The sequence below is a fragment of the Enoplosus armatus genome, chromosome 2, assembly GCF_043641665.1.
Source record: "Enoplosus armatus isolate fEnoArm2 chromosome 2, fEnoArm2.hap1, whole genome shotgun sequence".
NCBI classification, from domain to species: Eukaryota; Metazoa; Chordata; class Actinopteri; order Centrarchiformes; family Enoplosidae; genus Enoplosus; species Enoplosus armatus.
The window spans coordinates 8,235,442-8,379,620 of record NC_092181.1 but is presented as its reverse complement, the minus strand read 5'-3'; the positions used below and the strand labels follow the sequence as shown (position 1 = coordinate 8,379,620).

Here is a 144,179-nt window from a genome sequence, read left to right as displayed (position 1 = left end):
AAAGAGAAAAAGGTGACATTGGTCTACTCAGTGGCCTCTTGTAACTGAAAGGGGCATTCAGCTGTTTAGGGTAATGTAGTGTAAATGTAATGTTCCTTACCCTCCTCGGTTCTGCATGCGCTGGGTGAGCATACGGCGGTGCTGGGGGTGGAGGTGGGTGGTGTTGTGTCGGATTGGTGGCGTGTGGTTGGGGGGGCCGTGAGGGGGCGGCGGGCCCATTCGGTGACCGTGTGGAGGAGGGGGGCCCCCGAAGAACGGCCTGAAACCGCCACCGCTTGGTAACAAAGGAGGCGCTGGACCACCGCGGGGAAAACCAGCCACCTGGGGGGAGGGGGAGAGATTCATAAGATTTAGGAGTGAACTGTCAAAATTGTCAGTACTACTGAGAAGCAGCTTCTTGACCTTCTGCCCCTCATAGTGGGGTTGCCAGGTTTGCATAATGTGTTAAGTCTGAACAAACCCCAAGCCTGGGAGTTATCTGCATCTTAACAATCTAAAAGAGACTGTGTGTGTGTGTGTGTGTGTGTGTGTGTGTGTGTGTGTGTGTGTGTGTGTGTCTATGGTACCAACCTGAGAGTTGAGCAGCTGGGCCCGTTGGATTTGAGACAGGACCGGACCAACGCCAGGAGGAAACGGACCGCGGCACAGCGGAGAGTTCTGACCAAAAACAAGCAAATAGAAACTTAAATACTTCGGAATAAAGGACAATGGAAGTTGGTTTGTCTCTCTCGTCTTATTGCCCCCCTCTCTCTATATTTTTTTTGGGAAGACATATTACATACAGACATGCAACTGGTAGATCAATAGCACTTGCATGTCTGTGTAAATATCAAATTACCGCCAGCAGCCGGCAAACTTGGCTCAGAGAACAGGACAGCTAGTCTGCCTCTGTTGGAAGCTTAGAAAATCAGCACCTCCAAAGCTCACTAACTAACACTTTAGATCTTGTTTGTTTACTCCTCTAAAATACGAGTGTAGAACTGACAATTTGTCATTTTACGGGGAGCTATGTGTCAAACTAGTTCTTTGCCAGGACCAGTTGCCAGGCAATCAGCAGAGACACTGGTCCCGGCCAAGACAGTCGCTCGGCACATAACCCTTCCGTAAATCGGCAATTAATATCAAATAAAAACTAGAATCACCGCCCTGTTGTTGTATGTCTGGAAGTTGTCACTATTTTGATGATACATATGTATTAGATTCCAGTGAATATACATTGTCGAACTGATTAATGAAGGATTATCATAGATGTATTGGCTGAACAGGTCCACATGTACTTGATTACTATGTGCAGTTATTGTTTACTCGTCATGTCGTCCAAGTCAACGTGTGTCGTCCAATTCACTCTTAAATTATGGCTAAAAAGCTATTTTGTCAAAAGTGTCACCTATTCAGTGTCCATCAAATCTCGAGTTATGGCCAATAACAGGTTTTGTGAGGTCACAGTGACCTTTGACCACCAAATTCTAATCGGTTCATCCTTAAGGGTTCCTGAGAATGCAACAGACAAAACAACCCAAAAACATAATTAAAATCTTCATATGCCAACACAACATGGGCGCCATGAAAAGCTTAGACCATGATGTGATAAGGACGATTTTATCATTTTACAAATGAAATTTTAAATGAAGGCCCTTTATTGTAGGACAACAAATCAGGACAGCTCGTGCCATGAAACAGAACACATTACTTAAAGAAAATACGTTTGCAGACCCAATATTCAAACTGTTCAAGGGTGAAATAATAGAAACCCTTTTGTTGACTTGGGTTGTGTCGTTTAAACTAAAAGAGGAAGCCCCCCGGACGTTCTTTGACTTAACGTGCGTGCAAAAGATATGCCGAGGGGAGAACAGGCGGAGAGGGAAAAACTCACAGCTATATTGAGGAGGGTGTTGGGTGACAGGCGCTCAGGGAAAGGAGGAGGGTATCTGTGCTGGACCGGAGCTCTCACATGAACTGCCGTGGGATGGTGGATCTACACATACACACAGATACAGATGCGCGGACACACACACACACAGATGCGCGGACACACACACACACACAGATGCGCGGACACACACACACACACACACACACGCGCGGACACACACACACACACACACACACACACACACACACACACACACACACACACACACACACACACACACACACACACACACAAACACACAAACACACACAGGGTTAACAGAGGCAAAGCTAACTACATGCAATATCAGCATTGTAACTACTACAACCACTGAGACTGCTAAACACACTATGATGGGGCTAACTGACAACCCCAACTAGATACTATATAACTTCATGACTTACTGATATAAATACTATATCTGTTAAGCCCCCATAGGTAAAGTTAAACATTTCTGGCTTTAGGTATACAATAAAAACACTTGTGCCCTTACTGTTTATTCAGTCCTTGGAAACAGTTAAACAAAAAAAAAGAAAGGGCAATGATGGAGGAAAAATATCAGTAAGGAAACGCTGTAGAGTGAGTAAAACAGTCCGCTATTCACCTGATGATTCAGGGCGTGGCTCATTGGCTGTTTGGGCGGGGTCCCAATGGGCACTGCCCTCACCGGAGGGGAGCCAATCACAGGGGAAGAAGAGCGCGGAGGCGGGACCCTCTCGGACAAATCCCGTCCTTCATCATTCCTACCCTGAGGAGGTCGTTTTGGAAGGCCCACCTCCTTGATTATAGACATTAGTGGACTATCCTGAAGGGAAGGAGGGCGGTAAATAAAATATTAGAAAAACTTAGAGATGAATATTGAGGCCAGAAATGACTGCAATGCATGCAAGCTGAGGATAAGATGTTAAAGTAGACGTGGATGCCCAGTGTTTTGAAGAAGCGTGAGTGAGTGTCCCTCACCTCCATGTGTGTAACCAGTCCAGGGTTGACACTGACCGGCCCAAAACCCATACTGTTCTCCCAGATACTGTGAGAGTTCATCTAAGAGAGATGGGGAGATGGAATTCATATAAGGTGACTGCATCTTTACCAACTACTTTGCAGGCTTTAAATAAAATACTGGTATACAGAATAGTATAGAGATAATTAAAAACACTAACCTGTCCCATGGGAGCAGTCCCTCTGCGCAGCAAGTGCTGCTGCTGTTGGTAGCTGAGCATGGATGAGGGAGGAGGGCCAGGAGGGAGGCCTGGAGTAGTGTAGAGTACAACAGAACACAGCAGATTTCAGTAAAACAGGGCCAATACATTGAATTGAGTAGCTAAAAATAGGCCATTGTGTCTGAAGGTACATTTTCCTCATAAAACATCTGCGCTCGTTTTATGCTGAGACTACTTTGAGTGTTATAAAGCACATGGTGACAAAGCAAGATCGATAGAGCTGTATAATCTTGGCTAAACAATGACACCCCTGCGCTGTTTGGACTGAACAAAGTGCAACGGTGAATTATTGACAAAATAATTCACCGTACAAAACACCAAATGAGGGATTTTATTTGGAAAGAATTATGGTCATCCCTCCAGTAGAGTTGGAGAAGATTTCACAAGGAGCACTGAAGCTGTTCTGGAGGCTCGTGGTGGAATATCACCTTACTAAGAGGCTTTACGTAGGGCTGGGCAATATGGCTTATAAATAACATCGATATTTTTAGGCTATGGCGTGATATACAATATATATCTCAATATACACATTTTCTCTAAAATAACATGCTGTAAATTCTCAAATAGTGCAGAATTGATGCTTAGCTGTAGATTGAACTACCCAACAGTATATAAAGTGCTTCAAATTAGCACAACCATAACCATCTACAACAGTAAAATGCAGCAGTACAATAGTAAAACACTGACAGGGATCATTTTACTGCGCAATGACTACTAGAACCTTTACTTAGGTGGAGTATTTCTAAAGTGGGGTATTAGTACTTTTTGCTTAAGTAAGGACCTGATCCCTCTCCCACCTCTGGTTAGCACACCCCCAGCCTAACTGCACCTTTACGGAAGGTGGCCTTGTGGGTAACCTGTGTGTGACTAGTCTAGCGGGTTTGTTGTGAAAGTGAAAGTCTTTCCAGGTGTGTGAGGGGGAGTTACGTTACTGTAGTTACTGAAAGTCTGTGTAGGAGTAAGGCTAAAGTCAATTAAAATACAGCTTTTCACATAGTTAGGTGAGAATTATGAGTTGGTAATGTGCGATGGTTAAGTTGTTTATCTGATTGATAACTGATGTCACCAATACAATTTTTATTTTATATTATTATTATATCATTCTCACCTGAAGTGGAGGGCCCAGGAGGCAGCTGGTGCTGGGGGTGATGGGGAAGCTGGTGTGGTTGAGTGGGATGCGGGATGGAGGAGGGCTGGGGCAGGACTCTGGGTCGTTCCAGCCCCTGCAGTGCGGACAGGCTGGATCCTGAAGAACTGGGGGATGGACTGGGCCTCTCGGCTGCCCCTACCCCAGCGATGGCCGGGTCGGCCTCCAGGATGAGTCTGGCCAAGGATTCGGCCAAGTCGCCTCCCCCTCCTCGATCCTCAACATCTGAAACGACAGTGTGATTTAGGATTTTCCAACAGGGGTATTGTTGCTCCCCACATTATAGCTCAAACAATCTGTCAGCAGCAATTCCGTTCAGTTATCCAATCAATGTGGTCCGTTGATAAGCAGACCAAAAAAAAAAAAAATGTCTCAAAACCTGAAAATTACCAAAAAGTAGAGTACTGCATCTGGCAGAGAAATGAACAGGATTACAGTGTTCACTCAGTCTTTCACTCACATTCCTTCAATCACTGACCTGGTGGAGGCAGTCCAGAGGAAGATGAGGAGAATTTGAGTGAAGGGAGGGAAGATGGAAGGGGGAGATGGCCCGCAGAGGACGGGAGACGGGTGGAGGACGAGTCCCCTCCATCCGATTCTCCCCCCATCCCTCCTACTCCCAGCCCGGCTCCTAGCTCGTCCCTCTCATCGAGCTCAGCGAGGCGTTTGTGTTCCTCCTGCCAATCGTCATCTGGAAGAGCAGAGGAGCCAGAGAGTGGTTGTTTGTTCTATGCATATCAATCAATCAATCACCTGAGGTGCAATCTTACATACAGTTCTAGAGACAAGTTAGTCCAATTGTTTTTTTTGGCTTATAATAATATCGACAAATTGTCTCAAAGGTGATTGCACAATCACAATGGTAATGTAGTGTGCTCACGAAGGTGACTAACAACAATAATGAACGTCTAAAGACATGATACAATCGTTGCCATCATCAAAGTGGAACCTGGAGGACCTGATTCATTTGAATATGCCATTTTACTAAAATTGTTTTAATTCAAGTCAACATAATCAAAAGGAGGTACATGAATAATTAACTTGTGTCACAAATATTGATTGGGCAGATAAATAACTAAGCGTATGAAGGAGAATAAACCAAGTTTTAACTTGAATTCTGAGGGGAAAACCCCCACCCCACAGTTTATGTCTGACGTTTGGTATCATATGTGCTTATGTTTGGTTTTTGAAAATATGTTATTGATTTATAAAATACCCTATGGCAACCCCCAAAGACCAGGTGTGAACATGTTTCATTCAGATGCGATTTGTGCTTGTGGGTGGAGGTGACACTTAAAAGCTTTCTGGCTGAGAAAAAACTACAAAAACCTACGTACTCAAAACACTACATGTTGTATAGCTGCACGATAATCTGGTCTATTGATGTTGATCAGACATTTTTGAGATTGAATAAAGAATCTTTTTAAGATTTTTTTTTTTTTTAGATGAGGCCACTTTCTTTAAACTGTGCACATTAAAAATTGTGTAATTATGAATGAGCATAGGAGCACATTTCAAATATATATTTTGCACATGACTCACCGATGGCCCCAGCCCCGAAGGTATCGTCGTTGAACTGATCAATTTCATCTTCCTCTTCTACCGGTCCCTCGTCTTCCTCCTCCAACGTACAGTCTTCATCCAGGGACTGCAAAGACAGCAAAAGGATCGGCATGAGAGGAAGGTGGGAAGGAGGCGGGACATGGAGACGTGGTCGAGGAGTGGGGAAAAGAAAGAGATGGAGGTTAGAGAGAAGCTTAAATGGTGAGACGGGAAAGTAAATGTACCTTGAAACTTGAGGGAAAGGGAGAGGAACGGGGAATAATGACATGAATGAGATACTATTTCAGCACACGTGATTCCCGTGCACTGAGGAGTTGGGACTCTGATTAGGGTTCAATTCCAAATTTGCAAGAACCAATAATTTGTTAAGACATCTGATTTCGAATCTTTAACTTTGAATGTGCAGAAAGTTTTGATACCAGGTTGGACCTCAAGTCTCTGAAATAACGATGCTCTTTTTTTTTTCTCCGTACCTAACCATTTAGAAAGTTGTATATCTGCAGATTAAAAAGGCAAATTATGTAGAGGGCCAGTTTAAGAAGAGACTGAAGGGTTACTGCATCACCACACAGGTGATTAATACTGTATATTAGCCATTTGCCAACTTAGGTCATATTTGCCAGCTTGCCTCTGTGTTTCTTAAAATACAAACAAAGACCACGGGCTCTCAAAAGTGCAATAATACACTATAAATGTGTATGGACATTTTGGACACACTAACAAAATGTTAGCTTCACTAGCAAAATTAACCATCAATCTGCTGCTGCTAATGCCATATAGACCATAGTAATAAGTGTGGCATTGATTTAATTTTAGACCCAACCGGAGGCGTTGAACCTGTGAAAGATCTTTAAAGCGAGCGAGTGTAATAATTAGGAGCCAAAAACATTTACCTTGGATCAGCTAGCATGACAAAATGTCAAGTATGTTAGCATTAAGCTGACGCAGAGGCCAAAGTGTGCTTAATTGGTTTTAAGAAATAAAAATTTAGTTGATAGAAAATTCAGTTTGACTAGTCCAACTAGTCCAACTACACAAGTTAATTATAGGTTAACGTACATAGGAGGGACTTTGTAAATACCTTAACGGAATAGCCTATTAGCCTAACACATTAGCTGGCAAAATTAAGCAGTGACCGAGCATGGTTTCCCCCTCTCTGGGAAAAACATCACAGTGTAGCAGATTAACTCGAGGCATTGTTAAACATTTAGGTAACGTTACATGTACCGTAAATCCCTGTAAACTACTAACGTTAACTCTAAGTTTAAATAACGTGAATGAACAGAACTCAGGACTTCTTCTCCAGGACCCTACGGCACTCTGCGGGTAGCAAGAGTTAGCCAAAATGCTAACGCTGACGTTACATCACGCAGGTCCCACGTCGATGGAAAACTGCTGCCCTAAAGCTCACCCATATGATACCGTCTGGACACCGCGTATGTAACTATCCTTTCGTACCGGAGATTCACTCATGAGACAATAAGCTCATCCTTGTCACCAGGGGAAGGCAGCGTTCACCTCCCCTCCGGCTCATGTCACCAGGCAAGAGGTCTGCTTCACAGGCCGCCAACCGCATTGAATTTGGCAGGCGCATAAACAATAGACAGCATTCACCCTACAAATCACGCGCAGTCTGGAATCGCTGCCTGCTCTCTTTAAAACATCTGCAATTGCCTTCGGGAAATGGTGCGTGGCTTTTGGAGGGGGCACAATACTCACCTGAAATCGAAACATCTATCTTTAGGCTTTCGGGAAAAGAAGTGCATCGGGAGTGAGGCGGCGCGCAAATGACGCAGTCGGGGACGTCCACTTGAATGTGCGTTACGGAACGGCGTGCGCGAGCACGCACTTGGGCACGGACCGAGGCGGCGCCATTGATGAGCGTCTTCGCGCGTGCTGGTCACAAGGAAGAGCCATGACAGAAACGGTAAACACAACACCAACAACCTATTCTTTATTGTCATTTATTAACAGTCATTTTCGACCGCAGTTGTTGCTCACGTACAGCTTTTTTGTTATATTCATGTATTAAATGCTGCTATATTTTCCAAACTCGCGGTTTTATACAAAATACTTTAATTGCAAATGTTTCTTTCTTTCTTTCTTTTTTTAGTCCAGAGGAAATTATAGTGTCCTCACGTGACCTACCTTACCATTTTGAGGAGAACTTGCCATAATGATTAGATAAACAGTCTTTAAAGCATGTGCATGCTGTTTGTTTGTTTGTTTGTTTGTCTACAAATGCATTTCTTTCTGTCAGCCTTTGTTTTTGTGTCACTGTGTGAATATACTATACCCATCTGCATACCTGTGTGTGTGTGTGTGTGTGTGTGTGTGTTAGCCCCACCATGGTACAGTGGCAGGTCTACACACTGGAGCACCTGATGAACTCAGGGTTTGGCCGTCCTTTTCCACGACACGGCCTCCAGCTCCTGTTTTGGTTTGCCAACCACTGTGTGACCTGTGAACTCATTCACTGTGTGGTCGTCATGAAGGTAAGGCTCGATCACAAACTGACTTGCTTGGCCACGTTGATCTGCTCGTAGCACATGTGTTATTTGTCTGTCTGTCATTAATAAGTAATTACAACTGTTTTGAGGAACCCAGAATATGAATGGAGATTAGGGCCGCAGTATATTTGAAGACAAACAATGGGTGATGTTGCTGCAGTACTGTGGGCCGTTTCCAATTAAATGAATGTGAGTAAGAAACTACAAATATGTGGAGTGACCAGAGTCTGTTGCCACAGCTGGTGTCAGATTGTCAACCAGAGAAAGGTTTCTACGGCTTCCACCTGTTTGGGAATATTGAGGAGCTTCTGCCTGTACTGGACAGGCCCAGGAGGCGCAAGACTAAGAGACAGGTTTGTGACATGTGATGTTTGTCTTTCTCCCGTTACTCACCCCTCGTTGCACTTGCAACAATTTCACACACGCAGAACGGTTTGCCGCTCACTAGGAGTAGCACGCAGCCTGTGAAGACAGGTGTATCATGTCTTCTCTGGAAGAGCCTTGTCAAGCCTGAGGAAATGACCCAGACGATGTCATCAGGGTTATCTCGGCTTTGTCTCGGCAACCATGGGCGGATTTTAGTGGGAGGGGTGGGGGGCAGGGGGGTCTGGACCCATTTGAAAAGAAAAGCAGATGAGGTCGGTAAATGCACAACACAGCGGGGTGGAGACTGACCTGCACAGTCAGCTAACACGAGATGGTTTATTGGCCAACAGACCCGTCACTCTGTTGAGTGTTTTTTTTTGAAAACCTAAAAGTAGTAAAGTTTAAAAAAAAAAAAATGTTGCAGACGGAGCTGTCCCCCTCCAACAAATCATGCTTGGCCTGAGAACCTAAATGCTCTTCCATGTAGCACAAGTCCCTAATGTCATTACATCATCCATCCATCCATATTCTTGACAGTCTTACCTTCATTCTCCACTGGCCATCTCATTCAAATACAGCTGGTAATCTCTCTCTCTCTCTCTCTCTCTCTCTCTCTCTCTCTCTCTCTCCCCCTCTCTTCCTTTTTATCTCTCGCTCACTCTCTCCCCAGGTTGTGTACTTTGAGGTTGGCAACCTGAACACGGAAACCTATCCAGCCTCTGCGAACCTCCCGGCATATGTGAGGGAAAATTATGGGTCGGATGGTATCCGCGGTGATGACAATATAGACCGCATAATCATCAGTTACCAGGTGAGGAGCAGGGTGGTGGAGGCAGTGTATGTCACCGAGCATGACAGGGCTGCCTTCGGGAGGTTCAGCCCTGACAGGACATGTGAAATCAGCCCTGAACTGATTCAAGCCCTGCAGAGCCCGCAGCTAGATCTCACCAGCTTTCTCGTCCAGACTGGCTACTATGGATACATAGAGGAGATCCGCTACCCAGAACCTTCAGCCCAACAAGTGTTCAGCACAGTGCAGACCTACAGTGGCTCCACAGCAAGAACAGTGCAAAATTATGACTTACGATTCTTCTCAGAGGCCTTCAGCCAGCAACTAGGTGTCAGCATAGAGCCCTTCAGCTATGACCAGCAAGTGCCCTACATCGCCAACGTAACCTCACACAGCAGCGGACTTGTGGCTAACTACAGTGAAGGGCAGCGTGAATACAGGAGACCGAAAGCTAACAAGGGGCCGCGGGACTGGATTCAAAGTTACTGGCCGTGCGGGTGGGAGAGGCCATATGAAGGTAAAGGTGCAGTCAGCGTTTTGTTTCTGTATGTGTCTCACAGTCTCTACAGTGGGATTATTCACATTGTTCACTCAATAACATGGAAGGTTTTGTTTTATTTGCCCAGGTTTTCATACATCTGTCTTTGAGATGATCTGCACCTCAGTACAATGGCTATTAAAGCAATGTTATTTGTGGTGCTTACAGCGCTGAAAAAATACATTTAAATAACTCCTACTAGTAAAAAATGCCCCGTTCACTGTGATAAGCACCTGGTTGAAATGCACTTATAAATGTAATGTAATGTAATGTAATGGATAATCCACTGAACACGCTGTCACAGGAACTACTTTATTCTGAAGAAATAGTCCCTATAAAAACTGCTGACATCATTTTCTGTGGATTATTCAGTAACAGGGACATTATGTCAGGAAAGAAAGGTCGGTGTTTTATGTTTTAAATGTCATTTTTCAATGCTGTGAGCACCACAAACAAAATTCCATAGGAGGCATGAATGAGATGAATATATATCGGAGGCCGCAGACTAGTAGACTAGTAACCATGAGAGATGAGTGGGGAATGTGTGGGATATGTTCATATTTCAACATTGCTTGACTCTTTGTGAATTTCTGTCTCTAGGTTTTGGTGATGAGGCCAAGAAAAGGAGTGGAGGTGGTGGCTTCGGCCTCGGCAAGATTCTCCTCGGTGTCGGGGTGCTCTGCTTGGCAGCCAAATGTTTCAGCTGGCTGAGGAACTGGTGGAAGTTGGACTTCAAGAACCATGTAGCCAAGATACCATGGAGGACTCCGAGTTATCAGCATACACACACCATGCTGGATTATATGTACTAGAATGATAACATACATTGGAGTCCTGATATTCTATACAATACCAAACACATACCGTAAGTCATTTGTAATGAACCTGAAATGATTTGGAGAGATGAACGTCCTGCTTGAGGTGGGATTGTCATAATATTACATTCCATATGTGACTTTTTTAAATACTATTTTCTATCATATGCTATAAAATGCATTGTACTTTTAATGTAATCAACTTGTAAAGATCTTAATTGTGAGAACATGAAACAAGTTAACCAAGACGATCATTCGATTATGACAGTGAAATGTGTTCGCAAACCACTGATTATGAAGTTATTTTAGTCCATTTTGAAACATAAAGACGGAATACAGTGATTGTCAAATGAACCTAAAATGACAATTCAGATGTGAAGACTGAAATGTTAAAATCTGCATTTTGTCACTGTCAAAGATTGCCATCCCTTTTATATCTTTGAGTGTATGACGGCCATCTGTGAGCAGAACTGTGACAATATTTTATGCCTATAGTGTCATTTCTTTTGGGAACCATTCATTGGATTAATCACAAACAGACATGTCCGTATGGTTATTTCATCAATGAACCACATCATGATATATATTCCAATATGAAATGATATATGACATGTTTTATACTGAAGGTCTTTGCAACCCCTGCACAGAAAATCAAGCGCTTTGTTGTGTTTAATGCAGTTAGCGTGTTAATAATAAACAAGAATTGACTTTCACCTTGCCTACGGGCTGTTGCCATTGTGAATTGCAAGCATGCGCGTGGGCTACCAGTCATGTTTAATACCTAAGGTGGGTTGCACCAACCAGGATTAAAGGATAGGTTCACACTTTTTGAACACGGCCTTAAAACAAGTTTGGCTTGCTGTAATATTTCATTCTGTTCACTCTGGCTATTAAAAGATCCGTTTCTAACGCACTTGCAGTGTAATTAGTTAATATGAGGCTTTAGCAGTCTGAGTCAGACAAACTAAGTGGATATCTTCCAAAGCTAAAGTCTAAGCTTTTTATACAAAATACAAAAAAAAGTACCAAAAAAGGCTCACATTAACTAAAGATGAACTGTGTTATATATTTTTTGCACAGAACAAGGACTGTGGATTTTGTCCCCCACCACTTACACTGAAAGTGCATTAGGAAGGGATCTTTTAATAGCCAGTATGACCAGGAGGAATGGTGATGATGAGTGTCTATCTTGAGCTACTTCCAGCCTTGATCTTGGAAGACTAATATCTGATGCTGATATCGTTACTGCCGCCACATTAGACTGTTGCTTTTGCTGTTGTTGGTGGACGGCCGCTGGCTTGCTTTATAGAACTAGACAGAAGACACTGCATTGCAGAAGAGGCCGCTGTTTTAGAGCTCAGGCCTCCAGAGTCTCTGACAACAGCAGAGGGCAACATTGAGTGAGAAATCTCTATCAACTTGTTTGTCGTCTTCGGGGAGGGGAAGAGGTTAGAGGGAGAAACATGGTGTCTCTGAAAATACAGTTCTATCCCCGCGTGTGTTTGAATGTGAAGTGAAGAAGTGATTTTCCCCCTGAAGTTTTGGATTGTTCAAGTCGGTCATCCACCCAAAGTAACTGGACGTGGACTGATGGAAGTCTGGATGTGGATCACTTGAGACCGCATAAGTGTTAAAGGATAATTCCAAATTCAAAGCACCTGAGAAAACCAAATAGAATCCATTCACTTGCAGACATGAAGCTAAATTGAATTCTTACCAAACGCTAATAATATGTCTACTGGTCTGAAGAAGGTGATATTAGTGATGGTGATGTAATGAAAAGCGTGTGCCCAGATGTTCATTGTCTCAGCTGGGGTAACTCATACATATGGGGTTTACAGAAATAGCTGTTGGGCTTGAATACCTTTCCCAGTCTAACAATACTGTGAAAGCATAGGCTGCATGTAAAGATGGACGACATGACAGCTCCCCACAAGTGAAGCCAAAACGTCACGTCGCCGCGGCCGTATCCGGGAGAGTTTGGCTTCATTTTTGTCCAGTGGGAGGAAGCAGAGATGTGTCGTCCATCTTTATAACTACATCTATAATGAACAGGTTAAGAAACGTGTAACGTGACAAATACAACACTTTGGCAGATAAGAACTACTTGACAGTAAACTTTTCTGTTACAACCACAAGGGAGTGCCAAAGTCAAACACTTTCAAATCCTGACCCTTTTAAACTCAAATGTTTTTTTTCAACGTTTTTTTTCTTTCTTTCCCGTAAACGTTCATTGTATGTAAGAACAATGCAAAAACTAAATTTAGCTTCATGTCAACAAGGAAATGAGAAAAACTAGTACTCGGTATTAACCTCTATTGTCTTCCTCTTCCTCCTTCCCATGAATGAACCCCTGCGGACATGGTGTCAAACAGTGACTGTCATCTGCAGAGCAGATGGTAGGCAGGGAGTAGAACGAGCAAGAGTACTAATGATCTATCTTCTGTGGATTCTAATCGCTCAATGTCTTTGTTGCCGTCACTGTATACTGTAAACACTGCAAAACGAAGGAACAGGTGTAGACAACTGAACATGAATGAATATTATCTGGCTCGTGGAGGCACTATTTCGACAGGTGGTCTTACTGTCAGATCCCAGCTGTGACGTGGCATCTACGAGAACGTGGTATTTGATAACCTTTGTGAGGAACAACTCAGACGCTTCTCCGCTGCTCTCATGCACAGCTTCTTTATTATCTGAAAGGTAATAAACCCTTTGGTTTGAAATCGCAGTATAACCTAAAAATGTACAGACCCTCGCCGTGGTTGAAATATTTGACACAGTAACCGTTAATAATGCGAGACAAAGATTCAGTAAAAAAGAAATGCACCTACAACAAATATAATAAAATAAATACAATGTAACGAAATGGATTGAGCAAATCTGGCATTTGGTTTGCCTACAAACAGTGTGGATATGAGTATATCATGGTTTCCCCCTGTCTCTGGAATCACTCAGTTGCTCATGCATGTGGGAAATCCATTGTTTGGTCATAAACATGAGTATCTGTATGACTGGGCGCCATGCGATGAGCCTCCAGTTTGTCATAGAGTGTTGTCAGAGTGGAGCGATCAACATTTCCTGAAGAATCTGGAACATTTCCCCCCTGAAGGAACGAAAACAAAGGAAGTGAGCAATGGCACTAAGTATCTGATCTGCCTGGAACTGTGGCTCCAGTTGAAGAACTTACAAGCAAGATACAAAAGAGACTTTAAAGCAGGGATACTCTAATCGCTTTGCCCAGGGGCCACTTTGGCAAAATGACGAGAGGCCAGCGGCCAGTTAATAAACCAACATTAATATGCCTCTGGCCTTTCTGCCAGAAAGCCTTTCTAACACGTGGTTAATGCTGTGGTTGCAGTTTGGTTAGGTTCAGGCACCAAAACTACTTAGGTCAGGTTTGGGAAAAGATCATGGTTTGGGTTAAAATAATACATCAACGTTGACTTTTGCTTTCACACGGGGCACGGACAGCAGTCTCCTGCGTGAAAGTCCCGTCTTTCTGTCAGAAAGGCTTTCTATTTCAAACTTCTGTCACTGCACAGATTGCTGAGAGACTAATATGCAACTTCCCAAGTAACAGCCAATGGACATTATTGAACACTTTCCAGTTGTTATAAACAAATTTATTTTCATTGTGAATTAGGAAAAGGTCTGCGTGCCACCCGGCACCTGATCGCTGGCCAGATTTGGCCCACGGGCCGCAAGTTGAGTATCACTGCTTTAAAGTGATGAAATACTCTCGCATGTTGGATGTCCACTGCTCTTTCTACTGTAACTGTACAAGATTGCTGCGATTTTCATGAAAAAAACACTGTTCAGGATCGTCATTACCATTGAACATCACATAGGGAGTATTGTGTACCAACCTGGCTGTGTCTGTGTTCAGATATATGCACGTCAGTATACTGTACATCTGAGATAGATAGAAAGATAGAAAGAGTTAGAAATACAAAGTGCTTCAGAGTTACAAAAAAGATGAAAAACAAAACCCAGGGTAAGGAAGCATCAGTAAAATGGGTAACAACACAGAAACAAAATACAGACATACACACAACAACATAACACATAAACTCTTCATTTATACCAGAGCTGCCAACTTTTAACTCGGTTTAACCCCCAGGTATTTTGTTTAAAAAGTTCAGCAGCCAAATTCACAATTTTGAAGCATGTATAGATGTCAGTGATGAATAAGTATGTTGATCAGTATACTTGAACAGATATGACTGAATATTGTTCACGTGTTGTTAACGGATGCTACTGCTGATTGGATTTTCAAATTTGGCGTACTATCGGTTTGTTATGAGGAGTGCATTATGATTATACCTTTTTTACTCCCTTTTTAAAACTATAAAAATAAAACAAAACATTGCGGGAGAGTAGGTCCACCTGATTACGGCACACTGGTGCAGCACAGCAGAGCCAGAGAATAAAATAAAATAGAAAGCATTCCAATAGGCTAGACGTGAGGAGACAAAACAGTGGATGATTTGTTTGAGCTGTTGGAAAGATTAAAAATGGGCGCAGTTTGGCAACGTTTCCTAACTGAAAATAGCACAAATGAGTAACTCTAGAGCAGTGGTTCCCAACCTGGGGGTCCCGACCCCCATCGTGGGTCGCCAAAGCTTCACGGGGCTCATGAAGCCATCTTGATTTTAAGGGTGTAAGATTGAATTAATGAATTAATTTCTGTGACGAAGACAACTACATTTAAGGGTTATTTTAGAAGTTTGTGTCTTTATTTATTTATCTATCATAAAGCCAGGCTGCTTGGACTATTAAAATGTATGTATGATAGTGAAATTAAAAGAGAATCATAATACGGACAAAGAAGTGTGCTCCTGAAAATAATCTGATACAATATCCACAGGAAATCATCTGTTCAGACTTTTATACAAATTGCTAGTTTCACACAAACGTCCTGCAGGAGTTACGTTCACTATTTGGGTTAACTGTACAGTTAAGTTTAGTTGTCATTGAAGGTGTTAATGAAATCAAAACCGCTTGTTGACGTCTTTCAGTCCTTTTTCAGTAAAATCAATGACGTTCATGTCTCCATAGTAACTCTATCTGCGTCACATGCTCACAACTCTATCTATCTCCCTCAGTCATCAGGGTTACAAAGAGCTAAACAGGAAAACACTGGAGTTTGGAGGGAAATACCACCATGATAGATGATTTAGAGAATATCATCAAGTCTGTAAAACAAGAAGCTCTGTCCCCCCCCCCCCCCCCCCCCCCCCCCAGCCTGTTCTTAAAGTGAACTTCCTCTCAGGCTGCGTTCATGTTCCTCCTCCTTCAGCAGCACTGAGCAGCTCCTAACTTCATTCAATAAGCCATGTTCAGACAACACAGCCGCCTCATTCATTTCAATGAGACCTCTGCTTTGGCACAGCAGGGGTCACGGGATGGTCTTTTTTAAGTCAAATCTGTACAGACTGACGTTAAGTCCTGACTACTATGTCTCCTCATGTATGTACAGTGTCTATGTATGCAATTATTTGAAAGCTGTTTGATGTGAGGATTCAGGAAACGGGAATAAGGTTTTCTGTTTTCAATAAAACAACAACTACTAGTTGCTGAATCAAAGTTTATGGATGAAATAATAACATTATAAATCTGCGGCAGGGGGCTGTCCTGCAGCTGCCTGCTTCTGTTTACTTAGTGAGACTTTGGTTGTTTGTTCAAATGCCTAATAAGACCACTTATGTGTACCGGACAAGGACACTTGAACCATGACTCTCCCCAAAGTTTAACCAAGCGGTTCTTCTTCATCCATGTTTACTCGCTTGCAGTCTTCTTCTTCTCTGCCTTTGCTGGCACATCTTGGCACATCTTGGCACGTGGATCTGCGGAATAGCGTGAAACCCGCAGGTGGGCCTCTGTATCGCGTCACCAACATGGCATGCATAGGATAAACGAAACGGGGAGCGACTCATAGAAATGCATCCCCAGAGCACGGCTAGAGGTTAAAAACTCCACAGGAAACCTTCAAGCTGGTGCAGAGCAGGTCCCGGACGACTGCAGAGCAGAAACATTCTGACACTTTGCTGTAAGTAGGAGTAAGTCGCTTGACAAATGTCCATTTTTAGCGGAGAACTTGAGAAGTTGGCTCTTATTTGTAATTCTTAGAAGTTCGATGGATACAGGCAGGCTCTGATCCAACAAAGAGGTGCTTCCAGGTGATTTCACGAGAAAGAAAGCAAAGATGAGGTGATTTACACATGGAAAGTACCGGAGAAACTCAGGGGACAATGATGTAATGTGATCTCTCCCGCTCCACTTACATTCACAGCCACAGGAAAATGTGGAAAGCACCACGTGTTCACAGACCAGCAGCTTGCATGACACAAACAGGCAGAATTCTAAATCCTCTCTTTTCACACCACAGAAATACTGCAGAGAACATGGTGGTGCGAAATCACTCACGTTCCCACAACCCGAACAAAGAACCCTCTCTGAACTTCTGCTGCTCTGAATAGAACGGTTTCCAACCTATTGGCCCTTCAGAGTGGATTCCAGGCACAAGAACTGAACTGAGAGAAATACAGACAAATCATCCGCAAGTACGACCAGCTGAACATGACAAACTGCCATAAATCGGCAATGGGTCTGTGTCTGATATGATCTCTACTTTAAATGAAGGACGGGTCCTACAAACAGACGACAAAATGTATAGATAAGTGCGCACGTTTAATGGGGACAAAAATCTGTGATCAAGCAGTGAGATTAAACAAACAAACAAACAAACAAATACCTGTTTGTGTGGCTATCCTCGTGTTTTTGTCCAAACACTTCCACTTCATGATGATGATGATGATGGTGGCAACAAGTACAAAAACAGCAAACACGAGGCTGACTGCAATTATGATCAGACCTGTCAAACAAAACACCCAACATCAACAGAAGACACTAAACAACATGCACCAGCGACCGGAGCCTTTACGACATGAAACATCTGTTTTTGTGGCGGAATGAGTCTCACGATGTCTCGCGTCTGCATCGCCCCTGCTGTCGCTGCCGGTTTGCCCTCTGCAGAGGGTCGTAACGTCGACCGGACGGGCCTTCTCTTCAGCAGGGTTGGCCGCCACACATCTGTAAGAGGAGTTGAAGTCCAGCCGGTGCACCTCGAGAGGCAGAGAGCGCGCGGAGCTGCTCCGGTTCACGAGTTCCTCGCCTTTGTACCACAGCAGCGTCGTCTCTTCGGCCCCCTCCACAAGACACAGCAAGATGCAGCTCACGGCGCTCACGCTCAGCGTGCTCACTGCAGGAGTTGGGAGGGGCTCTGTGGAGATTCAGAATGAGACGATGTGACCTGCGCCTCCTCTTTCTGTTCAGGAAAGGTCGTGACTTTCCATGTTCCTCCCAGTGAGAGTCGACGGCAGCACTATATAATTCTGTACATAAATCTGCACACCTGTTCCCGTGTATATATCTATTTTGTTCCCCATATTTTTTATATCTGTATTTATTATATATATATAAAATACTTCTGGTTCTTATTGACACAGTGCTTGTCTGCTGTGTGTTCCTGCACCTTTCTGTCCTTGCTGCTGTGTCTTGTAAATTTCCCTGCTGTGGGATAAATAAAGTCTAAGTCTAAAACATTTTCAGGTTGTTATTGAGAGCTCAGAATCTACACGTAGCCGCGTTAAGGCGTGTTCCACAGACTGTGGTGGGGCCATGCTATCAAGGTCCCGCCCAATTCACCCCGTTTTCGTAGCATCAAATAACGAATTAAAAGAAAAACACTTGAACAAACATCAGTGTAAAATGACAGAAACCACCTTTGGGAAAAATGTATTTGATGTGTACTTGGAGGGGGGCGGGGCTTATGACCTATACAGGAAGCTGTCATGTCAACCATCTTTATACACAGTCTATGATGTGCGAAACCAGGCTTAACTGCTTGTTTGTCTGATGTAAATTACAAATAAGACACACACTGTGTCAAGATGGAGAAAATGCAGGTTGCTTATTTACACAACGCTTGCTAATGGGCAAACTATTGGCCGGATTGCAAGCGTTGACACGGGTCCAGTAGGTCGTCACCACTAGACTTTGTGTAACCCTTCAGTTTTGCTCTCAGAGGAATAGGCAAATTTATGAAAAACACTTCCTACAGTATGTTATCAACCAGGACAGGTTGTAGGCTGCTACAATGCTGACAAGACAGTGAACCCGCACATATGAAACAAGCCATATGTTTGTGGTTCCACACGTTCTACTGTTAATTTGACTGATAATTTAGAAATATGTCTACAAGCAGACACCCCATTAGAGTTGGGCAATATGGTCAAAATAACAGTATATATCACCATACAGTAATTGTTCTGTAATTCAAATAGCAAATAACTATAACTATACCGTACGTCATGCTCTGTCTGTATTTACAATCTTATGGAAACAAGTTGTGGAAATAGCACCGAGAATCTTTTAAGATAAAACTGTTGCACGTGTAAACACCCAGCAGTTACGGAGCAACATTATCATTTCATTGGTCCCGTTTCTGCCACCTGGCAAGGTCCAGTGGGTCCAAAGCTGAGGGGAGCGGCCCCCTTTTCACCTCATAGCATAGTTTTCACATTGTCATTTGATGCGTTATCAGTTATAGGCCACTTACTCTCTTTCTGAAAACCAGACAAAAACAGTTTGCTGTAGACATATTTTAACTATTGTGAATAAGTCAAGCATAATCAGTCAGTATCACTTCTGACCATTTGTCGTAACCCCCTATAGCGATATGAATTCACACAACTCTAAATGGAAACGACACAATAAAAGATGCAGTGTCCCCAGTATTCAGCAGCTTGCATAGTAATTATGAGCCGCGATCAAATTTTGTACTCGTCCAGTTGTCTGACAACAGAAACATTAAAAAAGACGTTAATAAGAACTGCTGGAGTGGAGGTGTTACCTGCTCGTCTCCCTCCCTCCTTCTCCTAATCTCTCTCACGAACAAGAAAACATGGAGAAGTAAAAAAAACGTCATCACAAATGGATTTTAAGTCAATTGCCAATAAATACAGGCATTTGTATACACTCACAAGATGCCTGTTAGACATCTAAATATAATAACAAGTATACAAGTGAGTTCTACACTTCAGAGACGCAAAAATTCTCCAGCAAAAATAGACCTGCCCCCCCCAGATATAATCTCATTAGTCTCTCTCTAACCGTTCCGCCATGACAACAGTTAATAATTGTTTTCCTCTAACTAATGAAACCGAAGACTGAGAATGTGATACTGACTACAGAAATTGAAATTGGGGATTGAACAGCAAACCCGCTCTATCTCATAGCTCATTTTCTAATTAATCATTAATTAATTAATCATTTCCTCTCTCTGACTCTGTCGTTTTAAAGAGGACTTGTAAATGACCAATGAGAGTTCCTGTTTCCTCTCTGTGGGTTTGAAGCAGTCACAAAATGGAAACCAGAAACGTTAAAGCAGGAGACAGATGAACTGGCGGTCTCAAGGATGCTGTTAGCCCCATTTATGACCTCAGCACTCTGTGCGTTACCTGGTGATTTGGTCACACAGTGCTCCCGTGGACAAAGGACAGGCGGCGTAACATATGGACTGGGGCTAGCGATGATACCTGCGAACACACGGGTCAGTATACTGGTAAAGGAAATGTAACTTACCATACACAGTGACTTTATAGGATTTGATGAAAGGGTTTCCTTTTTTAGAGTTAACATCGTAGGTCCCTGAGTCATTCCTCTGCAGTCCAGTGAATGTAAAGAGTCCAGTGTCTTTGTTCCACACAAGTCTGTCCTTGTAAATATCCTCCAATACCTCGACGTTCCTATCAGTCACCATAGCAATAATATTTCCTCCTGATGAAAGAAATCCACGCTCAAACACAGGGTCAGGTAGAGTGACGGATCCCCCCTCAGTGCCTGTCAGGGTCGTCTTCTCTTCATCAGCAGCAGATGAGATCATCACTATAATATACAGAGTGAGACAACGGTCAACAGAGATGTACAATGTGGAGCCGATCCACTGACGGTGAAAAGTAAACCTCGCCGGAACGTCTACTGCAGCCTTATAAAACACTGTGTGCCCGCGTATAAAATCTATTTCAGTTGTACATTACATGTTACCTGCACACTGTTGGCACGTTACTGATTTGGTGGAGTGAAACATTTCGCAAGTGTTTTCTGAAGAAAACTAGGACATTGCTTGAAAAATCTGTCCCCAACTTTTAGCCAGGAGAGAACGTCATCCATTTTATTTCATTAACAAACTCATCTTCACAAAAGGATTCATATGATCTTTGAAACACAATCAGTTGTGGTAGATCGATACGGCCTTTGAGGTGTAAATATGGTCCATGCACGTACATGACACCATGATCTCAAGGATGTAAAGGGAGAATGAACTGAGAGTTTCCAACACCGCCTGCCAACTTAATGTCTCGATGAATTACACAGTTCAAACATATACAGTACCCCAAAGGCTAATATGCAGCTATTGCAGTATGTTAATACCAATAATAGTTATATACTGAACTTAACATATTAATATACAGCTCCCCAAACGTATTATATAACATTCAAAAGGTGTTTTTAAGGAGATATGTGTTGCATTTACAGGACAGACCCAAACTCCTGTCAGTGAGTATATGATGTGTACAAAGTTATTTTACATCTATATATGTGTTCCATTGTTACCGTCTGCTTACTATATATGTTTTTGATGACACAACTAAAAGGTTTGCATTAGTCATATGAGGGTATATATGTGCAAAACAGCGACAAGCAGTCAGCCACCTGCTTAAAATAAGGACTTCCTGTTGACACAACAAGCTTCAAGAGAAAGCAGGGTTTGTTTAAAGTAGAAATAGTCGCTTATAAGTCAGGTAACATCAGCTCCTGTTGTGCCGGAAGACAGAAATAGTGCGCAAAATTACATTTCTTATTCAAATTAAAAAAGAACTGGAGACAAACTTACACCATGCAGGGGTGTCATTATTATTGGCTAATCAAAAACTCAAATGAAATGAACTTCATTTCTTGCCAGGTGGTCCACGCGAACGAAAACAAAAAGTCAACATGTCAGATGTGTTGGTTTTCCCCTCTCTGGTACACTGGGGCCCCTATTTGCCTTTACTGCCTAGGCCGGCAGCTGGCCCTGATTACATCTCTAGATGGACCAGAAAGAGTAAAGTCACATACAGTAATTAAACAGGGCTTAAAGGATTTTGCATGATGGGTTTATAACTCACACAGTGACTGCAACCTTTCGTATGTTCAGCTTTAATGGACAAACTTCCCCCTTTTATATATTAACAGGGGTAAATATAAAGTTCATGACCGTCTCATGTTTGGACAGGTTGCCTCGCAACAGACTGTGTATTTTCAGTAATAATTGTTTTATTAGCTCGCTGCTATTAAGTAACTGACGCAAAAATACAACAAAAGCCTTTTTTTTCTCTGGCATACTGAATATATTTAGATGTCTAACAAATTTTTTCACAGTGTCCCAATGCTGTGTTCCCTGGTATTACAGTCCTTCATGTCTTTGGAGTATTTTAGTTTTATTTTCTGGTTCTACAAACCACAAGCAGCAACAATCAGTGAGCGGCACCTTGAAACTGTTTCCTGCCTCACATGTTCCACAGACCACAGAAACACACACAATTTGTTCATGGAAAATGGGAGACTTTGGGACTTTTTACAGACTTGTTTTTTTACATTTCAATTGCAGTTTAGTTTCAGTTGACTTTCAGTTTTAGTTCCATTAGAAGTTTAGGTTTCTCTGTTTTCTCTTCCTGAGCTGCTGAACTCTTCCACAAGGATCTTGTAGATGATTTCAGTTGAACATGACAAATATTATTGATGCTGCTGCTCACATTTAAGGTCAAACTCGTCTCTGGTGAGCGTCAAAAAGATGAACGCAGGTCAACGCAGTCCTTCTTCTCTGGCATATTACCAAAACTGACTGATAAACCCTCCTGTGTCAGTGGTCACTATCCACTAACTTCTATCCTCCAAGTACTGCAAAGAATTGTCCTCCTTCTGAAGACGATTAGACAAGCTAACAAGCTAGGGCTGCAGCTAACAACTATTTTAATGGTCAATACATTGAACCATTACATTCTCAGTGAATGGGTTTGTTCTATTAAACGTCACAAAACAGAGAAAAATGGCCCTCACAATTCCCCAGAGCCCAAGATATTCAGTTTACACATGTTATAAAACAAAGAAAAGCCATAATTAAAGCTGGAACCAGAGATTATTTGGCATTTCTGCTTGAAAAATGTCATAAACAATGAATTGATGGTCAAAACAGCAGATCGTCTGAGCTCGACACTAGACCGACTAGAAAAGAGTGGGATTATCTGGCACAGTGCTAACCTGGTTTGAATCCTATTTGAAGGACAGAGACTACTTTAATAAACTAAAATGAGGTGGAGTTCCCCAGGGCTCCATTCTCGGGCCCCGTCTGTCCCACATGTACACGCTGCCACTAGCTCAGATTATGGAAAACAACATTACTACATTACTATAATCATGCAAGTGACACATATGTACATAACATACCACCAAGTGACTACAGTCAGAGCGTGGAACAACTCAATGACTGGACGTGCCAAAATGTCCTCCAGTGAAACTCAGCTTTAAACGCTAACATTAAAGACCACAAAGGAAACCAGATGTGCTGGTGTACTGTTTGGACTCAGATCCACATTGAGACAATTACAAAATCAGACTACTACCATCTTGATAATTAAAGGATTTAGAAAAACTCGTCCATGCGTTTATCTTTAGCAGGCTCGACGAAGTCTCTCCAAAACATGGACCCAGAGTCCTCACTAGGACCAGGAGAGTGGATCACATCACTCCAGTTCTCAGACCTTTCCACCGGCCTCCTGTGTGTAAAATAAATTGTTTAAACATACTGCTGTTGGTTTATAAAGCACTGAATGCTTTGCTGAGCTTGTCATGCATCACATATCTGAAGACTAACTCCCAGCAAACTTGGGGTCTGCTTCAAATCTAGTCTCTTTCATATCATGACGCCAAAAACATTTCTGTTTGTTCAATTCAATTTGAGTCTACTCATTTATTCACACCCCTTACCACACTGTGCACTGTGTAATTCTTCTGTTTGATCTGTTTTTATTCCATGTTGAGCTTCGCTGTATCTCCTGTTTCATTGAGTTATTCTTAAATCCTATTTTAAGCTCAGGCCTTGATGCATGTTTGTGTCTTATGGAAGGCACTCAAACTGCCTTGCTGCATGAAGGTGACTTGCAAATAAACTTGCCAATGCAAACTACCCTCGCTTTTATTTTGTAGGATACAGGCTCCCTGTGCATTAACCCCCCCCGATCCATTACAAAGTAACATCTACTATTCCATCACAAACTCTGCGGTGAGTCATAAGATCATCAATAGATTGGAGGGATTTATTGATGATTGCAGCCTGAAACAGACACACAGCGAGTGAGTTTGTTGAACGCTAAAATGTTCCTCTTGCACAAACATCAGAATAACCAGTTAAACACAGTCAAACACGCTACTCACCAGCAAAAAGCAAAATGACTCTCATCTGGGACTCCATCGCGGAGTTAAACGGGGACAGGCATCGACCTGCAGAGTGCGGGAGCCCGGCTCGCGGTTTGCCTGTCCCAGTTCTTTCGGCTGGATCGGGGCGAGCAACTACTGCAGCTGTGGTTCACGAGCTTGTAATGCGCTTGCAGGGGGGGAGGAGACACACATTGTGAGTCTGTGGTGGCCAGTGCTAGAGGTGCAGCTGGACTCTCTGACGGGGGTGTCAGAGAGGAGGATGCTGTCCGAGCTGCGGGTCATCTTGGACAATGTCTCACATCCTGTCCATAATGTGCTTTTCAGACACAAGAGCAGCTTCAGTGGGAGACTCATTCCTCCCAAATGCACAAAATCATTCCTGCCTGTGGAAACTGTTCAACCCCTCCCTCTAAGTCTGGACCTGTTTCTACACGTACTACCTCACTATTATTTATTCTTTAAATGTCAGTGCAATACATATTTAGTCATACACAATAGTGCAATATATACATATTTATACATAGACATTGCTGTTGTATATATGCTTTACTTTTATTTTTCACTTAAATATTGTAAATGTGTATATTTTTATTTACTATTTCTTATTTTTATATTTTGTACATACTTTTATTTCTAAATTTATGCTGCTTTCTACTCTTGAATGGGAGCACCGGTACTGTACACCCCCCCCCCCCCCCCCCCCCAAGCAAGGCAAGGCAAGAGAGGTGTCAGTAAATGAAAAGCATGACTGACGTCTGACTGGAACACCAGAGACAACGAGCAAACAGAGACATCCTGGTTGACTTCCTGGCTGACAGCCTGCAGCCATTAACAAGACAAGAGAGCCGAAAGAGAGAGAGAGAGAGAGAACAATCCATCACACATTCATCTGTGCAAGATACATAACAAAATGAGAGCCGTGAAATTCATAGTAGGGAGTCGAAATATCATCCAAAAAATAAAACTGTGCAAATTTCAGTGACTGGCAGGAAAAGCCATGCAAAACTATGGAGAGCTGGGTGTAACCACGGCGAAGGCACAACCAACAACAAAGTTCCCACTTAGGCTTGTTCTATTTATTAGCACGTCCTGTTACTCAAGCTAGTTAAAGTAATGGGACACTTTCGAAATGCAGCACTGATTTTCACGGGGGGGGGGGGGGGGTTGTGACGTTGTCCTCACTTAGTAAAAACAGCACTTCAGTTCCTTGATGAAGACTTTGGTGACGGTGCAGCATTTACAAAGTGTCTCTGGAATAACCTGCTCACGTCCTCCTCAGCTCTGGCATCGGCTGACACGGGCTGCTGACCTCAGTGAAGGTCTGGCCCCGCAGATCGCAGGATTTGCAACGGTGCTGCTGTGGGAAAACGTATGTAATATGTCCCCCACTAGCCTTGATGCCGTGGGCAACTTGAGCGCTCGCTGAGAGGCCAGATTTAGTGTGGATCAGCCGGGAGCTTTTCCATAACCTTGCACTTGAGTCATTTTGCGCTTTCTGGCAAGTTTCCTCATGTCCAGGCTTGCCAAGGTGAGGAGAGACAAAAAAAAAACATGCATTCAAACTAAAATCCCAAAGCGATGTCTAAAATTAATATAAAATAAAAAATTATTAAACCTCACATTCTCAATTCTAAATTAAAGGCAGACATTGCAATTCGACAGTATTTTTAAATGGCTGTTCACAACAGCATTTGAAACACCATCCTCTGCAAACAGCATCGATTGTTCTGTCTTTTCCTACTGCAGCGTGATGTGTGAAAACATGAAGTAGTCCGTTACTGAAGGACCACCAGACACCTCCTTCCTGTCACACTTTGAATTCAGAAGGAATGGCTCGATAAAAGAGAAACTGCGCTGTCGCTGTCCAGGCGTTCAAGGCATCGGGTCTACCACAGCTTGACATACATACGTTGTTATGTAGCACAGGCACGGACAGCATCAACCCACAGCAACCACTCACAGCTCGCTTTCATTTCTATAGAAACCGACCGCAGCGAATGTTTCTCACACAACACGCAGCTATACGGTTGAACCTTTCCAGATCCACTGTTCCACCTGTGAGAATGCTGTCAATCATTGTGTGAAAGGGCTGCTTCCTTCCCTTGTCACTAGGCCCTTTTCCCCGAAAAGTGACATTTTTATTGTGATGTGGTTACACAAATGGCAGAACACAAGCTTGGTTAAGTCATAGTTTTACTATTCTAACGGGGTCAGTCTCACTGTGGTGAGGTCTGATGTTTTTTTGTCGCTGTTCTGTTTGTGCGGTTGGTGCAGATCATTGCTCATTCAGTGAGTGACTGAGGACCGTCAAGTCAGGAAGGGTACAACTGTTAGTGAATTAAAGTTGGCATTAAAGGAACCGCACTAAGCCGGTTTAAGTGCTATTTATCACGTCGATCTCAGTTTGTGCATGTTAATGATGAATCCTCAATGTGCGCCAAAGTTAGTCACGGAGTTCCACAAGGTTCTGTGCTGGGACCAATACTTTTACACCACAGTCAGTAATTCTTTTCACGCCATCACCCACGCTGCACTGGGACACCTGATTCCTGCATACAGGCAGAAATTAAAACTTTCTAAGCCTGTTGCGAGAACATCGAAGAAGTGGACCAGTGAAGCTGCGGAGGACCTGAAGGCGTGTTTGGACTGCTACCAACAGTCTGGATGAGTACACAGAGGCTGTGACGTCATATATCAGCTTCTGTGAGGACTGCTGTGTACCATCTCACACCAGGGTGAGTTATATATCAGCTGTCTCCGGTGTTCACGGACATCTTCAGCACCTCACTGGAGACATGCCACGTGCCAGCTTGCTTCAAGGCCTCCACCATCATCCCCATCCCCAAAAAACCAGGGCCCACAGGATTAAATGACTACAGACCCATCGCCCTGACCTCTGTGGTCATGAAATCATTTGAACGCCTGGTTGTCCACCTCAAATCCATTACCGACCCTCTGCTGGACCCCCTGCAGTTCGCCTACAGAGCCAATAGGTCTGTAGACGATGCCGTCAACTTGGCCCTACACTTCATCCTCCAGCACCTGGACTCCGCAGGATCCTATGCCAGGATCCTGTTTGTGGACTTCAGCTCTGCCTTCAAAACGATCGTCCCAGCTCTTCTTCAGGACAAGCTCTTCCGGCTCCACGTTCCTGACCCCACCTGCAGGTGGATCACAGATTTCCTGTCTGACAGGAAGCAGCACATGAAGCTGGGGAAACACGTCTCAGACTCGCGGACAATCAGCACCGGCTCCCCTCAAGGCTGCGTTCTTTCTCCTCTACTCTTCTCCCTATACACCAACAGCTGCACCTCCAGTCACCAGTCCGTCAAGCTCCTGAAGTTCGCGGACGACACCACCCTCATCGGACTCATCTCTGGTGAGGATGAGTCTGCCTACAGGTGGGAGATTGACCATCTGGTGACCTGGTGCAACAGCAACAACCTGGAGCTTAACGCTTCAAAGACAGTGGAGATGGTTGTAGACTTTAGGAAGAGCGCAGCCCCACCCGCCCCCATCACCCTGTGTGACTCTCCAGTGGACACTGTGGAGTCCTTCCGTTTCCTGGGCTCCATCATCAGCCAGGACCTCAGGTGGGAGCTGAACATCAGCTCCCTCATCAAGAAAGCCCAGCAGAGGATGTACTTCCTGAGGCAGCTGAGGGAGTTTAACCTGCCACAAACAATGCTGGTTCACTTCTACACTGCCATCATAGAGTCCATCGTCACCTCCTCCATCATCACCGTCTGGTACGCTGCTGCCTCCACCAAGGACAGACGCAGACTGCAGCGTATCATCCGCTCTGCAGAGAGGGTGATTGCCTGCAACCTCCCATCTCTTCAGGACCTGTACTCCTCCAGGACCCTGAGGAGAGCAGGGAAGATCGCTGCCGACCCCTCCCACCCCAGACACCATCTGTTTGACCCCCTCCCCTCTGGCAGGAGGCTGCGGTCCATCAGGACCAAAACCTCCCACCACAAAAACAGTTTCTTCCCCTCTGCAGTCAACCTGACGAACATGGCCAAAGACTTACATTGACTCCCCCCCCAACACACACACAAACACATGTTATACGTTATATTAACATACACCGCCCCTGTCCCCCCTAACTGTCTGTTATTATTGTTGTATGTTCGTATATTATTTATCTTATCTTATTCTTCTTCCTGTAAATACTCAACTTTTTCAATTTCCAAAATTTAATTTTTAATCAGACCACGGCAAATTCATTGTAATGTATGTTACTTGGCAATAAACAGTTTCTGATTCTGACTATTCACCTTATATATGCTTCCTTTAGGCAATATTATTAGAAAACATTCCATAAACCTTCATTGTTATGCAGATGATACCCAATTATATCTGTCAATCAAGCCAAATGTAACCAATCAAATGTCTTAATATTTAAGTAAATGTTAAATGTTAAGTAAAATTTAAGTATATGATATGTTGTTTATATTTGTGATGTTAATTTAATTATTTAAATATATTTTTGGGGGCATCGGAAAATGGTTTGAGTTCCAGGGCTGAGAAAGAACGTTAACACTGTGCTACATTACCGAGAAATACAAAAACCATAATAATGAGCCTCTAAAATACACATTTTACAAGCGCACACACAATTAAAATTAAACCTTCACTGACACTTAGCCTACTCATAGGTCTAACAGATGATACACTTTTACAATCTTCAGCAAATAAACATCCTCTTTAAAACATCGGGCTGTTTTTCGGCCGCACACTCAGTGACGGGATGTACTTCATGTGAGTGTGAACAGGATTTAATTGGTAAATAAATGGTAATAAATTGGTAATAAATTGGTAAATATCACCGTGTTTAACATGGTTACACTTTCCTGGGCTGTAGACCTGGAGGTTCAAACTGCCTCCATTTATTTCCAGTTGGGCTTTCAGCCTGTGTGTGAAAGTCAACTCCGGCTCGTCATGCGTTGCCGTCAGTTCCCACCCCCAGACTGATCAAACACAGTTGATTATACTCTGTAAATGACACCGTGTTAAAGAGGAAGCACATAATGGCTCGCTGCATTCACCTCCGGTTGGAAGGCCTGTAAGACTGGCAAAGCTTAAGTCAGATTTATACTCTATTGTGAAAATACACCAGCCAATGTTTTGATGCAGTCATCAGTGTGGGAGTGTATCCAACAACATAGCCTGAAAACACACACACACACACACACACACACAGCAAAGCAATCATGACAGCTTATGTCAACAAAGGTAGAGAACGAGAAGGTGGCGATGTCTTAATGCACGTTTAATACGGAATCAGTTATAAAATAGTAAAATGAATTGTAAAAGAAGAGAAACAAGTGCAGTAACTGAAAAAGAAAGTCGTTTGGACCGTTTGTGTTTGCTAAGATAAGACTGGGTAGGAGGTTGGGTGTAGACAAGTGCTGGCTTGTGGAACAAATAGTTGAGACAGATGTGGAGGCAGACCACAGCTACAATCAAAGGGCTTTGAGCCAAAGGAAATACCCTCTTTTCTTCCCTCAGCCAAGCGCAGCCCTTCTCCGGCAACAACTTCTTGCAGTTAAACTGTCAAACATGTAGTGTATAAAGAAATGTTTGAACCGTTGGGTGTGTTCAGATGGAATCCAGGTTGATGAGGGGTGAATCCGAACCAAATGGGAAAGTTGCGGGCTGCAAAATGAGCTTGAAGACATTAAAATGCTTCGTTTTGATTTGTATTTAATATAACAATAAATATATAGAATACGAAAGTGATGGCTGGTTTCATTGGATCATGTTGGCGTCCTTCAGTGTGAGTCATGAGAGGAACTGCAGCACACACGCAGAGTTTATATTTACATTTTATTTTACTTATTGCAGTCTGAACAGGACAAACTGGAAAGCGTTACCAAGACTCTCAAAGGAAGCCAATCATTCGGGCTGGATTTATTTACACTACATATTTGCATACTGGTATTCTCTCTTTTGGCTTCGTCTCGCAGAATGAAGATTTGACTCCCCACCTTTTTGAGCAATTCTGCCGTCAGTGACAGCAGGACATTTCTTCTCAGTTATTTCTTCTTTGGTTTGTAAACAATTGTTATTATAGTAATATATTCATACACAATACAATGCTTCACTCACACACAACACAACAGGATGGAACACATCCAATCCAACCCAAATATCGATTTACAAGCACATCTGAAAACAGCAACACTCGACCAAAGTGCCGTACAATCAGAAGCACGCGACTCTTGTCACCTTTGAGAAGCGTGCTTGTCATCTTTAGGCTCGACATCTGCTGCGAATATGGTGAATTCTTTGGAGGGAAAAAAAAGATGCAAACTTCAGTCAACTAACTAACATTACACTCATATGCAGGGCCCCCACCTCGAGACACACCGTGAGTCTTAATCATCACAGACGACTCACTTTTGTGAGTGCTGCCGGAGCAGACAGACCAGGAGGGGGAATAGCCTTTTCGGTGCAAACAGTTATCCTGCGGTGACTTTACTTTCTTTGAATACCTATGTGCTCTCATTAAGCGTTCTCCGCAGTAACCACAGTAACTATTTACAGGCCTCCAAAACACTCGGCTAAAGTTTTTTTTTTGTTTGTTTTGATGAGTAAAGCGAACTATTTGTAATTTGTACGGATTTTGATTGTCTCATCATACTACACTGCACTACAACACCTTTATTTTAATTGAAACGCCTGAAAAGGCATCATGGGAAGACTGACAGAAAATCCAATTCAAAATCAAGCTTCAGGTCCGCCATGAAAGCCATAAAGAGACGCACATTTAATAATAAAATATGCAAAGCAAGACAGCCTTTTCTCGCTCACATCATCGGTACAAACACAATAGACAATACTACTGTGCTATTTGCAACTGACGAGAAGTTCACAAAGCCCCCTTAAGATGGGAAAATACAGGGAATTCTGCATTATTGCACTAGTTATGTTCAGATCCCAGTGGCGTGTGCCTATAGTCAATACACACACTGCAATAATATCACAGTCCAGCGAGGGTCCGAGACCATTTTTAACAACCCACATGACGAAGACGAGTTTCCAATGGTCTTAAAGATGAATACTGGGCATGAAAACTCAGCTATTTCACAGGATAAGGAAGCTGTTTTAACCCACAGCAAGTCAGTCGATGGTGTGGGTCACCTGGAAGTGCAACACCCCCCTCTTGTGTCCCCTGTCGTCATCTGTATTGAGTCTCCAAACATGTAATAATAATAATATTAAATGGCTTGAGTCCGACTGGAGATTATCTTCATTATCGTATGATCTATTGATTATTTTCTGAATTAATCATTTGGTCCATAGAATGTCAGACAGCAGTAAAAAAAAAAAAAGCCTATTATAATTTCCAAAAGCCCAAGTTTAACATATTCAATTTTATTTATTGTCTGACCAACAGTCCAACGCACTAGTGGTTCCACTGGACTAAACGACCTCCCAGTATATAAAGCAGTGAAAACTAGCTCCACCTCGAGCAGCTACAACAATAAAAGGCTCTTTATGCATCAGTAAAACTAATCTAATAATACAATATATCAGTCAGATGTTACAAAGAAGTTTTACTTCGCATTCTTGAAGTACATTTAGCTGATAATACTTCTTTACTTTTACTCGAGTAAGATTTTGAATGCAGGACTTTTGCTTATAAAGGAGTATTTTTACAACACAGAAATGTTAATGGTTTTACAGAGAAAAAGAACAGAAACGCATGTCATTTAAAATATAACTTTCACATACATTTGCTTGTAAATCTGTATTATCTGACTTTAAGTTGACTAAACCGCCCGTCTTGCCTTAATCTGTTTTAAATACAAATAGAATAAACACATATAGACAACAGGCTCCACAGTTCTCATGAGCAGGGCACAAACACTGTCAACACCGGACATTCAGTTTATATAATGACAGAATAACAATACAACAAAAACACAATTTCTTCATTTCTCCCAAAACACATATAATCCAGAGTTTAGACAACTCCAAGCATTGTGTGGAACAACTTGTGCAACTGCATGAATTCACCAAAAACGAGCTAACAGCTCTTCAAACAGAGGGACTGTATCTTATGTCCATACATCCATGGTCCTAGCTACCACTGAAGACAAAGAGGTCACTCCTTTCTTGGCCAAAATCACAAATTAAAATGAAGGCATTTTTTTTGTATTTCACCAAAATAATATTCCTGGTATATTAAGGAAGGCTTTGCACTGGGGGACCCTCTTGGCCATCCTGGTTATGGCCCTTCATATGTTAAATGCTTACATTGTACAATATAAACATATGAACGTATATGATTACATCTTTGACACATTCCATACAAAATTATTAAAAACGAAACAAACAAACAAACAAAAAAGTACCAGTTAGAAATCTATTGAGATAACTGTCTTACAATTATGTTTTGAGTTTAGAAGTAGAGTCAACGGAAATGTGGTGATCATGAGATCAGATGTACACCTTTAAGACACTTGATAAGGACGTGTACTGCACACTGGTGCTTCCGCTCACTCTTTATGAGGTTTCAGCTAATGATACAATAGAAGTCCTTCCGGCTGCAGGGCTCTGTGGTGGTATCCAGTACAGCTCACTTCCTCAACATCTGATTCGTGACATTTGCTCCTTTGAGGCCAATGAGGATCCTTTAACTACTTCGATTTATGTCACCACAGGAGTGTGATTCTTCATATTTATAGTGTTCTGCATGTGTGGAGTCCTACATCTTACGATTCATTCAAAGCTTCATTGACTTTTTAAAAAAAAATGATGATGAATATCATGGCAGCATGTGATCGCCACCCCACAGACATTTTGCTTCAGCTTAGGCCGAGCTCTTTGCAAAGGAAGGGGTCATTGACAGAGAGGATGGCAATCATTTTCAAACTCGCTTCTGCTCCTTTCTTTCGCACAGTGTCGATCACGTCTCGTGCTTTCTCTGCCCTGGGTTTGGCTCGGGCTGCCTCGCCCTCGGCGTCATTTAAAACCCTGCATCGCAGGAATTCATCCAGCAGCTTGTTTAGAACCGGATCGGACACTCTGTCGACAAAAGGTGTCCGAGCCTTTCGTAGCTTCTCGTCCGCTGAGGTGTTGTTCCTCATCGTTGGCTGGTTTTCTTCTGGAGAGGCCCGTGAAGACGAAGCTGGAAAAATTATTTGATTCAACAATCAGTGGCCATGTCTCAATAGAAAAAAAAGAATCCTATAAAAAAAAAAACCCAACTGGTTGAAACGGTGTGTCTGCACAGAAAGCGTTGTAGCCATGTAACAGATCTCTATCTCTATCTTAATCAGTCCAGCTGTCTACACAAGCAGGTAACAGCTCACGGTTCACTCATGCTAAGCGTGGCTATGTGGCTTACCTGAAGCATATTTTTATGCTTCAAGTCTATCTTCTGCCATTATACATGTGTAACTGTGCGTTGGGTTTTGAGTGCTTCCAAAATGCGGTTGACCTACACTCAAAACAGTGCCTAAACGCATCCTGTGTAGACACAGATGGAGCACTGAAGCAGCTGCTGCACCCAGCACCAAGCCCATTGGTCCTCACTGAAGTGACTGACGTAAATCTTTACAAATGGCCTGTAAATATGTAGTTTCATTTTTTAAAAAGGCTCAGTAATTTCTTATAACGGCTGGGCAATGCAATTGTCATCAATTGTTACTCAAACAGGACGAAATAGTGTATTTGTTGGCGACCATTTCCAGGTATAGTGAGTATTTACGGCAGTGTATGTGGGACTGAGTCAAAAATAAACTACAGTGTGCGCGGTCATGGTAATGGAGAAACATGTCATCCAGTGTAATAGTGAGGCCCAGTGATGTGTTTTTAATATTTTTTTGACTATGGAGCACTATGGCATTGAGTAATAAAATATTCAGAAGGCATAGCAAGTCTCTGAAGAATGGAGTGGTACTTCTCCAAGGTCAGGGTGTGGTCGATTCGCTGCACCCTTCTCTAACTGCCATAAATCTCACTTTTCGTCATCCACAGTAAAATGCTGATATTTCTTAGCCCACCCCAAGCGTTTGGCCTGGTTTCCCCTTCTGAGAAGTGGTTTAGAAACTACTACTCGTCCTCTGAGACCACTATAAGACAGCCTGCTTTTGACAGTAGCTGATTGGACTCTTGCGTTCTTTATTTAGCAAATTCTATATCCGTGATGAAGTTGCTTTTCTATCTCTCAGGGAACTAAGTTTGATGTATTGATCTTCTGATGGTGTGGTCACTGTTGGTCTGCCTGATCGTGCTTTGGATACAACTGATCCCGTTTCTGCAAAGCCGTTTGGAGTTCCATGCACTGCCCGCTTAGAAACCTTTAGTCTAGCCATGATTTGATGCTGAGAAAGTCCCTCTTTGCTCAGAATAACAATTTGACTTCTGACACGTTCACTTAGTTCTGATGCCATGTTTCCCACTGTCACAATGCTACTTAGTAAGCAATTATCTGCTGGAAACTTGAGGCACAGCCATATTTATAACAGGTGAACACCGGCTGCAAGCTGAGTTGATTGAACGAGCCTCTGATGAGCAGATGAGTGTCATCTGAACGCATGCTGGGATGGAAGGGATACAACTCATAGAAATCTGATCTTTCGTACAAAGGAGTTAAGTTGGTTTAAAATTGATTGCTGACCTAAAAATAGTGCAGAATCTAAATATTTCTTCTCCATTTTACATGTCATAACTTCTTGTGTTTTTAAATGTTTCTGAATCCTCAAACTTTGTGATTATTTACAGGTTTACGTGAAAATATTTGAGATTTTCAAGGTGGTCTCAGGCTTTTGGACCCCACTGTATATATAAGAATAAAGAGGGAGGATGAGCAAGAACTCTTGGAAGAGGTAGGTCCTCAGGGTTTTCTGTAGTCGTCAACTTCAGGTGGATTTAGGGTTGGCCTTTCCATTAATGGGGTAACCTGAGCCTGCTTAAACATTGTGGGGAATGTACCCGAAGCCAGAGAAAGTCACGTGCATGATCGCACAAGACAAGAGGAGGCATGATTGTGAGATGAAAGAGCTTGGAAGGAATGGGATCTAGAGGGCAAGTGGTGGGACGATTCGAGAGCATAAGTTTTGAGACATCTTCCTCAGTGTGAGGGACAGGTGCAGTAAGTGACGCACCCTTAATCAGAGGAGGTGGTTCTGTGAATTGGCCACGAATGGCCATTACCTTGTTGGTAAAGAACGATGCGAAGTGGAGAGAGAGGTAGAGGAAGTTTTTGAAGTTGGAAAATTATTTCCTAGTGTCTGTAGCAGAGTTGTTCTGTCATGGTAAAAAGCAGTTTTTGCAGCAGTTAAGCTGGAAAGGATGATGGAAGAGTCTCGTACCGACTGAGGTCTGTAGGATCTCTCGATTTGTGGCTTTGCAAAGTATTCACCCCTTTTTCAATCCACGATACTAACTGATGGATTATGATAAACAGTGTTGAATTTAGCCAATAGTAAATGATGGAAATGACGGTACAAGCAAAGGTGTATAATGGGGTTGGGTGACTGAACGAATATATCCGCGATAGGGTGAGTCCATCACAGATTGTTTATTTGTCTAATTTAAAGGTCCGATGAGGTAACTTGCAACAGGATGCTGACCGGTGTCATTAATAACAAGGACGTTCTGACAACTCCATATAGAACCTTTAAGCCTATATTTGGTTAGATTTTGGCAAATTGGTACCATTGAAAGTATGCCGAATTAGCTGTTAGCAGTTCCTGTTTGCAATGTACCCATAGATGCACAGACAACTGTCACTGCATTACTTTCATACTAATGAAGACTTGATGATTTTCAGGTTTTGGAGTTACGGGGGGCATCTAAAAATATGTGTATCATGTCTGTGTATTCTGATTTGACTGTTATGGCCCCGAGAAGGAATATAAAATGATGACTCAAACTGTACAGTACGCCTCACACCGTGTCTTAGGGTTAGGGTTACTCCCGTCTCTCCCCCCGGGGAGGGGCATCTCACAGTTTAAAAACCTCTGCTATAGACTGACTGATGCTGTCTTTACCAGGCAGATGAAGTCCGTGCTCCCAAACATGTGTCCTGTCTGGATCTCGCACCATCAGAGTCACTTCCTCCGTGCTTGTGGTCAGGATAATCTCAAACGTTGCGTGGTAATTTGGTCCGTAATTTTGAAAAAACGGTGCACGCTGAAATGAAATTGAAAAATTTAGTTATTAAATGTGTTGCTGATTGACTGACTGTATTCACTGGCAGCAGACGTTGCCTCTGATACTCATACTCACTGGAGGCTGTATTTTGTAGCCCTCCGGGTCACTGTGGAGGCTGTAATATTGGTCTTTGAGGAGGAGACAGTAGGATGGGGCCTGGATGTATTCAGAACTTTCATGTTGTGCTTTTACCTTAAGTGATATCAGAACATTTTGTTAGAGGGTTTTATTATCTCATTAAAAAAGTATGATGTAAATCTGTTCAGTTTCACATTCTTGATATATTACAGTGACTTCCCACAAGGGGGCCTAATGGGTTAACAAGCAGGTACTGTACAAGGCTTTTGTGGTGATGACGTATGGACTAATGATCCATCTATCTCCATATAAAGGTGTATTAGAGGCCACTTTTATGACTTCGAGGTGATTAAAAGAAAGAAAAAAGGAGTTTGGACTGATAAACTGTAAAAAACTACGTAAACTATGGTGTGACAGAGGGTTTTACCTCCTGCAGAGGTACGTTGCTCGGTAGCAGAATCACACTGAGGATGAGGTTCCCCCCTCTGTATGTTGGTCGCAGGAACAGCAGGATTTGGCCACTCACTGGTTTCGTCATGAAATTCATAAACCTCTCGATAAGATCCCATACAATGCCAAAGGCAGAGAGGTGAGGGGTGTCCACGACCACGTGGGTTTCAGTAATCTCCAGCGGCTGTATGATGCTCATGCCGTCGTCGGTGATGTGGACAACAGAGAGGCTTTTGGAGACCGGTGCTGTGAATACGCAGAAGCATCCAAAATTAGTTTCACTATGTTAGTTTCATGTCAGTTCAATGCCAAAGCACAACTGCAGACTTCAGGTAAATACAAAAATGAAAATTCAACTTTCTCTCAGTTTAATGAGCGATCACAAGGCACAGTAATGTTCTTACCAGGCTCAGGATCACAGTGTGGGAGGTGCAGCTGAGAGATAGAGTCCTGAGGACACTCGATGCTGAACAGTGGGCCTCCAGGCACCTTGAAAGCCGACTGGAGGAGCGTGTTATCCCAGATCAAAGTCTTGTACGTGACCTCCCCCTTGTGAGTCACATTAAACACTAGCCCGGTCAAAGAACACTGGAACACACCTGAACTGGGAAACTTGAACCTGTACAACACCAAATGGTTTTAAGGAAAGTACCGTTATTATTAGCGCTCTTATTTTCCTCGTTTTGGCCTTCATTCCTATCCGTTAGAACATCAAGTGCAGACGTTCTGATGTTCACAAGTTCTTACATCACCTCATTTAGGCCTATGTTCTCTACAGCCACGAAGAAAACACATTTTAGTCATTGTGTGAATTAGCAAGACCGCGAAAAGAGTAAAAATATATGTAAACAGTTAAGTGTCCCCTGATGATATAGAAGAAACGTAGGCCTGTGTGATGTCGCTGCGTTTCCAGATCTCAACTTGGTGAGTACAATGTCATAATTACTGTTCGCAATAATTGTCCCAACTACAAAAATAAGACCCATGTTGTACGGAACAGGAATTCAGAGCCCCTTTAACTGTTAAGTTATGAGAACACAAACACAAAAATCATTAGATTATTGGTTCAGATGCTCTGATACTGTCACTTGTGAGCCACCTGCACTGATCCAAACTGTTTAGTAACGGTAAAAATAGTTAGTGACTAAGAGTTGGAGAGTTACATTTATACTACTGTATTGTACGTGTGACAAACTGGCAGTAAAGCGACAGATTCATCATTTTATACAGTAGCATATTAGAAAAGAGATTAAAACGTGCAAATTGTGAACTACTTTTAAAACACATCTAGCTACTTGGGTTAGCCAGTGCAATAGTTTGCTTGTTGTAGCAGCCCTGAAGGACTGTTAAACTAATGGCGAGAATGGATTTGGACTAAAATGCTACTGTATGAAATTACGAATCGAATCTATCGCTTCATCGCCAGTTCGTCCCGTTTTCTGAAACCTGCCTGAGTTTTGAATGTGCTGTGTGTGCACAATGTTCTCCCACAATGCAATGCTCGAAGGAAAAGGAGGAGCTTCTCACAGCTGGTGGTGAAACAGTTACAGGAACACCTCAGAAGACAAAAGAATAACTCCATTTTGCTGTCTGTTTGTTAAGATTCATTTTAAAGCCACAGTTTGATTGATGTCTTAAGGCACAAAATCATTACCTTTTAGTATTTCGTATTTTTAGTTCTTGTATATTACCTGACAAACAGTCAGATTAGTATATAGTATATACTGCATACTCTTAGTAAGTAGTATGGATTTGGGACACAGCTACAGTATTTTCATGGAGCCTAGTAGGACTTGACCTAGCATTTTCGAAAGCCTATGTTCACACTCAACAGCTAAAGAACACAATAATTTCATTGTAACCATCAAGCTAGGAGAAATGACGTTTGGTTATCCAATGACATTCCGTACCTGTATGAAATGCCTATTCTTCCTGTTATCACCTCCGGAGTGAAGCTTGGCCGAGCCTGTGATCCAGAAAGACACAATGAAATGAGTTGTTTCTCCAGTGATACCAACTTGTCATGTGGTAGAACGAGACAACCAGAAATACTCACACTATCCATTCTCAGCTTCACTGCACTGGACAGGGTCAAAGAGGATCCGACATAAACAGTGAACGCCACGTGGAGAGGCTCTGTGAAAGTGGTGTGGAACGTATGAAGGAGAGTTTTTGTGTCACCAGACAGCCAATAGAAAGACAGAGTGCCAGCCGGCCAGTCCAGAAACAATCCCAGTCTCCTCGGTCTGGCCAGAAATGCTTGGACGTCAATGATTGGGACAGGAATAAAAGTCTCCCTCCCTCGCCCGTGACGGAAGGAATAACCGTTCCACACAGTCTCATTGAAACACCAGGCCTTGTCGCTCCAGTCAATTTCCGTGTCCCGCCGTCCTTTCCTCCCTTGGCTCTTATATGCCACACCAATATTCACGAATCCTTTCCACTCCACCTCCCAGTAGCAGCGTCCAGTCAGACCCTCTCTACACAGCACCTGGCTTTGTTCATCAAATCTCTCTGGGTGATCGGGATACGGCTGCTTTTCTTCAGTAAAGTTCACTTTCCTGCACTCGGTCAGGAGGAGGTGTTCGTTCACCGTGTTGGGGTCAAGTGTGAGATCGCAGGCATCTATCAAATACATGGCAAGAGTCAAGTTTCAGTTTGGCCCATTGAGAGTAGGTATTCAGTGAATAGCACCTTGAGTAGCTTACACTTGTTCAGAAGCTGTGGGTTTACCCAGTGCTCCTCATCATGATCCACACTGAGGCAGAGGAAAAGCCGTTATTATAATGGCCGTCAGATACTAATGTGTTCATTAACATGTTCAGAAGGCATTAGAAACATTTTATGTACAGGTGTTTCCCTCTCTAAACATGAGGCTCACACTTAGTTCAATTGTTATCTGAGACCCACAAAATGTTTAGTTAATAGGATACTCTGATAATTATTGTCTTAAGTTACTAAAACTATTTAAAATACATTTTAAAGTTTAATACTGACGTGATAGTGAACAGAATGTTCCACATCAGTGGCAGCCATCTTGGTTGTTTACGAAAATGCCTCAACGGCACTCCCCTGTCGGTAATCGTATCGGGGCCAGGCGCGCCTGCCAGAGCAAATAAAACACGAGCTCGCAGATTTGTGTGGTTCCCAGGCTAGTCTAAATGAGTAATAGTAAGCAAAAGTTTTGGAATTGGTCCAGTAGATCACCTCAGTTGGCAGCAGCGAACCAGGCTGCACACCAGCACGAAGGCATAAAAATCACCACATGTAAACTGTGTAATTAAAGAATGTAAACTTCCCATTAACGATACATGAAGACATGACCTTGGTGTCCTTAATAATAGCTATGGCCCTGTTCATAGTAACCATTTTGATGGAGTTACTCTGTATTGTATTATAGCAATCTCAAAATGCCCTCTCTGAGAAGGATTCTTTCCCCCCGTTAATGTCACTTTTCATGATGATGTCAATACTTTTGCCTGAGTGAACTGAATTACGAGGTTTATGAAGGGTCCCCGAACATTTGCCAACATTACAAAGAGGTCCTGTACAAAGTAGGGCTTTTGGTGAGCAGCATCAAGTATGGATTTCATAGAGCAGTTCGTTTTGACAGTTCTTTGTTAACTGGCTTTAACAGCTGCCTGTACTGGGAAGAAGGACCTTTCTTTCATGCGGAAGCCCTATGGTATACCAACTTGAGTTTTTCCATTCTACATTTTGGATCCTCCAGTCTCTCAGAGAGCAGCCTCGCTCCTGACTCTCCTGGGTGATTGTAGCTGAGGTCCAGCTCTCTCAGATGGGAGGGGTTGGACCTCAGAGCCGAGGCCAGAGAGGCGCAGCCTTCCTCTGTGATCCCACAACATGACAGCCTGTAGGGAAAAGGGCTCTTAATAAAACAAAAGACCACACAACACCCTGTATCGCCACCTGTTACTGCAGATGTTGCACAATATCTGATCAACCATACAATGAGGCCCGGGTGTGTGTCAGTACCTCAGTATCTCCAGCCTACATTTTGAACTCCCCAGTCCAACAGAGAGCAGCTGCACCCCTAAATCCTGCAGGTTGTTGCGACTGAGGTCGAGCTCTCTCAGCTGGGAGTTTGAGCTAAGAACCGAGGCAAACACCTGACAGCATTGACTTCTCAGGTGACAACCAGGCATGCTACAATCAAGACAACAATACGTAATGATGAAATATTATGTTAACAAGAGAACTAATGTGTGAAGATGATCCTATCTGTAAATACTTCTACCTGAGATCCTCCAGTTTACAGACTGGACCGATCAAGGCAGCAGGAATAATAGTCAGCAGGCTTAACTCATCGTTGACGTCATCATATTTTTCCTTCTTCTCCAACTCTTTCGAGTAATATCCACTATAATCCTGCGGATAACTGTATATGCAGTTGGCCAAGTCCAGCGCTCTCAGGGATGAGTGTTTTGATTGAAGGATGGAGGCCAATGTGTGACAATGGTTAAAATCTAGAGTAAAACTAGACAATCTGTAAAAAAAAAAAAAAAAAAACCCATCACATATAATTTATAAATAAGATGCAGTGAAAGTCTATCAGGGGTTCAGATGTGCAGGGATGATTAACATTAGCTGTAATTCAGTTAAACAGACTGCAGTTAATGTAGTTGAGTATGTCTCATATTTTAAAAGAATGAAACTGGAAAGGTTCGTCACTACACAAGTAAAGAGTCTGGAGAAACAAAACCGATTTTGACTGACCTTAGTGTCTCCAGTTTACAGTCTGGACTTCCCAGCACAGCAAAGAGAGTGTTGGAAAGAGGAATGTTGGTGTTCGAAAAACACACCCCACAAAGTTCTCGCAAACACGAGTCTGCTGACTGAAGAATGGAGAGTAGTATAGGAAGGCCATCGTTTCTCAGATGTTCACCCTTGAGTCTGTAGAATCAGACGAAAAGCATGTCATGGTGGTGTCATGGTGGCCTAGAGGTTAAGACCTGTGTACCAGGACCTATGTAGGTTTGGTTATAACACACCTATTCACTGAATACACCTTATCTAACTGAACTCTGGAAAGCCTCCATGAGGACGTGAATAGTTCAGGTTAATACGAGCTTGTAGTGGTAGAACTACCAGAGCCTTGCCTGCAGCCTGCCTATCATAAGTAAACAGCTTTGCACAACTCACTAATATACTACATTAATATTCACACCATTTTCAAGTAATTCATAATATGACATAAGTCATAATTTTAAGGGAGGTGATGCAATTTTTCAACAAAATGTATCAGTGTGATTTCGCATTTTAACGAGTTGGCTCATCTGCATATGCCATGTTGCGTCAATGGAGGTCTTGTCTTCGGGTTCCAGTCACCCAAGCTTAACGGACTTTTCACTGTACAATCGGCGGATTTCCTCAAAGTGTGCCCAGACTGAATGCGTCACGAAGACACAAAAGATGCGTCTTCTTCTCTCAAGGCTGTATGACTCCATTTCATAATTACTGTCACATTACTACACAAACAGCCACATTCCACATGTACACGGTAGGTTTCTAGCTAACTGCAGCCAACATCTGTGCAGTCTATTGGCTGTTCGGGCAAATAAAGACTACAAAGGTCTCAGGCTGAGACTACAAAAATCTCAAGTGGTCAAACATTTCAGGAAATTCACTTCACATTCAGTCTGAACACACCTTTTTTTGCTTGAAATCAGAATTCGTATGGTACTTACACAGCCTTCTTGCAGTTCTTTATTTGCAGGAGAAGTTTCTCAGTTCCCACAAACGGTGTGAAGCATTTTGTGAGATCAAGTTCATCAACCAGTTCCCCAGATATCTGCAGCATGGTGGACAGTACTGAGCAGTCAATAGGTGAGAGTCTTGCTCCTGAATTTAGATACATTCTGATGTCATCCTGAAATCTCTCTTCTTTTAGCTCAAACTTGCAGATCAAAAGGTTCATGCACCTCTCTGGTGGGATGTCTCCTGCACGAATATTTCTTAGGTATCTCTTCATCTCCTCGACAGTCTCTGATCTGCTCTTCGTCTGCGGTAGTAAACCTTGTAGCATCGTCTGATTGGACTCCAGTGAGAATCCAAGGAAGAAGCAGAGAAACAGGTCCAACTGACCTTTCTCACTCTGCAAGGCTTTATCCACAACTCTCCTCTGCAACTCAAGCAAGCCTAGATCTGTGGGGTCCGCATCCAGGAAAGACTTCAAAGTGCTGATGTTCTCTGTCACGCAGCAGTGGAACATGTAAAGAGCAGCAAGAAACTCCTGAAAGCTTAAATGCACAAAGCTGAACATCTTCTTCTGGTAAAGGCCGCGTTCTTGCCTCAGGATTTCTGAGCAAAATCCACAAAACACGGAAGCTTTGTCAACATCAATGCCACATTCTCTGAGGTCCTCTTCATAGAATATGATGTTTCCTTTCTGCAGCTGTTCAAACGCCAACTTGGACAGATTTAAAAGCGCGGCAGCATTCCCAGATTCTGATGACTTCCTTTGAGCCTTCTTCTTCTTTGAGCTTTTCTTCCCATATTTCTGTGTTGTTCTTTGTGTTTGAATGAGTAAATAATAAATGTACAACTCTGTCATGGTTGTGATCCTCTGACTCCTCTGGTCACTCCATCCTTTCTTAAATACCTCAGCGATGATCCAACAAAAGATTGGGATATGGCCCATGAAATAGAAGCTTATCATCCCTCTGAGATAAGATAGAACTTCTGTGGCCTGGCCAGCACTGCTGAATCTCTTCTTGAAGTATTCTTCCTTCTGTTGGTCAGTGAACCCTTGCACTTCTGTCATCTGGTCAATATATTTAGAAGGAATCTGACTGGCCGCTGCAGGTCGGGAAGTTACCCAGAGCAGAGCGTCAGGCAGCAGGTTCCCTTTGATGAGGTTTGACAACAACACATCAACTGTCGATCGTTGGTGTATTTCACTCACTCTCATGCCCCCATCAAAGTCCAGTGGAAATCTACTTTCATCCAAACCATCAAAGATGAACAGCACTTGCTTGTTAACAAAATGCGGCGTATTTTCTAGCAGTTTCAGTTCAGGGTAGAAGTGTAGAAGAAGTTGCAGCAGACTGTACTCACTATCTTTGAGCATGTTCAGCTCTCTAAAAGGAAGCACAAAGATGAAATCAATGTGCTGGTTGGATTTTCCCTCTGCCCAGTCTAGGGAGAAGTTTTGGACAGCAACTGTCTTTCCAATGCCAGCAATTCCTTTGGTCATCACTCTTTGGATGGGCCTGTCTTTTGCAGGTTGTTGCTGGGGAATGTTTCTTCCTGGTTTGAAGATATTCAGGCAGTTGATCTGTTGATAGTCTACCACTGGATATGGTGACTTCTTATCTGGGAGTTTAAACTGATCTAGAATCTCATGCGGTTTGCAACCATACTCCTCAGCCTGTTGAGTGATGTAGAGTCTTGTGAAGACATTCTGGAGTCGAGATTGACTGGCTGACGTACCCTCGCATATGTATGTAAACTTCTCCCTCAGATGGGCTTTAAGCTTCTGTTTAACACTCTCCATGATTTGATTCCTTTCCACGTCTGCAGGTCCATCTACACATTCAGAATGCCTGTCTGCCTCTCTGCCCTTATCAGCTCTCCTCTCTGTTTTGGTGGTGTCATTCTGATGTGGATCTTGCCTGTCAAAATGTAAAGATTAAAAACTTAAAGTGGGGAAAAAATAAAATAAAATGTATTTGTACCTACAGCATCACACACACATATACACACACACAGCTGTGTGGGCTTTACTTTAATTTCACATCACTTTTGAAATAACTTTGATTCCTCACTTTCAATATGATTTTCAGTCATTTGTATGGTAAAACTATGTGCTCTTCATTTGAAGGGAGTAGCTAATACCAGCTAGCGAGACTATGTTACTTTTGTTGACCAGCGGCCACTGTGGCAAAAACAGGATAGTGGCACACTGAAGGCATTTCTCAATGTCATCAGTCATGGCCAAAGTACTGTCCCAGTTCGAAGACCACATTTAGCCAACAGTACTCCAAATGCCGGAAGCCTTCTTGCTCTGCCCATTTCATCAGGGTTACTTTGGGTGCTGACAACTGTACGACGATGAATACATTTTTCTGAGTGTCAGAAGCACCTTGAAACCAGAATTGGATCCATTGGGTCCAAGTGAAAAGTCTTAAAGAGCCATGTCTTCCTGCCATTCATGAGTGCTGTAAGTCAGCCGGCTCACCCAGAGGAAGTCTCTAACGTTCATGCTCTCAATGGCTGGAGAAGGACTCTAACATGTAAGTCAGGAGAAGGCTGTAAAACGTATTTTGCCGCATGTGACTTTCAACTTGTAAGAAGATGATTTCTTCTTTCAAAAGTTACATAGGTCTCACTTGTTTTTCGGCATGCTGTCGTGTGGACTGTGACCTCACCTTTTCTCCAACAGACTTGCACCACTGTGTCCTTTGATCGGAGGATCTACATCCTCTGTGCTCTTCATCTTTCCATCCTCCTCTCCTCCCTTCTGTGCCGACTCATTACCGGCTACCTCCTCATCTATCTGAAGCTTTCTTGCAGTGCCTGCCATCTTTTTTTAAGACACAGGAAGTGGCATTACAGTTAAAGGCAAGCCAAAATGAGATGAAACTGAAGATATTATAGCTTGCACAACTCGATGCCACGCTCACAGCCCTGTATAGACCTGTTGATGAAGAGTTCAGACACAGTGCGTCACCTGCTGGTCAGTTTTTGATGGTATATCGTATGTCTCCATTCCACTTGCACTCTGTAGGCACGAGTGAGCATCAGCCAATAGTGATGTGATATTCACAAGACTGATTTACTGATTTACAACTGTACATCTGTATTGTTCCTGTATTCTATTTGAATCACTGGCTTCATGATACTAACTAGCTTGCCGTTGATAAAAATTATTTTATCAGCTAACATTATGAAGCAACCAACGCCAGAGCCATGCCGTGTAGCTAAGTTACAGCTAGCTGGCTACAGTTAGCTATTGGCCGCCCCTGCCGTGCATCGCTCTTGGCCAGTAGAAAGCTATCGTTAGTTAAACACCTTTGCTTAGTACCATTAGTAAAATCAACACTGTTTGTCAAAATGCAGACTTAGCTAATGTTATCCACTCAAGACAGCATTTTGCTACGTTAGCTACCTAGCAATTCATCCGCATTAGCATACAAGCTACGTGGACTTTGTGTTGGAGTGTGTGTTTTTGGTGACATTTGCTGACGCTAGCGGACTCCTTTTCGAAGCTAACGTTAGCTCGTGTTATGAGAGAGCTTGTGAGAGGCTCAGGCAAGGCAACACCTTTTAATCAGCTGTTACAGAGCACAGGAAGTCTGGAGTATTTTTTTGTGATATAAATTAGAATTCAGTTATGTACAGATTACTGGAGGAGGCAATGCCTCCTAAACATAAGGAACTGCATCAACTCATAATCGGCATCGTGTGCAATGAACTATGGACATCGAGATGTAAAAAACACATCCTGGACGCTGACAGAAAGAACTGGGACACCTTTTCATAATTTGTATTGTATGCTCGCTAATATTTTACTGTATGTTATATGCGTTTCATGTATGTTTTTATATGTGTATTTGCTTTGTTAAAATTTAATAAAGATTTCTTAAAAAGCAAGGCACTCGGGAATAAACGCATAAACGTCACTTCCTTTGGATTTTCCCGGAATAAATCAGTCCACAAGCTGTTATCAGGCAACCGAGAAAATCGGGAAAGGTCTCTTTTTTTTTTTACCTTACAATCCGTTCACACATTGGCAATAAAAAGCAATGAATACATGTAAATACAAAAAAACTCCACATAGTTCCTTTAACTGTCTGTTTACACTATAGCCTCACTATAGAGGATCAACTGGCCTTATTCTTTAAATTTTGACAAACAGATGTTTTGATGTTTTGACAGATGTCAAGATTGACTTAATAGTCCACAAGTCCCCAAATGGCAGTTCTAACACAACATCAAAACCACAATGAGCTGTTCCATTGTTGGCCTGTGACTTGCAGGGCCAGGGAGCACTGCAGCACAGCAGTGACCACAGGGCGGTTTGAGGAAGCCATGGCAGACTTACTTGCAGGCTTCAGGTTTGCTTCCTGCGTGGACGTGTGGCTTGTCACACGCCGGTGAAGACAACGTTTTAAAATCCGCAAAGCACGTCTATGAACACTTCCTGTTCCTTTACTCGTTGCAAAACGAAGCGTGGCGGTAGGTCACTGTGGACTATTGACCCCCCCAGACCAGGGTACGTTTTCACCGTTTGTTTTTTTTTCGACGAATTTGACAAAGACAGAAACCGGAAACAGGCCGTTTCTTCGTTTTTTTGAATTTTGGACAAAAAAAAACACAAATTTAGCTCGATGGCTCGTTTTCTGTCCTTACTGACAAAACAAAGTTACCACTGAGAGTTTCGTTTTCATTGGTGGTTTCTGATTGGCTACTGTGCTCTGTCAGTTATATTTGCGCCGTACCCTTCAAAATAAAGGTTCCACCTCTTTGCCAATGTGAAGCAATGGTAGTGCTAATAATATTAATGAATGCTGGCCTTTAACCCTTAATAATTTATTATAATTGAATAATAAGCGCGTCAAAAGCAGTTACAGAAAAAATGACCAGCAGCTGTCGCACTGCGTGAACCTCCTCAGCGGAAGGTTCGTACACTCAATGTCTCAAACTAAAATAAATACATGAGGACATGTTGACAGCGAGACAAAAAGACAAACAGAGAGGCATCCATAGATAGACGTGCATGCAGTGAATGACCCACAGAGACAGTGAGCATTCGTATGAAGCTTAAGCTATTGTGCTTTAAATGTGTTTGGGACGTCTCATCCAGGTGGTATCAATTACAACTGGTGAGAGATCCATCCCACCTGATATGGGCTCGTAAAAAGAACCTCCTAGTTTTCATGTCGACTCAAGCACACTGACTACATTTGTACTTCAAGTCCGTGAGTAAGAAAAAAAGAGGGGCGTTGGACCTTTGCAGCCCATATATTATCATTTAGCACAATCGTGTCTGTAGCTGCTATCCATCCATACCTTACCTGATGTGAATTTGAAATAACATCTAGGTCTGTGTACAAAATACAATTATCTGTACGTGTTTAAACACATATTTAAATATACAATTGACACACATATTCAAACAGTGTTTAATTCATTCAAAAGTGACACAGAACAGAGCATCAAACAGATTTTTAAAAAAGTGCCATGGCAGCCCCCTCCACGCGCAGAGACACATCAACACAGAACTTGAACACATACAACATACTGGACAAACTGAACTGCTGTCCTCTTAAGGGCCAGTGCTGCAGACAGTCCAGCCACCTTTGTGCACACAGGCTGTTCCTCCCTGCACTTGAGGCACTGGGAAGATGAGTTCCTCCACTCCTCAACGCAGATCTTACATCCCACCAGGCTCCGGCAGCAGGAGGAAAACATGGGCTGAGTCATTGTATATTAAAAAGACATGTAAACGGGAAAAACGTTGAAATATTATGGACTCCACACCAGAAATCATTTAGAAAAAAGTATAATATGAAGATACTGAGATCATAACTAAAAGGTAGACAAATTTCCATCTTGTCACTTGATGTCATTAATAGTTAAATGCAAAACCATTTTGAAAGTTAACACACAGTAAGCAGTGTTATTACTGATGACCATGCCAATTGTAAAAGGTCATAAAAGTCATTCCATTCCAACAGGAAATGACCAAGGAGTCTTGTTGAACAGACTAGCCCGAGAGTAGTCCATTTTTTACTTAAAGTCAAATTACGTAGTCACTGTATTGTCAAACTGAATCAAGACAATTGTTCCAACAGCAATTCTTACACTTACTAAAATCCTAAATTAAGAGCCGTTCAGGAGTCGAAAGAGCCGGCTCTCTGAAAAGAGCCGAACTTCCCATCACTAGAGTCCAGCTCCACCTCAGCATGAAACAGCACAGAGGACAGCATCCTCCTCTCTGACACCCCCGTCAGAGAGTCCAGCTCCACCTCTAGCACTGGCCACCACAGACTCATAATGTGTGTCTCCTCCCCCCCTGCAAGCGCATTACAAGCTCGTGAACCACAGCTGCAGTAGTTTCTGGGGGCGAGCGTTTCTGGGGGCTCCCGCACTCTGCAGGTCGATGCCTGTCCCCGTTTAACTCCGTGATGGAGTTCCAGATGAGAGTCATTTTGCTTTTTGCTGGTGAGTAGCGTGTTTGACTGTGTTTAACTGGTTATTCTGATGTTTGTACAAGAGGAACATTTTAGCGTTCAACAAACTCACTCGCTGTGTGTCTGTTTCAGGCTGCAATCATCAATAAATCCCTCCAATCTATTGATGATCTTATGACTCAGCTGCCTCGCCGCAGAGTTTGTGATGGAATAGTAGATGTTACTTTGTAATGGATCGGGGGGGGGGGGTTAATGCACAGGGAGCCTGTATCCTACAAAATGAAAGCGAGGGTAGTTTGCATTGGCAAGTTTATTTGCAAGTCACCTTCATGCAGCAAGAAGGCAGTTTGAGTGCCTTCCATAAGACACAAACATGCATCAAGGCCTGAGCTTAAAATAGGATTTAAGAATAACTCAATGAAACAGGAGATACAGCGAAGCTCAACATGGAATAAAAACAGATCAAACAGAAGAATTACACAGTGCACAGTGTGGTAAGGGGTGTGAATAAATGAGTAGACTCAAATTGAATTGAACAAACAGAAACGTTTTTGGCGTCATGATATGAAAGAGACTAGATTTGAAGCAGACCCCAAGTTTGCTGGGAGTTAGTCTTCAGATATGTGATGCATGACAAGCTCAGCAAAGCATTCAGTGCTTTATAAACCAACAGCAGTATGTTTAAACAATTTATTTTACACACAGGAGGCCGGTGGAAAGGTCTGAGAACTGGAGTGATGTGATCCACTCTCCTGGTCCTAGTGAGGACTCTGGGTCCATGTTTTGGAGAGACTTCGTCGAGCCTGCTAAAGATAAACGCATGGACGAGTTTTTCTAAATCCTTTAATTATCAAGATGGTAGTAGTCTGATTTTGTAATTGTCTCAATGTGGATCTGAGTCCAAACAGTACACCAGCACATCTGGTTTCCTTTGTGGTCTTTAATGTTCACGTTTAAAGCTGAGTTTCACTGGAGGACATTTTGGCACGTCCAGTCATTGAGTTGTTCCACGCTCTGACTGTAGTCACTTGGTGGTATGTTATGTACATATGTGTCACTTGCATGATTATAGTAATGTAGTAATGTTGTTTTCCATAATCTGAGCTAGTGGCAGCGTGTACATGTGGGACAGACGGGGCCCGAGAATGGAGCCCTGGGGAACTCCACCTCATTTTAGTTTATTAAAGTAGTCTCTGTCCTTCAAATAGGATTCAAACCAGGTTAGCACTGTGCCAGATTATCCCTCTCTTTTCTAGTCGGTCTAGTGTCGAGCTCAGACGATCTGCTGTTTTGACCATCAATTCATTGTTTATGACATTTTTCAAGCAGAAATGCCAAATAATCTCTGGTTCCAGCTTTAATTATGGCTTTTCTTTGTTTTATAACATGTGTAAACTGAATATCTTGGGCTCTGGGGAATTGTGAGGGCCATTTTTCTCTGTTTTGTGATTGTTGCTGCTTGTGGTTTGTAGAACCAGAAAATAAAACTAAAATACTCCAAAGACATGAGGGACTGTAATACCAGGGAACACAGCATTGGGACACTGTGAAATAATTTGTTAGACATCTAAATATATTCAGTATACCAGAGAAAAAAAATGCTTTTGTTGTATTTTTGCGTCAGTTACTTAATAGCAGCGAGCTAATAAAACAATTATTACTGAAAATAAGGCAACCTGTCCAAACATGAGACGGTCATGAACTTTATATTTACCCCTGTTAATATATAAAAGGGGGAAGTTTGTCCATTAAAGCTGAACATACGGAAGGTTGCAGTCACTGTGTGAATACTGAGTTATAAACCCATCATGCAAAATCCTTTAAGCCCTGTTTAATTACTGTATGTGACTTTAGTCTTTCTGGTCCATCTAGAGATGTAATCAGGGCCAGCTGCCGGCCTAGGCAGTAAAGGCAAATAGGGGCCCCAGTGTACCAGAGAGGGGAAAACCAACACAGCTGACATGTTGACTTTTTGTTTTCGTTCGCGTGGACCACCTGGCAAGAAATGAAGTTTGTTTCATTTGAGTTTTTGATTAGCCAATAATAATGACACCCCTGCATGGTGTAAGTTTGTCTCCAGTTCTTTTTTTTGAATAAGAAATGTAATTTTGCGCACTATTTCTGTCTTCCGGCACAACAGGAGCTGATGTTACCTGACTTATAAGCGACTATTTCTACTTTAAACAAACCCTGCTTTCTCTTGAAGCTTGTTGTGTCAACAGGAAGTCCTTATTTTAAGCAGGTGGCTGACTGCTTGTCGCTGTTTTGCACATATATACCCTCATATGACTAATGCAAACCTTTTAGTTGTATCATCAAAAACATATATAGTAAGCAGACGGTAACAATGGAACACATGTATAGATGTAAAATAACTTTGTACACATCATATACTCACTGACAGGAGTTTGGGTCTGTCCTGTAAATGCAACACATATCTCCTTAAAAACACCTTTTGAATGTAATATAATACGTTTGGGGAGCTTTATATTAATATGTTAAGTTCAGTATATCACTATTATTGGAATTTACATACTGCAATAGCTGCATATTAACCTTTGGGGTACTGTATATGTTTGAACTGGGTAATTCAATAAGGAGACATCGAGACATTAAGTTGGCAGGCGGTGTTGGAAACTCTCAGTTCATTCTCCCTTTACATACTTGAGATCATGGTGTCATGTACGTGCATGGACCATATTTACACCCCAAAGGCCGTATCGATCTACCACAGCTGATTGTGTTTCAAAGATCATATGAATCCTTTTGTGAAGATGAGTTTGTTAATGAAATAAAATGGATGACGTTCTCTCCTGGCTAAAAGTTGGGGACAGATTTTTCAAGCAATGTCCTAGTTTTCTTCAGAAAACACTTGTTCTCTCGCTGCTTTTATAGCATTTACAGTAAATGTTCAGTTCAGCCAGTAACAGAAGGAGAGAAAATGTAGGGATCCCTAATGATCTCTGTAGAGACGATGGAACGAAATGTTTCACTCCACCAAATCAGTAACGTGCCAACAGTGTGCAGGTAACATGTAATGTACAACTGAAATAGATTTTATACGCGGGCACACAGTGTTTTATAAGGCTGCAGTAGACGTTCCGGCGAGGTTTACTTTTCACCGTCAGTGGATCGGCTCCACATTGTACATCTCTGTTGACCGTTGTCTCACTCTGTATATTATAGTAATGATCTCATCTGCTGCTGATGAAGTGAAGACGACCCTGACAGGCAGTGAGGGAGGATCCGTCACTCTACCTGGCTCTGTGTTTGAGCGTGGATTTCTTTCATCAAGAGGACGTATTATTGCTATGGTGACTGATGGGAACATCAAGGTATTGGAGGATATTTACAAGGACAGACTTGTGTGGAACAAAGACACTGGACTCTTTACATTCACAGGACTGCAGAGGAATGACTCAGGGACCTACTATGTTTACTCTAAAAGAGGAAACCCTTTCATCAAATCCTATAAAGTCACTGTGTATGGTAAGTTACACTTCCTTAACCAGTATACTGACCCGTGTGTTCGCAGGTATCATCGCTAGCCCCAGTCCATATGTTACGCCGCCTGTCCTTTGTCCACGGGAGCACTGTGTGACCAAACCACCAGGTAACGCACAGAGTGCTGAGGTCATAAATGGGGCTAACAGCATCCTTGAGACCGTTTCTGGTTTCCATTTCCGTCCGCGTGAATGGGTGAATGAGACCAATCTGCAAAGCGCTTTGAGTCCCTTCACCATTTCAAATACTAGAATTAGTTTAGGCGGCACAAAGGTATTATGGGACAACCTGTTGACCTTGTATGCCCTGCTCTCGACTCGTGTCTGACGCCGTCAGAGCGCGGTGTAAAAGACCTCCATGACAGCCTCATTTTAGTCGATGAGCGTTGTTGTTGATGGTAGCTTGCTGGGCTTTCTTCTGGGACAGGGACAGACACATTCCACAACACATACGCGTTCGCTTTTCAGTTTCTGTAGTCAGTATCACATTCTCAGTCTTCGGTTTCATTAGTTAGAGGAAAACGATTATTAACTGTTGTCATGGCGGAACGGTTAGAGAGAGACTAGTGATAGAAGAGCCAGAGGAACTTTCTGTCACATGTACTGTGACAGATTACATCTGGGGGGGGGGTCATATAGGTCATAAGCCCCGCCCCCTTTATGTTAGCGGATGGGACATGGGCCAAAGTAAAAAAATCAAAGTACACGTCAAATAAATTTTTCCCACAGGTGGTTTCTGTCATTTTACACTGATGTTTGTTCAAGTGTTTTTCTTTTAATTCGTTATTTGATGCTATGAAAACGGGGTGAATTGGGGGGTGTATGGGCGGGACCTCGATAGCATGGCCCCACCATCACCACTGCGCGGACTCCAGGCTCCAAATGACGTCACCAGCGCAAGATGGCAGCGGCCGTATCCGGGAGAGTTTGGAAGTGGAGACGCGTCGGCCATCTTTATATACAGTTCTGTGGAACGCACCTTAACGCAGCTACGTGTAGATTCTGAAAACTCAATAACAACCTGAAAATGTTTTAGACTTAGACTTTATTACAAGACACAGCAGCAAAGACAGAAAGGTGCAGAAACACACAGCAGACAATAAGAACCAGAAGTATTTTATATATTATTAGTGTTTTTTTTTTAATTTTCTGTTCAAACAACAAACATCCCATTCAAAAAAAAAAAAAAAAAAAAAAAAAGACAGCAGGACTCAAAACATACATCTCAAATACAGGTCTAAACCACAGACAAAACAGTAACAAGACATACTAATATCAGACATCAGACATACCCATCACCCATGTGGGAAGGGAAGGGAAGGAGGGGGGGGGGTCAAAAGCTGCCATCTATGTTGGGGCTAATTAGAACTCATGTTCAAAGTAGGAAATAAAAGGCTGCCAGACCGTAGAGTACTTCTTAGTGTTGCCCTGCAAGGTGAATCTAATATGTTCTAATTTAAGGTGTGCCATCACCTCTTCTACCCATCGTTTATGGGATGGCGGTGTCGCCTTTATCCAGTTAAGTAGGATCAATCTCCTAGCCAGCAATGAAGAGAATGCTATTGTTTTCCTTTGAGAGATTGTTAGTGGCGCTTCCCTTGGTGTCACACCAAAGATGGCTGTCAGAGGGCCGGGCTCTATATCTTTGTTATAGATTGACGAGAAAGTTCTAAAAATTCTGGCCCAGAACTCTTTCAGCTTGGGACAGGACCAGAACATATGACCTATATTGGCTGGCACCTGTTTACATCTAGGGCAAGTCGGATCAGCCCCCTGATACATTCTTGCCAGTTTGTCCCTTGAGAAATGAAGTCTGTGTAAGACCTTAAACTGTATCAATCCATGTCTAACACATACAGAAGAAGAGTGTATTAGTTCCACTGCCCGTCTCCAGTCAACATCTGATATGTCCAATTCTAACTCTTCCTCCCACTTCCTTTGTAAGATATCAAGGGATGGAGAAGCCACCTTCTGGATGCTCACATAGAGCGTGGAAACCGTCCCTTTAAGAGTCGGATTCATGTCTAGCAGCCCATCTATCCATCCACTCCGCGGCAACTCCAGGGATGAGGCGAATGTCTTTTTCACAAAATCTCGAACCTGAAAATATCTTAAGTAATTCGTCTTTGAGGGGATTCCATATTCCTTCTCCAACTGAGCAGCAGACATGAAAACACCACCTTTAAAAAGATTTTTGACGCATTCCACCCCAGCTCTATACCATTCCCTAAATGCTGTTCCCCCAAGGGCCGGGGAGAATAAGTGATTGCCATAGACGGGAGCAGACAGGAGGGCGTTTCTATTTTTAAAATGTGTTCTGAATTGGACCCAGATTTTGATAGAGTCACATACAACAGGGTTGTTTGTGTAAAGGTGTTTGCTTAAGGGCAGAGGAGCGCAGACCAGGGAGCATAGGGACACCGGGCTAGATGCATATCTTTCCATATGTACCCACACTGGAGTTTCATCGTCATCCAACTTTGAGACCCAAAACAACACCTTATGTATATTAGCAGCCCAATAATAGTGCATATAATTTGGTAGGGCCAGGCCTCCCTCTTCCCTCTGTCTCTCAAGGAACTCCCTTCTTATCCGGGGGACTTTTTTTTTCCAGATAAAGGTGGATGTACATTTATTCAGTTCTTTAAAAAATGACTTAGGTATGAAAATTGGTACCGTCTGGAATAAATAGAGGAACCGTGGCATTATGTTCATTTTAACAGAATTTATCTTCCCTGCTAATGATAGGGGGAGGGATGACCACCTTTCCATATCTAATTTTGCCGTATCCAATGTTACTTTAAAATTATGATTAAATAAATCTTTATACCTCCTTGTTACATTGATACCTAAATAGGTAAACTTATCCTTATTTGTTGTAAAGGGATAGGCCTGGAATGAAAGTTTCCTCGCCTGTTTATTAATTGGGAAAAGGACACTTTTTCCCAGGTTAATTTTATAACCCGACACCCTCCCATAGTCTTCGATAATACCAAGAGCTACCGGGATGTTCGTGACAGGATTCGTCAGGAAGAGGAGGAGGTCATCAGCGTATAAAGACAACTTATGAATTTGCGTGCCCCTGTGTATTCCCCCGAGCTCAGCAGCATGCCTCAGCATTATTGCGAGGGGCTCAATTGCCACAGAAGTATTTTATATATATATATAATAAATACAGATATAAAAAATATGGGGAACAAAATAGATATATACACGGGAACAGGTGTGCAGATTTATGTACAGAATTATATAGTGCTGCCGTCGACTCTCATTGGGAGGAACATGGAAAGTCGCGACCTTTCCTGAACAGAAAGCGGAGGCGCAGGTCACATCGTCTCATTCTGAATCTCCACAGAGCCCCTCCCAACTCCTGCAGTGAGCACGCTGAGCGTGAGCGCCGTGAGCTGCATCTTGCTGTGTCTTGTGGAGGGGGCCGAAGAGATGACGCTGCTGTGGTACAAAGGCGAGGAACTCGTGAACCGGAGCAGCTCTGCGCGCTCTCTGCCTCTCGAGGTGCACCGGCTGGACTTCAACTCCTCTTACAGATGTGTGGCGGCCAACCCTGCTGAAGAGAAGGCCCGTCCGGTCGACGTTACGACATCCTGCAGAGGGCAAACCGGCAGCGACAGCAGGAGCGACGCAGACGCGAGACATCGTGAGACTCATTCCGCCACAAAAACAGATGTTTCATGTCGTAAAGGCTCCGGTCGCTGGTGCATGTTGTTTAGTGTCTTCTGTTGATGTTGGGTGTTTGACAGGTCTGATCATAATTGCAGTCAGAATCGCGTTTGCTGTCGTTGTACTTGTTGCCATCATCATCACCATCATCATCATGAAGTGGAAGTCTTTGGACAAAAACACGAGGAGAGGTATTTGTTTGTTTGTTTGTTTGTTTAATATCACAGATTTTTTTTCCTCATTAAATGTAAGCTCTTATCTATACATACAGCTATACTAGTGATGTGTCATGCGCAAAAGATGCGGCTCTGAGAGCCGATGCTTTGTAGTGAATCAGAAGAGGCTCCCAGTTTTTTTCCTTTCGCTGCTTACCTCAGTGCTCAGCCTGAGCTCTGCTCAAGGCAGAACTTTGTTTTGATTGGTCAGCATCGCGGCCAATCAGATGTGAGGATATAAAATCATACCATTATGTGAAAACAGTCTCTGTCTGTCTATCTGAGCGCCCCCCCCCTCTCTCTGTCTGTCTGTCTGTCTAACAGACAGACAAAAGAATGGTTTTGTAACACAATAAATCCACAACATTAGGCAATTATAAGGCTGTTATAAGACTGTTTGGTTGAGTTTGGTTCTGTTCTGTGGATTTATTTGCAGTTTTGTTGTTAATTTGTGCAATAAAATGTTTGATTAAAATATTAAACAAAAGAATGGTTTTGTAACAGAATAAATGCACAAAATTAGGCAATTATAAGTCTTCTCATAAAAACACTGAACACGAAAGGGTTTTCAACACACAAACCATTAATTTTTGCAAAGTTATGGTAAAATAAAGGCCTACAAAAAATCCTAAATTAAGAGCCGTTCAGGAGTCGAAAGAGCCGGCTCTTCTTTGGGAGCTGAGCCAAAAGAGCGGGCTCTCTGAAAAGAGCCGAACTTCCCATCACTAATCTATACATAGTCTGTACAGAATTTACTTAAAAAGACCATCACGCTCTCGTGACCCCTGCTGTGCCAAAGCAGAGGTCTCATTGAAATGAATGAGGCGGCTGTGTTGTCTGAACATGGCTTATTGAATGAAGTTCAGGAGCTGCTCAGTGCTGCTGAAGGAGGAGGAACATGAACGCAGCCTGAGAGGAAGTTCACTTTAACAACAGGCTTGGGGGGGGGGGGGGGGGGGGGGGGGGGGGGGCAGAGCTTCTTGTATTACAGACTTGATGATATTCTGTAAATCATCTATCATGGTGGTATTTCCCTCCAAACTCCAGTGTTTTCCTGTATAGCTCTTTGTAACCCTGATGACTGAGGGAGTTGTAGCTTAGCCTTGCCTCACAGTGTAAATAAAGGGTTCAACTGAGTTAAAAGTTGGCAGCTCTGGTATAAATGAAGAGTTTATGTGCTATGTTGTTGTGTGTATGTCTGTATTTTGTTTCTGTGTTGTTACCTATTTTACTGATGCTTCCTTACCCTGACTTGTATTTATTCTTTAACACTTTTTGCTTGTCTTTGATTTAAATACTCCATTAGATGTTTGTTTTTTTCCCGTCTTTTTTGTAACTCTGAAGCACTTTGTATTTCTAACTCTTTCTGTCTTTCTGTCTATCTCAGATGTACAGTATACTGACGTGCATATATCTGAAGACAGACACAGCCAGGTTGGTACACAATACTCCCTATGTGATGTTCAATGGTAATGACGATCCTGTTTTTTTTATGAAAATTGCAGCAATCTTGTACAGTTACAGTAGAAAGAGCAGTGGACATCCAACGTGTGAGAGTATTTCATCACTTTAAAGCAGTGATACTCAACTTGCGGCCCGTGGGCCAAATCTGGCCAGCGATAGGGTACCGGGTGGCACGCCGACCTTTTCCTAATTCACAATGAAAATAAATTTGTTTATAACAACTGGAAAGTGTTCAATAATGTCCATTGGCTGTTACTTGGGAAGTTGCATATTAGTCTCTCAGCAATCTGTGCAGTGACAGAAGTTTGAAATAGAAAGCCTTTCTGACAGAAAGACGGGACTTTCACGCAGGAGACTGCTGTCCGTGCCCCGTGTGAAAGCAAAAGTCAACGTTGATGTATTACTTTTCCCAAACCTGACCTAAGTAGTTTTGGTGCCTAAACCTAACCAAACTGCAACCACAGCATTAATCACGTGTTAGAAAGGCTTTCTGGCAGAAAGGCCAGAGGCATATTAGTGTTTGTTTATTAACTGGCCCCTGGCCTCTCGTCATTTTGCCAAAGTGGCCCCTGGGCAAAGTATCCCTGCTTTAAAGTCTCTTTTGTATCTTGCTTGTAAGTTCTTCAACTGGAGCCACAGTTCCAGGCAGATCAGATACTTTGTGCCATTGCTCACTTCCTTTGTTTTCGTTCCTTCAGGGGGGGAAATGTTCCAGATTCTTCAGGAAATGTTGATCGCTCCACTCTGACAAGACTCTATGACAAACTGGAGGCTCATCGCATGGCGCCCAGTCATACAGATACTCATGTTTCTGGCCAAACAATGGATTTCCCACATGCATGAGCAACTGAGTGATTCCAGAGACAGGGGGAAACCATGATATACTCATATCCACACTGTTTGTAGGCAAACCAAATGCCAGATTTGCTCAATCCATTTCGTTACATTGTATTTATTTTATTATATTTGTTGTAGGTGCATTTCTTTTTTACTGAATCTTTGTCTCGCATTATTAACGGTTACTGTGTCAAATATTTCAACCACGGCGAGGGTCTGTACATTTATAAGGTTATACTCCCACTGGACAAAAATGAAGCCAAACTCTCCCGGATACAGCTGCGGCGACGTGACGTTTTGGCTTCACTTGTGGGGAGCTGTCATGTCGTCCATCTTTACATGCAGCCTATGCTTTCACAGTATTGTTAGACTGTGAAAGGTATTCAAGCCCAACAGCTATTTCTGTAAACCCCATATGTATGAGTTACCCCAGCTGAGACAATGAACATCTGGGCACACGCTTTTCATTACGTCACCATCACCATCACTAATATCACCTTCTTCAGACCAGTAGACATATTATTAGCGTTTGGTAAGAATTCAATTTAGCTTCATGTCTGCCAGTGAATGGATTCTATTTGGTTTTCTCAGGTGCTTTGAATTTGTCTTTTTTAACATGGGATGGAAAAGGTTGGAATTATCCTTTAACACTTATGCGGTCTCAAGTGATCCACATCCAGACTTCCATCAGTCCACGTCCAGTTACTTTGTGTGGATGACCGACTTGAACAATCCAAAACTTCAGGGGGAAAATCACTTCTTCACTTCACATTCAAACACACGCGGGGATAGAACTGTATTTTCAGAGACACCATGTTTCTCCCTCTAACCTCTTCCCCTCCCCGAAGACGACAAACAAGTTGATAGAGATTTCTCACGCAGTGTTTCCCTCTGCTGTTGTCAGAGACTCTGGAGGCCTGAGCTCTAAAACAGCGGCCTCTTCTGCAATGCAGTGTCTTCTGTCTAGTTCTATAAAGCAAGCCAGCGGCCGTCCACCAACAACAGCCAAAGCAACAGTCTAATGTGGCGGCAGTAACGATATCAGCATCAGATATTAGTCTTCCAAGATCGAGGCTGGAAGTAGCTCCAGATAGACACCCATGGCATCTTTTGTCTTCCAAAAATGTCTACTTCACTGTCCTCACTTCCCCTCAGCCCAGCTCAGCTGTCCACCAGATGTCCTCGGACTTGTCCCTGATCACCCTTCACTACATGTACCAGTTCAGGTCCTTTGGCAGTTAGTTTTACGTTATGTTGCCGTGTGTTTCACGTCTTGGGTCCCTGTTTCTGCCTTTCTTACCAGTGTTTTGGACTTTGCTTTATGGACTTTGGATTTGTTTGCCTGTGTTGGACTGCTTTCATAAGGACATTGAGACAGCTTTTGCTTTGCTTGTTGGAACCATTCCTCCTCGTCATCCTGGCTATTAAAAGATCCCTTCCTAATGCACTTTCAGTGTAAGTGGTGGGGGACACTTGGGTCCTTGTTCTGTGCAAAAAATATATAACACAGTTCATCTTCAGTTAATGTGAGCCTTTTTTGGTACTTTTTTTTGTATTTTGTATAAAAAGCTGAGGAAGATATCCACTTAGTTTGTCTGACTCAGACTGCTAAAGCCTCATATTAACTAATTACACTGCAAGTGCGTTAGAAACGGATCTTTTAATAGCCAGAGTGAACAGAATGAAATATTACAGCAAGCCAAACTTGTTTTAAGGCAGTGTTCAAAAAGTGTGAACCTATCCTTTAATCCTGGTTGATGCAACCCACCTTAGGTATTAAACGTGACTGGTAGCCCACGCGCACGCTTGCAATTCACAATGGCAACAGCCCGTAGGCAAGGTGAAAGTCAAGTCTTGTTTATTATTAACACGCTAACTGCATTAAACACAACAAAGCGCTTGATTTTCTGTGCAGGGGTTGCAAAGACCTTCAGTATAAAACGTGTCATATATCATTTCATATTGTAATATATATCATGACGTGGTTCATAGATGAAATAACCAGACGGACATGTCTGTTTGTGATTAATCCAATGAATGGTTCCCAAAAGAAATGACACTATAGGCATAAAATATTGTCACAGTTCTGCTCACAGATGGCCGTCATAAACCCAAAGATATAAAAGGGATGGCAATCTTTGACAGTGACAAAATGCAGATTTTAACATTTCAGTCTTCACATCTGAATTGTCATTTTAGGTTCATTTGACAATCACTGTATTCCGTCTTTATGTTTCAAAATGGACTAAAATAACTTCATAATCAGTGGTTTGCGAACACATTTCACTGTCATAATCGAATGATCGTCTTGGTTAACTTGTTTCATGTTCTCACAATTAAGATCTTTACAAGTTGATTACATTAAAAGTACAATGCATTTTATAGCATATGATAGAAAATAGTATTAAAAAAAGTCACATATGGAATGTAATATTTTGACAATCCCACCTCGAGCAGGACGTTCATCTCTCCAAATCATTTCAGGTTCATTACAAATGACTTACGGCATGTGTTTCGTATTGTATAGAATATCAGGACTCCAATGTATGTTATCATTCTAGTACACATAATCCAGCATGGTGTGTGTATGCTGATAACTCGGAGTCCTCCATGGTATCTTGGCTACATGGTTCTTGAAGTCCAACTTCCACCAGTTCCTCAGCCAGCTGAAACATTTGGCTGCCAAGCAGAGCACCCCGACACCGAGGAGAATCTTGCCGAGGCTGAAGCCACCACCTCCACTCCTTTTCTTGGCCTCATCACCAAAACCTAGAGACAGAAATTCACAAAGGGTCAAGCAACGTTGAAATCTGAACATATCCCACACATTCCCCACTCACCTCTCGTGGTTACTAGTCTACTAGTCTGCGGCCTCCGATATATATTCATCTCATTCATGCCTCCTGTGGAATTTTGTTTGTGGTGCTCACAGCATTGAAAAATGACATTTAAAACATAAAACACCGACCTTTCTTTCCTGACATAATGTCCCTGTTACTGAATAATCCACAGAAAATGATGTCAGCAGTTTTTATAGGGACTATTTCTTCAGAATAAAGTAGTTCCTGTGACAGCGTGTTCAGTGGATTATCCATTACATTACATTACATTACATTTATAAGTGCATTTCAACCAGGTGCTTATCACAGTGAACGGGGCATTTTTTACTAGTAGGAGTTATTTAAATGTATTTTTTCAGGGCTGTAAGCTCTAGCGATGTGTTGGTCGCGAACGATCCCGTTCAAATCGCGATGGTATATAATAATAATAACAGAGAGGAGAAAGCGGACCAGCCCCTCTGAGCTGAGGCACTTCCTCAATGCCAATCTGCCCTGAAAGAAATAATGAAAAGTGATTTAGACAGTTGATGGTGGTTAGTTCATAGAGACACCTAAAACTGTTGGATGCTGCTGTTTTGCAATTTGCACATTGCAATATGTTTATTTTTATTATTTATGTATATTTATTTATGATTAGTTTTACTTCACTTTACTTTTTCAGTACTTTACTTTTACATATATATATATATATATACAGTATATTGTACTGGTTATTTTTAGGCTCAGCAAAGTTTTGAAGTCAGTTGTTGCTGGGTTTTTTTTCTTTTGTTTATACTAAAATAAAGCCCTGCTGTTTTGTTGGGGGTGTGTGTTTAAATAAAGATCGAAGATGTTTGTTTTTATTTCTATGCTTAAGTTTTTGTAGGTGTTTCTATCTGCTTTGTGTAGCAGAGTGGTTCTACTAATTTATTGATATTAGAAAAAGTAATTTTACTTTTGAATACTTCAGTACAAAAGGATGTATTGAATAATTTAAGTGATACACGTGTACACGTACAACTCACAAGTCAAAACAGCGCCTGGCTGAATTATAAAAGGTATAATTGGCAAAATGAAGAGCCGTTCGGGAGCCGAAAGAGCCGGCTCTTCTCGGTGAGCTGAGCCAAATGATCCGGCTCACTAAAAAAAGCCGGAATTCCCATAACTAGTAAGCGCCACAAATAACATTGCTTTAATAGCCATTGTATTGAGGTGCAGATAGTCTCAAAGACAGATGTATGAAAACCTGGGCAAATAAAACAAAACCAAAATCTGCGCTACAGCACAATGCAAGTTCCGCGTACTCAAATGGAACTAACTCAAATGTCCCATTAGATGACACCAGGAGATTAACACGCCTGTCAGGGTTTAAATGAACTTGTTTCCGAACACAGCTGATGGCAAAATGTCTTCAACTGAATCCTACAATCCAGCGAGGGATTTACTTCTTCACTATATGAATTTCAGCTTTGTCGTTAACATTTAGACTTTGTATCAATACTGTGATTTAATATTAGAAGAAGGTGCTCATGTGTTTTTACACTAATTAACCACAAAGGGCAGAGTATAAATTTACACTGAACAGAAGAAACAATGCAAGTGCAATAGTGCAAACATGAAAAGGAATTAACAGCAATTTAGTGATTTCTTTATCATATAATTGTAAAAATTTACAACATTATTTTTTTTTACTTTTTCTTTTCCAGTGGATGATGGGTGTTTTAGCTCCCTGGACCTCTGTGACCGTGGTCACTATGAGGTTCACGGGGGAGAAGTTGGGGAGAGTCAAGGGACCCAGCTCCATCACGGCAGTTTGCTGCAAACATGGGCCAGACGTCTAGATCAGTGGGCATGCCTCGGTTACGTCAAAGGCAGGGAGGGGCTCATGTTATAAGCGAATGTGCTTAGAAAAAGTTGAGTTACAATGCTTAATAGTGCTCAAGTTTCCTCATTTAGAATCTCCTTTTGAGCTAACGGACTGGAACAGGCCAGATGCAAGTGCGTGTGATTTGTTAGTACAAACAGAAAACACAAGGAACAGAGTCTTTGACTTCAAAGTGGCAAACAAAATACCTGCTGTAGAGTCTCACATGGAGAGCAGTCGGACGAGGTGCTCAGAGTCTGTTCATGGAGTTCAGTCCACTGAGGCACTAGCTGCTGGGTGATCTCCCTGTTTATGGGAGAGGAAGGAGGACCTGTGAGGACTCAGGTGATGTCTCTCTGCGCCTGGAGGGGGCTGCCATGGCACCGGCTGCAGGTGTGACACTCCAGAAAGTTTTTGGACTTTGAGTAACGCTTGTCCTGTTCTACATTATTGATATGTTTTTGAGCTTTTTGATTTCCCCTCACCGAAAGAAATCCCACATTTGTCAGGCTCCAGATGAGTGTGCGTGACGCATGAGTTTTCGACGGGCTCACACTTTGGTCTGCTGCCGACAACTTGAACCACTGCAGCGTAGACTGCATGTTGTTATGTGGTAGCTTGGTTTGCTTCGCTGTTCTTCATGTGTCGCAGGTCAATTCATGTGTCAGATATAATGGATGGAAAGATGGTAGTCGTGGTTCGATTTGTGGAAGCAGAGGCAAGTGTACCAGCGATCCTTGACAAAGTGAAGGTGGCCATGGGAAACGATGAAGACTACATCTTTACAGACAATCTTGGGAATTAAATTGTGGAGTCTGAAGGGACTACTGGTGATTAAACTAAAATTTGTTTCATTTCATTTTTATTTGTGCCAAATACATACTGTATGTATTCATGCCAATGGTCTGAAAGTAGTGGCAGTAAAACAACGTACCCCCTTGTTAATTTTTACTTTGCATCTCTCTCATGAAGGGTCTTTTTACTGGAGGCAAAATGCAAGGAAAATCCATGCTGTTGAGATTTCCGCATTCAGGTGATGACGTCAAAGAAGATCAAGATTCAGGTATTGTTTAGTAAACAACACACTGCTACATTTCTTCATGCAGTAATCCGTCTTAAATGGCTGCAATTACTTGATTTGCTAACTACTTGCAAAATGTGCCACATGCAGAAATGAGCTATCTGAAGTCCACACACTGAGGGACCAAGTGGAGGACCTGCTGGAGGCGTCCCATGGCCTGGATGAAGTCACTAAGAAGATCACTGACGTAGTGGCTGCCAGCCGTGACTTGATGCTAGTACAAAGGTCAGAGGTCAAACAGGCATTTACCTGTTTGATCTGCAGAGACATTGCTTCTTTTTGAATATTTGCTCAATGTAAAACAGAAATGATCAAATGTAGTGTAAGAACTAGTGTTGGAACAATTGTCTTGATTCAGTTTGACAATACAGTGACTACGTAATTTGACTTTAAGTAAAAAATGGACTACTCTCGGGCTTGTCTGTTCAACCAGACTCCTTGGTCATTTCCTGTTGGAATGGAATTACTTTTATGACCTTTTACAATTGGCATGGTCATCAGTAATAACACTGCTTACTGTGTGTTAACTTTCGGATTTGTTTTACATTTAACCATTAATGACATCAAGTGACAAGATGGAAATTTGTCTACCTTTTATGATCTCAGTATCTTCATATTACACTCTTTTCTACATGATTTCTGGTGTGGAGTCCATAATATTTCAACGTTTTTCCCGTTTACATGTCTTTTTAAGATACAATGGGTGTATTCTGTTGTTTTTTTAATTTTTTTATTACATTTGGCTTCATGGATATTCGAGCTTCCTATAGCAAAGCGCTCCTATAGCAAAAACCAATACATCTTGCAGAATGTTTCAAGAGTTGCCAGTGAATGCCTGTTTCTCTAAATACCGGCCAGCCCCAGTGATGTGACATGGATGACAGAAAACTGCTGGCCACAATATTATTATGATTCATAGTCGCCCACACGTCGCTTTCCGTGCCATCTACGACGGAGCGCTCCCACGGTGCCACATGGTGGACATTACGCAGAAGCCAACTCAAGCAATGACAAATTCGTTTTGATTTTAATTAACAAATAACGTTTTGTTATTATTGTGGAGGGGCAAATAATTGTTTGAAGCTTTTGAGCCGGGGAATGTAACTCTGAGTGAAAAAAGGACGGACCTCCTTCGAGCCGGATTTGAACCAGCGACCTAAGGATCTCTGTTGTTAACACCTACAGTCCTCCGCTCTACCAACTGAGCTATCGAAGGGGCACGGCTCTTTGGGGCCGCCAATTTTCATATAATATAAAAATACACACGTTGATACATCAGCTTGTAATGTTCCTGTCTCCCACGAGTTCCACTTCACACAGCTTTGTTTATGGCTACTAAAATTAGAACAACACAACCGGTAAGTTTCATTCATTCTTTATTTTTTTCCCTTGTATTAATCACTCATACTCCAGCAATAATTTTGCAATATTTACACTTTGCTTTTCTTGTCACTTTTGATGCTCACTCCCCCATACCAGCACCTTTGATCACCCCCCCCCCCCACCCCAATAAAAAAGGTGGCAATGTCACGGAAGGCCCTTATCCACAGACATTCGGAGGATATATCGCCTTCAGTAGGGATTAGAACTGGTGATGGGAAAGAAATCCACATTTAATGAGGGGACAGGACTGAAATGGTGAGTTACTAGTCATCGCTATAAAGAGACAAGGCTTTTGAAGCCCGCAATAACAAAATCATGGCCAAATCAGACTCAGTTCTACAAATAGTAACACAACTAGTGACGCCATTTATTCCAATTTTTTTTTGTTTGTTCATCGTTTAGAAATCAAAACCATTCCTTCAATAACAAAAAGACAAATTAAAATCAACATAAGTGACTTACTGATCATACAAAATCAGTGTTTTCCCCCCACCCCCCCAGTCATCGTGCAGTGTTTTTTGGCCAACAGAGCAACAAAACCGCAACAACACAAGGGGAAAACTGTGATTTTATAGCATTTTACAATGTTTAAAATAATCATTTTCGTCATGCCATCTGCACTGCAACAAATCTGCTGCTAAAAGAGGGGTGGACATGAGACTGGGACCCAAATGTCCATCAACAAAATCCTCCCCAGGTCACAAATGTGCAGAGGTCCAGTAGGCAGACAAAGGCTCGGTGCAGAACAGTCGGGGGGACTGTTCTGCACCGAGCCTTTGTCTGCCTACTGGACCTCTGGACCTACCCTTCATTTTCTCCATGTCATCTGCCCGGGGGGGGCAGATGACATGGAGAAAATGAACACATTCTTTGCCTCACAGAAGGGCAAGACGTAAAAGGGGTTTGCTGTTAAAATTCATTACATTTCACTCTCAGATAAAAGTCTCCCATCAAATTCCTTTTCCAAAGAAAAGATGACGCAAATCAGCTTAACTTCTGTACACAATGGAAAAAAAAACAACAAAAAACAATTGTAACAAATGGAAAAAGGGCATAATTAATACAACATAAATGTACAAAATGGAAGCAAAAAAAAAGCAATTTACTCTATGATAGTATCAAGAAAAAAAAAATGCTATTAAAAAGCAAATGTGTAACTATATGTCATATTAAAAATAATAACATAATAAAGAAGTACAGGGAGTACCATCATCAGTCATCACCAGAGCTAAAGGATGATGTGATTCCCATGGAGTACCGAAATAATACCCTAAACTGGGAGCATGTTGGTAGTATACACAGTACACAGATTCTCTTTCTCACACACGCGCACGCACGCACGCACACACACACACACACACACACACACACACACACACACACACACACACACACACACACACACACACACACAGGTCTGTAACATTGTGATAAAGGGTCATTTACAGACCCAACTCAGAGACTGGGCAGTGTGTTGATTATCAGTCGGGAGAGGCTGGGATAAGAAGAGGACAGGTGTTGTCAGCTGAGATAAGAATGACGCTACCGGTCTCCACATTCTGAGGCCTCCGCTTCAGGTCTACCTCTCCGCCCTCTCCAACCTTCCAACCCTCTGCCCAATCTGAGGGGCTTTCTGGCTGTGAGGCCAGCCCCCAGGCTCGTGGTTAATTTCTCTTGGGTTTTTAACGCTGACAGTGACGCCCGCTCAACTAGAACTACACGCTGAAGCTGAGTCCTCTGCACTTCATTCGAGGCGAAACCCCCAAAATGCTCACCTTCATCAGGTTTTTTTTTTTTACCCACGTCCTCATGTTTTCTCACTGGTGACCTACTGTTTACAATATACAACAGCATTTCCATCCACTTAAACCCCGTCAACTGTCAAAAAGGGACAAAAAAAATTAAAATAAAATAAAGGTATAGAAGTAAATACTGGTACCTGTGTATCTAAGGTTAAGTCGTACCAGAGTGGCTCAATAGTAAGACTCCAAATAGGCCCAAATGACTAGGCCTTAGTTTTGGTCTTTTGTCATTTCACACACACAATCATAAACGTGCAGAGCCCAGGTCATATAACAACTCATCAAGTCAAAAGTAAGAGGTAAAGTATGGAATGACATTAAATGGGCCAAAGTAACACACGTGGATAACTCATAGCAACTTGTTTTGATTTGTTCCAGTAGCTTGCAGGCTGAGGTGTAGTTCATCGGTACCACCACAAGAGGGAGCAATGGCGCCAAACTTCAGCCGCAGGCACCAGCAGGTGGTTTGAACAAAGCAGGCACGCAAGTCCGCCGGTCTTTCCCTTATCCTCTTCATCGCTCTTGGTCTCCTTTGAGTTTTTTCCAGTGACAGCTTAAGAACCTATTAAGTACCATACAAGTTAGTTTTACTCTGTCCCTATCCTACGCTACATCCGTACGCCATCTTTCTCTCTTTCTGCTACATTACTCCCGCTATCCTTCCTCCTGCCCCCCTCCCCGCCGCTCCAACTTCTCTCTCTCTTTGTCCTTTTTCCTCCCAGTTTTCATTGAACTGCTCTAACATTTTTGCCATCTTCTCCTGGTTACTCTTAGTACGCTTTCTCTCAGTAAAGTAAACTTGTTGCTTGTCCTAAATATTAGTACCGATTCATTCTCACTTGTCGACATTTAGTGCCTAGCTGTCTAGTAGCTAAATCCATGAGCGCCATCATTCTTTCTGGTGGTTCCTCAGCCTCCTCCTCCTCCTCCTTCTCCTCCTCCTCCTCCTCTGCGATGCTTTTCTTTCTGTGCTGTGGCTTCCTCACACTCCCTCCCCCCCTGCTGTTGATGTGCTTGCTGAAATACTGTGTAAGTTTGGACAGGCGAACCCAGCTGTGGCTCAATCAACATCTTGAAAAGTGGTTCCCTCTGAAAAACGAAATCAACGTCGTCCCCCTGCACCCCTTTTAAGTGCTGGCAGAGAGAGTGTGTGTGTGTGTCTCAGTCCGGGATCTCCAGGACCTTTTTTTCCCTCCTCCTCCTCCTCCTCCTCTTCCTCCTTCTGCATCTGTCATCTTCACGATCAGGACCACTTCTCTTCCTGTGCTCCTTGTTCTCCCTTCCGCCCTTCACTGGCTCCCCCCTCTTTCCGCTGCCCCGGTCGCTTGTCCGTTCACTTTTCCATCGGTCCGTCGTCCTCTGTGATGCCCTGAGCTCGGAGCTCCTCCAGGACGTTGTCGAGGTGTCCGGGGTCGGGGAAACCGTGGCCCGTCAGGTTGGAGCCAAACTCTGTCTTATGGTGGACCTTGAAGACAGGCAAGGTAACTGTCAGTTTCAGTGACAACAAACCTGACGCACATATATCAAACGACAAACTACAGTCAATCAAATGTCACTCTCGAGTTGCAGTCTAATGGTATCGTGTGTGTACCTCGTTCCAGATGACGGTGTCAGACTCTCCTGTAGTGCTCGAAGTACCGACTGAGAAGATCAGCCTGCGGTCCCATGCTACCAGGAGCAGTCTCAGAACCTGACGGCAGGTCGGGGTAAAGGTTCATTTTCACAAAATACCGTGCAAAATGCATCTGTAATATGAGCAGATCTACATAAATTGACGGGTGTCTAACAGGGCGGTGGATTGTGTTTACCTTGCGTCCTTTCTCGCTGTCTGGGAGGTAGCAGTGTCGGGGGAAGCCTCTGGCGGTGAAGGGCTTCCCTAGGTTCGGATGCTCTGGTCCCTGAAAGGAGAGGGAGAGGGAATATTAGCGCTGGTCAACCTGAATCTGACCATGTGACACCTCCATATGGGAATAAAACCGACGCATCCTGTCAGCCCAGTCCTTTTCAAGTACCTGAATGCCTGGCGGTATGTTGTAGATGATGCGTATGGTTTTGCAGTCAGGATGCCCTGGTAGGGAGTGAGGGATGACGTGGTACTCCATCTTCCCTGCCGGTTGGCTGCCTGTCTTTACGCCGTAGATGGTTTTACAGGTGGGACACTGAAGACTGCGGGAGAGAGGAAAAAAAAAATGGTTGGACTGTAGAGCTTAAAGTTGAGAGACAATGAAGGATAATGATATCTGGGTCTCTAACCTACCTGCCGTCCTTGTTGCCATTATTATACATGGCCACCAGGCACTGGAAATGGTACTGGTGTCCACACTGTGCTAGTCGCCCGACGGACTCCGCCCGAGACACGGGCCCCACCCCTGGACCCTTGTATCCAGACGGACCCCCCAACGGCTCCATACAGATGGTACAGTCCTAGGAAGGACAAGGAAAGGGGAAGAAAAAGAAGACCCATTATGAAAAGTGTCATATGAGTTAGCACTATGACAGATGTACTGCACACACAAGTGCTGTTCGTACCTCCTCTGGTGGACTTTTTACTTTCTGCAGGTACTTCTTCACCACCTCTTCTGGAGTTTTACCTGCAGACAGAAAGGAGAACGATAAACAGAGAGACCTAACTATGGTTGTTCCTCGTTTCTGTGGCTGGTCTTGACCTGAGCGCTTACCCTTGCGAGCCTGTTTCTTGGTGGTCTTCCTGCAGCAGTGGCCAAAGCCTGGCACGGGCTTGATGTCGCTCTTGCTGACAGGCGGCGGGTGCAGCACGAGTTTGGGAGGCCTGGTCAGGCACACGGGCAGAGCGGCAGCACTCATCAGGATACCTGTGATGCCTGGAATACAGCGGAGTCTGGTTAGTCTGGTTTCTTGTGAAATTCCCCAAAGACGCGAATACAGTTTTCAGTTTTTTTCCTCTCTGTGACCGGCAGAAGCCCGTGGTTGGTGAGTGTGCGTGCGATTTACCGGCAAGTGCGGGGTGAACAGGACTGGACCCATTGAGGTTCTTCACCGGGACGGTGGGCACACTGCAACAGAAGACACAAGACTATTTCATTCAGTGTATCCCCACACTATAAAATCCCATCAGGCATGAGAGGTTGGCAAAATCGCAATTGAGACTCCACCTAACAGATACTCACTTTGAAAAACACGTGACTGTCATTTTCACACTCAGAGGTGTCACACAAAGACAAAAAAATAAAAAATAAAAAATATGATCTATTTCTTACAGAAACCTTCCGAAAGGGGCAAAAATTGTCAAAAAGATGCAAGAGGTGCCTCAGTTCTCCCTCTGTGTTTCTTTCCTCTGTTTGTATCTCCTTGTCTCACAGTGCACTGCTTCATTCGGCGGCTACAGAGCGTAAGAATGACTACCCAGGCTGTGTGTGTGTGTGTGTGTGTGTTTATAAGAGCTAATCCGCGGAGTTTCCATCTGCTTAGTGAGCTCAAAGAGATGGACGTCACACAGCTGCTTGCTGGGTATTACCTGCTTCATCACAAAGCCCATCGTCATCATCTCTAAGTGACAAAACACACACTTATCACACGCACACACACAGATATGCACATCCTTTGTTTTTATACAGTTGCATAGAATTGTCCAGCATATTGACGGTAGTGATCTGCAGAAATTTGAGCTTTGCTCTCAGAAATAAACAGTCTGGATATTCAGAGCATGTGGTGGTCATGGTCTGAGTCTTACAGTGTATATATATACAGTCATGGAAAAAATTATTAGACCACCCTTGTTTTCTTCAATTTCTTGTTCATTTTAATGCCTGGTACCACTAAAGGTATATTACCTGAAGAATACAATGAACACGACAAAAAATGCAGCTGATTACATAATACTTTATGTCCTATTTGACATGCTTAAGCTTAATTGTATTCCCAGGGTATATAAGAGGCCATTTCATGTCATAAGCAGCACTGCACATGCAAAGGCCTGGAGTGGTTTCCTGCTTACATTCAAGCCGTAGCACAACTCAGAAGTTGTCAGCTCTCACATAATGCCTAAAACAAAAGAATTATGTGAAGCCACAAAGGCAGCCATCTTGGCACTGCTGGAAATTGGCATGAGTGAGAGACAGGTAGCCAAAAAACTGAAGATCTCCAAGACAGCCGTTCATTACATCAAGAAAAAACAAGCCCAACATGGTACTACCAAATTGCTAGCTGGTCGAGGTAGGAAACGTCTTTCTACCCCACGAGATGACCGTGCACTCATCCGTTCCTGTGTCAGGAATCGTCGTCAGACCTCCAGGGACCTTAAAAATGAGTGGGCACTGTCGAGAAATGTGACTTGTTCGGCAAGGACAGTTCGAAACCGACTTCTTGAAGCTGGTCTGAAGTCACACAGGGCACGGAAGAAGCTCTTCATCAATGAAAGGCAGAGGAAGGCCCGGTTACTCTTTGCTAGGGATCGGACTGTTGATGATTGGGCTAAGGTTCTCTTCAGTGATGAATCCAATTTTGAGTTGATGCCCACTCCAGCCAACTTACTGGTTAGGAGGAAGCCTGGAGAAGCCTACAAACCAGACTGTCTTGCCCCTACAGTAAAACATGGGGGTGGATCAGTGATGATCTGGGGTTGTTTCAGTATGGGTGGAACAGGGCAAATGCAATTGTGTGAAGGGCGAATGAACCAGGTCATGTACAGGGCTACTCTTGAAAACAGTCTTCTTCCATCAGCTGGAAAACTCTTTCCTGCCTCGAATGACTGGATTTTCCAACAAGACAATGCCCCTTGCCACACGGCAAGGTCAGTTAAAGCCTGGATGGAGAACCAGAACATTCGAACCATGCCTTGGCCTGCTCAATCACCAGATCTAAATCCAATGGAAAACCTGTGGAAAATCATCAAACTCAAAATGGAGAACCACAAGCCCAAAAACAAAGCAAATTTGTTTGAATTTGTGCAACAGGAATGGGCTGCTGTGACAGCAGAACAATGTCAGAAGCTGGTGGAGAGCATGCCAAGACGCATGGCTGCAGTCATCAAAAACAATGGTTATGCAATCAAGTACTAACTCCTGTGTGTATCATGTGACTAAAACAGACAGAAAAGAAAACATGGAATGCCTAAAAGCACTGTTTTTGGCAGTACAATGCCATAGCTATTGATGTAAGAACTTAAGTGATTTTGGTTATTATCAAGAAAACCATGGAAAATGGTTAGATATCAGCTCTTAAATTAAACTCTTATGAGCTATTTTTGTTGTTATCATTATATTTGTCCAAACAAATGTACCTTTAGTGGTACCAGGCATTAAAATGAACAAGAAATTGAAGAAAACAAGGGTGGTCTAATAATTTTTTCCATGACTGTATATATATATATATATATATATATATATATATATATATATATAAATATATATATATATATATATATATATATATATATATATATATATATGTATATATATATATATATATATATATATAAATATATATATATATATATATATATATATATATATATATATATATATGTATATATATATATATGTATATGGTTATATATGTGGCTCTGAGACTCTGAGGTCAGGTGATAATAAACTACTCTGGCTGACAGCTGTATGTGCCAACACAGCCGTTCAGCTGGGGTCAGTGACAGGTTAGTCCATTATTGACTACACTTGCAGACCTGGAGGCTACTCAGACTGGAGGACAAAACACACACACACACACACACACACACACACAGTGTGGGCTGAGAGTGTGTGTGTGTGCTGCATAGGACTGCCCTTTGTTTCCCAGTCGTAAAATGACCGCTGGAGGGGAGGAAATAAACACACATGTCGAGGACGTCCGCAGGCAAGCGTTCAAGCTCCAAGTGTCCGATCACAGATCTGCTCTTAGCTAAAATGCTGCGACTGGCCAAATAGGAATGTGTTCAGTGTTGCCATGTAAGTGAACCTCTCTTCATCGAGGGAGCGATGGAAGCCGTGACTCAAGACGGAGCACAAACAAACACTACGCGGAAAACAGGTGCAGATGCAACCAACTGAGCTTCTGAAGGGGCGGCAGTTGAGCCCCTCTCATCATCCAAATGCAAAGACGATCACTCGACACTAACAGACTAGTGTGGGCAGTGTGACAGGCGGAAAGGCAGAGTGCGGCGATGATCTGCCGTTTCCCGTTGTTGGTCTAGCTTTAACAGGCTTTCTATCAGTACACTAAGCTGCTTTCACTTAACCCCTCTCAGCGACACAGACAACACGCGAGTGAATGACTCACTGGGATGTGTGTGTGTGTGTGTGTGTGTGTGTGGACGAGGGAAAGAGTATGAGAGAAGGAGTTTGTGTGTGAAATGAGGCGTTGAGTGGAAGAGCAGTAAACATACAGGGTGAGGGGGTAAACAACAGAAATCACCGATGTAATGTGCCACAAGCACAAATGAATAGATGCCGGTGATACTGATCCGCCGAGAGCTCCCGAAACACACACATCACTCATCTGTTAACACGTCACAGGATGAAGGCAGACTCATAGAAAACGGATACGCAGACAACACTGGCGGGGTTTTCCTTGTCTGCCTAAAGAGGAATCTTCAGATCACTTTATATCACTATATATGATTTAATACAAAAAGCTTTCTTCCCACTCCAACTCGGCCCCGTGATTTCTGCTGGCCCGACGTACTCTAACATAGACATGGACGGAGGTGGGCAGAGTAGCCAAAAACTGTACTCAAGTAAAAGTACTGTTACTTTGCAAAAACAAGTACTCACTTGAGTTAGAGTACAAAAGTATTTACTGAAAGAGTGACTTGAGTAGCAAGTAACTTAGGAGATAATACAAAACAGAAAAACCGTCGGCACACGGCTGTCTTTTATTTGACGTGGATAAAACTGGAGTTGTCTCAAAGACAGATCTGTCTTCCTCGGGTAAAGAAGAAGTGAAGAAGTGGATAGACCACGTCTGTTGTGTCAAAAGGCCTCCTTAAACTTGGACCATTCCAGCATAAATGCCCCAAGTCCCAGTTCCCACCACGAGCGGCCACAGATCAGGTGCGATTTTAAGTCGTTTTTTTTTCTTAGAGCCTCTGGCCTTGGTCGGAAGCCAGCTGTCCAACCACTCAGGTAGTGAGAACGCATGGCTGAGCGCGGCGTCCGTCGCATCTTAATCACGTCGAATTTCCATCTACGCTGATGAGATTAGCCGACCACGTTGCTGTCGCATGCGGTCGCACAGTAGTTTAAGTTCTTAAACTCGCCGTAAAGGTTTATTTGTGACTGTTATAAATAGGCTGCCCGCTGATGACGGATGGGAAACACCTATCTTAGATCTGCGCTGGATCAAGTCTGTGACGATGACAGCGATCTGACAGACACACACACACACACTAATCACTTGTTGCTAATCACTGGATCAATTCATATTTAACAGGCTGCTGTGTTAGCAAGGAAGGCTTTACAGTATGAGGTAGGTAAGAGAGAGGGGAGCGTTGAGTCAAGTCTGATCCTGGATAAGCTCCGTGTGGCTCAGTAACACACTTTCCAGCTGCCCCACTGATGTGCGGGTGACACACAGCTCGCCTTTGTCTCACACTCCTTTGTTAACACAGACGACCCACTCAAAGTGTGTCATTTATCACAGCGACTTTTGGTTCCTGAAAGGAATCATTACCTCGCATACCAGCTTCCCAATTTTGGTGCATGCTTGTAGTATATTTGTAGTATGTTTGTAGTATTAGTACACATATGATGTAGTTCCTAAACAACCAATAGATTGTGGTAGAGTAGTCATGGTGGTGACGTCGAAGTCGTCCGTTTATGTCCTAACATTAGCTTTTTACTTCTGGCGATTCCATTTACGCTTCAAAAGTCATAAAGGTGGGGTTCAATAGTGGAGATCATCTCGCCGAACAAAACGCGCGAGTGTCACAAACTTTTGTTTTGCCACAGAGCTTATTTTCTGCAATAATCCAAAATCCCGTGGAGAAATCCCGTTGGCTTTTTGTCGAGGGGAGCCACGGCGATGCTAACTTGCGGGTTGGCCTCCAAACATACGTCATCCCTGTAGCAGTCTGTGGCGACAGAGGCTCATGGCCAAAATGAACACGTTCCTCATTAATCAAGCTGAAATAATTAAAACTGATGTGGATATTGTGGATATTGCGAAAAGAACCAGCAGCACCTTCCGCTTCATAACTATTAAAAAATAAAAACAGTCACTATATAAATTAAATTGAATCATAGCCACCAATACACGAATGGTCTGTATTGTAACGTAGTCCTGTCTGTCTGTCTGTTTATGTTTCGCAATATATATATATATTTGTGTTGACACTGCACTGTCTAAAGGCAAAGAGGTAGAACCTTTATTTTGAAGGGTACAGCGCAAATATAATTGATAGAGCACACTAGCCAATCAGAAGCCAATGAAAACGAAACATTGAGTGGTAACTTTGTCTTGTCAGTAAGAACAGAAAACAAGAAATCCAGCTGAATTTGTGTTTGTGTAAATAACTAATGAATTATAACGTTTCTTGTTTACAGAGCCACATATTTATGTATTCATTTGTATGTGTCACCCAAAAAAACAAGGAAGTATTGGGGGAGTAGCCAGGCAGCTCTCCAGTCTCTTGACCCCCTGCGACCCCAAACCCGCCCTCCTACCCTCTGCCCCCCGCCCCCCCCCCCCCCCCAGATCACACACACCCCCTCGGCTTTGTCTCACACACTCCCTCCGGGCCCAGATGGACATCAGCTGGAGTGATTTAAACACCGCACAATATCACACTCCCACACGTTCTGACACGCATATTGTCGCACGCACATAAAGCTGCGCCCACAACCGCACCACACATTCCCGTGGACACACACACACACACACACACACTGCTGCTCACACACTTGCTAAAGACGTTTCAAGCAGACTTGCTCTGCTTTAGTGAAAAATAATTTTGACGTGGCAGGAAGTGGTAGACAGGTTTGCTGTTGTGTGTCACATTGTGTGTCTTTCTTTTGTCAATAAACAGAATATATATATATATATATATATATATATATCCTATTTACCTATATGTTGATTAAATATGTATGTGACACATTCGAATAACAGCTGTGGCAGCTATTTGATGCGAATACTAAAGGCCTATACATAAAAAGCTACGCTAAGTCGATAAGCTTCAATGATTGATGTGATATTAAGTTTCACTGGGAGAAGGCGACTCCTGAAATGGCCCGCCAGCGACGTTTGTCAGTTTGGCTGACGAATAGTCAGAGCCGGCCATGAATGGGGAGCTGCTGCATGAAGGTTTCGTACGCGACTCTTTGCTAATGAGAACGAGAGAGAGAGAGAGTGGGGAGGGAACAGATTCTGATACCATCTGAGCTTGGCAAACTCTGCTCAAGCAACAATATGGCTGCCATAAACCCATCCAACCTATTTTGTCAGCCACCAGACATCAGACAGCGGAGACAATTACTAAACCCGCGTCATTCTTCGCGTACTTCTCATACAGTCGGGGACGGTCGGCAGTTTTGTTTCATTCTGAGTGTGTGAAAAGGCAACAGGTGAGAGCTTCTCCCTGTCCGCGGCGACAGCTCCCTCTACGGGCCACACACGTTAAGACCACGACTCCAGAGAGCCGTCGTCTGCGACCTGTTAGTCAGCTGAACAGGTGCCAACACATTCGCACGGCCCACTCCTGCTCCTCCTGTTCTTATCGCTCTCCCTAATAAAGTCAGACTTTGTCTCTCTCTCTCTCTCTCTCTCTCTCTCTCTCGCACCCCTTCCACCCCCCACATTCATTCCCTTTGTCTCCGTCCTATAATCCCCCACTGGGGAGAGAGAGAGAGAGAGCGCACACATTCTTCACTGCATCTCCCCTTAGGATTGTCAATATTTACTTTTACTGTGTGAGAGAGAAGGACAATGTGTGTGTGTGTGTGTGTGTGTGAGTGTGCATTTGTTAAATGCCTTCACAGCCGGCATCTCTGTCTATGAGTGTGTGTCACGTCCCTCTCTCTGGCATTGGCCTGATTTCTTGCACCACAGTGTGATCAATCTGTGGTTTGCTGACTCGTTTCTTTGTCTTGTATACCCCCCCCCCCCCCCCCCCCCCCTTCCCCATTCCCATAAGCCCTTGTCTTGGGCGCTGTCTGAGTCTGAGACAGTCTACACACACACATATAAATCTACACACCCCTCCGCTCCTCAGAATTGTGACTGTCTGGGGTTAGCAACAATGCTGACCGGACCAGTACCATTGTCTACCTCTCCCCCACCCCAAAAATGTTCCCATTATGAATATGCTGCTAGATCAGCACTGGCATCTATATGATGGGGTTTTCCACCACATCCACCCCCCCAAAAAAAAAAATCCACCTACCCTAATACATGCTACGAGGGTAAGCTTGTGAACTGGGAGAGCTGTGTTTCAAACAGCCCCAAAACTCTACAGTCTGCTGAAGAGAAGCAGAGCTGGAGAGGCGAGAACAGTGAGAACTCATGAAAATCAAAAGTCAAAAAAGAAAAAAGAAAAAAAAAAAACAGACATGGAAATACAGAAGAGCAAAGGAAAGAAATGGTAGAGAAGGAATACAGAAAGGACCGAGCAGAGAGAGGGGGAAGTGAAAACCAGCAGAGGCTCAGCATTGTGCTGCTAATGCGGCCCAGGCTTGGGTAATCCAACAAAGGTTACTGTGGAGACCAACAATGAGGCTCTGAGGGGCCCAGACTGCTGAGACACGACGGGAGAGGAGGGAGAAGAGGAGCCTGGGCAGGAGAGGGTTGAGGGAGGGGGGGGGTATTGCCAAAAAAAAAAAATCTACATCTCTAAACCATCTGACCTTGCTCTCAGTTGGAAAGTGATTATCTGCAAGAATCCCATTGTATAGTCTCTGGTGCCAAACTAAACCTGAAAGTGCATCGCTTCCTCTCTTTCACGAGAAAACCAAACTTTAATCACTGCTCTGTGACATCGCGGAACATCAGAAAAATGTCACTGTGAAACCTAGTTTCTCTTTCCGGGGAGGGGGGGGGGGGGGCTGCAGTACTGAGGAATCTGTGTGAAGAAGTTGAGTTGTGAGTGGGAGCTGACTAAGATCAGCCTCTGTGGGTTAGTGAGCAACATTTCCCCCGGACATTTCGGTCAGCACCTCCAGGGTTCAATTAAAGAGCCGGAAAGAAAAGTCATAGCTAGCAGTTCTAGGAGACTGTACTCACAGGCGTGTCTACGATGTTCACCATCTTAGTTTGGCGCGTTAGCATTAGCTAATTTGCACTCGCTGATGGGAATGCCATTCGTTTTTGCAGGCATTTGGTCATGAAGTATTGGACACGTGGGACTCCCGTCAGCAGGCTTTGTCATGAATGTCCACCATGAGTGTTATTGAACCCCAGTGCGGACCAAAGTGTTTGCCATTTAGGTAGCATGGATAAAAAAAACAAATAGCCCCCAATCACTTGATACAAACTTGTAACAGACCCACAAACATTGGAATCAACTGAAGTGAGCGCAAAAGGGACACTTGCAAGACGGCTTAAATAGCGCTGTAACAGGGAGAAGTCAGCAGGTAGAGACCAGGATAGACAGATGCAACAGGGAGGGAGTTGTTAAGAGACTTCGTTGGAAAGTTTGACCTCGTAAGAAAGTCAGGGAAAAGAAGTTATGATAGAAGAGAGACGAGGAGGAGGCTAAGGGCTAGAAGACTGGGTAGTTTACCCCAAACAAAATCAAATCCGGTGTATCTGCACTGTGTCAAACTTGTGATCTTTTTTTTCCCGGTTTACTACTTCTCCTCACACTGTCTTGCCACCAAACACGAAAACCTACCGACTACACGGGCTCGCAGACCTGAATTCAACCGCAGTCTGACAGCCTTTGTAAATACACCTAATTGGATTTTGCTCGAGGTACACTGCTGGCTTTGAAGATTGATGGCAGGTGTGAAAGAGAGACGTAAGAAGGCAAGATTATCTTTAAAGTGTTGTTTTTGGCGTCTCACTATGATTTCTCCCCACTGTGAAGATTCTCGTGTTATCAGAGAACCCGGGGCTGCAGGCTCGCACATTCATAGCTTTTGTTTATGTACCTCAAAGTACATTTCAATTCAGTTCCTGACGTCTCCGCAGCGGCTGCCAATTTGAGACGGCTGCGTTTCCGCTCAGACCTTTGCACCGTGCACACGGCTGTACGCATGAAATACCTTTAGAGAGAGGGAGGTGCTGCTGACCCGCGGACGACACCCCCCCCCCTCTCCCTCTGCTCTACAGATGCCACTTCACAGATGGACAACACACAGAAGGCTCGGCTGACTTTTGACACACACCAATGACACGTATGCACACACACACACACACACACACACACACACACACACACACACACACACACTGAGATAGACACATATTCCACTGGAATCCAAGTAAACAGTTGCAAGGGCAGTTTAACATTTCATGGCTTCAGTTTGGCCTTGTTTCCATTTTTCATGAAGATACTTTGAATTCTCATTAATCTACACTTATTATTACATATTACTGCCTTTCTTTTAAGGTCACCAGGATTCACAGTCTGCCAGCACTGCAGACACATGAATGGAGGGCAGGTACTGCTGAGTCTCATTTGTCTCAGTATTTAAAATTCTCCTTCACTCTCTCCTGCCTGTTCATCTATCTGTCACCTTCATGCAACATCACTTTCACTCCAGTTTAGTGTATTTTGCTCAACACACACACGCACACACACACACAAGTATTTAATTAAAGAAATTAGCATTTTAATGCTAAACAGGCCCGAAACCCCAAGATACAACCAGAGCAACAACAACAGACACAGAGCTGAACTTCCCAATAAGTAATGTGTGAAGAGTCACACCTCTGAAATGCAATTCAATTGTATTTATATGGCGCCAAATCATAACAGAGGTTATCTCAGGGCACTTTTCAAGTAGAGCAGGTCTAGACTGTACGCTTTATAATATCATTTACAGAGACCCAACAGTTCCCACCATGAGCAAGCACTTGGCGACAGCGGCAAGAAACAAACTCCCCTTTAACGGGCAGGAGCCCGAAAAAGAACCGGGCTGTAGGTGGGCGGGAATCACATCACTCAGTGAGTGCAGAGTAACAGATGCGTGACTCATTACAACGCTAACAAGCGTAAACATCTTCTGGTGGGAGTTACGAGGGTTGTACATATGTGCATGTGTGTGTACATATTTAGCGTCGCATGCCCAGGCGTGCACGTTTGTATCGAGTGTTTCTGCATGTTTGAACGTGCGAGTGGGCATGTGCAAATGTCAACGTGCTGATGAGCATTTGTCGAGGGAATTTGTCACTGCATGTCTATACAGACGACGACAGGACTGCGTGATGTGGGGAAAAAAAAAATCCAGCATGAGAAACACTTTGGATAAATAAAGGTTCAGCTTCAGCGTCTCAAATGTTGCATGCTGCGAGTATGATCCCCTGAAAATGACTGTCTGCTGAGTAATTATACAACTTTAACACCTGACAACAATCCAGTATGCTAATACATGCTTCCTGAGAGTCCTGAGGGTGCCGCAAAATGTTGGTCTACGTTTAGATTTAGACCAACTGTTGTTGACTCCGAATCTGAATTTAGAAACAGCAAAGCAGCTTTATGAATTGTGGCTATTCTGATCCTGCAGCTCCTTGTGAGGTTTATTGTGGAGATTCATATTGCAATGATGCTAAAAAATATGGTAACTTATGCAGTCCTAGAGTGCACCACCATCACCTTCATCTTCCTCAGACCATGTAAATAACTATGAAAGGCCTTTAATGAAGCTACTGGTACTGTGTGTGAGGTCTTGCAGTGTTTATGTTTCATTTACTCACCCTGATGCTATGAGCGCTCTGGACTGGGCCATTGCAATCCTCTGTAACGCTGGTCTGCTCAGCCCGGCTAAGCTCGATCTCTGCGGCAACGGGGCATGGCACACTGTTGCCGCGGACAGCGCCGCGCGCTGCGGCTTCATCACCACCGGTGATGGAGAGGGCACAGGAGAAGGGGGCGTGGTCACGTTGTTGGCAGGGGTAATCAAAGTGGCGGTCGGCACTGCTTCGCTGGCCGAAGATGAGGAGTGCTTGGCCGGAATGGACGGGGGAATCAGATTTGGGTTGGATGAGGGAGGCTGAGGAGGCGGGAGGGACGGCAGAGGCGGCCTGTTGGAAGACGAAGAGATGCCCAGAGAGGAGGTGCCAGCGGTGAGAGCGGCCAGCGACTGGGCAAAGAGCTGGGCGTTCCTTCGCGGGGAGGCGACGTTTTTAGAGATGGCGAGGCCGTGCGGCAGCGTCTGATAGTAGTTGGAGTTGGAGTTTGAGTTCTGCTGCTGTCCTCGTCCCAGAGTGGCTGATTTAGACGGACTCAGAGGTTTGGAGGGTGTGGGTACGGAGTTCTTGGGCCGCTGCATGGTTAGTGAGCGTCTACCCAGAGTGTGTATCCCTGCTCCTCCTCCCCCTGCTCCCCCTGTATTGGTCTTCACGCTAAGGACCAGCATGCACTGCTGACAGGAACAAGGCTGGCCCAGTCCCGTAGCTGGTAAGCCCCCATTGGGGTAGACAGAGCTTCCAATCCCCACGCTGGTCCCCGACACCCCAACACCCAGCAGGGCTCCTGTTAGGCCTCCGCCTCCTCCTTTGGGTACTGGGAGAGGACCAGACACTAAAGGGTAGGCCACGTCAGCACGTCTCTGAAGCCTCCGACATCTCTGGCTCTGTCTGTTCACCTGCAGGAGGAGCAGAGCAAAACATTTCTGATTACTACTTAACCCTCACCATGGGGCCATCACTCACACATTCGGAGCTATGTTAAAGCTAAATATCGCTAATTTGGTAAAAGAATAAAAGATAGCTAAGACGTTTCAAGATGATTTCGTCATCGCCGCTGTGTAAAGAACTTAAAACACACCTGTGTCATGTTCTGAAAATCAATGAGGTAGCAGAAGCCAAGGGGTGTCAGGTCGAGGCAGGGCTGCTGGCGGTTGTGGGCGCTCTCGATGGCGATGGCCACCTCCATGTCGTAGGGCGTCCACGTACCTGCATCGTTTTCCCACTCCCACTGCCAGCCCTGACCCGGGGCCGAGGCTGGGTCATAGAAACTCCTCCGCACCGGACGGATGGTTCCTGGAATAGAGAGAGGAAGAAAAATACGTTTCTTCAGGAGCCTCTCCACCAGATAAAAAGGCGTAAGGTTTCAGAAACAAAGCGAAGCTTGTAAGGTGGGATGCTGTAAAATGTAATACAAGTGACTTGTCATATAGCTTGGTAAGATCTTCACAAATGAAACATGACACAGGGATTTAATATCAAATTAAAAAAAAGAAAGATAAAAATGAATCCATCATGTAGTAAGGCCAGTTAAACCAAGAGCTAAAACAGAGAACAAAAGGACAGACATAGTCCAGTCTTTGGTCTAGATTTAGGAAATGGCCAGGAGGTCAGCACTCAGGCATCAGAAGGGGTTAAGAGCTACATCCCGTACAAGCCAGAGGCTCTGGACAAACTTAATGGCATCACGTGCAGCAGTAGCCCGCGGGTCGAAAGCCACATGCACACTGGCTAAAATCACCAGACTGTCACAAAAAAAAAAAAATAATATATATATATATATATATATAAAACAAGAATAGCAAGAAAGTACATGAACAACGTTCCTCCTTCCTCAACAAATAACGGCTCTGTGGCCGACCGTCAAAGAGCATGCAGACCACTAAGCTGTAAAACATGCCTGTGTAATCAAATCAGGGTCTGTTTACCCACATTTAAGTTACATGTCCTCTGACTGTAATCACTAAAATGTTGAATATTATCTCTGAAATGAGAACAGCATTTTTTTTTTGGCGCGATATAAACTTTTGTTGTGTAAACCACGAACCATCTGTAAACTCAATTTCTCCCAGAATGGGGTCTAAAGTGCTTGGGATTGCCAGCTGACAACGTTCCATCACCTATAAATAAGCAGCCTGGAAGAGCGGAGACACGGAAAGGGCTGGAAAGAGGCACTTGACAGTATTCTTATGCAACAGCTAATGGTCATGGAGCCGTGCTGTAAGCTCTCTGACTAGATGCATGATTTTCATTAAAATACTTGGATGAGTGGGTAAACATATCCTCCAAAATCAGGTCCCAAAGGGAAGGGGGGTGCCAGCCTTGTGATGCTGGGCCCTGTGGGGCGGTGAGTTGAACATTTTAAAGAGGACTCGGTTCACTTCTCACAGTCATATACTCATATACTTTCGGTCCAATATTTCACTGACAAAGGCACTACTAAACAATCGAAGCACAACTGAATAAATACTACCGGAACACAACAATGTCTCTCTGTCTCCCAGTGGGACGGAAGGGTGGGAGGAGGGTCCCTAAACCAACCAACCAGAAACTACCTCAGTCTCCAGGGGTAACGGGCTATTCAGTCAATGCCAGGACAAGGAGAGGAGGGCATATGTGTGTGTGTGTGTGTGTGTGTGTGTGTGTGTTTGAGAGTGAGTGAGCGACTAGTACAAAGAGGTGATATCGGCAGCGTGGCATCGGCACACAGACATCAAAAGGAAGGGGTTGAATGGACATGGGGGGGGGGGGGGTGAATAATCAAATTGAGATATCACCCACTGTATTGTTGGTTGTGTCTGTAGTTGTACAGTAGTTCATTTGCTGGAGGAATACCCAAAAAAGGAGATCCTAACACGCCAATAGATCTCTGGGGAGACAAACAGCTGAGAGCCACCATCGTCTGCAGTAAAGGTGTCCACTCCAAGAGGACAAAACCAACATGGGTGCTCTTTTATCACCTCTATGCTGATAATAAAAGGAATAATGTGCAGATTTTATTTGAAGGGATATTCTCTTTGTGCATGGATGAATACAGCAACACTGTGTGCGGGAGTCTCTCAGCTGCAAGTACAGTTAGCTGACTCGCTAACTTAGCATTAGGTGAGCGGACTGCCCGTACAGCCACTGTAGCTGACGTTATCTGGCAAATTCAATCGTGCCAAATCGTGGCCAAAACAATCAATGAGCTAATATCAGCTGATATATCGGCCTGGCGAATTTATCGGTCTGGCTCTGATGCATATACTTTAGGGGGGGTGATGGTAGGCGTACTAGTAGTCTTCCTCAGGGCGCGCGTTTTGGTAGTGCACCGCTTGCTGCCTGTCAGCTGTAGCATGCTAGTCAGCATAGTCCGGTTGGCCAGGTTTTGTCGAGCTGGCGTAGCGCCGCTGCCTCCGAACGGCAAACACAAACGAGAGCCCGGAGCTTTAATCCTGCTGCTCTCTCGCGGCACCACACCCTTTCTAATTGTTTTGCCCGTCAGAACCTGGATCGAGGCCCGCTGCTGCTCGTGTGACAGTCACAACTGGAATCAAGCACAACATATCTGGGTGTGGCCACACTGGATTTATGCACTGGTCAGACTGTGTGTGTGTGTGTGTGTGTGTGTGTGTGTGTTTAAAAAATGAACCTTAATCTGCAGAAAAGACAATAGAAAATAGTTGAAAGAAAACACCCACTTGCGCTGAATAAACTGTACACATCTGGAAGGTGAAAGAACTGTCGTGTGTTTGGCAAAGACCTAAAGGCAAGAGTAAACATGGGGAGTATGTGTGAATACTGAGGAGCAGAGAGGACAAAGAGGCCTGAGGCAGGTGGAGAAAGAGACTGGCCATCTGGTCTTTATTGTTCTCTCTACCATTGACCCCTCCCTGCACACACACACACACACACACACACACACACACACACACACAGAGACACATATATACACACACACATACCCACACATGGCTGCAGACTGACCAGCAGGCGAGCACATGTTAGGGTGGGGTCATGCTTCATGCATGGCAGGATGGTGTTTGTGCTCCTCTCACTTCTCATGAGACCCCCCCCCCCCCCCCCCCGCCCACCAGCATCGGTGACTGTGTGGGAAAATTCAGCATCCGAGATGAGCCAGCACTCTTCCTCTTCCTCTTCGTTCAGCCTTAATTCCAGACACTGACTACACACTTGTGGTGCACAAGATTGTGCATGACTCCAATTCACACAGGTGTTTTTGGCCACAGTGGTGTCATTTTGAATTACTGCATATGGTTTAGGGGTGGGAATCACCAGAGGCTCCACGATACGATGATACTGCGACTTTTGGGATATGCTAAGTATTGCGATTGATGTTTCAACTACAAATTAGTTCCCCAAAGGGAAAACTTTGTCAACATCTGTTTGATCTAACAAGATAGAAGAAGAAGAACAACACTATAACACTATTCTTTAACACTCGATGGAGAGATGTCTATCTCTGAAGCTACTGGTGTCAAAAGAACAACCAGGGCAGTGGTAGGTCCAGCTGTTACCACAGTTACAGTTACAGTGGCGATGACAGAGTAGGGAGAAGCACTTAACAGGCTTCTACTCTACAAACACACACACACACACACACACACACACACACACACACACACACACACACACACACACACACACACACACACACACCCTGCCCATTCGACTCTCCTAAATCAGCCACAAATGCACACAACTAAACTGTGACTTCATGCCTTCGTGACTTTGTATCCACCCATCAGAGGAATAACAAGATATTCCTCACCATTGCTGTCATGTTTCTTTCCATTTCATGTCCCAGTTTGAACCCAGAAGGATTTTCTGTCCTAACTTGACCCTGCCTCTTCCTACACGAATGGAAACCCTCTGCGTTCCCCAGCCGCGTCTTTACAGCTACATTTCCATCCAACTGTCGGGACACTTTTACGCCAACTTTTGTATAAAGAAACACACAAAAGTTGGATGAAAAGAGGGGGTACATCATTTACCTACAGTATATAGCTAGCTACCCAGCTACATCCATTATAAACTGCGACACGGTACACTTCAGCAATTCATTACGGCACGTCCACAAAGTCAGGGAACTTACATCAGAAACATTACAATAAAGAATGGTCCAAATCAAAGCAGCACGGGCCGAGATATCCCGACTAGATCCTACATTTCCCATAATGCAGCTCAATGGTTTCTTTTATAAGGCCCTCCATTCCTCCTAAAAGCCCATTGAAATCTATCTATCTATCTATCTATCTATAACACACACATTCTCTGGCACTACTTCTGTCTTTCCGTTTCCTTTTGTTGCATTTCAGCTCTTTGCCTCCCTGCGAGCCCCCCTCTAAACCCCATCACATGAGAGTCATCAGCCACAGGCAATCCTGTATGTGTGTGCATGCGTGTGCTTGTGCCGGGTCAGTGTTTCACTGTTATGGGCAGAGAACTTTTGACTGGTCTGGCTTCGGTGCGGGGGGGGGGATTCGGGGGTGTTAGCTAAGGTAAGTTCAGATTCGGGTTAGTGAGTTTTTAAGTCAAGGAGCTCGGGCTAAGGCATTCTGAGGCAATCCCATAACTACAGTGGGATCCACGACACAGTAAAGCAGCAGTGACATAAATATTTATTGATGTCTTCACACGCTTTCACTTACGTCCGCTGCTTGTGTGTTTTGTGCAGTGAGTGATGCCCCCCCCCCCCCCAGAGGCCTCGCAGTAACAGTAACCCGACACGCAGAGTTTCACAACAACAACTCAGAGAGAAAGAAAGCTGTGCTCTGACCCCTCCGCCTCTTTCATCTTCCTTTCTCTGGGTTTCCTTCCCATTCTTTTACAGCACGCAAACATGGAGCTGAGTTAGTTTTCCCAGTCAAGAAATACTGTCATTTAAATGCATTTGTTAAGATAAGAATGAGTCATATTTTAGTTTTTCTTTTCATGCATTTGCTTTGATGGAAAAAAAAAAAAACAGCTGGATGGAACAATAGGTTTTTATTAAGATCCATCGTCGACTCATTATTTTTCTGCTTTCAAGACATCTCACTTGTCTAAATGAAAGTCTTTATTCTTTCAGCTTCTCAGTCAGGTCTGTTTTTCACAGTCCCTTTTATCTTCCTCCTTTCCTCCCCCTGACCTCGGCTCCTTTCTACATCTTTTCTTGTATTATCTTCCCTCCAGTAATATTCTTCCCTGCTTTCTGTTGCCCTCTCCGCACTCTTTTCGCCCCTTTCCCCTCCGACTTTGCCGTATCGCCCGCTCCCTTCGGCTCTCTCCGTCTTTGTCTCTACTTTGTCTCACCTTGAAAGAGTCCGATCCCCCTTGAGTTTTGGGTTCGGAGTCAATTTTCAGCTTCATAGGGTGGGTGTGAGAGAGAGAGAGAGAGAGAGAGAGAGAGAGAGAGAGAGAGAGAGAGAGAGAGAGAGAGAGAGAGAGAGAGAGAGAGAGATACAGCAGGTGGACCAGAGGAAGGGCAGCATAAAGCGGAGGCTTGTTCAAGACAAAAGAAGAAAAGACCAAAGACAGAGACAACTAAATGCATCCTAAACTACCTCCAGGAAGCATTGGCTTTGCAATTGCAAGTTCAAATAGTCCCAGTCATGTGTGTGAAGGAGGAGGCTGTATCCTACATTATGGGGTCTCTTTAGAGCCACAAACACATCTTGCACAATTCTGCACGGACTGATGAATCAGCAGGCATTCCTACAGGCGGCATGCTTGCATGCACTCGAGTAACAAGGTCGCCGTCTGCTCCGATTCCCTAAACATCATGTACAGTTTTGCAAAGCGAGGTACATGATTAGAGAAACCCTAGTTAACACCGCTACGTTTCATCTGGAGAAACCTGATTTCTAACTGGGTTTTGATTTGAAAAGAGTACGTTCAGGCTGGGGCTGGTTATCGGAACTTTTCATCACTCGTGCCAATACAATGCCTGAGTTTATACCAAAAATACACTTTTTTTTAATTGAACAAAAGTCCCCAGTCGTGTGTGTTTAAATGTTCCATCTTGTCTAATTACAAGAAGCCATACGAGAGCTTTTGCAATTGTGTATAAAACTGGCAACGTGTGGATTTAAATGGTGCTCCCATCAATATCGTTATATCCACAACGAGATGAATGACATACGTGCAATGTGAAAGGGAACCCACAGAATGTCATCATCACACAACGCTGCAGTTCCCTGCACAGCTGCCTAAAGCTTTTTCAGTTCAGACTATAAAGAGGTAACATGTTAACTATAACAACATTATAAGCCGATAATATAATCGGTATTGTGTTTTCTGCTTGTTCCACTGCCCCCAAGTGGCCCATAAAATCAATTTATACTTTCAATCGGGAACTATTTGACCAAAGAATAGATTATGAATCTGACCGGACATTTATGAAAAAAAAACATAAGGAGGAATCTTATACAGTATCATGCAGGCGCAGGTTTCACAGTAAGTTACTGCAGTGTGTGTAAGTGTGCTCTGTGGTTTCCTGTCGTGACCTGATTTGTCCCAGAAACCTGATTTGTTGTGTGCATGTAAAACGTAGTCAGTGTTAATGTTTTGCTTCCACTCCCTCCCCCTTTCTTGTCACCACAATCCACCCCCTCCCCTGCATCTCTGGGGAGTGTCGTTGCCCCCCCTCCCCCCCTCCCTCCCTCCCCCCCTTACCATGACCCTAACACCCTGGGGCATTGTGGGGGTCTGGGAATGTGTCTCCTTCAGCAGGACCAGCTGGAACGAGAGGAGCAACATGCTGCAGAAGCAGGGGAAAAAAAAAAAAGATGCCTTCACAGTCGAGCCCCTCCTAACATTAGCTGCTTATTTTTTTCCCCCTAATATAAATATATTCAATTTAATATACACTTTCTGTACTGACTTCTGGATTGCAAATGAAAACAACCACACTGTTCGCAAGCACGGCCATTATTATTTCACAGAAAGCACGACAGAGTCTGAGATCACACATTTTCCTAAAGTCGTATTTTTAAGGTCGTAATCTGACTATATATTTTTTATATCTCTTGCAAACTGATACCACAAAGTAGTGATTTGAGACAGTTCATCAACGCTGTCACACCCTCTGGTACACGAGAAGCAATGTGTCTTATTTTCCTTGTGGGTTTTGGATGAAGAAAAAAAAGAAAAAAAGAACTGAGTTGTGAAGCGTGGACAATGACAGCCACCACGAGTCAACAGTCAAATAAAAGAGCGACACCTACGGAAGCTCAAACAATCCGAGAGAGACGAGACCTGTCTGACAGCTGATCTCTGGCAAGCGCGGTGCAGGGACACCGCACCAGTGAGCGCTTACAGCTACGAAGGTGGGCTACCACTTGTCACACCGGACACACAAAGCTTTCAGAAGCCCCATTCACACACATGTAGTCCGATCCCTCAATTTCCCCCGAAACAGGGATTCAGGGAAATACGTACCGCCGATTTCCCACCTCAAGACCTTGGGACATTTCAGGGAAAATGCCGGAACGGCTGTGTTGTGAATGAAAGCGGTAACATTGCAGGGACAAGCATGTAAAGGGCTACGTCTGTCTGACGAAAAGTCAAAATCAGATGTCCTTCGAACAGACTCCAGTGTCCCGTCAGCATGCAAAGCCCAGGAAGACTGTCGGACATCCCTGAAGCCCCGTGTGCAATGTAGTCAAACCCAGCCTGTTCGTTCAAAAATGGGGAAAATAGTAGTTGAGTAGGTAATACGTTACAACAAACTATTTTTTTTTAATCTGTCAAGCCTTCTACTTGGTGTTGCTTTGGCATCTATGATGAGGGCTGGGGTTCGATCTGTATATAGTTCTGAATGTCTTATTGGACCTATTTAGGTTAAGCCTTCAACATGGGTGAGTAACTTCAGTTATAAATGACTTTGTCCACCTCTCGCTCGCTGAGAGGGCAGAAACACTAGCGCTTGTACTGGTCGCCGCATTACTGGCCTCCACCTGTAGATACAACCCGGAGAGACGCAACGAAGCGTTGATTAAACGTGCATCGGAAGCACTGAACAACAGCTGTGGTTTACTCACTGTTGAACACCATGTTCGGCGTAAGCTCAGACGCCGGACGTCCCGGCGCAATAGCATCAGCCGATAAGCAACATTTTTATTAGAAGAAAAAAAAAGCAAGGTCAGCAAGGTCGTTTCACTCAAGACGTCTCACCATTCAAAAGAGTCCCTTGCAGACAGCACAATAGCCAGGTTTCATTTCAGGAAAGTTACTGGGCAGTCAAAAAAAATGTAACACTTGTGGACGGATTCACAATTTCAATCTATATTCTCTCTTAATACATACAGACGTGCATGCAAAAGTACACCCACGGTGACTTGCGCACTCAAGTAACGTTACTTAGCTACAGCTGATAACCGACGGAAACAACGGTCAGCGCTGGCTCAGAAACTTCAGCCGCTGCTGTGTGGATGTTTGGTACATTGCCCCCTGCTAATTAAAAGCGGCTAAGATTTTTAAATGAGGTGCATCAGCGCCAAGCCCTGGTATTCTGACAGCCTCGCGCTGGAACTGGAAATGGCTATCGGGTACCCAGCTCTAAAGAAACGCTCATCTTGCACTCTTGTAACAACCGGCGACCCCCAAACCTCCAAACCCTCAGACATTTACCTCCTGTGTGTGAGTGTGTGTGTGTGTGTGTGTGTCTCACAGCCACAATGGAGTAACTCACATCTGTTCAACAAAATCCAACAATGGTGGAGGAGCAAAAGTCAGAGAGAGTGAGAGAGAGAGAGAGAGAATACAGGCTCCCCAATTATTGCACTCCCTCTGCACCGACCACTCCCACTCCTTCTACACCCCCCCTCGTATATCTCTCCCATGTCAACGCCAAAACCGAAAGGCCCTTGGGACTTTTGCCTATTGACGAAACTAACACTTGTACAAGAGAGAGGCAGGGCAAGGGGGGGACCCCGGGGAGAGAGAGAGAGGGGGGGGGGCTACAGAGGGAGGACAACTAAAGTGAACTCTCTGCTCATTAGGCCTTGAAATATTCCATTCTTTCCACAAAACCACGGTCTCTCTCAGTTTCTTCGTGTCAGGAGTGTGCAGCTGCTGCCTGTCTGTGTGTGTGTGTGTGTGTGTGTGTGTGTGTGTGTGTGTGTTGCTAGTGGATAAGGGCTAAAGAATGCAGCGAACTCAGCGGTGCCATGGCCATTTGCAGCTGCTCCACACCATCATCACACTGTTGAATCTCAACCCAACACACACGTTTCTCTCTGCGTCGGACTGACAGGAGTGCCACAGCGCTCTTAACTTTGGAAAGGGGCCGAACCAACCCAAAGCGTTTATATGGAGCACACCAACAGATTAAGTCGAGTTCATCCCGCATAGACACTAAGTGGCTGCGTGTTAGCATTTTCGCTGAAGATTTATGGATTTCAAGAGATTTATTCCAAGCCAAAAGGATCATTACTAGTATTAGTAATGGTGGATATGGGTAAAAACCAAAATAGCACCTGACATTGTGATACTGCTTTCTCATACCGCCATATCAGCCTGCACGCAACTAGGCTTGTAATCACAGATGAATCATCCAATGTCAGATTGTAATCCTATTTAGACGATGAGGAGGAGAAAAAAACCCTGAATGCAAGTTCCTACGTTTAAAGAAATGTCACACACATCTGCATATGTTACCTCTATCTATCAGTCTATTGTAAACAGTGGCCCCCCCTCTCTAACTATTAGAACAATAACAAACTGACACAGACTAAAACAGCTGGGTTATAAGTGTTTTTTTTGGCAGACCAAACTGAATCATATATATAAGTAATATTCTGATGTTCATATATGAGGGGTCCAGAGGAGACAGATTACGCCTCACATAGCGGATACACAGTGGTGTGTTTTGGGGTCAACTATGATTAAAGGTATGCATGTTGTTAGAAAGCCATGACCATGATCAGCTGCAAACAACAGGCAGATAGAAAAGAAGCAGATTGCACAGTAATACACAACACCTTAAGGTGCCATAATACCATTTAGAAGCCAGTTCTAGCTCTCTCCCATATTACAAGGGGAGGTGTATGGCCCTGAACCCTCAATAAAAAGCCCAAACATGACATCCTTGCACAGTGCACCCCCCCCCCCCCCCCCGTCTTACCCGTGTCCTGTCTGAACTGATGCATGGACTGGAGATCTATGATGTACGGCGAGAGCCGGCTGTCCACCTGGCCGAGGACCACGCTCCCTCCGCGGGGGTCGCTGCTCCGGATGGCCGCCTCTATCTGGTGGGAGACGGCGGGGCTGTAGGGCCGCCACCGGCCGTGCTCGTTCAGCCATTCCCACACGACCACGGCAGAGGCCAGGAGCATGTTGTTACTGTTGGCCCTGGAGAGGACAGTAGTGGTGAAACACCAGAAAAACACACTTATTTGTTAGCTTGAAGTATCGCTGAGCCCCTCGCCGATGAGTGAGGGGTTTGTTTGCCAAAATAAAGGCTGCCTGCTGGAAGCAGAGGCCAGCCACACGGCGGACACGGCGGCGTTTTGCACACAACAGTCTCTTCATTTTCGCTATTATAATTTTAATACGGTCATTTCTGGGTGTCTTTCTCCCTTAATTAAGAAAGGCCGACCGTACAAACCCCCCCCCCCCCCCCTCCAAAAAAAAGCTAAAACAAAGACAGTTTGGTTTTGTATCTTACATGGAGCCGCGGCTTAGCTAACGCCGGGAGAAGGCGACACATTCTTCCACGAAGACCCGAGCTCCTCGCATGGCCAAGAGAAGAAGGAAATCACGGTTCTCGCCCGACAGCCTTTGCTGTGACACCGTAATACGCTGCCGAAACAGCCGTAAAGTGGAGAGGCAGCGAAGCGAAGCGGCCTGGATGCGGTGGTTTACGCTCGCTAGCCTTTGCTCCGGACACAGCAATAGCTTCTCCGGCGAGTCGTTTTATTTCCACCGGCGGCCTTTTAACGTTTTGTGGGGATTCTCGCCTCAGTAGAAGATATCTCCTCGGTGCGGGTGGTGGTGGTGGTAGTAGTGGTGGTGGTGGGGGGGTGGCGCGTTTCAAAATAATAACGCTTCGGTTGCCGTTGTTGTGAAGCGTGAGCTCGATGTGTCTACGTACAAAACCCCGACAGAACCCGCCGAGGCAGGAGGGTGTAGATAGCAACAGCTACCGTGTGTGTGTGTGTGTGTGTGTGTGTGTGTGGGGGGGGGGGTGTTCCTCCCGTAGTTCGGGGCGTAGCACAGCGAAATGTTGAGAAAGTAGTGGCTACCAACAGCGCAACCTCAGTCGTAACTGACTCACCGGCCCGAGTCACACCAGAACAGGTTCAACTGGTCTGAGTCCCGGGAACACAACACCGGGGCAGTAACTAACAAACTGTCCCAAAGGCAAAGCTTTTATGTGCTGTTATTATTATTACTAGGATCTTGTAGCGACTGAGCTCATTTCACATCTGTGTCTGTTTCAATTTTTAAAATTTAAATTTGTTATTACAGCTTTCTAACTGCTGAATTAAAAGCCACTGCTGTTATCGTGGTGCCCGCAGCACCGCAGCAGCCCGATAGCGCTCGACACCGTATTTAGACACTCGGGTTTTGCACAGACACAAACATTCACCTGTTGATGTGAGCTTCTGGGTCCACTCTCCTACTCCGAGGCACTTGGAACCAAATCCGGGATCTCGACAGGCCTCTTCATGAATTAGATCTTCCCTTTCGCCCCCTCGGCTCCACCATGGCTCTTCCCTGATCGCGCAAGGGCAAATCCGTCCCTTCCTTTCTCTTTAAAGTAAAAATGCAAAATCCAAACAGAGAGGAACCGGATTCCCTCTATTCGTCTAAGGGTGGGGACACGGGGCGCCCATGATGCGTTGAAATAAACTCTCCCATGGTTTATCCTGATGCTATCCGTTCGCATCCATTGTCGTGGGAAAGCTTGGTATGAGGCCAGTGGGGAGGACAGCTAAACCCCCCGGCTCCTGACTGACCCTCACCACGCCCAGAAACCCCCATGGTGATGGTGATGGAGGGCCGACGACCAATAGGAAGCGGGGCTCACAAAACATTTCAAGCCAGGGTCCCCCTACTGATCCAAGCACCGTGCAACACCATGGACTTTGGTTTGACCTACTTGATGCACTTTTGTTTGACTTTTGTCTATTTCCTCTATAATTGCCACCCCTGCACACCTCTGTAAGTGAAATATGATTGAAGGCATGTTTTAACATGGCTTATGTTGCTTTTTTTTTTTCTCCTGAGGCCACTTTGTTTGAAATTCACTGACTGTCAGCCTGTTCTTACTGTTTGTAATGTCAAGACGGAGAACTTTGCTTACAGGCACTGGTCTTTTAGGAGATGGTCACTTGCCGCCACCTGGTGGACAATTGTGAAATCTCACATCGATTTCTGAGGCAGGTTAAGGGGGTTAAATGCAGTCCAGGCAGTTATCAAGGGCGCGCATACAATATCATGTATATATATTAGTTAATGCTAATAGATGACAAGGGTGCGTGTAACTTTATTACCGTATCTATTAGCTGTTCAATATAGGCTCCTACGTCACGTCTTTTTCTCGTTACCTGCTTATTCCTGTTTAGGACAATGTCGGCTCACTGCGGCCGGAGCGTATCCCAGCGTGCACTGCGGGGTAACGTTTTTTTTTTTTTTGTACCTGAACGATCTAGAAAATACATCCTTGGTAGTAACCTAATAGTACTAGTAGTAATAGTCAACTATTTAGGTAAATGTGACGTCACGTATTACCAGTAATGGCTCCATAGCTCAGGGGTTAGAGCACTGGTCTTGTAAACCAGGGGTCGCGAGTTCAAATCTCGCTGGGGCCTAACATCCTTTTTTTTCTCGATGGATATGTCACTGCTCGTACTACATCCATGTGGTGTAACGTAGCAGGTTTCTCTTTTAAAACAATCACGATAACCTCTTAAAAACACCAGATCTGTATACAGTACTGTACAGATCCGCAGTTACTCAAAATAAATACAACATAAATAAAATAAAAAATGTTTTATTCAATATCATAGCCACCTGTTCGCAAATATTTAATGGCACAGTAACATCAGCATTGTAAGAAAAGATTCAACTCTAGTTCAAGTTTATTATCATCATAATAGAATGTACATTAAGTGAAATAACAGGTAAATGTTATTATGAGATTAATATTTGGTTGGTTTAGCCAATATGGAATAAAACTATAGAAAAAAATGCTGTCTATCTGGCATTTTTTTAATGTTGGCTAAAATTTCAGATTAGCTAGCTGTGAAATCAAACAATATATATATTTTATAAATTATTTTTGGAGGATAAATATCTTTGTCAAACTATGTCTTGTTATTTATGGGCATATGCTATCCTGCTCCGACATCAGTAGTCGTGCCACCACCACTGCTCGCCCTGCTGTATCCTTTGTGAGGACCACCACCACCACTGTCACTCCCAGCCCTGCTGAGACTGAAACATCGTGTGGCTCCATGTCTCTGGATGGTTGTTTGTACTTTACAATAAAATGCTTCTGTTTGAATCACTGTGTAATGTATTTTACAGTAGTATTGAATTTTGAATATTTAAATAATTGTCATGAACTTGCAATACCACAGCATAAAACTACTATAATAATATCATATCATTGGATTATTACTAATATAATCACATGGGACCAACATTTTCAAGTTGTAGTCTCTTTCTTAGAGTGTTGTGTAATTAATCTAAAACAATGTGTCATATTTTATAAACTGATCACGTGCTTCTTTGTAAAATCGTAATCTGCATATAACCACTAACTTTAGCTGTCAATAAATAAGTAAGAAGTAGAAGTACAATGTGCTGCAGCTACAATTGTGGCTGCGTGCAGATCTGCGCTGTCAGGTTCGAGGCACAGGGTATTATGTATGTGTATGTTATATGTTTATATCGTATGTTTGGATGTGTTGATCGGAGTATTGATCGATACGAATAAACTGGGTTGATGAACTCGAGAATTCTGTTAGTTATCACAGGTATAAAGGTAACGACAAAAGCGGCCTATATTTATGACCATTTGGAAGGGGAGCAGCAGGAGATAGAGCATTCTGCAGTTGAGGTGAGGAAAAGTCCTTGATGTTAAAAGTGCCTGAGGAGGCCTATTGCCACCCACCTTCTTTGGTCAAAGCTCAAAACCTTTTTTTTTTGACAGAAAGCCGAGGGAGCGGGAGGGGTTGAGGGAGTATTCTCATGCATTACCATCCTTGGCTGCAGAAGTGAGCTGCGGTAAATTGTGTGGGGAAGAGTCAATTAAACATCAGAATGTTAGGGATGCCAAATTGCGTAGGGAGCTCAAAAAGCTGTTGAGGCAGGATCCTGATCTTAGCTTAAAGAAAGTGTTTGGGGAGGCTATATTGTTGGATGGTGACGACGTGAAGGGGGGTTGAGGGGGAGAACTGCATATACTTGTGAAGCGGTAGCAGAGTGTTCTGCTGTGGATGTTTGGCACAGCCGGGCAACAATATTACTGGAGTTGAGGGAGGCTGTGGAGAGGCAGGATGATAAAAATGGAGGTTCTAGCCAAGTAGGTAGGTAGCGCAGCTCCAGGCTTAGATGGGCAAGTGGTCCCGTGCCATTACCCTCAGATAAAGAGTAAGATCCTTTTTTGTTTAAGTCTTTTATTTAATCTGAAACCTCATGAGAGGTGAGATGTTGCAGGAAGACGACGGTGGAAACGTGAGTCAGAGTTCTTCTTACTCTTTACCAAAAAGGTCTACCTCTGTGGGGGATCCTTTCCATAATGTTGTCAGACACTTAGAATAATTGAGCCTGATGAGGTGAAAATGATCTGTTGCCAGTCATACTGACTCCACACATGCAGCATTACACCTTTCACAACAGTTTCAGGGTCTATATCTGTAGAATATGTCTCAGACATGAAATAAGTAAAAAAAAAAAAAAGAACACATTGTAACTCAACATTCACAAACGAGCACACGCCTCTTAACCTTTTTCTGTCTAAACTAAATACTAAGTAAATTTATCATGAAATTAAATGAAACATGCTATTTTTGATGGCCATTATCAAAGATACATTGTACTCAGTGTAGAAACACAGGGCTGTAATAGGTGGAGCTCTCTCCTGCAAGCACCTGCGATGCTGCCGCTGGTAGGAGATGTTGCAGCCCAAAGTGACTGTTGACCCGAGCTGGACATGCTGGACCTCGGCGGCAGCCACAAAGCCAGTTATGGGGATGAACCCTTGAGTGGATCAAATGGGTTTGACATGAAAACAATTCAGTTTCAAAAGTAAAAATTTTTGACAATATTACATTACATTCATTTAGCTGACGCCTCTGTCCAAAGCAACTCACAATAAGTGCATTCAGCCATGTGGATACGATGCAAAAATTGCAAGAACCATGCAAGTACATCAGCTTCATCAAATAGAGTAGGCAGCCGTGGCCGGAGGCAGGGGAAATATGTTTTCGGGTCGTCCATCCGTCCCGTTCTCGTGAACAAAATATCTCAGGAACACCTTGAGGGAATTTCTTCAAATTTGGCACAAAGGTCCACTTGGACTCGAGGATGAAATGATTAGATTTTCAGAGGTCAAAGGTCAAGGTCACTGTGCGAAACTCTAATATGGATATCCAGCTGTGATGGCCGAGTGGTTAAGGCGTTGGACTTGAAATCCAATGGGGTTTCCCCGCGCAGGTTCGAACCCTGCTCGCAGCGATCAGTGATGTGACTTTTCACAACTGGTGACACTATTGGTCCCTGTGACCTCAAAATGACCTTGACAAACATGTTTCTTTAACTCAACAATTGATGGGGTAATTATGACACAATTTCACACAAATGTTTAAGGGGATACAACCATGGATGAATAAAGAGAAATGGCTACAGCGTTGGAGGCGGATACTGAACAGGTGACACTCAAAGGTCATTGTGACCTCAAAATAGGTTTTTAGCTATAATCTAAGAATTCATTGGGGCAATTCCAGATTTCACACACACATGTTGACTGGGACGACACGATGAGCAAACAATAACCTAGCACAGCACGGGCGCTCCTCCATCTCGTCCATTCTGCCTCTCACTTCCTGCCTCATTCTGAATTTCGAGCGTCATCGGAATCGCATGACATGCAAACAAGCTAACCGTGACCCTGGGTTAGGCTTTGCATCTACAAATGCCAGGAGACAACAAAAGCACCACATTTTGTGTTGCTAAACTATCGTGTCAGCACTGCTCCCAGTAGACCACGCACAGTGAAACGTATAACAAATGGTGCAATATCTACATCTCTCTATGTGCAATACAGTGTAATTCCTTTACCTTTCTTTCTTTCGTTCTGTGAATTTGTAAATTTGTAAATTATAGTTGTTTTTTGTTTTAGTTTTAATATTTTTTTCTAGAGCGGTCTTTATTGTTTTTATTTATTATATCTTGATTTTGCTACTTATGTCTATCGCACTATCCTGTATGCTGCTGTAACAATGCAGATTTCCCCGCTGAGGGATTAATAAAGGATTATCTTTTCTTATACTTTATAAGAGTCCATATTTACATAGTAATCACCATCGGCCCACGTATTCACTCAATTGTGTTTCACTCTCCGTCATCTGGCTCATTTCCCTAAAGTTATAAGCAAGCCGTAGTGTGTTGGAGAGGTTGGATCTGCATTCCCCTGTTTTGGATCATTTTTGACTTATGTCAGTGAATGCCACAGAATGTCTTACTCTCTACATTCGAAGTTTGCAGATGCTTTTAAGTGGTGTCCCGAGTTACATATTATACATACAGTGCGCAATTACCATGGTTGATAAGATTTTTTTTCGGTATGGTGCCCAAAGCTCTGAAACTCTAATCTAAAACTCAGTTGTATTTGAAGGCCTTTTTGTTCAGCAGAAGTTCCTCTTCTTTTCTTTACACTTTTATCTATAGTTAATTTTTTTTTTTTTTTTTTTACTAATTATAGCCTTTTATAGCCTTTACTGTATATTGTTTGTCTTCCCCCTGTAATTGTTGTATTATAATGTAATAAAACAATTGCTATTATTACATTATCGTCAACTTGCTCTGTTTAACATATGAAATGACCAAAGAAAAGATCAAATGAAATAGCCTGTCCATCCAGAATTCTGGGTATCTTATGGGGAACATTTATTATTCACCAACAAGAATAGTCGTAATCCAGAAAGACTTCATCTTCTTGTACCTTTATTTTTTTTCCTGGTCTAACAGACCACATGTTTCCACTGAGGTCCCACTTCCAGTCAGTCTCTTTACCCATAACCTCTTTCGGTGTGGCTATAAGACAAGTTTTCTATTTTACCGAGCTTCAAGTGGTAATAATTTGTTTTTCATCTTTTACTGTTTTGTGTTTTTAAATTGTCTTCATTGTCTTATCTGTGTAATTGGTTTCATATTGTTTCCCTATTCTTTTAAAGTCACTTTTATTGATCGTATTTATAATATTTATGTATGCGTTCGTCTCCCACTGCCTTACTGTTTTTGATGTTTCTACTGTCTTACTCTTACAGACACATGTAAAGCACTGAACTGTGCTAACATGGGTAAAAGGTGCTGACTGTCTGCCAATGCATCCAGTGCGGGCTGACTTCAAAGGCAGTAAAAACCACAAATAGCAGATAACAGAACTGCAAAACATGTCTCACTTGTGAGACAAAGTTAAGTTCCTCTTTAACTTATTCCCCTATCACAAGAAGTGAAAGTACATCAGATCTGGCTGGAATTGGGGGCCAGTGAGGAGAGATGAAAATGGACATGCAAATGTGATTAAGTTGGTTGGAGGTGACATGTTGTATGACTTTAAAAGATAAGTCTGGTGATATTCTACATTCTTTCTTATTGTCAACAAATTCCATAAAAACCAATAATAAACGGTTCCTACCAACAAGTACTGCCTGTGTATCCAAACACAGCCTCACATGTCTTATTCCTCTTAAATATTATATGAAGATAAAATTAAATATGAATTAAATGAATTAATTAAATTTACATTTGCTAACAACTACAGTGCTCAGCTGTGGTTGGAAATGATTTAGCCTTGTTTCTTTTGAAATGAAAGTTTACAATCACGGCTTGTTTTTAAAGATCAATGTCTTCAGCAGGAGCAAATGGGCTTGGGGGTAAGCACAGATGGATTTTCAAAAATGATTCACCCAGAAATTAAAGAAACAATTCACATAATATGTGACAAAAGTTCTGGGCCCATAAAAGAGATAAACTAAACAACCAAACTCAGGCTATGATAACTTAACAGACACCGAATAGAGCTGAAGAGACAAAACTGACCACATAATGGCTGATCGGACCATTTTGGAAACAAAGACAAACACTACCAGCCAAACCAGCAATGCAACAAACGGAACCATCAGTCTTTCACTTTCAATGATTTTTTTTTTGCCATTTGGGTGAGCCTGCCCTTTAATTACAAATAAATAAAATATAAGTTGGTGCCAGAAAGTATATTATGTTGTTCTTGATCACAGCTTCAGTAATAATTTCATCATAATTCATCATAAATAGCGTCTAATTCCCCCCCGGAGGATCAATAAAGTATTTCTGATTCTGATAATAATCACTAATCATTATGAATCAGTAATAAGATTAATAATAATACGTATAATTAATTATTGTCATTAGGTTACATATTATTAGTGTCATTATTACTACCATAATTATTATTACTGTTACTATATTTTGCTGTTAGGTGTAGTATTGGTAGCCGGGATAGTATCATCATCATCATCATCACTATTATAAGCCGCTGTAACAGTTTTGCTTTTCAGGACCCTCTGATGACGTAGCAGGTCAAAGGTCGTCCGTCAAGCGACAACAACACCGCGGAGCGTTCATGCCGGACGGAGGAGCATGAAGGGAGCCTAGACAGCGCCGTGTATTGTCGCCGGTTAGTTCACGAGCAATGACGGCCACAGCAGTTTGTGTGTGCAGAAGCCGCTTCGCGTTGAAAACTTTTAAAACCCCCCCGGGCGAAGCGTTCATCGGCGAAACGCTAGCTAGCGTTAGCATGTTTGCAGGCTCGCTACCTGTCAAGCGAGCCTGTCAACCTGATTAGCTCACATTTGTTATGCAGCCGGTTTTAACCAGTGGGGGATTTTTAAAAAAATTTTTTTTATATTTGCAGGGAAGAGAAAGCGCCCCAACAAGCGTACAGTCGTCTTCGTCGTCGGCGTAAGTCAACGAGAGAGCAGGCTCGATGAAACCGCGTTTGCTGTTGTCTTCGCTCAGATGTTGTTTTGGTTGACTCGCCAGCGTGCTAGCATGCTAAGTTGAGCTATCTCTCTCAGAGCATTTGGTTCTGAGACGTGTATAACTTGAGTAACATCAGATAAGTAATATCCTCCATTTCAGAGACGGTTGTCACGGTCTGTTTTAACCTCGGGGGTGTAGCTGTGTCATGTTTTGCCAATACAAGTGCTTGGTGCGGGCTAGGGCTAATGTTTTTGGGTGGGCCAAGTATTTTGTGTTTAGACGTACCCACGCGTTTACTTAACACTCAGCCGGCTACAGTGGGTTGGTTCGGTGTGGACCCAGAGTCAGAGGACTTAAGAAGGCCCTTGGAAAGATCTTAGAAGATCTTAGAAGATCTTCGAATAGTACAGGAGATTGTTATTGATCAGATCTACCAATCAGATCATGCATTCACAGCCCAGTATTGCTATAGTCTTTGCATGTACAGCATTTGCAAATCAATAAAACGACAAAAACCTTGCAGCATGGAATAAATTGGGAATTTCTGGGCTACTAAATACCAAGTATTCAGATTATAGACTGGCTCAGGGGTGGGCAATATGGATAAAATCCTGTATCCTGCTGAGTGTAATTTTACATGGCTAAACCATTATGTGTTGTGATGTAGTACATTTTATGGAAATTGTTTGTAGATAATATAACACATTGGAATCTCTCTTTTTCGCAGAATTGATATCTGACAGATCAAGGTACGTATGACCTATTGTAGTGTTCCTGTATTATCTGCTTTCTATTGTTTACTGTTGGGCCTAGTCATTGCCCTCGAGACAACAGCAGCGCTACATTCCTCACTGAGGTGAAAGTGTTAATGTGTAAAGCACGACAGACTGTTTGACTGTACAATCTCAGTTCCAGGATGGCAGGAGTGTTCGACATTGACTTGGAGACTGAGGAAGTCAGTGATACAGAGGTCTGTGTCCACCAATCATCAATAAGACTACAAGCTGATCAGTTAATACCTCGAATACACAAGAATAAGAAAACAATTCATTGGTGCCATTCTAGTTTATTTCTGGTTTGGACGCATATTGCTTGTATCATGCTTCTCTGTGGTAAACTCACACAAGCTGGTACATGTCAAGCTCGGATACATTGCCACGAACACTTTAATTCTAAAATGAGGAAATGAGAATCACATCTGTTTGTGATTTTTAAGGGACATTTGGCTAAGGTGTACAACAATTAACACTTACTATTCTAACTTTTGTTTAACCTCATTGGCTTGCCGTTTCCCGTCTGCAGGATGATGTCTGTGACTTCGCTGTGACAGAACCGGAGAAGTACGTTGAATTTACCATTTAAATTTAAAAACAAATGGATGCTGATATAGTACAAAATGCACCTCTGCCAATGCTGCTACTTTTCTGTGTCTCGTTAATCCCAGTGTTCAGACAGAGGAGGTGGAGTTGACCAGTGAAAGTGTCAACAGAGACAGTGAGAGAGTCGGACCTGACTGCTTTGAGCTTCTTACTGTGCTGGGGAAAGGAGCCTATGGCAAGGTGTGTATGTGGGATTGCGCATGCTGGTGAATACACATCGACCTCTGACAACGTCTTTAAGGTGACATCTCTCTCTTGAAAGTTGTTCACTCCGTTGCTCTCAACAGACGTTTTTCCTTGGGTTAGGGTTAGGGTTAGAACTACTTAGAAAAATGATTAAAAAAAATAAGATTTAGCATTGGAGATTAGCACATTGATGGAGGCCGGAACAAAGCTTCAAGTGGTTTGCACTTTGGCACACGGAGGTGGTATTTCTAATTTGTGGAGCAGCCAATATTGATACTTCGCTGGGTAGGACTATCCTTGGAGATACACCCACTGATCATCATTTGCCTCAACCAACGATACTGTAAACATTATGCCATGATAAAGCTGTTTGTCAGATAATGTCTGACATATAAAAAAACGAATATTAAAACAATTTTTTTTTTTCTTCAGGTTTTCCAGGTGAGGAAGGTTCAAGGTGCTCAGATGGGGAAAATATTTGCCATGAAGGTCCTGAAAAAGGTACTTTGTCACGGCCCACAGCTTCCTATACCATTTTCTAAGATGAACAGTACATGAAGTTGTTCCTCTCTTTCCATTTATTCTTTTCTCAAATTTTGATCCAAAACGTCCTTTATCTGCCTCTCATTTCGTCCCTTCCTTCTGTTTGTCCTCCTTTTTTTTTTTTTTTTTTTACATTTAGGCTAAGATCGTGTGTAATGCTAAAGACACGGCCCACACACGAGCAGAGCGGGAGATCCTGGAGACGGTGAGACACCCGTTCATTGTGGATCTGCTCTACGCCTTCCAGACTGGGGGGAAACTCTACCTCATACTGGAGTGTCTGAGTGGTAAGACAGAGGCACTGAAGAATGGGTGGATGGATGTGAAGGATAAAAACATGGCAGGAGAGACAGATGCCATGGACCAACCAGAGGGATGGGAGCTAACTCACTAACCCATCTGTACTGTTGTTTATCACCAGGTGGGGAATTGTTCATGCAGCTGGAGAAGGAAGGCATCTTCATGGAGGACACTGCTTGGTAAAGACGCCCACTCCTCAGCTAAATGTTTGCAGATAAGCTGCAGTTTCCAGTTTGCACAGCTTTAGCATGGTTATGTTATTGTTTCATTGGAAATGATTCCTATTTTTTTAATTCAAATCACATCTGTGTCTGTGCAGTTTCTATCTGGGAGAGATCACATTGGCCCTAGGTCACCTCCATTCTAACGGGATTATTTACCGAGACCTCAAACCAGAAAACATCATGCTCAATCACCAAGGTAACCCTCCGTCTGTTTGTCTAAGAACATATGCAAATAGATGTGATCAGTACAGAATGTTTGGAGCAAATACGAACATTTATGACTGTCATAAGTAAAGGTTTTACTGTCTCAAAGCATAGAATGATCATAAATACAAAGGGGGGGGGTTATGCATTCATTTGTACCACAAACAGATTGACTGAATCACTTGTTAAACATCCAATGAGTAATTCTTATAGCTGAATGTAGCTCTTGAAGTTAAAGCGTCTTAAGCTTCAGTAATGTGACGTACGTCTGGGTGAAATGGAGAGCAGGGTATTTTAGATAAAATCCTACAGATTTGATTGGATCACTCCAAAAGTGGGTGTGGATACAGAGCTGTTGTAGAAAGATAGAGGACTGTTGGCCTGCACATACACTTCCCTCATGCGCGTTGTTTTATCAGTAAAAACGAATAAATTAGACCTCACCCACATCATTTTTGGAAGTGTCAATAAAGTTTATTACCGGCTCAAATCCAGACACACACCTGGCCGTATTGCGCCGCTAGCGACCCACAAGCTAACGTCTCGTGTGGTTTTACATGACGGCAGAGTTTAGCTGGTCACCCTAAATCGCATTTAATTGGGTAAATTTATGGAACCGCCCCCGAGTTCAAGATGAGTCATCAAAACTTATATATATTTTTTACGTTTTACAGGAAAAGAAAATCATATTGTTTTTGGGTATTTTTGTACTAAAATCCCTGACACACATTTAGCATGTAACAAGAGTAAAATAATCAATACAGGGACACGGTGAAATGAAAAATGCATTTTCCAAGTTCTAATCCTATCTCTGTAATGACAATGGATTGACGCTTGTGTATTTTAAAAAGTTTCAAACGTGGCACTAAGTGTTTACAAATGGGGAAAATATCAACATTTATTCAAATTAAATTAGTTTTCCGGGATTATTTTGAGCTCGAATTTTAGTCTAAATCTCCCCAAAAATAAACCACCTTTTGAATGCCTCAATTTTGACCCAAAAATGATCTTAATCAATCAGTCAAGTTTATTTGTCACATGCAATCATACAAGGCACAATCGCAGCGGAATGAATATGAGTCATTGTGTCGTTTCCTGTTTCCTCGTTTTGCATCGTGGTGGAAACCTAATTTTGGGGTAGCGTCATTTCCTCTCACTCGTGATATGTGAAATGTAGCCTCGCACATTAACCACAAACGGCGTTGCTTCAATGTTTGTGTCTTTTGAAAGGACACATCAAGCTGACTGACTTCGGCCTCTGCAAGGAATCCATTCATGATGGAAGCGTCACACACACCTTCTGTGGCACCATAGAGTACATGTGGGTAACACTGCGCTCACTCTAAAGCACATCTACAGTTCACACACACTGCCACACTCTTACTCCCCAGATTTTTAACCCCTTTGTGTCCACATGTAAAAGTGGTTGCTGCTATTTTCTTCTCCATCCACCGTTCTTTAGGAATAAGAATGTGTTCTGCTCATGTTGATGATCTCCTGTATTATAATAATCATTTATAAACTTGGGAACATAAATGCAGAATTGTGTAACGCAATTTGTAACCCTTTGGATAATTCATACGTTGTGTTTTAATACATTTAGCAAGCAAATACTTTTCATTTTGAGTTTTTGATCAGTATTTTTTTCATCATTAGAAATATTCACTGCCATTCAGCTGTTTTGTCCCGCCCACACATGTCCTCGCACTATTTTTTTTTTTTACTCTGAATCTCCTTGTTTGTGTATGTCTTCTCTGCCAGGGCTCCAGAGATCCTGACCAGGTCAGGTCACAACAGAGCAGTGGACTGGTGGAGCCTGGGGGCCCTGATGTACGATATGATGACCGGATCAGTAAGTTAGAACTGTCAGGAGATGGGGATGGGCTGTAGTAGTTTTCCTTTTTACCGCCTTACTGGGTGCCCAGATAACCCCTATTTGCTCCCCTTATTATGAAAGAGTAGCGGCTGGACCCTGAGGTCTTCACTACTCACCCTATCGCACGGAGTGAGAACGCCGCCCCCGGTTAGAATCTCATCTGAGCAGCTTGTATCAGTGGTCTCATTCTTTGGGCCTCTATCCAAAGCTTGTGACAATAGATAATGTGTTGTAAAGGGTTTGTGACCAACCAGCTCTGTTACTAAGACCAGCCCTCCCCTCCCGAATCTTCTAATTGTTTTCCAGAACTTCTTCAGAGCCCTTAAGTCACTTCTTATAGCCCTCACTTATGAATATGCAGGCTGAAGAGTTTTTAAAGACTCCACTGCCAAGTGGGGGTGGGGGGCGGGGGGGGGCATCATATGGCAAAGGAGAACTTAGGCTGTAAGGACGTAGCTGTAACTTACTACAAAAATGACTGCCACATCACTTTCAGCTGTTTACTTAACAACTGTGCATTATTACATTCACACAGTTGCATTGTTTACATCTCTGTAATGTTTTTTAGGATTGTGCAACACTGACTTGGACATTTCTGCTATCTTGTGGCCTCGATTAGTCGTTGTACCCATTCACGATGCAAACAAATTAGATATTTGTTTATTTTTAGTACAATGTTGTACAACTACATGAACTGTATTACTGTATCAACGATAAAGATACAACCATAGGCTTCCGAATGCCCTGAAGCAAGCATTGTACTGAGAGAGTGTCTAACTGTAAGAAACGAGAAAGAAGGAAGTTCAGAAGGAGTCCTTTGACTCAAATAAGCCTCAACTAACAAGCAACAAATCAGTCGGTACATTTCCACCAGTGATAGATTTAGATTTAGACCAACTTCGTTTGCAATCCAGCAAATTTGGAAATCTGCTTTTATTTCTAACTTTCCTTTTTCATCTAGGTTGATATTTACAAAAAAAAAACTAGAGGAGTGTTGTGTAAAGACCAAATAATTGCAACCGATAACAATAGCATCATGTGTTATACGGTCAGTGGGTACAAGCCAAATATTACTGTAAAGTGTTAATTAAAGTAATGCATAACCATCCAACAAGGCTTATTAGTGAACCTGTTCGTCGCTGTTGTGATGGTTTTACATTTGTATTTACGGATGAGAGAAACCAGTAGGTTAACCAGTGGATTTGATCTCCTCCAGTAACTACTGACTCCCTCCTGTGCTTCCCCACCAGCCTCCATTCACAGCCGAAAACCGAAAGAAGACCATCGATAAGATCTTGAAGTGCAAACTCAACCTGCCGCCGTACTTGACCATCGATGCGAGGGACCTCATCAAGAAGGTCTGTGAGGCGCACACAAAAACACAGACCCAGATGATGTCCAAATGTAGCTTCAGATTAACTTTTGTTTCAATTCCAGTTTCTCACAATTGGCAGGAGAAACATTTTGTACATTGTTTCATTGCCCACAGGCAATATCAGTAGATAAGTAGATTGCAGTGGGTCCTTTTTTTTTTAGTGTCAGATGAAGTGTCATTCTTGAGTGAATAAGAGCATTTCATCTATTTGCATTTATGCGTCATTTATCAGTGTCTGTGAGGCTGCCACTTGGGCAGTGTTTTGATTTTGATTTTGAATATTCATTGCAAAGTGGATGCAGGCGATTGACCAAAATAAAAGATTATTCAATAAAACCACATTCATTAATCGAATTAAACCCAAATGTAATCTATTATGTGGTTGGACAGGGCACATTGCATTATTCTGGATTGTTTTGTTTTTTGTTTTTTTTATATAGTTTTTTGTTATTTTTTGTCATGTTTTGCTCTGTGTTGTTTATGTGTGTGTTGCATACAGGGACTACAAACGTACATTTGGTTTTATACAAAGTTAAAGTCGAGTATCGCGATATATTGCCGAGTGAAACAGGAGAGGCAGGTGGGACATGACGTTGGGAATTTGATTTTGCTAAAAGTTGAAGATTGACTGATGGGTGGATGTCACGATATTATGGGTTGAAATTAGTTGCACACAAGCTTATGTAAGCACACGTCATTTAGTTTTACAGGAAGAAAACCTGATTGTATTTTGAGAATACAAAGAAATAGATTTTCTGTAATGTTGTTTGACACATATTGTTTTATAGGTGCACAATGTGACCGGGAATGTGATCTAAAAGGTGTTTAAAAGGGAATCTTTCATTTCATCTCGACTTTAAATGAACCATCAAGCCCTGTGAAAAGAACGAGGCCATGTCAGCCTTTTGTTTTTAAAAGTTTAAGCTTCCTCCCTTTCTTTTTTTTTTTTTTTTTTTTTCTGGAAAAGGTGCACTGCCATGCAAAAAAAAAAAGAAAACAAAAAAACGTTTTGAATGATATTTTGTTATCTTTGTATGACTGCTCATCAGAAACATTACAACATTACAAACAACTCATTAGAAATATTAAGAAAACAGCTTCATTTTGTAAATTCAAATAAGGGATGTATTATTTCATAACTTGGTACACAATCATCAGTCTTTATAGTGACATGCGCCACTCTATCTTTTTTTTTTTCCAGCTGTTGAAGAAGAATCCAGCCCAAAGACTTGGCTCCAGTAAAACCGACTGTGCTGATATCCAGGTAACTAACTGCTGTAGCCTTTTCGCTCACACACATTCTCCAACGTTGGCTTTCTACCCGGTGTTAACATGGTTTCCCTATAACTGGACACGCTAAAAACACATCAAATCCGCGTGTTGAGACATATTAAAGATGTGATTCAAAAACAACCTCCACCGGTGGAGCACTGTGTATTTTCAAGTAGAAAAGCAATGAAATAAATGTAAAACCATACAAGCTAATCGTGAAGGTAGCAGGCGGGCCAGGCAGTGATGTGCTTGTCATAGATGAACTGCCATTTAAAAGATTTACAGTATAAAATATACAGTTTTGAGAGGACAGGTATGGCACTGCTTTCATGGGACTGAGTGGAAAAGTTCACCTTCGAATGGTATGATGTCCAATTTAGAAGCAAAAGTCTGAGCTTGTATAAAAAAAAAAAAAACATTCCTCTGGTGTTCAGAGGGATTCATTTTCAAGGCAGCTAAATTAGCCCTTTTGTTCCACGGCAGAAACATCACTTCTTCAAGCACATCAACTGGGAAGACCTGCTGAACAAGAGAGTGGAGCCGCCATACAAGCCACAGCTGGTAGGTCATCAGTCCTCATTTTGTGCCCATTGTGTTGTCGAATAGCCTTTTAGGTGAATATTATGCTCGCTATTCTGGGTTAGTGGTTGAGTTAATTCAGCAAACTCTGCTCTCATCCTTTCATTCTCTTGTCTTCTAAACTACCACGTACACCTCTTTTACGTTCCCAAACCTCTCACTGTCTTTGTGTTACATTCGTCCACATCTTCACGTCCACCATCCACAGACACCCTAATAAATCTCATGGTTTTCTCTCAATTCTTTTTTTTTTTTTTTTTTTTTTTCCCCTCCCTCTCTAACGTTTTGGCTGCCTCTGTCTTCCCGTCTGCAGCAGTCTGACGAGGATGTGAGCCAGTTTGACGCCAGATTTACCAGGCAGACGCCAGTGGACAGTCCAGACGATACTTCCCTCAGCCACAGTGCAGAGCTCGCCTTCGCTGTGAGACGCTCCTCCTTGTCTGTCTTTTTAAAAAAATTTTTTTTTATTTGTTCATATTTAGGATCTAGAAACCACAGACGATTTCAATTCAATTCAGTTTTATTTATATAGCGCCAAATCACAACAAAAGTCATCTCATGACACTTTACAAATAGAGCAGGTCTAGACCGACTCTTTATAATGTTATTACAGAGACCCAACAGTTCCCACCATGAGCAAGCACTTTGGAGACAGTGGCGAGGAAAAACTTCCTTTTAAGAGGCAGAAATGCAGATAGACAGGCAGACAGGCAGACAGACAGACATAGCAGCAGTAGCCATAGCAACTATAATTATAATAACAATGGAAATATGACATGATATGATAATAGTAGTTACAGCTGTAATAATAACTGAGATATGATTCATAATGGCAATAACAACTTTAATAGTAACCAGACTATCAATAAAGATAATAACTGTAGTGATGAGAGTCAAGCGGGCCCATGGCGTACCAGGACCACGACCCACAGGAACCTGCGAGACGAGAAAGCCCAGAGAAACTAAGATATAAAGTTAGTAACATGCATTGGTGGAACATGAATGTGTAAAGATGGAGAGGGAGAGGAGGAAAGCTCGGTGCATCATGGGAAGTCCCCCAGCAGTCTAGGCCTATAGCAGCATTACTAGGGGGCTGGTCCAGGCAGGACCTGAGCCAGCCCCTAACTATAAGCGTTATCTGGTAGACGACTGCTTCTAGTGGTGTAACCTATTTAAGTTCACTGCTATTTTGACATTGTAATTTAAAAAAAAGTGATGATTATCCAACAGGGTTTCACCTACGTGGCTCCATCGGTCCTAGAGAGTCTAAAAGAGGGCTTCTCATTCGAACCCCGAACACGACCTGTACGCCGACACAACAGCAGCCCACGCACGCCCATCAGGTAACACACACACACACACACACGTGAAGATATTCCTTGTTTACCTTTGTTTAACTTCACCCTCCGTGAGTTTATTTATGTCTTAATTTGGCAGGCGTGTTGTTAGAGGAAATACTCCATACTGAGAGCGGTAGAGATTAGACAGATAGCGGTAGATTTTTTTATATTCCACCCTCTTTTCTCTGTCTTTTTTTATTTTTTGTGAAGAGACAAAAGCACAACAAAAACAAACAAAAGTAACACACACACACACACACACACAAGAAAAAAAAACAGCAACAGCAAATCACACAAAACCAGACAACAACATGAAATGGAACCAAAACAACATATATAACAAGTGAAGATATCGCCAAACATGCTCAACAGGTCTAACAACAAGAATACTGTTAAATCATAGTTCTAATGCCAGTACTTTGTTCTCATATACTAAGCTATGACATTATTGTGTGGAAACTGGAAAATCAACGTCAAGAATACGTCCTTGAAGCAAGTATATTGATAATTAAATACGCACTTCTCCCAGCGTTCAAGATGTTGTTTCTGTTTGCAACATGTCCCTCCAAAATAAAGTTATGAATGAGAAACATTCTGAATGTGTTTGCATTCGGGGGATCCACCCCAGCAGCTTTAAAAATATATATTTTTTCCCCAACAAAATAATGAGGTTAATTATATAGCTGTTTCTGTAACAACAAGGAAAAAGGTTTGGCAGCTTCATTTTTAAAACGCGTCTTTTGAAGCTCCCTCCGAAAGGAACACGACGACACCAAAACAAATGAACTGGTAACGGCGTTCAATGATTTCAACTGCGTATATACTGTTTGATTCCTCGCTATAGGGCAATCATATGTGTCCTCCCCTTTCATCAAAAACCTAGACGATAAATAAATAAAAATGATCAAATAATTGTATTAATCCCCCTTTCCTCTGCCCTTATATTTCTTATAACTCCGTCTTTTTCCTCTTTGTCCATTTCTCTCAGTCCTCTGAAATTTTCCCCGGCCGGACCCTTCAAGTCCAGCATGGACGCAGAGCCGGACCTCTTCTCTCCCATCTCTCCACCAGCAGCTCCAGTGCCTGTGCCGCTGGAAAACGGAGCCGCCAGTCAGCCCATCAGGACGCCTGCGAGGAACAAGAAGCAGAAGGGACATCGCAGATGAGGAGCACGGCCAGCCTACGCTCCCAAGACCTCAGTTCCGTTAACATATTTTATAGTATCCAGTAAGTGTTGAGGCATAGAGCTGAAGTGTTTTTGTTTTTGCTGGTGTCATGCTTTTTTTTTTTTTTTCTTTTGAAGTGGTTTAACTCCTGAAAAGCTGAAATTCCGGAGTGGATAGCTCTCAGTTTTGCGCTTCTTTCCCCTCACATTCATCTGTGAAAACAAAATGCAGTAGTGCTTGGGTGCTTACTGTTCAGGACTTGGTCATATAACCGTCACTCCGCACAGATTCAGTGGATCAACGCTGAATTCCCATGCCTTGACTTTGTCAGGACAGATTGAAGAACTTAACCATCTGTCTCAGATAGTCACTTTATTTATTGCATAAAGCTTTAATTTACAGCTTCCGTACGTTTGCACTTACAGTTCACACTGGCACTAATATATGGGAAACAAGGACTTGTATAGTAATCTTTTCTACAAATAGCACTAGGAATAGGGTAACAGAACCATTTGAATTTTCTCCACCAACTTCGGAGTCGAGGTCAGGTAAATGATGGATTGACTGGTAACAGTGTTTCATTTCGTATCTACATGCTAGGGCAATTGCAGCAAAGAGACGCTGTGATATAAAATCTTTTGGGTTTAATTAGTTCATCAGCTTTTAATGAGTTAATCAGAGTTCTTGCGAAGAGGTCAGCTATCGCAGGCTGACGTTTTTAATTAGAGAACTGATGGAGGATCACTTGATTGAAGTCCTGATTCTCCTCCATCACGGCTAAACTGTCAAACCGACCTTCAGCCGTCCAGGTTATTAAGTAACTTTTTTTTGACGACACAAGCTTGAAGTAGTGAGATTTGTTCACGTGTCGGGGTGGGACTGCTGAGTGCAATGCTACATCGCGCGCAGAAGATGATGTATGTATGTATGTATGTACGATCGCCTCTGTCTGAAAATATGGTGGCATTCAGCAGTGTTTCTCATTTCTCTGAGCTTTCTTATCAGCGAATCTGCATGTCTACTGCCAAAGCTTTTAACACATCCCATCCTCACATTGTATAAACGGACCAATCGCACTATAATAGATTGCACTAGACAAGAGAGATATACTGTAAGGGGGTTGTAATCCGTCGTCTTGCAACAAAATAGCCCCTGTGTAGTAATCAAACATATGCGACATTGTGTGTTCACGTAAACACATACATCCTTATAATTAGTACAATGCACAGTCAAAGCAGGCTGTCGAAAGCGGTGCTCTCAGAAAGCAAAATTACAACCTTGTATAAAAAAAAAGAGTATTTTGTGTTACCTATTTTTACACATGAAACTTAAGGTTAAGTAGTATTTTAAATGAATAGTTAAAATATGAACTCAATAATATTTTGAAGTGTTTGATTGCCATTGCCTGACGCACGCGTAAGGTTAAGTCACTGCAGGCACGCTCAGTCAAACACTAATTCAGCCCTTGGATGGATCATAGAAAGGTTGTTCATTTGATGCCAAAATTCTTTCAGCTCTTAGAATAAATGACTCGTAGATTGAGGTCAATTGAACCAAATCTTTTATCAATACAGTACAATAAAAAACAGCAGGTATTTGATATGAATTTATGGTAAGAAATGCGGCAAATATTAAATACTTGGCCAAACAATCTATGAGCTATACAGCTTTCAATCATCGCCTCCAACCCAGTGATGTACGGGCAAGCATTAACACGGCTGAAGAAGGCAACGTTCTCATATTTGTTGGCTAAATCATCCATTAGCTTCAGCATGTTGCCTGTCTGTCATGGTCTTTTCTGGGGAGTAAAGAATGTATTTTACAAGGTGTAAACTATCCTTTGTATTGTATAGCGACCCAGAGTGTTCAATGTTACATAAATAGATGACGCATGGTGAAATAAATAATCATGTGAGTATATGCAGACCAAACATTTAATAGAACCGAGAGATTGTGAAATAATCCAATAAGCCTTTTGGCTACGCTAGCAGCATGGTTGTAGGGATCGGTCGGCCCAACACTTCGGTCCAGCCTTAAACACCTTAACAACTTTTGGATGGCCTGATATGACGTTTTCTACGGACATTCATGGTGCCTAGAAGACAAATGATTTCCGTGACCCTCTGACTTCTCCTGAAGTGCCACCAGCAGATCAAAGTTTTCACTTTCACACTTCACAGTCATGGTTTTCAGAGGATGAATCCTGCTGATTCCCTGACTTTTCCTCTAGCGCCACCATGAGGTTCACATTTGTGGTCTTGAGTGAAATGTCTGCAACCATTGGATGGATTGGTCATGTCCCCCTCAGAATAAATTGTTGTACTCGGCTGTACTTTGTGTTTAGTGCTAATTAGCAAATCTTAGCACGCTAATACATGCATACACAAATGAACATTATAACCTACCTGCTAAACATCAGCATGTTAGCGTTATCACTGTGAGCATGTTAGCGTGCGCCCTTTAGCATCCAGCTCAGGGCACTGCTGTGCTCAAGTACAGCCTCACCAACCAACTAGCATGGCTGTAGACAGACTTTGGAAGAAGGAATTAAATAAAAACGACCACCAAAAAACTATAAAACATAATAATAATAATAATAACTCATAATGCGCTGGGTTTTATAAAGCTAGTCAGATTATTTGGTGTAGTTTTTCTTAATATTGAACACATTGGGTCTCCATAAAATCAAGCTGCCTTTATTTATTCTTTTTTTTTTTTTTTTTTTCAAAATGAAGATTCCTGTTATCCTGCTCCAGGTCTGTCCTGCTGGGGGTAACAGGTTTGACACACAATGCTTTCCAACCTTCCTCCACCAGCTTTCCTTCATTTACGCTTGATGCACAGTCTGTGCATGTTTGATGCTGGGCTGGGAATAAACACACCGCTGTGTGAATTGCACTGAAGTATAAGCTGTGGTACATCAGGATTTGAAAACAAGGTATTTGTAATGCAAAAGATGAAAGGACACTGGGGCTCTGCTTTTATTTTATTTTTTTTGTCTCAACTCCAAGTTGCCACACTCTCGTCGTGAAATGTGCAGTTGGACAGCTGGAACAACTATTCATTGTGTTCAGTTTTGTATATTTACATAATTCATAATGATTATAGAGTGATATGTACAGTGCTGTGTCTTCTACATCTCTGGAGTAAATTTGAATTTTACAAATTTATATTCTAAAGGTTGAATTCAGGAAAATGATCATTGCTGATTTCTTTTTTTTTTTTTTTGGTCATATTCTTTCTGCTAACTGATGAATGTGTTAAAAATAAAAAAGACATTAATTGCTGAATTTGTTGCATTGAGAATTTAATTTCTGCAGGTGTCAGTTCAATTTTAAAAAGAAAAGTCATTCCTGATGGACGGAGGAATACTTTCCCAAGTCCAAAGAACATTACAGCTCAGTATGATGTCTCATGATATTTGAATTTTCCCCTAGATGAACCTGACACACTATGTCAATCGCCTGTGTAAGTGGTCAATAAGCATGGAAAAGATGCATACTCGTCTGCATAGCACGTCTAAAATCAAAGAGGCGTCAATATTTCTTAGTTTCCAAAGCTGTGAAAAAGCCTTTACAACATTACTACTTACTACTACTACTACTACGTGCGACAGTCAGCTGACATGGCATCAATTAACAGTCGGAGTCAGATTGGTAACAGAGGGCAGCAGCAGAGGGGATATGGACGAAAACGAGGGAATTAGCCATCATCCTGGATGGATGTCTCTTTAACATGGTAGTATGTACTTTTTGTAACATTATTTTTTTTACATTTTTTAAATGTTTTATTTAGTAGAGAGCATTTTTAACTTAACACAAAAATATCAGGCCACTCCAAAGGATTTTATACATTTACTATCACTCTGACCATGGAAAATATCAGCCCTTTTACTGCCACCTGTCATGTAACCTTTTAACACATTTTGTCAGTTTCCGGGCTCCGTAATTACTCTTATATAATTATATGTGTAATTTCATAGACTTTTAACACTGCTCTACAAATTCATTGCACCATAAACTGGTGGATTCAGTTGGTCTCTCTCTCCCTCCCCGGGCATAGGGTTTGTTGTTTAGTTTAGGCTTTTCCTTGGTGATTCAAACACTCCAAACATGACTGCTGTTTTATTTTGTGAAATAAATCTTCAGTTAATAGTCAAGAAACCTGCGAATCACATTTGGTATTCGGTTTCCAAATATGTACAATCAAAATTAGTTAAATAACCACGTGTTCATAATTTAACTTGGTGTATATGTGCGTTTTCTGTATGTTCAAACAGGGTTATATGGTGTATTGCAGCAATTACCTAAGCAACAGAGATCCAAAACAACCCCTTAGAGACCTGTGTTGGTAAGAGACCGATATCCCCCATTCTGGTAATCTGGTACTCCGATACTCCGGACCCCAGCCTCTATGGACTTCCTGCCACATCTATTGTGATTCCTGACAGTCAGGAATTAAGAGCCGTAGCAGAATTGTTGACCCCTGTAAACAGTCTTCTAGATCCCGACTCTATAGCTGTAGATCTCCCAAACGCTGGACTGACGCTCAGGTGCAACATTGGGGTGAGAGCAGTTTCCCGGCGGAGGTACAACCTGCAGCTCCCAGTAAGACAGTGCATCACACCGCACCTTTGGTACGCTGTGGCTAGACTTTGAGGCAGTTAAAAACAAAAATAGAAATTCTGCATGCCCTGAATCATGGAAAACAATTAGGACCATATTTTTGAGAATGTGACGATGTACGCACTTGCATATGAGTTTTGCTGTTTTTTGGCATGGCTATCCAAAGTTAATTTGCACCTTTTTCTTTAACTTCTGTTACTGCATGTGGTTGGACTAATTGCTGATAAAAAGGTGTGTCAAGGGAAAAAGAGGATTTCTTCAGCTAGGATTGCTAAACCAGTCTGGAGGATTTCTTCTACCCACTACTGAGTATATATGTGCCCTTTTTATATCAAGCCTCACAGCCTCAAGACAATGATAGAAGATATGGAATGTGCTCAGAAAATGTTGATCACTTAAGAAGACAGCCTGCACACGAGTCTATTTGAGAAACCGTGGAAAATGAGCTGGATCGTGCTATTAAAGATATTTTGGAGCAGAAAACCAACTATGTACAGGAAAAGGCTAAAAGATTCTATGGCGTTGCAGAGACTTCTCGCAATGGTAAAGCAACGGAAAAGGTAACAGCATAAGCTAACTTTGTCTTTACCGATAGACGTGGATGGTCATGGTTCAGAACAAGCTAACATGGATCAAGTAAGAAGAGATTTTCAAAAACAAACCAAAAAACAATAAGGCCCCACATATTTTGGACAAAATGAAGGCATCAAATCACATTACGTCTTGGAACGAGCAAGGAGAGTTTGTTTTAATGGCTATGTCGTAAAAGAGTCTGCTTTGATAACAACTGCCTACAGGTTGGGAAGAATACTTGCAATCCTTGGCTATGCTGAGTATTCAAATAATCAAGTCAGGAGAAAAATTCATGGCTGTTCATTGGCTTATAAACATAAAAACTGTATCATAATGGTTAAATGTAAAGGGGCTACGGGAATAACCAGGGGTTAAATTGGGATTTATTATGTGGTGGTGGTGGTGGGGGGGGGGGGGGGGGGGGGATCTTGGACCCTCTAGGGAGGTGTGGGAACATGCTCCCCTGGAAGAAAATTTTGTACAGTTTAAAGTTAAATGCATCAATCTGGTGCACTTCTGGAGAGCAAAATTAAGAATTTTGTGCTCTTGTAAATTACACACGTTCATTCATAAACACAATGGTTGTATAGATATGAATATTATAGCACTGAAAAAACTTAAGTCCATGCCCACCTGTTGTGTGGGCCTCACCTTGTGTGTACATTGGACTGAGACCAAACAATCGGCTCCCTAAAGCAACTTTGTCTTCAGCTATTTAAGGAACCAGTGAGGCTCAATGAGTTGACAAGAAAATGCCCATTTCCCTCTCAATAAAGGAATGGACGGAGATAGTTAATGAAGTAGTACATAATGGTAAAAATCACTTTTTAACTTCGCCTACAAATGAACACATTTACTAAGTTACAGTCAAAATGGGTTTCCTATGTACGACAGACACAGCCACACTTTATTCAATTCACTTCAATTCAATTTTATTTATATAGCGCCAAATCACAACAAATGTCATCTCATGAGACTTTACAAATAGAGCCGGTCTAGACCGTACTCTTTATAATGTTATTACAGAGACCCAACAGTTCCAACCATGAGCAAGCACTTTGGCAACAGTGGCAGGGAAAAACTTCCCTGACGAAGCCAACAGAACCACATCATCTGCAAAGAGGAGAGCCGCAATTCTGAGGACCCCAAACCTGACACTGTCCTCCCCCCGGATGCGCCGCCTTGAGATCCTGTTCATGAATGTCACAAACAGAATCGGTGACAAGGGACAACCCTGGCGGAGGACAACAGCCACAAAAACATAATTGACTTGTGCCAAATATTGAGACAAAGCTCTCACTTTGGTTATATGAGGATCAGATGGCTTTTAGCACCAGCCCCGGTACCCCATACTTCCAGAGTTCCTCCCACAGGATTCCTGGGGGGACATGGTTGTCAGCCTTCTCCAAGTCCACAAAATACATGTAGACTGGATGGGTCAACTCTCATGAATCTTCCCAGTAATCCTGCGAGGGTAAAGAGCTGTCCCACTGTTCCGTGGCCAGGACAAAATCCACATGTCTGCTCCTTTATCTGGGATTCGCCAATCGGCCGTATCCTCCTTTCCAGCACCCTGGAGTAAACTTTCCCCGGGAGACTGAGCAGCGTGATGCCCCGGTAATTGGAGCACACCCTCTGGTCCCCATTTTTTAAAATGGGAACCACCACCCCGGTCTGCCACTCCTCAGGCACTGTCCCAGACCTCCACACGACACTGAAGAGGCGTGTCAGAAAAGACAGCCTAACACTGTCCAGAGCCTAAAGCATGTCAGGGCGAATCTCATCCACACCTGGCCCCTTGCCGCTGCTTCTTGACTACATCAGCGATCTCTGCCAAGGATATGGGTGAGGCTTCCCTTGGGTCTTATAGCTCTGCCTCCTGCACAGAGGAGGTGTTGGTCAGGTTAAGGAATTCCTCAAAGTGCTCTTTCCACCGCACGACAATGTCCCCATCAGTTTACTGTGGAGAACAGTTGCCTCAGACTTTGAGTTTCTGAATCTCATCTCGACCGCGTCGAACTTGGCTGCAGCCTGCCCCAGTGGGTGCTTTAGGTCACAGTCTGACGAAGCCAACAGAACCACATCATCTGCAAAGAGAAGAGCCGTAATTCTGAGGTCCCCAAACCGGACACTCTCCTCCCTCTGGCTGCGCCGCCTTGAGATCCTGTTTATGAATGTCACAAACAGAATCGATGACAAGTGACAACCATGGCGGAAGACAACACCCACTGCAAACGTAATTGACTTGTGCCAAGATTTTGGACACAGCTCTCACTTTGGTTATATGAGGACCAGATGGCTTTTAGCACCAGCCCCGGTACCCCATACTTCCACAGTACCTCCCACAGGATCCCCGGGGGGACATGGTTGTCAGCCTTCTCCAAGTCCACAAAATAAATGTAGACTGGATGGGAAAAGTCCCATGAACCTCCCCAGTAATCCTGCAAGGGTAAAGAGCTGTCCCATTGTTCTGCGGCCAGAACGAAATCTGCATGCTTGCTTCTGTATTCGAGTTTTGCCAATTGGCTTTATCCTCCTTTCCAGCACCCTGGAGTAAACTTTCCCACGGAGGCCGAGGAGTGTGATGCCCCGGTAATTGGAGCACACCCTCTGGTTCCCCTTTTTAAAAATCGTTACCACCATCCCAGTCTGCCACTCCTCAGGCACTGTCCCAGACCTCCATGCGACACTAAAGAGGCGTGTCAGTTAAGACAGCCCAACAATGTCTAGAGGCTTTAGTATTTCAGGGCAAATATCATCCACACCTGGCCCCTTGCCGCTGAAAAGTTTCTTCTGTTACATCAGCGATCTCTGCCAAGGATATGGATGACGCTTCCCCCTGGTCTTATACAGTTGAGGCCAAAATTATTAGCCCCTCAGGAATTAGGGAACATTTTCCTAAAATTCTGCTCAATGTTCACATCATTGATAAAACTTGATATAATCAAACATTCACCAGTTTTATTTACTAGCTTTTGGTACATTTTGGAATGTGAAATAAAATATTAGGCTTGCTTTATATCAAATATAGTGAAAAATTGTGTGGTCAAAAATATTAGCCCCTTGCTTTTGCTTTCAAAACACACCTAATCAACCAATCAGCTATCAAACCACACCTGTTCAGTCAATTGGCTTTCTAACAACACCTGAGCATTCAATCAGCATTGATCTTTATCCTGTACTTAAGGGACTCCAAGGAACAAGGCACTTGAACACATTATTGAGAGGGACTACTCTTACTCACCATACTAAAGTTAAAGGAAATCAGTCTTGAGCTCAGAAAGAAGATAGTGGAGGCTCATAATGAGGGGGAAGGCTATACTGCCATTTCCAAGCGTTTTACAGTGTCTAGAACAGCTGTACGTTGCATCATTGCTAAGTACAAGGAGACAAATTCTGTAAGAAACAAACCTGGGCGTGGTCGAAACCACAAGATTTCAAGAACTCTGGAGAGGAAAATAGTCAGAGATGTCAGCAAGAAGCCCCGGTCATCTGCCAAAATGATTGTTGCTGACCTAGCCTCTGCTGGAGTTGATGTTTCAAGGAACACAGTTGTGAGGGCTCTTCATCGTGGTGGGCTTCATGGCCATCGTCCCAGAAGAACCCCTTTACTCAAAGAGCGGCACATCAGAGCAAGACTGAGGTTTGCATATGAACATTTGAAAGGTAAAGATGAGTTTTGGAAGTCTGTCCTTTGGTCTGATGAGACTAAACTGGAACTGTTTGGGCACATGGATGTTGCTTATGTTTGGTGAAGAAAGGGAGAGGCCTTCAACCCTAAGAACACAGTTCCCACAGTTAAACATGGTGGTGGGAGCATCATGCTGTGGGGCTGTTTTGCAGCCTCAGGCACAGCACAGGGACGCACCTTTTTCGGGTGCATGGCATCATGAAAAAAGATTATGAAATTAGAAAAAGATTATGTTGACATTTTGAGGGATAATAGAAGAAATCTGCTCTTAGTCTAGGCTTAGGTTGTCACTGGGTCTTCCAACAAGACAATGACCCAAAGCATACGTCAAAATTGGTCCAACAAAGGACACCAAAACCAAGGTCCTGTCGTGGCCCGCACAGAGCCCAGATATCAATCCTATTAAGAATCTGTGGCGGGTGCTCAAAGTGAATGTCCATGCTCAGAAACCATGCAATTTGGACCAGCTGGAACAATTTGCAACGGAAGAATGGGCCAAAATCCCTCAAGAGACATGTGCCGACCTTGTAAAGAACTACTCTAAGAGGTTGTTGTCAGTTGTGGCTCAGAAACGGTACACTATAACGGCCAGGGGGCTAATAATTTTGGCTGTGTCATTTTTGCCTTTTCTTGTTTCATCTCAGTGCATCAATAAAATATCCTAATCAAACTTAGTGGACATTTTGTCTTTGATATTTTGGAAACAAATAAACTATAAACACTTGTTGTTAATGGTCATTTCCATGGAGAAATCAAGGGTTTTGTCTGATTTCACAAGGGGGGCTAATAATTTTGGCCTCAACTGTATCTCTGCCTTTCGCATAGAGAACATGTTGGTCAGGTTCAGGAGTTTCTCAAAGTTCTCTTTCCACCGCTCAACAATGTCCCCAGCATTTTACTGCAGAGATCATTGGCCTCAGAATTGGAGTCGCTGAATCTCATGTCGACCGTGTCACAGTCGGTTGCAGACCACCCCAGTGGGTGCTTTAGGTCACAGTCTGACGAATTCAACAGAACCACATCATCTGCAACGAACAAAACCGCAATTCTGAGGACCCCAAACTGGACACTCTCCTCCCCCGGTCATGAATGTCACAAACAGAATCGGTGACAAGGGACAACCCTGGCGGAGGACAACACCCACCAAAACTATAGTTGACTTGTGCCAGTGTGATGCCCCAGTATTGGAGCACACACTCCGGTCCCTCTTTTTAAAAATGGGAACCACCATCCTGTCTTGGAACTACTCGCGACACTTACAGAGATGGGGGTTGAAGATCTTGCGGACAGGGGCCTCAGCCAGATGTTCCCCATTTACCCTAACCCTTATGGTACACTGATATGCAATAACTCCCACAATCAATATTTCATGGTGAACGCACAATGTATGCAGATTCGACATTGGTTCTGGAAGCGAAATTCTTGTTTTTGGAAGTTAGCATGGTGGACTGGGAAGGTGCTAGAAATGTGACTTCCCCATTCATAATGCAAACTTCCTGAACTTACATGCAAACTTTCCAAAATCAATAGCGTACCGACATGTATGCCGACCAGATAGGTTCATTAAAACCTAAGTGTTAATGAAAACATAGGCTTTCATTAAAATAAATTATACTGAGACATTAAAATTTTCAAAATCAATATGTCATGGTTCATAATGAATGCGAAACTTCCCTTCTGGTTTTGGAAGTGAAAATATTGCTTTTGGAAGTCATGTATTTCATGCTGTATGTCATGGAATTGTGACTTTCACATTCATAATGAAAATTTCCTAAACTAACATGCATGCTTCCAAAACCAATAGGCTACCGCCACCAATACACTAAGAAGTTTCCTTCTAAGTATGTTACACTGATATGCAATAACTTCCATAATCAATATGTCAACTAGTACAATCCTTGTTTTGGAAGAGAAAGTATAGGTTTTGTAAGTCAGCATACTATTTTAGTAATCTGACAGACCTTGAAATCTGGCTTCCACATTCATAATGCAATTTTCCTAAACTAATATGTGAACTTCCAGTACCAATAGCGTACCAACACTTATGCACACGTAGGATTCCAAATAAATGGCACTGATATGCAATAACTTTCACAATCAATATGTCAAGCACTTAATGCAAAACGTTCATACTTAATTATTGGTTTTGGAATTTAGCATACTAGTTTGGGAAGGTTAAAGACCTGAGATTGTAACCTCCAAAATCCTTCCAAAAGCTAACTCTCTAAACTATTATGCCAACTTCCAAAACCAATAAGGTACTGCCACTTAAATACAGAATTTCCTGTTGATTAAATTGCACTGATAGATAATCACTTCCAAAATCAATATGTGAACCTTCACAATGAATGTAAAACTTTCATTTCAGATTTAGAAGTCAGCCCCATTACTTTAGGGGTTAAGACACTGACCATCTACTGCAACTTCCATGGTTTGTCTCTCCCTGATTTCCTCTCATCTCGCTACTTAAAGGCATAAAAATGCCATTATTATACCCTTCAAAACCATTTAAACCCTTTAAAAATCCTCTACAGTACTGTACTTCCAAAACAAAACCAACTAAGAAGTTGCAATCGATATTCAAGAAGCATCATGGGAATACACAGAATGCTATGCATTAAAAACCAACCTCAAACAACTGCATAAAATTGAAAGGCTTTCCATCTTAACACCAGCCAAACACAAAGAGCTTGGTTACAGTTTTATCCAAGTTAAAGGATAGGTTCACATCAAGTATGTCTTAAAACAATACTCACATCTCCATATGCACATTGAAAGCGCGATTGGTCACTGTAACTGTTCCTCCTGTGCATACTGACCGCCAAGAGATCCCTTCTTAAAGCAGTTTCCTGTTGTTTCCTCTTGTCCATTCATGCAGCAGATGCTCCTCTCTTCCTTGAAAATAATCCTGCTGATAACTTCCTAAAACCAAGTCCTGTCTCGTCCGACTGCATCTCATTTCTGAAGCTGTGTCTGGCTGGGTGTTCACTAACTGCAAGCCTTGCAGCCTCTGTAAGGTTCTAGAATGATGATGCATTAAATGCATCAAAGGTCCTGCAGAATTGCAGATTTTTTTTTTAATTGAAATGATTGGTTTTTAGCATACTAGACTGGGGATGTGAAAGTCCTGAAAATGGGACTTCCACATTCAAAATGCAACCTTCCTAAATGTGAATGTCCTGGAAATGTAACTTCAACATTCACTATGCAAACTTCCTAAACTAAGATGCAAACTTCCAAAACCAATAGCATACTGACACATATGCACACACAGGTAGCGAGTAACGAAGCATTTGCATTACTGTCTCCCTTTTAACACAGAGGCCACATTTCTGTCCTGTATCCAACCACCTGTCCGGGTCCGTGCTGCCCTTTTGCCTTCAGATCTCCTGTTCTAACAATCATCTGTTTTTTCTGACCTACATTTTCTCAAGATTTTCCGATTTCTCAAGTATTGTTTAAATTGGCCAAGAATGAACAAGAGACTGGTACGCCTATTGGTTGGGGTTATTTATTTGGGGTAAAACAGTCCAGTAAAGTGACCCTTTATATTGTACCGATGAACGTTACTTTGGGGACTAGTGGTAGTATTTCGCAAATACTTTGAATGTTTCATTAGGGATCACGGTATCACTTCAATTATGACATTCATTTTTTATGTTTTTCAGACTACAGGGTGGAAAGCTGTTCTTTCACCTCTTCCCTTTAGCAGGGAAGCAGGAAGTGCATTGATGATTAGCACATGTGCTCTTCAGCTATATAAGCTGGTGGATTCGGTTGGTCAGCTGTTGCATATTGTTACATATGGTACCTTTTTTAAAACATGATTATATACATCATGAACATCAGAAACAAGTTGTGGGAGAGCAGATTTAAACATTTGGCTCTGAGTAACGGTATGTTAATACATATTTGGTAATGTTTTTCCCAAGACACATTTACTTGTATGTATCTACAGCAAATACAGTAAATACCGTCAGGTTCACCTTCACGGATAAGTGGCCTGACTTCACTGACCTTCACTAACTGATTAGCAGCCAATTTATGTCATTTCCTAGCAACCAAAGTCAGCAGGTGCTACTGTAGGTCACTGACTCATGTCATCGCCTCGAAACAAAAAATCTTCCTAAAACGCTACGCGCAAACCTCTAATTTTCACTGTCACTGGTGCGCGCCTATTAATTGCTGCTCATATTCACAAATGTACTGTACGCTGAACTCAAATCACAGGACATTGCGTTTGAGTGTTGGTGTGGATATCTTCCTGGGGAAAAATACAGCTTTTAAACTGGGGGCACAGAAAGACTCAAATGCATTTTGCTTCCAACTGCTTCTGGAAACTACTTGAACAAACACTGATAAATTGAGATGTGAATGCAAACATGCTGATTAAGCATATCTCGTGCATGTTAAGTACACATCGGACTGAAATGTGTGACCGTGTGATGTGGACTATAAAGCCCAGAACTGTGACCTCCCTGTGGAAGACCGTCTCTCATTCGCCAGAGCCAGGTAAGCCTTTTTTACTATCTTCTCATCAGAACCATCACGGGGGTTTAAGTGAATGTGAAGCGCTGAGTGACAAACTTTGTCTTCAATAGCAGGAACGTGTCATTCATCACCATGAAGTCATCCTTAGTCATCTGTGTTCTCCTGGGTGTTGTCCTCTCTGTCCGGGCTGCGTGGGGTATGTGAACCAGAAACCACTCACATTAGCCCACTGCATGAACTTCCCTTGCTCTGTTTGACACAGTCTATAAAACAAAGGCAAAAGTAATTTTAGATTCAGACATTCAAACAATGAACATCTGATTTTTTTCCTGCAGAGATACGCATCTCCACACGCAGCTCCACTTACACTTCAGCATGGTTTTTGAAGCTGCTCTTACCAATATTTGTTATGTATTAATGGATCAAAACGGCTGTATGCGGTGAAAGATAGTAGTTTGTCTTAATGAACACACTAGAATCAAACAACTCTGCAGGGCTGTCACTTTTTATTCGAAATTTCGATATTGTTCAAACCGGTAATAAAATGCAAACACTCAAACTGTAATGACCTGTTTGAATTCAAAATGTACCGTTTATAAGCGCAACGGGCATTTTAAGTCGTTTGTTTTGTGGTCCCGCACAGGGCGCTCTTAACAATTTACTATCAATGTGACTATTGTATTAACCTATCTAAGCTAATAAATAAAAATGAAGGTGGACTCTAGCGAGCAAAGACGTACTAATTGGATAATCATGACCCCAAGGCATCTGAGAAGCAGCGCGTGGAAGTATTTTGGGTTCTACACCACAGACGGCAAAATGACAGACAAAAAGATAAGGCGGCTTGCTGACTTTCCCGTAAAGCAGCTGCCCTGCTCTATCTGAGGACTCCCGATAGCTTGCCACTCAAATGTACCTTGCCTGACTCCCCGCTCATTTGCAAATGTTTGCTAACTTGATAGCCACAGCGCTAATACGTAGTTATTATATTTTCAGCTTGTTGTTGGAGATTCTGCCCCCAAATGCAAAGATCAATCAAATATTTTTGAGATTGAAACTGATTCAGTTGTGGTTTTGCGTATAATCTTAAGACACGTACTCAAGTTGTGATCAGTACACAATTGAGCTTTTAGACATGCGCCTAGTTATTTTAAATGTGACAGACAGCAGTTTCACGTGGTCTCAGGAGTATTACATGGTCTTGCCAGGTCAGGCAAAAGATATGTTGATTTATGGTTCAGATTTGACTTTAAACGCCTCGTACAACTGAAGGTTTTACACGATGATCTTTTTGAACCAATACAGGCTTCTTTTCTTCACAGTGCCTCCTTCTGTAGGGGGTGTCACAACCCCAGTGACTGTCACAGCAACGGGGCTTTATAATGACACTTCTTCCACACCGACCAGTGTTCCGACGTCAGACTCACCACTCACACCAGTTACCTGTTGTATCACCACTCAATCTCCGTCAACACCGCCGCCAATCCATGTCACCGAAACACAAGCTTCTCCCTCACCGAGCCAGGCGATGTGTCCTGATGGATGGGAGGTGTTCCGGGGACGCTGCTACTACTTTGTGAATGAGGGCATGACCTGGCCTCAGGCTCAGGTAAATACTGAGCAAGACTGCAGCGCCAACACACATTTTCTGTAGAACACCCAAGGTAAATGGTCTATTCATTGGATTCTCTGCATTCATTTCTTCTGTGGCAAATACTGTACATATTACGTATTACAATGTTAGATTGGAGGCTCACTTATTCAGTGATGCGGCTTGTTATATGTTATGCCACGGTAAGCAAATAAAGGAAAGCAGGAAAGTATCTTTATAAAGCAGGTCCTTTTATGTGTCCCTTTCTGTCCCTGCGTCTCCACCAGTCGAACTGTGCCATGCTTGAGTCCATGTTGGCCTCCGTCCACAGCGCTCAGGAGTACGGTTTCCTCCAGCAGCTCACCAGCAATAATGAAAATCAAGACGCTTGGCTGGGCGGTTTCTACCTGCAGGTACAAACCACATCATGATGTAACGTCATTTAGCCACGGCGGCAAGACAGGCATCAATCAAAAAATAAAAAATAAAAAGCTTAATTGTTTAAGGAATTGGTGGAATATCAGGTTTTGAGATGGGGTTTCCCAGCTGAGGTAGTGACGTTTAATAACTGAGGATGTTGGGGTAAATCCGTCAGTTTTTGTATGGTCTCTTGTACAGGAGTCTATGTTTTTAATCTTTGTGCGGACACTTATCAACACACTATCTACTGAACAACACACGATAGGAACTTCACATTATTTGGAACACCTTGCTGTATGAATATGCATCAACGAGGATAAACTGATTCATTTGAGTGTGTTGTAAGTGTTATGCTGCATTCACGTGGAGTCAGACAGATGGTAGACGGCAAACCGGACATCATTTTAGTGGACGAGGGCAGGATGGTAGAATCAGATGAGGCCGGCGAAGAATACCGGTGACAGTAACGGTGGACGTTTAAAGTGTTTAAACTTTTCGTTTCGTTTTGCCGTCCTGCCATTCCGTCAAAAGCAGGAAGGGCTGCAGTTCCATATTGACGCACCTTTTACTAGTTTTCAGCATGTCTTTGGCAGCTCAGTGTTACAACTGCTAATGGATTGTTAGGCCAACATATACATATTATATAGAGATCATTTGGAAAATTGTGTTTTCGCCTTGCAACACAGCTGTGCTGGTTTGTACATGTTGCTATTTGATTTTTATGCCGTCATATTTTTGCCTGTTTTATTTTAAGTTGGTCTCCACTGTACAGCAAAGCACCGATTATGATCCTGTGCTTTCCCCCCAGGACGATTGGTTATGGATTGATGGATCCTGGTTCTACAACATCAGCTGGAGCAGCCAGTCCCCAGACAGCAGCAGCCCCTGCCTAATGCTCAATTCTTATGGTAAGAAAACAAACACATGAAGGTCCGGGGACCCTAATAATACAGCGTGTAAGTGGGTTTTAAAGACTACAGCAGTAAGTTGCCTGATGGCCTGTGGCCAGTAGAAAGCTTTCAGGTAGTTGTGTGAGTTCAGACAATTATCATGTGCACAGTTGCGACACACTCCATTATTCTCATGACCTTTTTCTAATCCTCCCTGTCCGCAGAGGCATGGAGCAATTCCCCGTGCAACGCTGGTGGCTATTCCTCCATCTGTGTGAAGAACTCCAATGTCCGTAAGTACTTTTTTTTCTTTGCATGACGTAAAAACATATAAGGGAGGCTCATAGTGAAGTTACAACGTTAAAGAAGATACATTGAGACAAAGGCTTATATGCTTTGCTTTCTTTTTTACAGACTATTATTATACACACACTTCCTGTCCTTATATACAAGGGCAGTCATCCCCACTGGCATCTCATTCCAATCATGACAGTGACATGACTGGAGTCTTAAAAGTCCTTTTTATCATCCTCAATCAACAGAGGTGATCAGCTAGGCTCTTTGGTTTCTGGCTACAAGGGAGAATTGTTTGTCGCAAAAAATTGAATGAAGCATGTGAGTTCTTTTTTTGTATTGCTGTTGTTTAACAAGTCCACCTAGAAGTAGTGAGCAGCAGTGGAAAAGGAAAAGAAAGAAAAGGTCGCGATGTGGATTTAAAGCCACAGGATTGTTGCAAAAGTGTACGACATGTGTAGTTTTCTTTCTCTCAGCACGAGCGATGTTGTGTCCTGATGGCTGGACGGAGCACCGGGGCCGCTGCTACTACTACAGCTATGAATCGCTGACCTGGCCTGAAGCTGATGTAAATACACAGTGTACAGTAACTGGCATTAGATTGATGACAAATGCAACTAGATAAACATGCAGTCACAGATTAGAGAAACACATATTCAATCAACCTCAATTATGGTGCTGTTATTACAGTTAAAAAAAAAAGGGGGGGTCTTCAAGTTTGCAACCCTTGTTTGTCCACACCTCACACTTTCTTTCCTTCTCCGTCTTAATCCATGCGTGTCTTCCATCTTTCCAACCTCTGTCCCTCTTTCACCCGTCTTCTCTCTCTCCACCAGGCGAACTGTGCCGGTCTCGAGGCCAGCCTGGTCTCAGTCCACAGCCCCGAGGAGTATTTGTTCCTCTATCAGCAAACCACTGTTAATGGATTCTCTCCAACCTGGCTGGGTGGATTCTACCTCGGGGTGAGACGACTAAACAACAATTTAAGCACTAAGCTTCAAAAAAAAAAAAAAAAAAAAAAAAAAAAGAAAAATCTATGACAAATCTTCCATGTTATGCCCCCAAGTACCCCCATGTCTTAATACAGACGTTACATAACATATACGTAACAGACCAGCTATGTCTGAGTCACAAAAAGCCACCATTTGAAGAGATGAAGCAAGCCCCGTGTCTTTTTCAGCCGCCATGTCTGAAAAGGGCTTCTGGCTGCTTTCCATCTCTAAACACTTCGAGGTTAAAAGGTAGTTTGATACACACTTTTTATGTAACTATGGTTCTTTGAATTCTGAAAGACCATCAGGTGACGAGCTTGTGACTCATGTTGCAAGGCCTTAACTGTGAGACTGTAGTGAAGGAAGAGTTTTCTAGGAAATGAATTAGTTGATTACAAACAAAATAGTGCGCTATGGTATAAATAACAAAAAACCTAGATCACTGAATCATTTCAAGTGAGGTGAATGCGCTAGTTGGAAATATGCGTCAAGTCTCAGGCGACATTGGAGTGGAGCAGCTCTGAAAATCGGTGAGTTCATATGATATATACTCGTGATACTGGAATCACATACCATCCAATCAGAACTTACTGCTCACTGCGGGAGTTAGCGCACCCAGCATTCCCTAGTCTAGAGTCCCCCTTTTCTACCGCGAAAAAGAGTCAGAGTCAGACATTGCACGTTGGATTACTCTAAAGATTACTCCTTTGAAATTGGTGTTTTACTTTTGACGATACAAGTTGTATATGTGGAGGAATTCCTGTTTTGTGCTACATCGATCTAAAAACTGCTATCGTATGCAGTGGAATTCAGGGAGAACAAACCGAAAAGATATCTGCACCTATGCATGGTGAACTTTTCCTCCCCGTTTGGCGTATGTTTTGTGTTGGATTGATATTGATATTTGGGAACTGATACTATTTCCTTTAAGACCTATTTTGATAAGAGTAATAAATATAAAATAAATAAATACCTAAATATATTCATGAAAGTTCCACACACATTGGCTTTAAATACTACCTTCAGTGGGAGACTCATTCCGCCCATATGCACAACGGAGCGCCACAGGAAATCATTCCTGCCTGTGGCCATCAAACTGTTCGACGCCTCCCTCTGAGCGTCAGACACTCAGGAGAAACAGACTGATTCTGGACCTGTCAGGAACTACTACCTCATTATTTATTCTCTATTTATATTTATACATGAACTGTGCACTTAGTGACTGTTACTGACTTAGAATTACAATAATCTGTGCAATAATTCACCAGTGTAATACATATACAGTGCTGTGAAAAAGTATTTGCCCCCTTCCTGATTTCTTAATTTTTTGCATATTTGTCACGCTTTGCCAGATCAAACAAATTTTAATATCAGACAAAGATAACCCGAGTAAATACAAAATGCAGTTTTTAAATGATGATTTCATTTTATTAAGGGAAAAAAAAAAGCTATCCAAACCTACCTGGCCCTATGTGAAAAAGTAACTTTTTCTACTCTTGAATGGGAGCACCTGTAACTTGTGTCACCCCCCCCCCCAGGGGATCAATAAAGTATTTCTGATTCTGATTCTGAATATGTATTCTGTCACCAACACACGTAGAAATTAGACTTTTTTGTCAAACGATAATGTTTCACTGTCTCACTCCAGGACCGGTGGATGTGGCTCGATGGTTCCTGGTTTTATCAGGGATTTTTTACTCAGATGTCTTCGGCCAGCGCCAGCCCATGCCTTTCAACATACAGCGCCGGTGAGTAAAACACGCTCACACACTTGGTGGTTTCTCAGTGTCATCCATCAAATCACACGCTTCCTGGTCATTTACTTTTACAAAATCAAACTCTAGCTGACGTGCCGCAAATGTGGAGGTCTGTTTCTGATGTTGAGAGAAAATCGTATTCATTAGATTCATAGATCTGTTAATTATATATACATATAAATGTAACCAATACGGCCCTTATACTGTAAACCCTTGTACTTTCTCTTTTTCTGTCCGCACAGATGGTTGGAGCAATTACGGCTGTGATCAAAGCTTCCTTTCGTTTTGTGTGAAGGATGGGGCTGTGTGAAGGATGTACTTATATCTGCAAACCCACACAGAAAGTGACAGAATATATATAAGTATGAATTTAACCCAAACGTGTTCTGTCTTGGGCAAATTTTCCAAACTTTCAAGGTCATGTCAGTTATATCATGTAGTTGTGTCAATCAATTTTTCTACACAATAAACAAAAGATTATTATCAGTACCTGTAACTGCTGACTCTCACGTTCCTGCTCACCTAGCATTACTACAGCTGCACGGGCTCTCCGCCGCGGAGCAGTGACTCGTTCGGAGGCTGGATTCACTTAACTTGTTCACTGAAATACAGTTCATTGCCTGGGCTCAGCTTCAGGGAAGAGGCTCAAACTCTGGATAACATTTCATTAGCGGACATCCAGAGAAATATTTAGGTGGCTAACCGTCGACATCAATCCCGGAACTTACTCATTCCTTCCAAAAGGAACAAGAGAGATCGACAACTGAAAGTACTTGTTACATTAGCCTAACTTTTTGTAACGTTGACGCGTTGCCTGCATGTTTTCGGGGGTTTGTCCCGGCTGTTTTGTTGTCACCTCTTTAGCCCATAAATCTGTTTCTTCCAAAAAAAAAAACGGTCATGAGATCACTGACAGGGACATCATTTACTGAATGCAAGATGCTAAAGTGGCTAAATCAACTTCTGAGCAGGAGATGTTTTGGGACGGCAGAGGAAACTTTACTATGAGTTACAGTGCGTGATTCCACGGATGCATGCGGGTTATTTTGCATTAAAACAGTAATTGAGTCATTCCTCCGTCTTTTACACCGTTCAGCGGTAATTCACCCTGAGGGGAACATAAATGTGTGTACCTGATTTCGTGACAACCCATACAATATCCGATAGTTGCTGAGACATTGAACTCGAAACCACAAGTGTCAACATTATGGCGGCGCTAATGGAAAAGTCAGTATGGCTTCATCCTCTGGGGACCATGGATAGGGCTAGCTGTGCAAAATTTCATGGCAATCCATTTAATAATTGTTGAGATACGTCACCTACCCACCAACCAACTGACTTACATTGCAGTCCCTAAAACCAGACTGCTGGTATGGCTTAAAACGCTGAAACATCCACTGTATCAAACGTCAACACATGACTATATCCATCATCCATAACAGTAACTGTAAACACAGAATAAGCCCCATGGCCTTGCTGATTCATATGTCTGTTTATGCTAATGTGCTATTTGAGGCAGTTTAAAGTGCACGGTAATCACTGGCACGCTCCGTCGCTGAAATGTTGCTGTTGGCTCGTAGTTTATGAGCTGACATTTTTCAGCCTTCACAGTTAGTGTTTTTTGAGTAAGTGCCCCCTTAGCCTTCTTGACATTTTAGCAGCCAGTAATTTCAAGCTGAATTTGAACGCCACAGAACGCGTGCACAGATAAGAGCTGCTCTTGTGTCCGATCCAGCCAGGGGACACGTGAAGAAAAACCATCTGCCGGGGCCAGAAGGCAAGATCAATATTTAGCGCCAGCATACAAGAGTGTTTAACTTGGCTGCATTATGTGTCTAATATAGATGGCACTGCAGTATCATATCATGATTGACAGTGGACCTTTAGGTGATAAATCCACACGTTCAAGCACTTATTACCTATTGATAGACATTGAAGTGGACAAAATCTCATATAAACTGCGAGGTATGTGCTCTTTGTGTCATCTGACTTCGTCATATTCAAATGAGCCGATATTTGAGGGGAAAATATGCTCTCTATTTTTTTTTTTTTTATAATACTCAGTGGAGAAATTAGTGCATTTTGCTGTAATGAACGTCTAAATACTTTTTATTTTACACAGGGAGTTGCAGTCTTTTTCTTAATTATTTGAAATATTTTAAAGCTACTGACTTTGAACGGCTTTCGTTGCCATGAACACGCCAATGACATGGTTTGATACTTGTTTCTAATAATTCTACATTTTACTGTTCATTTTATGGGGTTCATTAATTGGTTGTATGATTGTGTGTCTTATCTTCTAATGCAGCTTTGTTTTTGTTTTTTTTAACAATGTTTGTTTGCACTCTGCATGATTTAACCAGGAAGCCCACAGTAAAATAGTGTGTAGTAGTCCCTTCTGACCAGCTGGGGGCACTACACAGCCACTGCAGTTACGGCTTAGAGGCGACAGCACAGGAGGAAAGAATATTGAACGAGTAACAGTATAATGCCCATTGCCAAATGTTGAATATGAACTATTGTTTTAAGTAATTTTACTTTGGTGGTAAAGAGGGTTACGTGCTCCTCATGCCTATCTATCTTTTCTCCCCTTTTTTTTTTTTTTTTTACTTTTCCCTTTCAATTATCTTTCCATTCTTTCCCAACTCTCAAACATCCCTCTCCTTTTTGTGCCTTCCTTTCTTCCCTCAGGCGCTCTCAGGTAGAGAAGTACATCTGCTTCCCTCCCAGGAGGATTTTTCCTCAAGCAGTAAGGACAGGTGGTGTTAGAGACGTAGAGCCACCTCTTGCTGCGGGGAACCTTTACTTCAAATGCTGCTTCACTTGCCTGACAAGTGCTTAACCAAGAACAAACAACAACATAGTTAATACATGGTTTATTTCAACTTACGTGGAACATTTCATGGCAGCATTATGTCTACAAGTGAGCATCCCTTTATGTTGCTCACCAGGAGTTTGTTCTGTCCCTGGAGAAATACAGTTAATTCAAGTGGATTTCACAAGAGTAGATTAGATAACATCCTGTATTATGCTTGTCTATCCCTCTGTGATTTAGTAATTACACTCAGGACATACCTTTTTACTTAAAATACCATTCACTCTAAACATTATGTGTTGGTAATGAGATTTCAGGGGGATAAGGGGTAAAGACATGCAGAAAACCCATTAAAGCCCACTGGATATAAAATGTTTATTGGTGTCGGCCAATGAAAATGCACTGCTTTAAAATGTGACTTCCTAATTCTAGTAACTAAGTAGTCGCTAGCCAATGAACCGATGAATGTCAAGTTTTGCCATATGTAAGTTGCCAGATGATATGACAGTCCAGCGTGGCATACAGGCAAAACAGGAAGTGGAGTAAAAAAAAAAGTTTTAAATATCAGTTTCAATTTAAATGTGGAGCCGACGACAATGTTTATTATGTTTATTTTTATTTGTTTGTTTTTTACAAAGGGTAATTTTAGATTATATCAAATTAAAGTATAATCAAGTTAAGTCCATAATAACGTTTTAGAACCCTAACTGGCAAACTAGAGACACAATGGCTAAAGTGACTTCTCTAAAAGTGTTGTTAATTCAGAATAACAAATTTGAGTAAAACCAACAACACATTGCCTATCCATGTGTAAAATCCATTGTCGTGGACACAAAAAGACATTGGTAACATTTAGCCTATTAAGTGAAGGAGCCACCCCTATATTTGCACTTTAATTGAAAAATTAAGACCACAGTTTGACATTTTTGGAAATATTTGCTTTCTTGCTGAGAGTTGGATGAGTAAATCAGTGGTGGAAGAAGAACTCAGATCTTTTACTTAAGTAAAAGTGTAAAAAAACTCGGTTACAAGTGAAAGTCCTGTATTCAAATATGTACTTAACATCACTTTAATGTTGCAGCTGGTAAATTGTTGGTTATTTTTTACTTTATTGTTATTATATTATTATTAATAATAATAATAATAATAATAATAATAATAATACATCATCATTTATTTGTTGATTATATTTTGTTATTAATCTGAATCTGCAAAGTCACAAGTAACTAAAGGTATCAAATAAATGTAGAGTAAAAAGATATTTCAATATTTCCCTTTGAATTGTGCTGTAGAAATATAAAATAGCAGAAAATGGAGATACGGAGATATGGAGAAGTAAAGTAGTACCTCAAATTTGTACTTAAGTACAGTATTAGTAAATGTACTATTAGTTTAATATTGTTGTACAAAACAGAGGTATGAAAATGACAATTTACGGTTTTATGGACCACAAAGGCCTGGCAACCTCACAATCTTAATGCTAAGCTAAGCTAACCGGCGGATGGCTGTAGCTCTATATTTAGTGTACAGACATTGAGAGATTGTTTCACATATAACTCTTGACAGGAGTTTCCCAAAATGCTGAACTTTTCAATTACCTCTCAGTTTACAAGCTAATAGCCTGCTGTGGCTATTAAATATAATGTAATCTAGCTAATTTAAGAAAAACGGCTAGTAATTTCATCGGATGCATCAGGTTTTATGGTAAAATAACATTACATTTAATCACCAATAGCAAAGTTTACCTACTTACCTAACTAACTAACCAACCGGAAAACCTTTAACCAGATTAACCAGGTTATAAAGTGGACTACCATTTGATCAGGTGACATGGTGCAATTAGCTCATCTCAGTCCTCAATATCCTTAATATCCGAGGTCAGCTCTCAGCGGAGCTGCGACTGAGGTAACAGTCTCAGTAAGGAAAGAGTGAGGAGTGGCTGTCTCGCTGCAGACATAAAGACCAGTGTTAATGCAAATTTCTGCCATTTATTTTCATTAAAACCTAACTGTGTGCAGACATTTTAATGAGGATGAATGGCCACATTTAACGTATTACCATTATTGCATTCATGACCGGAGTACATTTTTACAATACATTTGGCCATATCAGGGAGAGTTATGAAAGAGAGGAACTGGAATAATGTACTAATATCATGGACCTTCAGGTGTGCTCGTTTCACAGTCAAACTGCGAAATTGAAGCCACACTGAGGGTGAAGGCTGGCGTCTACCTAACGGAAAAGTATGGTGGCACTTAATTTTACAGTTCAGTGTTGAATCTCAGATTCCTATCCTGTGATTATAATCACCAACAATTCCAATGAAATTCCTGATTTACATTTTTCTTTTGGGCATTTTGCCTGTTTTTATCAGATAGTTACAGCTGGAAGAGAGACAGGAAAGGAGGGAGGGGGGCGGGGTGACATGCAGTAAAGGGACATGCAAGTTGTGAAGGATGTTTGTGCGATCACTTGGGTGGTATTCCAATCAAGAGTGACTTTCACTGCCCCAGTTCCCAGATGGTGTTCTGTTGCAGAAAACTGACTCAGTTTTCCCGATGTCTGATTCCGCTATGACTGGAGCTTGTTACTGTAACAACTGTTACAACATCCTTATTCTTGTGAGGCTGTGACTGTATGCCTAAGCAAAGTGAAAGTAAAATAAGTGACTAATGGTATGTCTAAGCTTTACCAAATAATAGTATCATTTGATACAGCTATACCCTCACCCCCCGGCCCCTAACATCCAGAACTCAATTCTTTTAGATATTCAGGAGACATTTTTGAGAGCAGTAAAAACCGGAAGAACAAAGAAAGACAGAAAATAGTAGGCTACAGTCAAGCTTTTACCATCTTGGCAATATTTCAGAAATCACCTTCGCTGTCTTAATTCACTCATCAAAAAACTCAGGTGTTCCTGTCAAGTGTGACTTCCACTGAGAGCAACAGCAGTTGGCTTCGGTTGCTAGACAGTGACTTAAAATGATTTCCTGTGACAGCTGTTGTTCTGAGCCGCCATCGCAGAGCATTGTGAGACTATGGCTATGTTGGCAGGCTGTACAGTGGTCTTAATTAGTCAGTAGATTTCCTTATTTTAACAGGGATGAAACATGGTGGTTGAAATACAGACGGGTGACGAATGAAAGTAAAAAAAAAGACCATAAAGTGTCTTTATGTTATGTTATTGTTTTCCAGCTCTCTGAAACTCTACTGGAGGGATGAACAGCGTTCTACCAAAATATATTCCCTCCTTTGGTGTTTTTGATGATGGCGGTGGAGAACACATGGCTCCAAAGTCCCCCATGCGTGCAGAGGTGTTGAGATCTGGTGACCGTGAAGGCCACACTATATGATTCACTTTTTTTTCTCCGCACATTTATTCAGTTTTTATTTGTCATTATGTTGAGACCTACTTGTAATAATATGATAATATCATTAGAAGAAGGCTCCCTATTAAACTGTAGTAGAAAATGAGTTAGTTTAGTTGTTGGTGTGAATCAAGGTTCAAAAGTGCAAGACATGTTTTATATTCTGTGTTAGGTCGCGTTCGGACCTACTTCAGCCCCGCGTGACAGACGCAGCCCTCGCACCCGTTTGAATGTGGTCAGCCTGTGGTTGCCCAGCAAAACAGTTGTACCAGGCAACACGATGTGACGCCATCCAGCAAGCCGCAACATACATGCAAGCGCACATTCCTGGTGGATTACTAGGAATGTTGATTTACTGGGCTGCTGGTAATACAGAGGTCATGAATCCTTGATGAAGCTTTTAGGAGCGTATTTGCCGGGTTTGGTGGGGAAAAATGACTAACCGGTTATATGTGATCATTTCCTTAATAAAGTCTTAAATAAGTGACAAAATGCAGTAATGTTTATTTCCAACGTACTGTCCATACTGAGGAATCGGTCTGCCTTTACACCCTTCACAGGAAATAGTACACACATCCCTCTGAGGTGATCTGGAACAATATCATCTAATTGATAAGCAGTCAGAGTGAGCATCAAAACAAACCGAAATAGGTTAATCCAGCGGCTCAGTTATTTAACACCAAGTCATTTAATCACATCTCCTGGAAAAAAAGTAGTCTTTACACGTTGTGTGCAGTACGAGGCCTAATTGTAGCTCCAATTCCCTTGCATTCAGTAGCGTTTGTGAGAAGAATGTACAGTAAGTTCTTCCTGATTTTTACGGTGATTTCATAACTCTAACACTCACAGTTAGTTGTAGGAAGCAGGGCATTTTACTGGACTGAACATTCGCCTCATCACAGGACATTCATAGACCGGCGTCTTTAAAGCCAAAGCCCGAACCAATCAATAAAAGCAGAGTTCCAGCTGTAACTTGCAGCCACTAGCTGTCTGGATGAGAGATAATGGCACTTCCCCACCGTAGACAACCCACTCACTGATCGCCTCGTCACCCCGTGACCACCCTGTTTCCCTCCAGGTGTACAGTACATCCCAACCCACATCCACCATCACAGCCTGACTTTCTCTCTGAGTGCTCTGAGGGCTATAATTGGCTCCGTTAGCCTAGTCTGGCTAATGCATTATAAAAGCTCCCCCGGCCTGGCTTATCCTCCAACGGCGCTTACAGATTCACGCCTCCATGTCGCCGCAACATGCCCTGTGCATGCTGAGAGCCTTAGCAAAAGCACAGCTGACACAGACAGACTGCTGGCATCCTGGGTGAAAATAAAGTGGAGAACACGGGAGCGCTGGCAGCCCGGGAAGGCGGAGAGAAGACAGCGGGAAGGAATTTCTGACCAACGAATCATCAAGAAGAATCACACAGACGCTTCTAGGTGAGCCTGTGCTTGGATGGAAACTGGTGTAGAATGGGTTCTCATTTCAATATTCCTCAACAGGGCCGTGGCTACCACTGAGGACGCTGAAGTGACTGTTTTTTTTTCTGGTAATTAGCTTTTTCTTTTTTTTTTTAGCAGCCTGGAGGGGGAAGTTTATATTGCACAATTAAAAACTTTCTTTAGGCAGATTCTAGTATCGTCAGACCTGCACTATGCTAGTGTGTAGAGGCCTTTGAAACTACTACTTCATTTTGCAGGTCTGTAATTTCCTAATACATTACTTGGACGTTTTCTCAGGAATAACAATATAATCTGGCACAAATCATAGGGAAACAAGACTAGATCGAAACTTATGGCAGTATATAGCTGGACTGCTGGTGCATGGTTGCTGTGCAATATTACAGCCAAACGGTTACATGGAGAGTCGGTGGTTTTATCTATCATTTGAATTCCTGGATATTAAATGGTCATCTGCAGTTTTCTGTAGCGGCCCCTGTAGTATATGTTCTTATAAGTGTTCTGATCACATGACATGGTTCGGCTACGTCTGAGCCAAAAGTGTTTTTTGTTGTGTCATAAATACAACTGCAAGAACAATACTTTCCACTCGCATCTAAAGATCTTTGATTTGAAGCAGAACTTATTCTAACTCTAATTATAATTATGCTCTCCCTCATGCCTCTCGGCGCATTGTAGAGCTGTTTTCCCTCCTACTCTGCTCTGTGCTGGAGTGTTAATCCTTGTTCCTGCTGGTGCGGGATGCCGTGACGTGGACCTCCACTGATGCCGCTGGAGCTACGAGCTTGCGCAGAGGCGTTTATATGGGGGGGGGGGGGGGGGGTTAGCTCATCATATTGAGCTTGAAATTGTGTTACTGTAATAATCTGTACTACTACTGATACAGGACCGAAGGACCTAAGAAATGGGTTTCTTAAATAATGACTGTGAAATGTTATATGAATGACTTTGTACAGCTGGTTGGTTCTGTCAGCTCATAACTAAAGTTATTCTGAAGAGGTCCTGCTTCTTCTTCAAAAAAACAAACAAACAATTTTTCATCCATAAGAGGATAAAGGATTTTTTTTCTTTTTTTCTTTTTTTTTTCAAATAACTGCCAATTTACTGAAAGAATGCTCAATAAATAATCTGGTGTTAAGGTCCCTAATTAATACATTTATAATATATTATAAATAGAAATATAATAATATGCACAAGACATCTAGTTGTTTTCTATTTAATGGAATGGTGCCATCATAAAAAAACAAAAAACATGCTGTCTTGTTTTGTTTTTTTAAATTCTGAATTCAGAAATCAGATTTTATAGACTTAAGGTGAAATTTAAGGGGGAACAAAGAGTGCGGTGACTTGATTATTAGAACAAAATCAGCTAAATATTCTCACCACACAAACAAAAACAAACTTTACAGATTGCTTTGTCTGATTATTGTCCTTTCCCATTGATTAAACCCAACTGACTGCCATTACTGCTACAGTCTCAATGAAGAAATTCCTCACCGGAGCAAAGGATATCCTTTTGATAAACAGTGGGAACCACCTATAATGTTCACATCACAATATCACAATAGCAACATTAAAGGGCATGCCTTCCTTTGCAGGATGAAGCCCAGATGCCTCCTCTCCACAGTGGAGAGACTTCCCACCATCAGTGAGATGCAGGAGAGCGACACAGAGGACGGAGACCCGGATTGTTCCCCGCACACCATGGAGGAGTATTTGGACTCCATCAAAGAACTCTCCCAGCCGGCGCCCTACCCTCTTCACGGGCCCCTCAGAGGTCACCGCTGCTGGATGGTACGGACATGCCTCCGGGTTACCCCAGTGGCTCCATCTTTGTTTTTAAATTCCTCCAGGACCCACGCACCCTGGATTCCAGTTGACCTATCAGATGTATCACTCACTTTAACTGACCAATCAAACTGCGACTCATCATTGCGTTTTAACCAGAACCTGCTGGACACGTTGGTTGCACAATCCCTGTTTGCAGGACTGGTGTGAGCCGGAGGCAGGTTATCCCTGCTGTGTGGTTTGACATCAACTCCATGTTGCATGATTCATTTATGTGTAAGAAGTAATTGAGTACATTCGCACACGAGTATATGCATTCCCTTTGAAGTGCTAAATGAGTACAACACATGAAACAAAAGATGAAAAGGGAAAAATATCAAGGGCAGAACAAACAAATGAGCAGAGCCCGCCTGAGGCGTGAGCAAATTAAGTGGTTGCATAGGGCCCCTCAGCAACCAGGGGCCCCCGAACAAACTGTGAAAATGTGAACTCTCTTTGGGTTTTAGCTCCTGATTTAGATATTTAAAGACACATACACTGACTTTTGCTTTCAGATTTTGCTGAGGGCCCCAAACTATGGGAGACTCGAAATTAAATTAAAAACAAATCAAAGAAAGAAAGTGAAATACAATACGCTTTGTTACATGTGTTTCCTTTCTATGTGTGCATTCACTGTGTCATAATTATATGAAAAAACATGTTATAAGAAGAATCATTGAGTTTTTTGATTGAAATAAACTCTTTTAAACTCTTTTTAATGCACAAATTGAAGGAACTGGCGGGATTACATTTCACTGTGATTGTACCTTATATGATTACATGTGACAAATAAACTTGATTGACTGATTGATTTATTGACTTTTCCATGCTGTAATACATACAACTGTGTATTGTGTGTTTTTACACTTGATTTCTGTGTTTGATTTGTTTTAATTTAGGCATTTTAGATCTTCCATAAAAACAGGCTTTGGTTGGCTCTGCACGGCCTCTTCATTTATACGTGGATACCCGAGTTATCTAGATTAGAGTGTTGACAATTTGACTCAAGTCAGGATTTTGTGGTTCTTCAAAGCTGGTTTAAAATTCATCTGGACCTGTTGTCAGAGCAATAAGTCTGTATGCCCCAACCTGCAAAACCTGTTTGCCAAAACTCTTTGGCAAACAGCTGGATCACGACCGAGACCCCATACATGAACTACATGCCAGATGCAAATGCTCTTGCTTTCTTCTATTTATAATGAAAGAGTGTTGATACAAATATGATTCTAGATGACAACAAGGTTGCACTGTAATGTAATTATCACTATTAAAAATAAATTCTAACAAAAAAAGAACCAAACCAAATTTGGTTTGAGATACGAAGACCAAAAGACATAAACTCAACTAGTAGATTCTGACTGTTAAAAGGAGCCAGAGCATATGGCATTGAATGGGAATTTGTCATTTGAACGCAAATAATTAACATCAGAACTCACTTTGCTGAGTATTGTTCATGCAATTAAAGCTGCTCTGTTTACGAGATTTTAGGATCATAGCAGGCTTATGATTATCACTTTAAAGTCTCTTGCACGTCCATTGGGAAACCTCACCAATCATGCACCAACGTCACTCGTAGACTAGTCTGGTAAAATCTAATGTTTAACAGTGATCAAATGTGGAAACATTGTGGAAACATTGTGGAACACACTGTGGAATGAAATGACACCCAAGTGCGTGCTGAGAGGGTTCCCAACACACCTACCTCATGTAACTGCAATCACATGATCCTTTCTCAGCCAGTCATATGAATGCTGATTATGGTTTCAACTTTTTTTTTTTTTTTTATACTAATTTTGCCTTTATGGCAAACAAGAGCATGCTGTTATTCAAGATAATTGCATGCAGGATTAACAAATCAATCCTCAAACTGCTTAGCTGAATCGTTAAACCACATTTGAAGAACGGGGCCCAGACAAGACGAATGAAGCAACAAAGCACCTTCATTGTCCTTGCACTGTACATGTGTATATACTGTATACTGTATGCATAAACGTTCAAGTTTCAGTAATGTCTTGTATCTTTAAAGACATTTTGTTCAATATTGAATAAAACTGTGGGAAAAACATGAAATGACTCAGTCTTCAACAATGACTTTGTTTCTTCACATGCAAACATCCTCTCCGACTCTAAACACTGCTGTTATTATTATTTTTTGAGGCCATGCTGCATGCTCAGCCATCTACTTTTAGTTTCTTTTTCCCTGAAGTTTTGTGACCATGTGGAAAGTGTCTCCAGCTGGGTCTTGGCAGGAAACGCCTGGGTTACGTCCAACAAACATGTGGTGAGGGAGAAAGGGAACAGGGCGGCCCCCCGACCCCCGGAGACGTTTCTGCAGAACAAGCCTGCGAGTCTCATTCGAACTGACCCTAAATTGCTCTTACACATTGTGTAACACTGCATATGTCAAGCGCGCAGAATGTGAAAATGAATGTGTTTCTCTGAAATATGATTGTCAGGCACAAACCTTAAGATGCATCATGATATTCCAAAGGAGTAACCTGACTCATGTATCATATCAGTGCGTTAACGGCGTGCAGATAAGAAAAGATTTATGAGCCATAACTTTTAGTGCTGCTTCAGCAGTGCGTCTGTTGACAACATTTGATTTTCTTTTAATTGAATCCACAGTGATGTTGAGGTGCAGATATCATCTATTCTCCGAAACTCATTAAATTAGAAAAGGAGTGAGTTACTGTGAGCGGCGCTCTGCAGCGCGTCAGAGTAGCGATATAAAACAGATTTGCTGTAGTCGATTCAAAATTTGGTTGTAATATCCCAAAGACCTGTGTGATGTGTAAACACTCTGAAGTGTGGCTTTAAATATGAAATACAGCTGGAGAAAGCAGTAAGATAAAAAAAGAGCTTTGTGTCGGGAGATACTGCGAGATCCAAGCACTGAGGTAATAATATCAAAAGGATCCATCTCAGAAACCACAAATTTTATGCCTGAAATACAATGAATGAACATAAAGACAATATTGGAATCATGGCTGGAAGCTGCCAGGCTACAGTCTAGACATGAACTGTACTGCAGAGGAAAAAGAG

At 42.7% G+C, this 144,179-nt stretch overlaps 6 protein-coding genes, 1 long non-coding RNA gene and 3 other non-coding genes across 10 annotated transcripts in view; 4 read left to right on the top strand and 6 right to left on the bottom strand.

Moving 5' to 3' along the window:
- patl1 (PAT1 homolog 1, processing body mRNA decay factor) overlaps window positions 1-7,620 on the bottom strand; it is a 12,977-nt gene extending 5,357 nt beyond the window's left edge. Inside the window, exons 1-10 of the mRNA XM_070919588.1 lie at window positions 7,562-7,620; window positions 5,822-5,927; window positions 4,758-4,970; window positions 4,241-4,504; window positions 3,073-3,161; window positions 2,873-2,953; window positions 2,517-2,717; window positions 1,874-1,975; window positions 571-657; window positions 101-321 (exon numbers count right to left, since the gene is read on the bottom strand). Of these exons, the coding sequence (XP_070775689.1) occupies window positions 101-321; window positions 571-657; window positions 1,874-1,975; window positions 2,517-2,717; window positions 2,873-2,953; window positions 3,073-3,161; window positions 4,241-4,504; window positions 4,758-4,970; window positions 5,822-5,927; window positions 7,562-7,576 (1,379 nt within the window). The 5' untranslated portion in view covers window positions 7,577-7,620. The remainder of the gene's footprint in view (window positions 1-100; window positions 322-570; window positions 658-1,873; window positions 1,976-2,516; window positions 2,718-2,872; window positions 2,954-3,072; window positions 3,162-4,240; window positions 4,505-4,757; window positions 4,971-5,821; window positions 5,928-7,561) is intronic.
- Window positions 7,621-8,188: 568 nt separating this feature from the next.
- LOC139300778 (uncharacterized) lies at window positions 8,189-11,574 on the top strand. The gene is made up of 4 exons (XM_070923967.1): window positions 8,189-8,337; window positions 8,592-8,705; window positions 9,389-10,025; window positions 10,647-11,574. Exons 1-4 carry the CDS (start codon window positions 8,191-8,193, stop codon window positions 10,856-10,858), a joined length of 1,110 nt encoding a protein of 369 aa, XP_070780068.1. The 5' UTR covers window positions 8,189-8,190; the 3' UTR covers window positions 10,859-11,574.
- Window positions 11,575-13,533: 1,959 nt separating this feature from the next.
- LOC139296235 (T-lymphocyte surface antigen Ly-9-like) lies at window positions 13,534-24,730 on the bottom strand. The gene is made up of 6 exons (XM_070918598.1): window positions 24,401-24,730; window positions 20,510-20,812; window positions 17,847-18,146; window positions 17,619-17,738; window positions 14,731-14,777; window positions 13,534-13,967 (listed from the first exon to the last, which is right to left on the bottom strand). The coding sequence occupies exons 1-6, from the start codon at window positions 24,435-24,437 to the stop codon at window positions 13,824-13,826; spliced, it is 951 nt and encodes a 316-aa protein (XP_070774699.1). The 5' UTR covers window positions 24,438-24,730; the 3' UTR covers window positions 13,534-13,823.
- A 7,040-nt stretch (window positions 24,731-31,770) lies between these two features.
- On the bottom strand, window positions 31,771-36,516 carry LOC139293477 (uncharacterized). Its single transcript, XR_011598090.1, has 2 exons — window positions 36,415-36,516; window positions 31,771-33,545 (listed from the first exon to the last, which is right to left on the bottom strand). It is a non-coding gene; the product is annotated as an uncharacterized lncRNA (long non-coding RNA).
- Window positions 36,517-36,613: 97 nt separating this feature from the next.
- On the bottom strand, window positions 36,614-45,647 carry LOC139303422 (protein NLRC3-like). The gene is made up of 12 exons (XM_070927244.1): window positions 45,493-45,647; window positions 42,811-44,736; window positions 41,840-42,016; window positions 41,361-41,609; window positions 41,099-41,269; window positions 40,801-40,974; window positions 39,814-39,863; window positions 39,162-39,730; window positions 39,016-39,071; window positions 37,510-37,724; window positions 37,083-37,351; window positions 36,614-36,769 (listed from the first exon to the last, which is right to left on the bottom strand). The coding sequence occupies exons 1-12, from the start codon at window positions 45,645-45,647 to the stop codon at window positions 36,614-36,616; spliced, it is 4,167 nt and encodes a 1,388-aa protein (XP_070783345.1).
- Window positions 45,648-65,849: 20,202 nt separating this feature from the next.
- Window positions 65,850-65,937, bottom strand: trnay-gua (transfer RNA tyrosine (anticodon GUA)). Its single transcript is given in 2 exon segments — window positions 65,850-65,885; window positions 65,901-65,937. It is a non-coding gene; the product is annotated as a tRNA-Tyr (tRNA).
- Window positions 65,938-69,167: 3,230 nt separating this feature from the next.
- LOC139295271 (E3 ubiquitin-protein ligase DTX4-like) lies at window positions 69,168-93,474 on the bottom strand. The gene is made up of 12 exons (XM_070917434.1): window positions 93,372-93,474; window positions 92,829-93,055; window positions 82,803-83,017; window positions 81,731-82,620; window positions 70,877-70,938; window positions 70,585-70,746; window positions 70,436-70,497; window positions 70,164-70,330; window positions 69,919-70,072; window positions 69,715-69,804; window positions 69,498-69,596; window positions 69,168-69,371 (listed from the first exon to the last, which is right to left on the bottom strand). Coding segments are annotated over exons 1-12 (2,262 nt in total). The 5' UTR covers window positions 93,374-93,474; the 3' UTR covers window positions 69,168-69,239.
- Window positions 93,475-95,447: 1,973 nt separating this feature from the next.
- trnat-ugu (transfer RNA threonine (anticodon UGU)) lies at window positions 95,448-95,520 on the top strand. The gene has a single exon. It is a non-coding gene; the product is annotated as a tRNA-Thr (tRNA).
- A 2,790-nt stretch (window positions 95,521-98,310) lies between these two features.
- Window positions 98,311-98,392, top strand: trnas-uga (transfer RNA serine (anticodon UGA)). The gene has a single exon. It is a non-coding gene; the product is annotated as a tRNA-Ser (tRNA).
- A 3,156-nt stretch (window positions 98,393-101,548) lies between these two features.
- LOC139291092 (ribosomal protein S6 kinase beta-2-like) lies at window positions 101,549-115,565 on the top strand. The gene is made up of 18 exons (XM_070913014.1): window positions 101,549-101,594; window positions 102,627-102,648; window positions 102,809-102,869; window positions 103,202-103,239; window positions 103,344-103,458; window positions 103,897-103,965; window positions 104,147-104,294; window positions 104,429-104,486; window positions 104,627-104,727; window positions 105,966-106,056; window positions 106,497-106,587; window positions 107,862-107,969; window positions 109,188-109,250; window positions 109,742-109,819; window positions 110,151-110,258; window positions 111,068-111,180; window positions 112,166-112,404; window positions 115,079-115,565. The coding sequence occupies exons 3-17, from the start codon at window positions 102,816-102,818 to the stop codon at window positions 112,341-112,343; spliced, it is 1,413 nt and encodes a 470-aa protein (XP_070769115.1). The 5' UTR covers window positions 101,549-101,594; window positions 102,627-102,648; window positions 102,809-102,815; the 3' UTR covers window positions 112,344-112,404; window positions 115,079-115,565.
- Window positions 115,566-144,179: the final 28,614 nt, after the last annotated feature.

Excerpts from the sequence above, each read along its gene's own strand:
- LOC139300778 (XM_070923967.1), top strand. The coding sequence starts at position 8,191 with ATGGTACAGTGGCAGGTCTACACACTGGAGCACCTGATGAACTCAGGG. Across the intron at positions 8,338-8,591 it reads ACTGTGTGGTCGTCATGAAG|CTGGTGTCAGATTGTCAACC; the intron begins GTAAGGCTCGAT and ends CTGTTGCCACAG. Across the intron at positions 8,706-9,388 it reads GGCGCAAGACTAAGAGACAG|GTTGTGTACTTTGAGGTTGG; the intron begins GTTTGTGACATG and ends CTCTCTCCCCAG.
- LOC139296235 (XM_070918598.1), bottom strand. The coding sequence starts at position 24,437 with ATGGAGTCCCAGATGAGAGTCATTTTGCTTTTTGCTG. Across the intron at positions 17,739-17,846 it reads CGATGCAGACGCGAGACATC|GTCTGATCATAATTGCAGTC; the intron begins GTGAGACTCATT and ends TTTGTTTGACAG. Across the intron at positions 13,968-14,730 it reads CTGAACACAGACACAGCCAG|GGGGGAAATGTTCCAGATTC; the intron begins GTTGGTACACAA and ends TCGTTCCTTCAG.
- LOC139303422 (XM_070927244.1), bottom strand. The coding sequence starts at position 45,647 with ATGGCAGGCACTGCAAGAAAGCTTCAGATAGATGAGGAGGTAGCCGGT. Across the intron at positions 44,737-45,492 it reads GCAAGTCTGTTGGAGAAAAG|GCAAGATCCACATCAGAATG; the intron begins GTGAGGTCACAG and ends ACATTTTGACAG. Across the intron at positions 37,352-37,509 it reads ACACTGTGATCCTGAGCCTG|CACCGGTCTCCAAAAGCCTC; the intron begins GTAAGAACATTA and ends GCGTATTCACAG.
- LOC139295271 (XM_070917434.1), bottom strand. Across the intron at positions 69,597-69,714 it reads ACAGCGAGAAAGGACGCAAG|GTTCTGAGACTGCTCCTGGT; the intron begins GTAAACACAATC and ends ACCTGCCGTCAG. Across the intron at positions 69,372-69,497 it reads ACACCGTCATCTGGAACGAG|GTCCACCATAAGACAGAGTT; the intron begins GTACACACACGA and ends CCTGTCTTCAAG.
- LOC139291092 (XM_070913014.1), top strand. The coding sequence starts at position 102,816 with ATGGCAGGAGTGTTCGACATTGACTTGGAGACTGAGGAAGTCAGTGAT. Across the intron at positions 109,820-110,150 it reads CGCCATACAAGCCACAGCTG|CAGTCTGACGAGGATGTGAG; the intron begins GTAGGTCATCAG and ends TCCCGTCTGCAG. Across the intron at positions 111,181-112,165 it reads AGCCCACGCACGCCCATCAG|TCCTCTGAAATTTTCCCCGG; the intron begins GTAACACACACA and ends CATTTCTCTCAG.